We start from the raw sequence: 121,298 nt of genomic DNA, 5'->3' as shown, positions 1-121,298 counted from the left end.
TAGTTTGCCGGCTGGTAGAATAAACCAGAAGTTTGATGTTACAGTTGCATTGTTCCGGCAACTGCGCAATTGAAATCTGCTAATTAGAAGGTTGACTGACATGAACATGCACTCGTAATTGGATCTCTGTGTAGTCGAGTTCTGTCCTGTTCTGTTTTGCAGCTAATTGGTAGCGCCCAGCGCCGGCATGTCCTGGTTAAAAGGCAACCTGCAGAGGCCGACCTTGACCATCAACCGTAAACTGAATGTTGGCATTAGTTCAAGATTTCCCCACACACATGATTAAATTGGCCTGCAATAATATCGCATTACACCTGTTACATTCAGCTAGATAACGGGCTTTGCTTTGCTTTATGTACTCCAAAAGTGACCACCCACTTCAGGGATAGGGCGATTTAGGCAACAATATAATCAAAGTTCCCTACAGATTAATGTTTAACAAATCAATTAAATTAAATTTTCAATTCATCTTCAACTGTTATTAAAATATGTTCAGTAGTATCTACATATTTGATTCATATAGGAAAATATTTCTAACGTTTATTTGAAAATATGCCACAGTTACAATATTTTGAAAAATGTGTTGCAGCCTTTTTAGGTCGATAGTTGTTTACAGCTACAATCGAAAATCGAAAACAGTCAACATTACCAGATTGTTTTTATTAAACATATGGCAGCGCTTGTATCTCGTTTTTTTTTTTTTTTGTTGTATGTGAAGGAATTTTTTTTTTCGTGCGCCGAAAAAATAAGTATACGTACGTTTAAGCAGGACTTCCGCTCCTATCGGTACATCCGGTGAAAGTGTCACAATAGATAAAGCCTGATCTCTGGATACTTCGATTGGTTCAAATGGCCATCCATCTATCCTTTACCAATACAAAGGCATTTTGACAAAGACAAACAGATCCTTCTATGACTGAATTACTTAATTAGATAGTTATTAATCTTTACCAGGAATTTAAAGTAATTACATATAATAATCCCACGTTAATCAACTGCAATGATTTTTGGAACTTTATAGAAGCCGTAAGTTAATGTTTTGGGAGGTGGGGCGGCAGCCCGATTTGTTTTTGTTTTGTATCTATGTATGTATGTACCTAAATACATACATACATGTATGTGTGCCACATTGCGTGTGTGTGTGTGAGTAATGTGCGGGTGGATTGACGTGCAACCTTTTGCACTGCCTGTAGCTCTTTCCGGGAATTTTGTCAGTTGCGTTTATTCCTGACACTGACCTTGACATTTACCGCGACAATTATTATATCTGGATAGAACGATAACAGTACTTGGCAAAGAAGTGGGCGTGGCGTGTGCCCTTTAATACTATTGACAGTAGACAAAGTTGAATTAATTTACCAATAATGTTAGCTAATTTGAACGCAGCGAATCAAATGTCTGCATATGTATGGGCATATATCCTTTCCGATCTTTTAGTGTCCTAATTGTATGTGCATAAGGCAGCTGCCATTTATCACATTTGGACACCCTGTTTTTAGTTTGGAATAATTTTACTTAAAAGACGACAAGTTCTTAATTTGAATCCCATTGTGCTTTACTCTCCTCCTTTGTGTGAGTGTGTTTAATTTATTTATGTACATATGTATGAACTTAAATGGATTTCTTTCGAATTCCCTGACAAGAGCTTTATATGATGATGCATTAGTCCGATGCGGTCGGCGGAGACGATAAATAAACATATTTACATTCGCTTATATCTACATTGAAGCTTAATATAGAATCAGCTGCAGCTAGTCACGATAAAAAATTCGAGTTGCTGGTTAGTTAGTTCAAGTGTCTAAGAGGTTTGATTATAGATTGGGTTTGAAAAAGGTTTGCTAGTCAGTTGCAGCAAAGAGAAGTCCGGTGGGCCTGGTGGGAGGTGGGATGGAGTGAGAGTGAGAAATTGTAAAGCATTATTGGAGACATCGGCGACGTAAAATGACGCACGTACCAAGAGACCAGAGCTGGCCGCGCCTGTGTCTGACGCACAATTGATAAAGTGCAGCCATAAAGAAATAATCAACCTGCGCCTTTATATCACCCTCTCAGCCACCCGTCCATCGTCCGTTCGTTCGTTTTATTAAGCTCTCTCTCACTCTCTCTGTTTCCAATTTTTTCAATTGCAGAGTAGAAGCAACGAGTTCCTCTGGCCGCGATTGCTGGTGTTGTTGCTTTGGCACACTTCTGGGCAACGCATTGTCGCCGCCAACCGCAAAGCTGGGCAAAATTATGAACTTGTGTTCTTCGGGCGCAACGGCATCGGCATCGAGCACATCGTTATCGTCCACAGGGCAGGCGGAGAGAAACGGAGGAGGAAAAGGTGGCGACGGCAGCGGCGGCGGCGGTGGTGGCGGCAGCAGCAATCAGAACGGATCATCAGAGGCTATTAATTGTTTTGGTGGCGGACCAGAGCCAGTCTCCAATTTGAACAGCACGATCAACGGTGGCAGTAGCGTTGGCGGAGCCAAATCCAATTCAAATACGGCAACAAACACGACTGCAGCAAGTGGCAGCAGCACTAGCAACGGACAGCAAGGACACACACAACACAACGAAAACACAGCAACTATGCCGCCCGAAACGCGTCCCAAGGTGGTGACCGTCAAGCATCCGGAATCCAATAAGCCCAAGCCCACCACAAAAAAGAGTAAACCCATTCAGGCGGATCAAGATGTGATTAAAGCGCTTCAACGCTGCCGCGACGAAGGTAAGCATACTCAATCACATTAATCTTCCATGTTAATACTCTCTAAACTTCCCGTAGGCATCAAACGTCTGGATCTGAGTAAATCATCAATCACAGTTATACCCAACACGGTGAAGGAGTGTGTTCATCTCACCGAACTCTATTTGTACAGCAATAAAATTGGTCAACTGCCCACAGAGATCGGTTGTCTTGTGAATTTGCGCAATCTTGCTTTAAACGAGAACTCATTGACCTCGCTGCCGGACTCACTGCAGCACTGCAATCAATTGAAGGTGCTGGATTTGAGGCACAATAAGCTGGCCGAAATTCCCCCAGTCATCTATCGTCTACGCTCGCTGACCACTTTGTATTTGCGATTCAATCGTATCACTACAGTGGCGGATGACCTGCGCCAATTGGTGAACCTTACAATGTTGAGTCTACGTGAGAATAAGATCAGAGAATTGGGCAGTGCCATTGGAGCTCTGGTCAATTTGACCACTTTGGATGTATCGCACAATCATCTGGAGCATTTGCCCGAAGACATTGGCAACTGTGTAAATCTGAGTGCTCTCGACTTACAGCACAACGAACTGCTGGACATTCCCGACAGCATTGGCAATCTTAAGTCGTTGGTCAGGTTGGGATTGCGCTACAATCGTTTGACCAGTGTCCCAGCTTCCTTGAAGAACTGCAAAAGCATGGACGAGTTCAATGTGGAGGGCAATGGTATCACTCAGCTGCCGGACGGCATGCTGGCAAGTTTGAATGGATTGACTATTATCACGTTATCGCGAAATCAGTTCACCAGCTATCCCACGGGTGGACCGGCTCAGTTCACCAATGTCTATAACATCAATTTGGAGCACAATCGCATCGACAAGATTCCATATGGGATATTCTCACGGGCAAAGGGTCTTACTAAGCTGAATATGAAGGAGAATATGTTGACAGCTTTGCCATTGGACATTGGTACCTGGGTCAACATGGTGGAGCTTAATTTGGCCACAAATGCATTGCAGAAGCTGCCCGATGACATTATGAACTTGCAGAATCTGGAAATACTCATCTTGTCCAACAACATGCTCAAGAAAATACCCAATACTATTGGCAATTTGCGAAAATTGCGTATCCTTGATCTTGAAGAGAATCGCATTGAGGTTCTACCCCATGAGATAGGTCTACTCCACGAACTCCAGCGTTTGATATTGCAAACAAATCAGATAACCATGTTGCCGCGCAGTATCGGTCACTTGAGCCAGCTGACCCATTTGTCGGTTAGCGAGAATAATTTGCAATTTTTGCCCGAAGAGATTGGCTCGTTGGAGAGTCTGGAGAATCTCTATATCAATCAGAATCCAGGCCTGGAGAAACTGCCATTTGAGTTGGCCCTTTGTCAAAATCTCAAATATCTTAACATTGACAAATGTCCGCTGAGCACCATTCCGCCCGAAATTCAGGCTGGAGGACCGTCTTTGGTTTTGCAGTGGCTCAAGATGCATTCACCATATCGGCAAATGTGAGATGTAGATGGCGTCTGGCGTACCGTCTATGTGGGTAGCGATTACTACTATCAGTATGAACTGCAGACGGTACCACAGACGCAGCAGCAGCAACCGGACCGACAGACAACCGCTAGAGGTAGCGGTCAGGAGCGTCGCTAACGGTGCGAGTTAAGCTAAGCTGATCTTTGGAACGGAATGAAAGGAAATTCATAATGAAGATAAAACTACAAATTTGATAGCTTTAACAATGTTATACCAATTGTCCCGCGTATTGAAAACTGCCCCGAATTTGCTTTTACTTTATGTTCCAAACTCTTTCTATTAAGCTCTCAATTTCTTTCTCTCCCTCTCACTGTGTCGGTCTGAATCCTTGTATAATTTGATTATATTCAGACTTTGCGATTGTTGCCATTATCTGAATCAACAATCCTCATCCCACATCATGTAACATCCATTCTCATAACTCCAAACAATATTTAGACTCTAATTTGAAATGCTTCCAGGCTAGTCACAAATTTTAAAGCTTTATCTAATCATTTATGTTTTATTGGTTCCTAACAAGTTTTCATTTAAAAAACAAAACGAAAAACCCCAAAGCAGGAGTCGTCATAAAGAAAAGCAAAATCTGAAAACAAAAACACTAACACAAAAACATACGCAAGCGCCAAGGAATTGTTTGATAAAAAAAAAAAAACAAAATTTGAGAAAAATATGAGAAATTATTATATTATATTATATACATAACCCGTAGTTGTATTTTGTATAAGCAACAAAGTGAATATGCAACAAGTATTAAACAAAAACAAAACAGATATTGTAATTTGTGGCAAGATAAAATTGCAAATTGTTGTCGTTTTTTCCTTCTTTTTTTTTTGGTTTTATAATTTCTGTTAAACGCGCTTCAAGCAAGTTTTTCAACTGTGCACTATTTACAAAGTTATCTACATATTTTATTTATTAAACTATATATTTTGATTTCGTACTTTTGATATTTCACAAGAGAATTCTAAGCAAGTGTAGTTTTAATCGGTGTTCAGTCTAAGACAACTTATATAAGACATGCTGTTCTCTAATTATTAATTATTATTATCTGCAGATTAAGCTAACCACATCTAGTTTTAAATGCTAAACAGAGTTTTAAAACCCATTGAAACATGTTACTTGGATATTAATTTTATTTTCATTCTTATTTAAAAGACTATATTTGTGTTAAATTAAATTTAAAGTAGTTCTTCAAACCTTCCAAAAAGCAAAAATCTAAAAAGGCATTTAAAACTAACAATTCTGTAATTTTTTGTTCCCACAATCAGTTTTAAATATGTATCTACTTCCTATTTTTAATTATGACAAAAAGTATAGTCTAATAATAATATACAAATGTATACATGCAGTGGTGGCCACTCCGTTTCTCGACTCCCAAGTAATCTACTGAAGAAATTTTTTCGCAATTTGTTGATTGGTTTGTTTTATACCTGGTCGAGAAAATTTGAGTTAAAATTAAAAACTCCAAACGCGCCAATGGAGTGGCTGCCTCTGTACGTATATAAATGTCTATGTATATCTTGTTTGTGGCGCATGTGCAGCATTTTATATGTTTAGTGTTAAGCATAAACTAATCGACGTTTATAGATATGAATATATCTGAGAGAACATTTTTTGAGCAAATGCCAGTTAATTGATAAGGCAAAAAGATCTATCTATCGATAGTTACAGTCCCCACACCTACACACTTGTAAGACACACACACACACACACACACAGAGAGACACATATAAATATACATTATATACAAAATTATTGTCTTCTTTACCGAACTTTGGTAAGAATCACATTATACTTCATTGAAAACAGCTCAAAAACCAATTATAGATTCTTATACATTGTTGCAACGCAAAAAGGGCTTTAAGGAATAAGTTTTGAAAACAAACTCAATAATCAACGAAGCTAACTTTAATCTCTATCTATATAGAATGATATACAGACATATAGGAACACAAAATACATCCATACATACATATGAGATACTTTTACACATCTATTTTTGAAACAAAAACACTTAAGATCTACATACATATATACACACCTGTAACCTATTTCAGTAACTCATCAGATCTTTACATACATATATAATAAATATATTTTTCAAAAACCAAAACTGTATGCGGCAGGGTAAAACAAACTGGCAAATGTAATTTAATTACAAATAATTACCAAAAAAAAAAAAAAAGAAAACACAAAAACACACCACAAATTATCTCTCCAAAAGGTACAAAACAAAAACATAAATGTTGAAAATATTCGCACACTTGAAACGAACATAATATAATACTATCTTTTAAACAAAACACAAAAAAAAACTAAATTATAAGGATAGATGATGATATGTACGTGGAACCGAGAGTTGGGCCATCCGCAAATAGAAACAATAAATAAGTTGAAATGTGGTCAAGTTAATTTGAGAAGCAAATAAAAACACAAATGACAAATTGTACAAGTTATAAACTATATATATACATATATATATATTAAATAAATGGCATAATAATTTAAAAAAAAAACGAATCTTGACTCAATATCAAGAATAAATGTAATGATATTCCTAAAGCAAGAAAAACATATTGAAACCTGCATACCTACCATATGTATTTGAGAGAAATAAAGAAACCAAAACTGTTAATAATCTGTGGAAATTTTTGAATATTCATCTCATCTGGTGCCATAGCAATCTGCTTTTGAACGACTCCCCCTGAGACAGGCTTGAGTTGGCAGGTCCGCTTAGTGCCAACTGCGGACTGGATTCGATCTGAATCATATCCATTAGTATAACTCAAATTATAATAAAAGATCTGTTTATGGGCCTGAGTTTAAAGCTACTCTAGAGTATAAAAATATTTCAATATAATGAATCACCTACTTAAAATATTTACTTTCAAATCTTACAAAAAAGATTAAAGTCGGAAATCATTTTACTGCTCGTAACTGGAGTCCATCATACCCCGTCGATAAAGAGAGAAAGTGAGCTGGAACAGCTGGGTTTAAGAACTTTTGCCATATAAACAAGGTGATAGCAAAGTATCGTAGGTAGTTCTTGCCAGTCAGTTGGTAAACAAAACACCGCACAGAAAGACCGATAAGGGAATACTCGGATCTCATTTATTTAAACATATATAATATATACATATGTACGTACGTATATCTTTGACGTGACAGGGGCAGTGTATGCTGTTGAGTGGAGTCTAGTGAGGAAACTGGACTGCTTTGGACTTTGTTTTTGTTTCTTTGTTTGTGCGTGAATCAGGAATCGGTCAATATATATGTATAGACACTGGGAGATAATACAAATATGTGAAATTAGAGTGCGCAAAAAGAAGTAAAAGTAGATACATATTTATGAAAAACTAGGATTTTTTCCTCTATCGAACTTATCACTATGATCGAGTTTTAAAGTCTATCGGGAAAGTCGTAGAACCAGGCAATTAATACCATCAGCAAGGACATTTAAAATATATAAAACAGTGTGAACCATCACAAAAGCATCTTTTTTGACTCTTGATATTTGTAGATCGAAAATGGACCCCGACAAAAGATTTTTTACGGATGTTAATGCTTCTTCATACAATAGCAAATTGCGTGTCATTGGAAACTTCATAGTCTTTCTTATAATAATATGGCAATCTAAAATTTCCAATTGCTGTCTAACTAAATCTCTTGGGTTCGAATTGAGTATATCCTTGAAAATTTCAACACAAACATAAAAATTGTTAAAATCTTATATTCGTGTGGTTTCAAGCCTTAAATAATGTAATGACGTAAATTTGAACAAAACAAATCGCGTATACATATATACTACGAACCTAATCCAAGTTTTTGCTTTCGCTTTAGATTGAAATTTAAGCAAGTTAAAACGTTTTACTTACAGATCCTTTTTGGCTGCCATGTACAATCATCAATGTAATGTCGTAATTTGGGCAACAATTGCTGCCTGCCTGATCGGCTTCTTGCCTAGCTCTCAAGGATACTCACCAAGAGAAGATGCGCGAATGATAGCCGCATATAAACGAGAATTGGAACTGAATCATGCAAAAATTGGCCGCCAGCTGGTACATCAGGCCACCTGGGCTTCTGTGGGCACCATATCGACAAATAAAATTGTCGAAAACTATCCCATGGTCAATATCATATCAGTAGATGACAGCGATGTCCTGGGCAACTCAACAGGGAGAATACGTTTTATGCTTACAGATTTGGATTTCACTGGTCCAGATTGGCAAAAGAATAACAAGGTTACTTTCATGTTCACCGACGCGCAAAACCTGAATTGTCAAAAGGCTGGCATGGATCCCATGGAACCGACTTGTGCCCGAATTATACTAAGTGGGCAGGTCAAGAAGGTGAGTCATATTGCCTTTCTAATGCTAATTATCTAAATTAATATTTAAACTTTACTTTTCTACAGATGGAAAAGGATAATGCTAGTTATAAGCCAGCACTTGAGGCATTCTTAAAACGTCATCCAGCAGGAGCCAATTGGATGAAATGTGTGTAAACGATTAAAGAAGCTTCGAGTTGATTATAAAATCATCATTTATCTTATGTCTTATCTTTTTTTAGTTCATACGTTTTATCTCTGCGAATTGGTGATCAACAACATTTTTGTTCTGGACTTTTATGGAGGACCGCATGAGGTCAGCGCCTCCGATTATTATGCCATTACGATTTGACCGTTGAATGAACTCCAGATTAAGCAATAATTCCTGATTTACTACGCTTCAATAAACGAAATTGATAAGAGAGAGACGTACTATAGCATACTAACAATGATTGGTCAACATTATTGTTTAATTAAATAAATATATTGTGATTGCAGAATGTTTAACATTTCAATTTTGTTTTTTTTTTTTTTTTTTTTTGTGGGGTTAAGTCTAATGTGTTTGCAAATAGAAGAAGGATAATTATTCGGCTTTCGCATTTGGTACCATGCACAAGGTGGCATCAATCTTTTTCAGCTGGGGAAGTATGTCTCGCAACTTGGAACGGTATCTTATGTCCTTGGCAAGGGGAGTGTGCTCCAAGTAGATAGTTTCCAACGTCTTATTAGCCTTAAGCACTTCGACATTCTTCCAGTCTTCGAATCCGTTGTTATTCAACCAGAGTTCTTCCAATTTCTCCAGTTTTTCCAGATTGCCAATGGCTGTCAATCGGTTTTTGGCCATATCCAGGGTCTCCAATTGCTTGTTGCCATCCAGGTTTTCAATGGTCTCAATGCCATTTTCCGATATGTATAGCTCTCTTAAATTTTCTAGCTTGTCTAAATTCTCGATTTTGACAATGCGATTGGCCTGAAGACTTAATATTTCCAAGTTTACCAGAGTATCCAGATTCTCGATTTTTGTTATCTTGTTCTTGCCCAAAAACAATTCACGCAAATTGACCAAAGTCTCGATATTCTCAATCTTCTTTAGTTTGTTATCGCCCAGCTCCAACATGGTGAGATTGGTCAGCATTCCAACATTTTCGATGACCGTTATTTTGTTAGCCACAAAATACAGCTTCTGCAGTTTCAACAGCTTATCCAGATTCTCGATTTTCACCAGTCGATTGAAACTGAGATCCAATATCTCTAGATTAGTCAGCTGATCGAGATTCTCAATTTGCACAATCTGATTGTCGTATAGCTCCAATTCCACCAGCGTTTTCAGTTTTTCCAAGTTTTCGATCTTCTTTATCAGATTCCATCGCAGGAATAAACGTTCAATCTGAGTGAGAGGCTCGAAGTTCTCTAATTTCTCGATACGACGATGATTCAGATCCAATTCAAAGCACTCTGGATCAATTGTGACAACCTCCTCAATGGACGCTACCTCTTCCGAGGGTATAATTTGCAAGCCGGCCGCTGCTGATGCCGCTGAAGGCTTGGCACCCACATCCTTAACTTTTGTCACTTGGTCAGCGTCACCCATTTAGATAGCTACTAGGTCTAAAAATTTTTACTTTTATTATCAGTTTTCAACCAAAAATCTGACAGACTTATTTTCTTTATTTATTCCCTCTCTTGGTTGCCGCAAATGTGTGTTGCACAACGTCGAAATAATTCTTGGTTTTGGTATTTTTAAAGAATCGGATAGCAGGCGGTGGCTGGCCACACTAGACGGTTGCAACCTTTCACACAACAACAATTAAAATTGCAAAGATTTTAAATAAATTGTTTAGACGGACGTCAAAAATGCAAAGGACCAAATGAGAAGCACTTTAAATGAACCTCTAACTAACGGAGTCGAAGCAAATCTTCATCAGCAATCAAAATGTCATCAGGATTGAAATGCCGCAACTGTGGCTCCAACGAGATCGAGGAGGACAATGCACGCGGTGATCGGGGTTAGTACTAGTCCACCAATCCCTACCGGTCTTGACACTCCAATGTCTAATCATGTAATTTTCAGTGTGTATGAACTGTGGATCTGTGCTGGAGGATTCGCTCATTGTATCCGAGGTACAGTTCGAAGAAGCTGGCCATGGAGCAGTTGCCATTGGACAGTTTGTGTCCGCTGAATCCTCGGGCGGGGCCACCAACTATGGTTATGGCAAATTCCAAGTCGGCTCTGGCACAGAATCACGGGAAGTCACCATCAAAAAGGCCAAAAAGGATATTACATTATTGTGTCAGCAGCTGCAGCTGTCCCAGCATTATGCGGACACTGCTCTGAATTTCTTCAAAATGGCTTTGGGTCGTCATCTGACACGTGGTCGCAAAAGCACCCACATATATGCGGCCTGTGTCTATATGACCTGCCGCACCGAAGGAACTTCACGTGAGTGGCCACCAGCCAACGACCAAAGTGACCACCGCAGGGTTAAACTAATTAAATTCTCTTTATAACAGATTTACTCATTGATATTAGCGATGTTCAACAGATTTGTTCATACGAACTGGGACGTACCTATTTAAAGCTATCACACGCTCTCTGCATCAATATTCCGTCTGTGGGTGAGTGAACACATCTATTCTTATATATACTATTCAACTAAAGGGATAATTCTTCACTGATGCTTTGATTTTATATTAATTTCTTAAAAAAGAAAGTAATCTTCATGTGACTCGCTCCTCGTCTCTCTTTTGAAACTAATTCATGGATTCTTTTGATTTGTAAGCAAGTAACCTTTTGGTGACTCGTCTTTCTTTTGAAACTAATTGCCACCAAGCAGCATGTTTCATACAATTTTGCAAAGAGTGGGTAGCAAGTTCTCCACTATTATTTACTCTACCTGCTCATAGATAAAACTTATTCTTTATAATTTCCAATTACCTTCAGAATACTTTTAGACCAAATTTCCGTAATAATTGGCATACATTTTGAAAAGTTCGCTAGAAATCGGTTAAATGTATTTTATTTAATTGAAGTACATAATATTATTAAGATTCATAACCATATCGTATAGGATAACGTATATACTCAAGTATAAATACATATGTATATACTTTTTAAACAAACCAGAGAGAAAATATCAGTACAGTTTTTCAAACAGAAACTTATCAAAAAGAAAAAGTTAAAGATTGAACATAAAATTTGATTGTTGTGCGTTAAAAAAGAACAATAATAATAGATGTCATAATATGTATAATGTATGTATATATGAATGAAAGATACATTAGAATCTATTTGACAATTTAGGATTATTAATGTGGCTACTATAATTCATTTTTTACTACTATATGACTTTTCAATTGGTACAACAAGAGATTTCTTGTTAACTGGTTAACTTGGCTTTCAAATTCGTATGCGATTCAACATGTTTTATGATTTTTCAAATATATATAGAGTATATATAGAATATGCTGGCAAAATAGATGTATATATATATGCTTTCATGGAGTGTGTTTATATATGAGTGTGTGTGTGTGTTTGTGGTGTATGTTGTGTGTCTTTTATTTAGAATATTGGTTGACTGATTGCCCCGATTTTCATTAGCTTATTGCGTAAACCCCGTCTTACTTTTCTACCCCATCTACCATCTTTTTGCAACGTTTCAAATGTTGTGGAACGTATTTTGTATTTTTTCTACTTCTATGGATTCGATTTGGAAATATAGGTGTATATATTGTGTATATATACCAACAGACTATAATTGTATAGGATTAATATGAAAACTAGAGCACTCTACTATATTATAGTGTATATATATATGTATATAACGGTTATATCTGCTTAAAACTCCAATTTGCCCTGCTGACTGGCACTGAAAACCCATGAGTTTCTTCTGTTTTGTATATTCTGTGCTTTGTTTGTTGATGTTGTTGGTCTCCTTTGTGGTTGTTGTTGATGATGCTGTTGCTGCTGCTGTTGACGATAATAGCAAGCGCCCTGCCATTCAGCGCAGTAGAGCTGTGCGCATCAGGTGCTGCTGCTACTCCCAGTGGTTGTCTCCGCCAATTCCTCAACAGCAGCGCCAGCATTATTTACATTATTGCCACCGACAGTTGTTGCCACTGCCGTTGTAGTTGCACCTGTTGCTGCTGGCCCATTTGTGCTGCCATTTCCTGTGCCGCTTGCGCCAATCATTCCAGTTATGCCACCACCTCCAATGGGCGTGGCACACAAGGAATTTGTTGGTGAACTTAAAGCGGTCACAGGACTAGTTGGCCCATAGAATATCAATTCCGGTATCTGACCACCTTGCACTCCAGTGCCATTTGTACTTTCCGATGAGCATTGGAACTGGAATGTCACATTACCCATCAGCACCTCGGACATGCCCTCTTGGCCAAAGAAGCTCAGCTCATTGCCATCGAGTATTACTGATGCAGTGTAATAGCATTCGGGCTCAATTTGTATGGGATTCTCGAAGAATACATGGAAGGTATTGCTAGAGCCATCCGAGAAGAATTTTGTATCATTTTCGGCCAGTGTCCGTCCCAGACGTTTGAGCTCAATCTTCACATTGTAATTGGCAGCCCCTGTTGAGGATCCATAGAGGCCAAAGCCAACAATGAAAATGCGACGATCCACTGAGAATTGTATGGAATCACAGCGTCCACGATAGCGCCACTGATTTGAGCGATACGCACAGGATTGGAAACGATGGCACACTTGGGTCTTTAGACCGGCACGGGAACGTGTTGGGAAACCCAAAATTGGCTTCACTTTCGCTGTAAAATGCAAGAACATATCGATTGTCTCCTGGGACGTTAGAATCCCTGTCTGAGCCACTCCATTGGCAAACTCCTCGAGCGTCATTGTGGGTATACGTATTAAATGCAATGCCTGTCCCAACAATCTACGTTTATTCTGCGGCGTCTCATCGATGCTCATCTTCTCGCAGGCATTAAGGGCCCAATTTAGGGCGGCCTCAAACAGATGAATCTCCTTGCAATTTAGCGTCTCGCGTGACAATATCGACTCGAATGTCTTTAGATCAATATCCACGAAATCTTCGGACTTAACCGCCATCTCGGCCTGAGCGTCGATCACTTCCCAGCAACGCTGCATCAGTTCGGGCTCCTCGAAAAGACGCGATTGACTGAGAAGTAGGCAGGCGTTTTTTGCCGTCAACTTAACCTCAAGATAGTTGACGCATGCACGAGCCAAATGGGGAACAATATACTTCTTAGCTGCATAAAGAGTGGCCAAAATATGTTCTGGTTCCAATTTGATTTCATCACAATAGAGGTATCTGAGTGAAAAATAGTGTGTGGGGAAGAATAAGCTTTGGGTTTTAGTTCTTTTTAAGACTACTTACCTTAACAATGTTAGAAAGGCTGTCGGCTCTACATCAGGCACCTTGATCTCCTGCTTGTTCTCCGCCAATCCACCATAGAACATGGCATAAAAGACTGAGCTGCCTGTGGCCAATATATATTTGTGCGCGGGTATTGTTTGTACAGGATCATTATCTGCAAAAGATTCATCTGTGATTCACTCTTAGACTTGATTGACCATCATTAAACTATCATCATCTCAAACACTTACCAAATTCGCCACCCACAACGAAGGTCACATCGGACATTAACTCATTGTTGAACATGGCCGCATTTCGCTCTAATACGGTTGCCTTGCTGGCTTGCCAGTTGGGATCGGCTGTGTCAATGGCATTAGATGCACCAACTGCCGCATAGCTGCTGCTACTATTTGTGCCAGCTGAGCAAACATACGAGCCACTGCCGCTGGTGGGCGTATGTGTGTTTAAAGTGGCTGCAGCGGCTGCTATCGCTGCTGCAGCTTGTGCCGCCCCCGATCCAGAGGGTAGGCAAAATGCAGTTGGACTGCCAATGCCAACGCCGATTCCGCTGACGACACCACCTCCTCCTCCATTGACAGCTCCCGGTGAGGCTAGAGGTGAAGATGGTGCACTAATTGGCTGAGTTATTTGTATATTGTGATCCGCCGAACTGCCCGATGGTCCACCTCCCCCTGGTGGCGATAGAGCTACTCCTCCTCCCCTTTGTTGTTGCTGCTGCTGCTGTTGATGATTGTGAGGCGGTGAGTGCAGCAATCCGTTGCCATTGTTGAGAGTCTCCACTGGAATAGAAATAAAAGGATTTATATTTGAGAAATATAGTATTATTAGTATCTGATCCTGCCACCCAACCAACCAAATTTCTCTAGCGACTGCAATATGCGTTCCCACATTGGAACAGGCCGAATGCCAACTGGCGGGCGACCCCTTACTTCCGCTGGTTACCGTTGTCGCGCGCAGTTCGCATCATAAATAACAAAAATACACATTGTCGCCATGCAGTCAGCAGAAGCAGCAATGACGGCGCAGTGTCTTTGAGGCACAGTGCACCGTGGTACAAAAAAGTTGTAACAAAATTGAATGCCATCCTATCTTCATATTAACCAGATAAGATAATGCAAAATTGTTGTTGATTGTTTTGGCTGCATATTTTGAGAGACGACACTCATAATCATTATTCAAATGTTCAAGCTATCAGTTAAATGGGTTCTTTGTGTCTTATCATTCAATATTATTATTTATTTTAGATAATAGTGCCAAAAATTAGAGTTTCAATTCATAAATCTACGTTGTATATATGCTTTAAAATTTAATGTTAATAACGACACAGAAATGTTCTGTCCCAATGTGCAGGTGATGTCGTTGTGTCTCCCCTGTTATCGAAATTCTCTTCTGCACGCAACGAAAGAGACAAAGTGGAGCGAGAGCATCCAAAAATAGCAGCGCAGTGCCCGTTTGTTGTAGATGTTTTTTGTTGTTGTTTTTTTTTGTAAATCCGCAGCGCGCGACTTTTAGCACGGGGGGTGCCCCAGCAGCCCATAGAGGTGTCTCGCCCCTTCTTCCCCCCAACGCCCCTCTTTTGAGTATGTTTGTGTGTGTGGGGAAAATCAATAAATCTCAGACATCAGCAAATAGTAATGAGACATTGTCATTGGGTAGGAGGGGGGTTTAGAAGTAGGCGCCGCAGTCCCATCACCTGCATTATCTGCTTTTACCTCCCGCTCGCACCCACATAGTTAGTTGTTCTTACCGTTTATCCAGCCGCCGCCATTTGGCTGGGAATGTGACATGGATTCCTGGTTTCGTTTGTTGGCCGATTTCAGGGAGAGACGATTTAGTGCATTATTATTGCCATTATTATTACTATGATTGTTGTTGGCCATGGCAACGCAATTGCAATTTTTTATTTTTCACTTTTGGAGGTCGCCACACAAACACATACATACACTCACGCAGAAAGCGAGAGAAAGAGAAATATAGTAAGACTAGCTATTCACATATGATGCACATGACTTTTGCTTCTGCAATGACACAATTTACAGTTAAACTGCAATTTAATTGGTCATGTCTTTTTAATTAAAATATTTTCTTGATATTTTTCTGCTTTGTTTTTTTTCCTTCTTTTCTTTTCTCTCTCCCGTTCTTATGAGAGACAAATCTGTTGACGACTGGTCACACTCGACGATGTCAGTGTTGCCTAACACTAGTGTTTGCAGTGTTAAATAATGGTTGATTGAAAAGAGCGCGTGTTTTGAATTTGAAATGAGATTTGTTTTCCGTTCGAGTTTCGTAATTCGTTGATTATATCATGGCCATTCGACTAATATGTATTTCCGTCATGCTGCCCACTCTATATAGCAACGTTAATGCATACGTGAAGGAGGAGCTCATATTGCTGGTGATGGCTTTTCTGCTCTCAAAACGCGATTCGCTTTAAAATTTGCATATGCTTAGCCTGACCAACAACAGCAGCTTTCAACTTGACTTATTTTTGTTGTTTTTTTTTTTCGGTCTTTATTATTTTTGATTTATTTATTGAATTTGAAATTTGAACTTGAATTTGATTTGCCTTTGCTTTGCTTTTATGTCAGTCTTTGTTGGCTTTGGTCATCGTCGTTGCCACTGTTCAAGGTTTGTTTATCTCTTAGCACATTCACAGATGAAACCAGTTTGCAGAGCTCCCGCCAAACCAACAACAAATAATGTTGTTGACCTCTACCAAAACCAAAATCAATACAAAAATCGATTTTAAATTTTGTCACTAGCCAAATTTCAGTGGACCCATCTCAAAGTTTACTTTTATGCCCTCTTCCCTTTTTATTGCTTTCGGATTTCTAGAATTGTTAATTTCTACTCACTGTACTCCGGTGGCGGCATCTCTTGATTTTCCGGTACACGAGCCGCATACTCTGGCTCATAATTATGGGCATACGCGCTGCCCCAATGGCCAGCAAAATCGTCCTCCTCGAGCGTCAGCAAATGATCCAACACCTGCACACCCCGTTCAAGGGGGCCGTGAAATTTGTTAATTAGCTCGGAGAGACGCAGATTGAGGCCGACGCTGCCAGTTGGCACCACAGTGCTATCAATGGCCCAATAGAATAGATGTCGTCCTAGATGACTGCTTAAATGATTTGCAAAAGCTTCAATCATCTTTGAATCATCATCGTTATCATCATCCTTTTGTCATCCTTTAGGCTTGCTGCAAGAAATATTACAAAAATATGGAAAATTATTTGGTTAAATTTTGGAAAAACTACACCGAATGATTGAATTTTCTCTCAGTGTATCTGCCAGCCTCTTTCTCTTTCTCTCGCTCAGTTATTTGCGGTGAACATGTTGCACTTTCACTTCCATTTCCACTTCCACACGCATTTGTCGCTGTTTTTGGTGTTTATTTCATGTTAGTCCCAGGAAGTTAATGTAATCTATGAGGCGCTGCTGCTGCTGCTGGCCTTGCATGCTTTGGGTCACTTTTAGGCCAAGTCTTCACAAGTTTCTTCTCCTCCTCTCCAAACAACATAACACCAACTGGTCAGGGAGACAGAGAAAGAGAGAGAGACGGAAAGACAGCGAGAGAGAGAGGAGATTATGCAAGCGGCTATTTGTTTTAATTGGCAATGCGAAGTCTGTAACCAAAACAAAACCGGCAATACGACGCACATAGACTTTTTTTGACGCGTCATCTCTATGTGGAGAGGAGGTGGAGCAAGTGCAGGTGGTTTTTAAGAGGAGTGGGAGAGGTGGAATTCGTTTGGCACTCAATGAAACTAAAATTCCATGCTTCGAATGCTTCCGGCAATGGGAAAAGAGCTAAGCAGAGAGGATAGCATTATCTCATCTGATGTGCGACTAATTAGTTGGATTTTTGATTCAATGTGCTAATTAATTAGTTTGTTACTCGGTGTGTAATGATGCCAAAAAAGAAATGTAGCCACTGGTAGTTCCAATAAACTGTCTTAAGATTAAATAGTTGTCATCTGTTTTTTTTTTTTTTTTTTGGGCTTATCTCATTTGCCATTCATCAAAATTTTAGAGATTCCATAAACGATTCTTCTCTCTATATACGCAATAACTTACATATATGTAGATGCTGATCTTTTGATTTTGGCTTTTTGTTACTCTATGCGAAACGCATATGCAATTTATGCTAAATTAATCGAATGACTTAATATTCACGTCACACACACGTTTATTATTCATTGTATTGTATTGTTCCCTTTGATTTGAGTTTTCGGTCTAAAGTATATTTTAAGTATTTCTTTCTTTATTTTCCGCTGTGGCTTTTAGCACTTTGACTGCGGTTTACATTAACTATTCGATGTGCCCCTCTTGAACCAATCCGTATCTGTAGTATAGCGAAAGGTTGGGTATATCAGGTTCTTTGTGTTTGTAGGGAACTCAACGCGATTTACAGATGATGTAAAGTGCTGCTGACTCTTGGTCACAAATTTGTATAGTTAAGACTGTGACTTGTCCATTTTAAATGATAATAGTGAATTCCCTTGAGCCATTTGCCCTACATAAGGGCATCTTGAAGTCGTTGTGCCATTTCATCATACATATATAAAGTTTTTCTTAATAAATTTGGTGTTATGTTAGCATTACAAGTTTTTTGCGTTAATTTTTGTAGTTTTTTTTTTACACTTTTGTTTTTATTTTCTTCGGTTTTCATTGCCTCTTTAATTGCAAACGGCGACCCAGTTTGCCCACCGCCTTGCCCCAGCCCCGGGTCAGCAGACATCAGCCAAAGACGACGACGGCGACGCCCGCGTAACACTTTCAATTTTTATTTCCTCATTACACGCTCACCCAAAAAAAAAAAAAAAACGAAATATATTTATGTACATAGGTACATACATAACGAAATGAAAACCGCAACCAAAAACCTAACCAACGAAGAAAAAGTGAAGAGTTGTCTTATTTCTGTGGCTTTTGCTGGTCTTTTGTCTTTTGTTTTCTCATTATTTAGTGATTTGCTCTTCATTTTACAAGACAAAAAAAAAAAAAAAAAGAAAAAGAAAAATATTGCACATTTTGCAATCGGATAACTTTTTACCTGATTAGCTTCAATATGGGGAACCCAAGACCCCCTCCTCTGTGGTGAAATAACCCCCCAGCCAAGACCAATTCTCGACCTAGTGAGCCGTGCTCTGAACCGGCCATTCAGTCACGTGGCTAGTCGAACTGTTCGTGTTGTCTATCTTCCGATTTATCGCTACACTTCATTATGTTTCTTGGCCTTATGTGTGATTGTCCGAGTTTTTGGCTTTTTTGTCTGCCAGAGAATTTTTTTCATTAGGCGAGGAGTTGGAGGGCATTATGATGAAATTATCTGTGTGGCTTGCAATTAGTTAAAAAGATGACATCATAAACAGATTTGAGTTTGAAAAAAGGGTTTATTGTTTAATTTGTTGTGTGCATGCTGGACAGGTTCTTGTCGATCTTGCCACTTCAAAAAACATTTAAAATTTCCACTCGAGAATTAAGATATATACCAAATATGCATAGATGTCTTTTTAAACTAAAGGTGGTTTAGCAGGACAAGTCAGTTAGATGCTCAGCGTGAACAGTTAACAGTTAACCATTTTAGCCACAAATTTTGACCAAGTGCCAGATCATTATTGAAGTTAAACTGCGCCCTATACATTACTCGGCTTATTGGCAAGTTTTTAAATTGTAAAATGGGCTAAACTTGTTTGAGTTAAAACTCAAAAGATCAAGCTGTCCTTAATAATTCATCAAAAGAATAACTTTAAGCAAATCTGAGACTAAAGAGTGTGAAAATTTCGTAAAGTTTTTGTTCTTTATCTTGTTTCTTTACCTCACACCACCTCGCACCCTTTTCTTCATTGGGAGGCGTGTGTCTGTGTGTATCTTTGATGCATTTGGCACCCAAATGTATCTGAAATGTGTATGTACATCGCTTTATGCCTCGTTTCAAGTGCCCTTAGGTTGTTTCGCAATTAGTCAGACAGCCAAACAGACAGTCAGGTGTCGACTGTCGGTTGCGGTGTTTGGTTGCTTTTGGTCTTTCAATGGCTCTGAGACTAGCCGTTTGCGGTTTTTTGTTTTGTTTTTTTCCTATCATAGACGCTTTAATTTGCAGATAATTTTATAGACATTAACATGCAGTTTTCCCATATTTCTTTATGCACAAGTATTTAGGTTTTTCGCTCTCTCTCCGTTTCTCGATTTATTCGCATATTTTCATAGTTTCTTCTATTTTTTGTGTAAGTCATTCTGCATTTTGGCCTAATGACTTGTTGATTTCAAATACGTTTTGCTGCCTGTACTCAATTTATATTCTTTCAAGTGTTTCACAATTCTTACTGGGGGGATGGAAGGGACCTCCCCCGCATTCGTTTTCAAATGCGTTTTTCAAAACACCATGATTTGCAGAAAAAAAACTTCAAAAAAGATCAATAATAAATGTGAATAAGAAGGAACATAAAAGCCAAGCACAAATCTGTTCATTTTGTTCGATTCTTGTGACAGATTTGCTGAATTGTACTTATTTATGTGGCTACGAGAAACGAGTTTTATTTCCCTTTCATAAAAAAGTATATTAGTTATTTTTCGTAAATATTTGTTTAAGCGGAAACAAGTTGTTTCAATTTGTTTGCTATTATTGTAATTATCTATCCCATATATGCAGCTCCAAATCAGTTATCCAAATATGTCTCCGAAATAGTTGATTTAAAATTATTTCTTACTGTGGCATACAGTTTAAAAGGGTATTGACACTTCGACGTGGCCTTCGGTATCCGTTTCAGTTTTACGTATTTTCTAAGCTTATTTGCTTAAATTTCGATCAATTCTTATTGGCCATGCCTAAAAATTGTCATCAGGTTTTTCGTCTTTTAATATGTATATTGAAATATTCATGTCCCTCATCTCAGTTTTTGTCGCCAACAGAATTTCAATGAGCAGCTATTAGCCAATGTTTGCTCAGAATAACTAGAAAGCCATTTTCGTTCAGCTTATAATATTATAAAATACTTTGAGCGATCTTTGCTCTTTCCGCGTGTGTCCCCATCGTCGATAGAGCAAAGTTTTTTTTGTTTTTCTTGGAAATACCTTAACTCTCTCATCAGACCCCTAAAATCCGAATGGGGAAGTCGCGATTGGGCTTATCTTGAGTGTACGGGGACTGTCATTACAAAATCACCTTTTAAAACATTGTAATTTATAGTTAAATGAGTAGCAATTAACTCAAAGCATATTAGACATGAAATTATAGAGACTCAATTGTTAAAGAAATGCATTGTTTCAACAACAAAGTTCCCCCCTCCTTCCCTTCATACAATCTGACAAGATTCTCTCAAGTGCCATACAGAATTCACAATTATTTACTCAAGTAACTGCGCCTAAAGAGATTTCATCCGTTCTACATTTCCAAAGTCGTCGTTGTGTGGCAAAAATGCCTCATCATCTCTCATTGGGCTTTAACACTTTTTGTGACAAGCAAATAAAATTGCTTTGTAAGAATTTTGCAAGTTCGTTGAGACTCATAATGTGATAGTTGCCTGCCGTTTTGAATTATCAATAAATGATATCTAATAATATAGATTCATCTTCTGATAAGAATCCTCTGATTGCTTAACAAAAAGGGCCTCTAAAAGTAGATAATCCTAGAGTCTGTTCTTGATCTTTAAGATTGAAGGAAACTACTGCTATTCAAACATGTGTAAAATATAATTTCTCCAAATAACAAAGCGCTCAAAATTTTATAATATATTGCTAATTATTTTTTTTAACACCTACGAAATTCCTCCAGAAAATTTTGACGTTGTAATAAAAGTTAAAACTTATCTAAGATAATGGAAAACCCTGACAAAATAAGCGTCAAAATAAATGATAAATTTTGTAAAATTTTCTTTTGCTGTTTCAAAAGTGATAAAGTTTCCCTTTTTATTTAAAAACTTCAACGTTTTAACTTTGGTGAAACAAAAGAGAAACATTAAGTTAAGGCTTAAATCCACTGTTTGTTTGTTGTATGTTATGGCAAGATTGGTTCTGTACGTTTTTCACCATTCAGAATTCGACAAATATTTTCCACATCATTTTTCCAAGATTTTTTGATTAATCCAAATGACATTTGATGCGAGAACTTTAGATCTCTTCTGGCTGATTGAAATCAATGTCAATATGATTATGTGATTTCTTTTAACATTCCTCTCATGCACTTTCTTTATGCCAGGCACGATGTTGGCATGACCTTCACTTGATTTCAGATGGTGTTGTGCATCTCTCGCATGTTGTGGCTGCTGCTGCTGAAGTTTCGTGGTGCTTTGTGGTGGGGCCGTTGCTTGGCGGTGGTGTGGACTGATGGGGTGGGCTTATACACTTGTTATCTAGGCAATCAATTAGTTAAAAATTGCTCTTCGTTTTATCTATGACTGTTTAGTCATTTAAATTAAACTTGAATATTGTTTACATTGCTGGCATTGAAGCATAAGCACTACAGAAATCGTGTGAGACAAAGACTGTGAAGAAGGGAGGGGGAGGAGTCAAACGGGGGGGGTCTTCTGCCAAAACATGATGAATAATTGGTGATAAAATTAAAACTGTTATTTCATTTGGCACTTCACTTAAAGACGGTTCTTCGCTTTTTGTTTGTCTTTTGTTATTATTTTTGTTACCGGCTCAAAAGAGGAATGGGCAAAACCAAAAAAAACATCGTTTCTGCGCACTTCTTGTTATTATTATATTAAAAGAAATAAGAAATTACCAAGATTTGTCAAATTCTTCTTCTCTTGGCAACTATTTAAATTTCACATGTGGTTGAAGTTTTTTATGTTTTATTTTATTTTTTGTTTTAACTTATTATTACTCAGCGCAGGCGCGTCGATTCAACGCGACTTCAATGCGTTGTGTGCGCGCAAGTCAACGAACGGATTCATAGTGAGAGACAGACTCAGACCCAAACCCCGTTGCCAGCTGCCAGTCGGCCAGTTAGCCAACAACCAACTCGGTTTAAAACCTCTCTGCCTCAGTCTTTAATCTCACCAATCTCACCCAGCCGATCGAGTGAGTCCACACGAACATCGACAGGTAGCCGTCTTGGGGCGTAAATTTTATCGCATGCGATTTAAGTTATTCATTTTATGTGAAACGCAGAAATTCAGTTTGGCAAGTATTACAACTTCTTTCACTTATACTTACCCATCCAGATTAGCTTTATTGGGTGCAAAATAGTTATCTGTCGTCATTAGCAACTGTTAACAGCCATTTTAGAGTGTAACTCAGATTTACGATGGCAAACGACGGAGTTTTGTCTTAACAGAAGTGGGAACTTAAAAATATCTGACCTTCAGTTTATTTTGATTGTCCAGATCCTAATAGAATTCATGTAGGTATCATAATACTTTTAATTCTTAAATAAAGTCATCTTACTGAATGAGAACTTGCACATGGCCTGCTCGCATAAGTATGCAACAAAATTAAAGGTCCTTTAAGGGTCCTACCAGTAAAGTTTAACAAGACCATAAAACTTCAAAAATGACCTAGAATTCTACAAATTTGAACAACTAAGCCTTAGCATAATGTCGATTTATGCTCACTTTTTTATATACATATATAATTCTTTTGTATGTACATTGTATAAGTATTTAGGTAATTGTCACTACAATCATTAATATTTTATTAATAGTTGCCTAGAATTACAAAACAATTAAAACAGTTAATTGCGCTCACTTACCGAAAACTGCTGGCATTTTTCAAAATGAAGGGAGCAGGAAGGGGTTGAGAGAAAAACGCCAAGTAATCAGCGAGCGAGTGTTGGCCAAAAAGGCAGGAAAAGGTGGCGGTGGAGTGGGGTGGGTGGTTGGTCGGTCGTCGGAGGCAGTTGCGACGCGCCCAAAACGATAATTGCCGTCATGACAAACGCAAAAATAAACTTTAAATAATAATAATTTCACTAGCTAGTGGTGCAGTTAAGATAGCTAGCCACCGACCAGTTGGAGTGCCGGCGGTGAGACGAGGAGACATTAAGAAACCATTAGCAGCAGTTGCAATGCCTCCCCACGCCCACAGCCGCCGTCTCCGGGCCACGGGCCACCCCTCCACTTCATATAGATCCGTTGGGCAACTGTCAAGCAGTGGCACTAGCAACAGCTGCTGTAGATGAGTGGGTGCTGCTGCTTCGGTGGCTGTGCTGAAGGGTCAATGCAGTAGTCAGTAGTCGGTAGTCGGCAGTTGGCGGCAGTCACAGTTCCCCAGTTTTCAGGCATCATTTTTCAAGTGGAACACTCGAGATCTGTGGTGGGCGGGGTGTATATATATAGATATAGAGGGTGTTGATGCTGCTTCTTCTCAAAATGTGCGCATTCATTAAGGTTTAATAAATATTGTTTTTTTTCTCTCTCTCTCTCTTTTTCTTTCACAATTTGTGTTCACATCGTTTGAGCACAGTTAGCGAGAGACTTTGACAGGTTTTTCCCTTTCTGCCCTTGTCCCCAGTTGTAAGGGGGTTGACATTTAATCACCGCCAGTTGCCTGCTGTCCATTACTACTAACCATATAGATATTTCGAAACCAAAAATTCCTAGACTAAATTTAGTATTTAATAGTTACTTATCAAGAAAAGATATTTGGCATGGTCGAAAGAATTTAACTAGGTTTGTCTAAATATTTCCCTAGGTTAATTCATGTTTTTGTATAAGCCGGATCTACATTATGAGTAGATTGCTTAGATAGATAGTTTCAAGTGAAGCCCAAATTAATTATTATCTACTTTCAATAAGTAAACTCTCTATACAGCAAAAAAGAAGAAAATTAAAGATTAAAGAAAGTAAAATGGAAAGGTCTAGTGAAGGTTTAAGAATTTGTCTCTATTCAACTCTATTCAGGGACCAAGAGAGAATAATGCCAAACCACACCAATTAAAGATTTCGCCATCAACCTCTATAAGAGACAAATATTTTCTGTTAAAAGGCAACAGTCTAGGAAACACAACAAAAACTGAAAATAAACTTCTTTAAAATGCTCTCGCCACTTTTGCAAATTTTCGAAATGTTGGTAACTATCGGCTGGCCGCGTTATGCAATAGTCGTAGAGGACGGTTGCCGCCCTTCTTAACGCAAAGCTAATGAAGTATTTAGCGCAGATCTCTTTGGCAAGGTCGTGGACTCGAGTGTGTTTACCGCTTATTTCTAGTGCGTTTAGTGCTAAGTTTTATTTGCCATGAGTCAATTTGTGTCTCGACATTTTATTTTATTTCTCAAGTCTTTTGGCTGTTGTTTTTGACTGTTTTGTGTTTGCCTAAACCAAGGCGTTAATTGAGCTGTCCATTGTTGTTTTTGTTGGCTCTGCTTGGCTTGGGTTATCTTTCATCTAGTCCAAATAGAACTAATTACCCCGTTAATCCCAGGCAACAGAGCTGAGAAATACGTGACGTATACGCAATATATACACATATGGTTTTCAATGTGAATGTGATTTATGGCCAACAAAATCTATTGCATGCTATAAAAAAAAAAAGTGTTAAGTCGTTGCAAAAAGAGCGCGATATTATTCAGTTTCTCTGAGTTTCTCAGTTACTCTCTGTCTCTCGTGTTCGGTTCTCTCTCTCTCTCCCATATTGCCTTGTTGTAAAAGTTGAATGAATCGAATTGAATATCGAGTCTTGAAGTTCGGGTTCAAGATTGTTGTTGGTGTTGATGTTGTTGCTGTTGTTCTTCATTTTCGGCTGTTTTGGGGCCGGTTTATTGGCTGTTTTCGATTTCATTGGCTTGGCCGACGACTTCAAGGTCGAAGTTGAACAAGTTCTTCATCAGATGCCACCACTGTTTGCTTGTTTATTGTTTTGTTTGCTTGGATCAATGTTTATAGTTTTATGTTGTTGCCTGTTGTTGTTTTTTGTGTTATTAATTGCTTCCTTATTGCCGCAATTCGTTGCAGATCCCTGTTTATATATTATGCGATTCGCCAATCGACTGCAACTTGGAGCCAAAACCCATGAAGTGTCCATGACAGCGCTTCGAATCGTGCAGCGCATGAAAAAGGATTGCATGCATTCAGGTCGCCGACCCACAGGATTGTGTGGAGCAGGTAAGTCTGGCCCGGCAAATAAACCTCTGAAAAGTCATAAAAATTTAATCCAATCTCTTTTCGTTAGCTTTGCTAATTGCCGCACGCATGCATGATTTTAGTCGGACTCTGGTCGATGTTATAGGCGTGGTCAAGATTCATGAATCCACCTTGCGCAAGCGTCTATCCGAGTTTGCCGAGACACCTTCGGGTGGGCTAACACTTGAAGAATTCATGACTGTAGACTTGGAGAGGGAACAGGATCCGCCGTCATTCAAGGCAGCAAGAAAAAAAGATCGTGAGCGTATTAAAGATGTGAGTAAATGTCAACATACAAAATGATGTCCAAAATCTTTTTATGAATCTCTTATAGATGGGCGAACACGAACTGACCGATCTGCAAAAGCAAATCGATGCCCAATTGGAAAAGGATCTAGGCAAATGCACTAAAAGTGTACTTCGTCAGTTTACCAAAGGCAAAAGTGAAAGCGGTTCTCTGCCAGATTCACCAAGAAGTTTCTCCGAGACCGATCTCGAAATGGAGGAGTCGCGACAGTTTATCGAACAATCTAATGCCAAGGTGATCAAAGAGTTTATTGAGGGTGACTCGCAAGAGGAATGCAAAGGCGACAGACAAGAAAATATCAAGGGAGATAGCTTGGTGGCGGGCATCGAGGGATTACGTCCCGATATTGAGGCCATTTGTCGTGTCACACAAAGCGATCTCGAAGATGTCGAAAGGGCCAAACAGACCAAGGATCAGGAACTTGTCGTTGATGATCTCAATGACGATGAGCTGGATCAGTATGTGCTGACTGAAGAGGAGGCTGTGACTAAACTAAATATGTGGCAAACTCTAAATGCCGAATATCTTAAGGAGCAAAAAGAACGAGAAGAACGTCTGGCTAAGGAGCGCGAAGAGGGAAAACCAGAGAAAAAGAAACGTAAGCCGCCGCGTAAAAAGATAATTGGACCATCCTCAACGGCAGGCGAGGCCATCGAAAAGATGTTGCAAGAGAAGAAAATCTCGAGTAAAATCAATTATGAAATTCTTAAGACTCTGATCGATGTTAAGGGTGAGCTGACAAATGAAGGAGCCTCGACATCATCAGGCAGCAGTAGCACCACCGCCAATGCCACCGCCGCCACCACCACAACCACAAATATAGGTACTCTAGTCACCCACGACATTAAGCCCACTACACTTGAAGAGTTGCAGAAAACTGCAATTATAGTTGAAGATGAACCTATAATTAGGACCAAGAGTGGAAGGTCTAAGCCAGCTTATGAGATACCGGGTCCAAGTCGTAAACGCGCCAAGGTAGAAATGGGACTGCCTGTCCAAGTGCAGGAGAAGGAGCCAGCAGTGGACACTAAGCCAGCTGTTCTCATGGAAACTGGTAAGAAAAACGAAAACGAAAATTAACTAAAGTGTGCATAGATTAAAGAAAATTGTATTTACCTGCTTTTAGATGATTTAGATGAAGACCCAGAGGCTGAAGCGGATGAGGTGGATGCCGAGCCGGAAGCTGAACCAGAGGCCACTCTCCAAGACATGCTTAATCAAGGCGACGGCGATGACGATGAGTTTGGCTATGGATTTGACGAAGAAGAAGATTATTAGATAATTTATAAAAACAAACAAAAAATAGCATTTAGTTTTTAATAACAACATTCTTAGCTCTAAGGAAACACATCCCTATACATATACACATACTTGTATCGTATATGTGTACAAATGTCTATGTTGTATGCATTTTACTCATAATACAATTAAATTAAGCTTTTTGCCTAAGAACTCTGTCGTCTTTCATGGGCACTTCTGTGCCTTGCTTCTTGCACTTGTTGCAGTTTCCTTTTTGTGCGCGTTAGCAGCCATTAAATCATCGCTCTTTCTTGCCCTACGGCCTCTTAGCGTAGCCATTTACATGTTTAAGCCGTGTCGGCAGTCCAGACCAAAGCCAGCCAGTGTGGGGGAGGGTTGCCGCGGGGTTGCTATTGCTATAGGCCCTGCTGTACTCTCTCGTAGTTTGCTTCTAATTGTTAGTGCGACCGTGGCGCGCCTCCAAGTGCTGCAAATAAATATTTCACTCTTAATCATGTTTTGCACTTTGTTGTGCTTGCTTTTTGCTACTACTCACCGCACCGCCTATCACCCCTTGCCCGTCGTGCTGCTTGTAGTTATAGAAGTTCGTGTTCTTGCACTCCGCAGGCCTTGGTCTTGGGTCCTCAGTTCTCAGTCCTGAGGCAGGCTGCAGTCGAGCCATAGAAACTTGGCTTGACTCCATGGCCTGGTGGCCAACTCGCCTCGGCCACCCGTTGAGTGGCAATGAGCTGTTGAGTCATTTTAAGCACTTGTCTTTTGCGATTTTATAGTTATTATGTTGTAATTAGTGTTAATTTTTAGTTGCTCTATATCTCCCTCTTTCTCTCTGTCTGCTCTAGCTAAGTCATTCGCTGAATTTTTTTGGCCCCGGCTAACTTAAGTGTAGTCTACTTTTGGGCTGGCGAATATTTCGTTTTGACTTGGGGCTCTGATTTCCTTAACGCTGCATTTAACTGCTCTCTAATCCCAGTTTCAGTCCAGCAATTAGCATAAAGTTGTGCAGACAGCTTAATCCTAATCATTATTAATAAAATGCACACACACACACACACACAGTAATACATATAGTCAGAATGATGGCACTCGGAAGTTAGCCCTGGCACTTTTTTGGTGGGCAAGAGAGTGTTGGGCGTGTTCTGGCCCAGGCTTGGACCAACTTCAAAATTGTTATAATAATGTGAAATGTGTATGCACATGTAAATCCAAGCAAATGTGACAGCAAAATGGCAATTAGTAGACAACTTGACTGTTGACTATGGGCCAAAAACCACTTGCAACCAACCAACGATAGTCCATGCCCTCCATTCCCCCGCCCATATAGTGCTTAGTCACAATCAGTTTGTAGAGTGTGCAGCTAATTTATGCTGTGTGGAATATATTATATTATGTGGACTGCCTTTTGATGCACATAATCCGCACGATTATGTCTCTACCCTGCATTGATGGGCTGCTCTCAAAATGGCATAAAATGAAACAAACTAAAAAGATTAATGCACTGCAATTACAGTCAAAATGTTATTGAAAAATGGGACATTTGCTTAGTAGAACACATCAAAGGGCAAAGTGAATAAACAAAACAAACATATGAGTTTATAAAAATGTTGCTATTGGAAGAGCTATTGGCTTAAATCGGGAACTTATTCCCCTTGTCCGTTTTATCTGTTTGTGGCAAATTAATTAAAAAATGTTCGTTTCACTTTGCGACTAAAATGCAATATAATATGAATATACCTACATATAGAAATATATTTTCATATATCAAGCATTTATTGAACGCATGCTTGCAATTTATTTTAATGCAATTTAATTAAAAATAGTGCAAAGTTGAGGTCATTTTTATTGGGCAGTCGCTCTGCTTTTTTACCCCCTCTGTTTTTTTGTGTATTTTTTGTTTTGTTTTGTCCACCATCATTTACACTTTATTTGCGGATTTGGTTGCTTTATTATTAAATGCATGGACAGACAATGGTTGACCGACCCGTTGGCGACATTGGCAACTATTTTTTTTATTTGCCTTTCTTTTCTGGTTTATTTAAAAAAAAATATATGTACACAGTGGAAAAAAGTTGATAGGGGAGAAAAAGTTTTAATTAAAATGCCTTGCGTGAAAGCGCAATTCTTGTGGCGCCTGTTGAATTCAGTCTCTTTCATTGAAAAGGATTCAGGGTGAAAAGGTACGGAAATATCGTATTGAACAGACTTTAATGCGCTTAAATCCATGAGGCATTAAGTATACGAGCCGTTGTTAATTTTCATCACGTTGCCTAAGCCCTTCTCTTTTGGCTCTTTTACCGTGGTCTGTGAACCGTGTTTGGTGTGGCCGACACAGCAACAGAGCCACAATTAAATTTACATTAAGCACATGAAATCTGATTAATTATATTTCAACTGTGCGAATCAAATTAGTCAAATCAACTGCAACATTTTCCATTGAAGCTGCTCTCCTGCTATTGCCACGAAAGTCTTTCCTCTATAGTTTAATTTTCTCATCGGATTGATATATAGCAGTCATCGAGTATTGTATATATGTATGTACCTATTGTATGTTTGACCCGCAAAACGCCCACAAAAATTACAAATTAGCTCTGCGTAATTGTGAGTGTGTGTGTTTGTATCGGGTAATTTATACGGTAATTAGTCTGTGTTTAGGCGGTCGAGGGTTTGTGTCGGCTCATGAATAAATTAAATGCTTTTTTAACCCACATGTCAAACAATTGAGTGGCTAAATATACTTTGTTTCGTTATTTTATGAATGAAATGGGCTGTATATGGGATATCCAATAAGATAATAAAGTACTAACAGACTTACCCTTCCCCGCAAAGTCCATCAGCAGAAGCTATTAAAAGGAAGAATCAGCACGCATTTACAAGAGTGAAGAAGAAGAAGACCACCTGACCGATCGTGACGATGTCTCAGCAGCAACTGATACGCTCAGAGCAGGCGCAGTTTCTTTTATGCAATCGGAGAGGGAGTATGCAAAGAAGAAGAATCAGCTTTGCTTTGTGTGCATGGGCGAGAGGGCGCTGGCTTAGCGGCTCCAAGCAATGCTTCTTCTTCTTCTCACTGCTGCAGTTGCTTTGTAAGTGAAGAAGCGAGTGTACGCCAGAGCGAGAGAGTGCATGGGCGAGAGGGCGCTAGCTTCTTCTTCTTGTAGGTCCGCTGCCTCTCCCCCCTTCTCATGAAATAGCTTCTAAGTTAATGTTTTGATAATAAAAAAAAAGAAGAATATGAATATTTAAGCCAAATAAATGCCATTTGAAAACCAAATCGGATTTCTTGTTATTCCTTCTCGCTACTCTTTGTGGCTTCTATTTTTAATCACTGTTACTAAATTTTTATACAAGCAAATAGAAGGCCATCCGAACTTGTTCTGGTAAAGGATACCTAAACTTTTTACGGCAGTTTAGGATGAAATGTTGCGCACCAAGGCACTGTCTATAAAGCAGCCAAGGCTTGTAATCGGTCAGAAAGAGAAATTGGAAAGAAATTTTAAAGTGAGTCTATGGCATTGAATACGAAACGTTGTCAACCTGTGCGCTGTCCATATTCTTATGTGGACAGGAGACGTCAGCAAGAAAGAAAAGACGCCAGAAAGGCTGCCTAACCGAATGTCACATTCATCTCTCCATTAAATGATGTAAATTTTAAGTTAAAATTTTAGAATTATTATTAAAAATTCATTGTTTGCCAAATTTGAGTCAAAATTCTTTGTTATTAAACTTTTTTTCCAGGGTCTTTAATCCAACCCTAAATCAACGAAAAGGCTCGCCAAACAACAAGTTGATATTTACCTTAAAATCAAAGTGAATTCCAACTCTTAGTGCACTTGGGCACGACCAAAACCACAAAAACTACTTCCAAGACTGCATTGCGAATATTCTCCCTTGATGATTGGTGGGCTTACAGGGCAGCAGCAAGGAAATGAACAAACACATAAGGTAAGGTTTGAGGTGTGGCTATTTAGTCTGGTGGTTGAGCCAAAGTAGTTAGGAGACAATTTTCACACACGCACACACTTACATGAGAAGGACACACAAACACGCCAAAGAAGCCTACAAATGCATAAATAACCTGCACACATTTGGCTTGGTCCTGAATGCAAATATGCGATAATAAAGTAAATACACACGTTCGGCAGATTTCTCCCATTTTGACCGCAAGAGCAGGCAGGTAGTTCGGCCCCTTATACTGGAGCAGTGAGCTCTATAGCAAGTTGACACACCATTCAACACGATAATACAATTTCTTCCAACAGTGGATATTCACTGTACTTTTTGCATGATGGCTTGCAGCGTATTGAACATGAAGTGCCTGGCAAACTATGCACAAGGCTATGATTGCAAAACACAAGTGCAATTACCTGGCCCGTAGGGCAGACACAAATACACATCCACATGCACATGCACATAAAACACACACACACATCCCAGGCAGGAGCAGTTAGCCCAAAGCCTGCTGGTGGCCCAGCTAACAGATTGCGGAACGCTGCTTGGCGCTGGTAAGTAGGCAACGATAATGGCATAAATTCAATGAATAAACATAAACGCGGCAAGGAGATATCGTTACACTGAGGGAAACTCAAAGATTTGGTTTATAAGAGGTTTGATGTAAAAGTAATGGAGAAACATTTAATTTTTACTAACGAAACGTTTAGCTCAAAAGCTTTTCGTTCAGTGTATGTAGAGCAGCAGCGTCAGTTGGTCGCGAAAGAAGTCTCATCAACAAGAACAACAACAACAATAATAGGAAAACAACATTAACGGTGGCAAAATATGTATTAGCCCCCCCCAAAGTTTACTAACAAAATTAATTATGAGAATTAAGCCTAGTAAAAGGCACTTTAAGCCACTCTGCCGCACTCCCTCGATTTCTAGCGGAAACCAAACCAAACCAAACTACATGCTTGGCCTACTACTGCTCCTCCTTCTCCTCCTTTTTCTTAGGGTTCATAACATGTGGCGCATTTTGTGCCGTGTCACACTACCACGTATCCAGCATCCTGAATGGGAATGGGAATGAAGGGTGGGATGAGACCACAGACCCGGACCCTCAGCATTGTTCAATTTATGCGTGTGTGTTCCACTCACGAGTTATACTAGCTGCTATTGTTGTTGTTTTTGTTGTTGTTGTTGTTGCCAGTTAGCAGTTTTGCGGGTAGTAGTAGGCAAAGTAGGCCAAGCATCTCCTCTCCATAACCCAGAGACCAGGACGAAGTGCAAGCCCACAGTCAACAGCCAACAGGAGTAGCAGCAGCAGCTTGGAAGTTGTTTATTTAAGTGTGAAATTTAAGTGCAGCACATTGCGTAATGTCTGTGTGTGTGTGTGTGTGTTCGAAACTCAAGCATATTTAGCATTATGGCAACAAGAGTCAGAGATAAGCGGCATCGACATGGACTTTAATAACCCCCCAAGCGAGTAGCTGCCATAATCATAAATTGACCGTCCTCTGTTTTCTCTTCTTCTTCCCTGCTGCTGCTGCTGCTAATAGATAAAAAACAAAACCAAATCATCAAAAAAACAAAAAAAGTGGGAAAAATAACAGCAAAAAAGAGGCGGCAATTGCACTAGGCCTGATGGCGCCTGGCCCAGCGGCTATATTCAAACGAAATAAAACAATAACAAAATGACGCTTGCCTGCACTGACGCCAAAAATGTCCATTCACAGTTTCTCATGTCCTGGCCCAGTTTAAGGCCAAGCCAAATTAGCCAACAAAGCCAAAAAAAAAAAACAAATAGAGTATAATAAAGTGTGGGATAGTCATTTAGTTAATTGCCACAGCCTGGATTCCACCAGGGACACTAAATCAAAGCCTGCCTTTTAAATGGAACTCATAAATATGAGAGAACACAAAAAAATAGAAACAAATATTGCATACATTTTTTTTTTTTTTTTGGGTTCAATTCAATTTACTAGAGGGTAAAAGTATTTTAAAATAAACAAGAGAATGATTTAGATGGACATTAATTTATTAAATCTGTTGCATAACTGTTTTAAATTTAAGAAATTTATTATAAACTTTCACAAAAATTTAGATTCGGTTCAAATGCAAAAGCCAAATTAAATGTTATATCAATTTAAGGATCGTTCGATAGAATTTTAATGACTAAATTTATAAACTATATTTCTCTACAGAATAGCATAGAATAGAAAGCAAAGAAGCAAGCTCGAAATGCAAACACAATTCAATTTAAAATCTATATTGATTTTGTGATTTTATTTTAGCAACAAATTGTTTATCAATTTTGTAATAGTTGATAGAAGTTATGATTTTAATATCATGTATATGTATGTATATTTCGATGTTAAAAGTTAGAGACAGGTTTTTCCACGCTAAGGCCAAGAAGCTCATCGTTGTCATGGGCCAAAAAGTTGATTACTAATTAGTTAACAAAAAAAAAGAGAGAAAAAAGTTGAGCAAAAATTCAGCATAAAATCAACTTTCAGCTGGCTGGCAGGCGAGAAGGCAGTCTGCCCTGACCAATATGCTTCAAGATGATAATTAATTAATACTCACTCGACTGATTGGTGAAAAACGATAGTCAATGATGATGGGCTTTGGGGGACGGGGGGGCTGGGATGGCAATTAGCCAAGTCCAGGGCAAACAATGAAGGGAGCAAGCATCTCTTTGCCTTTTGCTCGGTTGGTTATGCTTGGTTGGCGGGTTGGTTTTTCTTTTCGCCTCCTCATTTTTTTTTTTTTTGCAGAGAGCCAGAGAGACACACAGGCTAAATAAGGTTTTGTTTTTTTTTTCCTTTAGCTGGTTTATTTGCTATGCTGCCTTTGCACTATGAACTGGCTCTGAAGTTGGCTCAGACTGTGTTGTTGTTGAATGGCTTGCCTCTGAGCTTGTTTCTTGAAAAATAATGACTGCACATTAAGTATACGTCTAACATGACACACACACACACACACACACTTATATAGTCACCCCAGCCGACACACACACACGTCCTAGCACAAAGCAAGTAAAATGTCAACAAATGACAACAGAAATATGATGCAAATGGCTCATGTAAGTGGTTCTTGCCGCTAAACATTTGTAAAAACACAAAACGAAAAGAAATGGTGAAACAATTTAGTATGCAACAGCAAGGAGTCGGAGGAAGTGGCCTATCTGGTTTGTCTGCCTGTCCTTCTTCTGTTTATGGTAAACAAGAAATATAAAGCCTTAAGTCTGCGCGTTTCTATTTTACTTGGCAATTTTGTAATTTCACATTTGCTTGACACTTTCACACTTGAAAAAATTCAACGATTTCCTTTCATTATTCAACCATTTGATTGTCAGAAATTAATTGAAAATATATGATAAAAAGAAACTAAGCTAAAAAGCTTCAAAATATTGCAAGTTTCATTATGACTGGTGAAAATTAAGCTTTAACTTTTAGGACAGATGTTTTGATTAGTTTTAAACGATTGGATCAATGCAAAAATCTCAAGGGAAAGGGCTAGCGCTTAAACCATCGTTAGTTCCATTCAAGAAAAAGAAAGAGTATTGAAATATGGATATACATCGAATTTCTCACAGTGCCATGAAAAACTCTCTTCTCATATTGTTTAATTCAAAGATTGCGCATACGCCCCATTATTCATAGTAAATTTAGAGTGGCATTGAAATGGTTTCACAGCACTTTAGCTGCAAACAAAAGTGTTGAATCGTTTTCACATAGCTTAAATGAAAATCCTAAAGCCGCTTGCAGAGGGCAATATGTTGGAATATTTTGGGATGAGATTGCTATGGCTAATCAGAGTTATGTGCGTGAAATCAGCAGGCGAGCCGCATCAACATTATCATCATTATTTGTACAAAATACAAGCAGGCAAAGCCGCAGAATATACACCACATACACACACACACACACACACACACACACTGGCACACCGATACAGTGATACAAATATACAATTTGGCAATTTGTGTGGCAAACAGCGGGTTCTGAGCCGCCGCCTGTGTTTCTCTGACTGACGGCTAGTCATCCACTTGACCACATTGATATTCCACGCTCGATGCGAGCTGCTGTTGCCATTGGTCATTGAAGCTGACCATCTCTGCCTGGCCACTAACGATAGATGTCCTTAAGCCAACACACAAACACACACACACACAGAGAGAAACAGATAGGAAGGGACGACGTTGCGCTATAAAAAAATATTTATCTATATGGCAAAATAAAGCAGGGCAACTTTGTCCAAAAAATGTTGCCAAGGCACAGCAAAGCGCAGGCAGCTTTGTTAACTTTTTCCAGTTTAATGAAATCAATTCACAAGTCACGTTGTTGCTGGACAATAAATACATCAGAGTCCATTTAATAAAATCATGATGTGCACTTTGGGATGATATCCACACACAGCACACACACACACACACACACACACGCGGTTTGATAGTATATGTATGTATGATCTATCGATTCGTATATTGCAAATAACTTTTCATCTCATTGAAATGCCGCATATGGCCTGGGCATCTCATTGACTGGTCGCTGGCTTCATGTGGATGTCCGGCAATGCCGAGTTTAAGCTGCGTATCAATTGCGCGATAAGTGCGACCGACCCAACTAAAACTTAAATCAAAATCCACATTGAGCTACTGCATCGGTTGGCATAGGAGAGATATATTTTCTCCTTCTTTTTTACCATCTTACTTTATTTATTTATTATTGAAGATACTGAATTTTGGGCAATTGGTTGAGCTATTTCCTTTTATTTCTTGTTAGCTTACTTTTTTGTTCATTATTTGGATTTGAGCTGGTTGTCGGTTGGATGATGCCTTCGGCTAGTTGAGGACTTGTGGCTTTTGCCCACTCATTTTTATTTGAGTGGTTTAGCAGTTGCATGGAAGTCTTTGGTCATCTACAAACACACACATTAAGCCATTAGCCAATTCAGTTTAAAATTTAACAGAATATTTCACATTTTTATTTTCACTGATCAATGACGATGATGCTGCCAATAGAGCGAAAATTTTATGGAACAAAAAGAATGTCTCCGACTTGGTTAAGTCTATAATTAATTGAACCACGAACTCTGCAAAGTTTGCATTAGAGATGGTTCATGATATTTTAATACCAAAAAATGCATAAATAAAAGTTTAGAAAGTTTTCATCCTAGCTCAGCTGTCCGAGATCTAATATATAGTTTAGATTCAGTATATACAATAACTTTAAAAGTCAACTAAAAATTAAGATGATTTCAAATTGGAGAGCATTTTACTTCTTAATTTAATCTATTTGGCTTTAACGGCAATGGGTACTAAAGGGTTTGATTTCTGTTTTAATGTGTTTATTATATATTTGAATTTCCATTGTATTGATAACAAACTGTTCCCAGTATAAACCAGTATTTTAATGCCCATTTCGGCCTGATTCTGCGCAATGTAATCACCCAGAGCAAACAGCTGTTAATATTCAAAATTATTGCCGTAGAACCCTTCAAGCTTGGGAACTAAGTTGCTCTCTCTTACATCCACAAGAGCTTCTCTTAACCATGACCATAGCTAATGCTACTTATCTTATGGCCAACCATCCACAGGACTCAACGGCGAATTCTTCGTTCTCTTTGAGTGCCGCTAACCGAATTCCGTATTCGTATTGTCCTCGTGGTCGTGAAACTGTTATACTTCAAGATTGGCAAGACACGAGGATCTTAAAACGAGGCGAATGTCTGCTTCGTGTGCGGCGAGGGCGAATCCCGATGATGTTGATGGGTGCGTATCCCACACACACACTCAGACACACACATAGCAGAGCAGCAGCCTCCATGCCTATCTCTGATGGCCAACAAGCAAATCAGTCAGATGCGTGGCGAACGTTGAATTTAACGGTCGGTTTGGTAGTGAAAGTGTCGACGCTCGATCCGCATTTTGGTGTTTATTTGTGCGGAATGCAATTAATTGAATGAAAGAAAAATCGCAAAAAAAAAAGAAATAATCTCTTGATTGAGAGCTAAAAATAGAGATACGAAAATCAAGAAAAACAACATCAAGTGTTTGAAAATGAATTATTGCAAACCATTTTTTAAGTGAACAAATCGAATATATGTAAATAAAAGAAGCAACAACCAAGAGACGTTAAAGCAAATTGAATTTTTTCAACAAATTGCTGGTAAATTATTCACATAACTTCATTCTATGCTCCTCCTCTATGTTGATGTCTCCTCTACCTTAATAAAATCATAGAATATATTGCCGTGATGCTGGGGCTTTAAATTGCTGATTTTTATTGTATCTTGTGGCACTGGCACAATATGCGGCGTATACGCAATGTAACTGATGCCAGTTCGTTTCATCGGTCTTCGTTCGTTGTTTGTTTGGTTTTTCTTTTTTCCTCTTTGTATGGCTAACCTAGATTTGTGCTCTGGCGGCTAGAAGGGGGAGAAAAACTGTCGCTGCCAGCTGTTTTCCGCCAGAATTTCCAGCGGGTTAATTTTATGTATTTGTTGTTTACTTGGCTTAAATGCTAAATTTGTATGTATGCTGCTCCAACAAGTTGAACTCCGGGCAGAAACTTTAACTTGTTTGTTGGCCATTTTTATTAATTTTTTATGATGACCAAATATAGTTTACTCGACGTTTGTCTTCATCATCAAGTTTCCGTTTATTTTTTTGTTTTTTTCGGGCAAACTTTTAGCCAAGTGATTTTGTTGATTTTGTTTGATTTGCCTCATGCTGTTGCTGTTGCTGGTGCTGTTGTTTATTGCTTTTATTTGATTTTAGTACTTTGGCAAAAGTCAACATTCGTTAGCAAAAATTTCGCTCACGTTCCATTCGACCGAGTTCTCGATTTCATGAGTTTTGGCTGGTTCTTATTTGTTTTGCTGCTTAGTCAACGCAATTTCCTCTCTCTAACGCTCCTACTCTCATATCATATCTTCTTCTCATTCTCTCTCTCTCACTAGTCCTGTTCTGTCCTGACCTGTCTTTTTGTTTTGTTTTGTTTGTCTATCTATATATACACAGATATAAATGTATATATACTATGTGTATCTGAATGAAATGTCGGACTATCCTTAAGATTATTTATGTGGTGATTAGCTGCGCTGAATTATTGCGCAAATTATCAAGTGTGCTATAAAATTTCAGTGCCATTTATTTGCACAACTTTTAGCGCGTATCCCAGTCATCAGCCACTCTTAGTCCTCCAACTCCATTCAATTTGGTGAGAGTAACCACGTATGAACCCCCATCCCTTCCCATCTATTCCACTACTCAAGTAATACCTCATTCTCTCTACTAAACTCTGGCGTTGTCTCATGTGTATCGTTGGTTGAGTGTAACAAATTGCGAGGGTTTGATTTTTAAGTGTGAAATATTGTACAATCAAATTGGATTAATTACACTGGGGTGCGTTCTCCCGATTGCATTTGAAGTTCGAGATTAATAAAACTCAGGAAATCCAAACCAATAAAAATTACATTTTTTAAAGGAGCAAAAAAAATAATAATCTTTTAGTGACTATAATGTGGGGATTAGAAATTGAAACTTTGAATTAGTTGTAAAGGTTAGTATTCAGGACGAATATTGAAACTCATTATCATCACTGTTCACATGCGGATTTAGAGCTTTGAAAAATGTTTTAAATTCATTCAGTAAATTCATGGACCACTTATTGCACACTTTTCCCAATTATACAGCCCTAGATCGGCCACTGCATACAATAGGTCTCTGAACATAAAGAAAGTAAGACGTAAAGTCAGATAGATACTATCTAATGGATAGGTTGGCAAATAAAATGGCAAATAGTTATAGATAGAGATAAATAGATTTCTATCTATCTATAATCAGTGAGATAATCAAGAGCCAATAAAGAAGTAAATAGATAGCAAAACAGGGTGAATAAGTAGGTAGCTAGATGAAAAACATTTGAATTAGTCCTGAGATAGATTTGTTCATTAGTAAAATGTGATTTGAAATAGATATCTTCTTGTTTAAATTTGGGATTTAAATGTTTTAAATCGTTTGCTAGTCCTTGACAACGTTTTAATTACCAAAATTCAAGAATTCATACTAAATAAGGATTATACCCTTAAGTCCCTCCTTCATATCCACCTTTGCCCTTGTTCCCTGTTGGATTTTGTGTGCTGTGTCTGATGGGAAATGAATGCCACAGCTTTGGCTAAAGCTCAACTGGTAAACTAATTGCCAGAGCTAGAAGGAGTTCAAATTAATTACGTTTAAATAAACACGAACTGACCAATACCACAAACAGTTACATGAACAATCCGACATTATACACAGACAACGGAGAAACAATGTAATTCAATTTCACTTAGTGGAAAGGCGGCCGCTTTAAGCTGCTTACAATCAACACACACAGAACATAGAACAGAACACATACACAGACACACACAATGAACAAAACATGTGATACAAATGTTGATTGAGAAACAAAATCATTAACTTTTGCTACACCAAATTCCACTTTGTTGATGGCAAGTGTGATGAGGGTTTCGGGTGGCAATGGTCGTGGGAGAGGGAGTGGAATATTAGCCTGTTATCATCATTGGGGTATAAACCAGAATTTAATGCTGGGATTTGTGATAACAGGCAATGAAGTTGAGAGAGCCTAGAAACTGCCCATTCCCTCTCTCTCTCTCTGCATCCTTTTGCATATGGCAAATGCCTAATGATTTATGTTCCGGTCCCAGTGCTGCTAGTCAGCAAAGTTTCTCTCCTTTTTTGGTTTGCTTCAAAAGAAAATAAAAATAAAATAGAAGGAGGAGGAGAACTGTCCCCACATGATGGTTGTCAGTGGTCTTGCAAAAATGTGAATGAGGCAGAACAAGAGCAGAGTGCGGCCAAAAAAGTAAATTCAATTTTACGTTTCACAACTCAGCATGATTTCTATCAAATGCGACGACGTCAGTATATTCTGCTACCCTTCCTAGGACCTAGATCAAGCCTGGCCTAGACCACAAACCGATTGCTTTCGCCTGATTTTAGGTCTGCTCCGAGGTTCTCCCTAGTGTGTATCACCTCCCCTATCTCGTTCCATCTGTCTGACTGTCTATCATTCGGACTGGTTGGTGGGCAGTTTGAGCGTTAAAAACACAATCACTAAAAAAACTTGCTTAGCATCAAAGTGCTCACAAAAAAGGGAGAAAAAAAAACACCAGAAACAGGAAGTAGGAGCAAAGTTTGAGATTGGTCTGGCCGGCCCTCGGTTGTTGTTGCTGTTGTTGTTGTTAAAAGTTTACACAACTTTTGAAGTGAGCAGCTTTGAAGCGAGTTTTATGCTTCAGACTATTGGCAAAATTGCTTTCTGATAGCTTTGTTTGAAAAATATTTATGCAATTTTAATGAGCGTCGCTTGTGAAATTTGTAGCTAATACAGGAAATTAATAAGTTAAGTAGCCCATTATTTGGCTTAAAAGCAAAGTTTTTGCAACAAAGTTATCGATTCCCCCCAACCACCACTCTCATAACCAACAGCCAACACTCGACACAAACCATCACCATAACCCTTGGACAAGGGCAGCTTGCTTCAGCCGTTTGGTTACCCACTTGATTTAAGTGCAGTCAGTTGTAAAAATATTGGCAAAACTCAAACAGCGCCAGCATTTGACATAAATCCTTATTATCCCTTTGTGCACAAATTGACATTGCACTTGTAAGACGATTGGCGAGACGCTGCTTGACACTCGATTCAGTTCCCTCGTTGACTTTCTGTCTCTTATCTGTATCTGTGGCATTGTTCCCCCAATAACACACCATTCGACCACCTCCCCTTACCCCACCCCACCCACACAATTGTCTTGGCTGCTGACAAGTGCAGCATTCCGATTCCGGATTCGTCTTGTCGTTTTTCTTTCTTTTTTTAATTTTTAAGCCACACTTTTTCCCTTGAGCAGCAAAATAAAAATAGCTGAAAATCTCACTTAAACTTAATTGTCCATTTAATTATATATATAGAATAAAACAATTTGGCAAATGTTTCATTGAAATCTAGCGAAAATAAATGGAAGGTTTAAAAACTTGATTTATTTATTAAATTTTAGACTTAAGAATATGTTAAAGTTGATCAATTTCTGATATATAAATCGATGATAAATCGGGATTTATTTCTTGACTAATTTGGACAAGTTTCTGATAGTATTTCATTATGTAATGATTTATGATTGTAATAATGTAACAGGTAAATAATATGTTTCTTTGACTTTTTGTAGTTATTCTTTATGGGATATAGTCAAAATTATTAGTTAAGTTATGTAAATTTGTATTATTAAATATTTTAGGCAGTTTTGTGTTTAATACTTTCTCTTAGTAACTAATTAACTCATCACATGGCTTATGGTGACAGGAAAAGAGGCATAAATATGCCAAAATTGTGAAAAATTTTATAATGCTGACTTTAATGGAGATAATGTTGATGTGACAAAGCTGGTTGGCTTAAGTGCCAAGTAGGGGACCAATCATGGATTAGCTGACATGTATGCCAAGTCAAGCAAAGCCAAGCCAAGCCAAGACATGCCAAGTGGCTGGTCTTGGTTGGTTTCCTGGATTGGCACCCACCTGAGCCCTGCCTAGGTATTTTATTATTATTATTATTATTATGCGACACGCAGTCTCTATGCTTGACTACCGACCGAGGGAAAGAGAGAGTGAGAGATGCCAACGAAGGCCGCCAAGAACTTTGACATTATTAAATTATGCGGAGATTTGAGCACTTTATTATCATTTCTGGTCTTATATAGACTTTTTTTTTGCTTTGCGTTGAGTTGCGTTTGCTTTTGCAAGCCCCTTGACGTTTTAATGATGAGCCAGCAAAGTCAGCAGTCGAGTCCTTCCTCCGCCTAGGCCAAAATTAAATTATTTTATTGCCGGAAATTCATTAAATCATGATTTTATGCAATTTCCAGCCTACATTTCTGGCATACTCAAGTGTAAATGTGTGTGTGTGTGTGTGTGTGTGGGATGGATCTTTTCAATTCTGTCAATTCTGAGACAGCCTGTCGGCATTTTTATTGAATCCCAGTTGGTCTGCTCGTGTACTGCTCCTTCTTCTGCTCGAACTGCTCCTACCGCTGCCCCGGATCCTGCTGCTTGCGGCACTTTGATTAGTACGTGCTGTTGTTAACATTTCCATTATGCTTGTAATAACATTTCTCTTTTGGGCCCAAAATCAATAGAATGGCCTAGGCTATTTTCGAAACGACATTTTAAAGCGTTAGGCAAAACCATAGCAACAACAACAGCAGCAAAATAAACCAAATCTGACATGGCCAGACGAAAAGAATTTTATTTATGATTTCGCCAGCCTTTAAAACGACGCGCCATAAGCCGTGAGCTTAGCCTAACCAACAGAAAAAAAAGCATCGAAAGCGAAACCAAAACAATCATCAAATAAAATCATAAAAACAGTTAGCAACCATAATAAATTTTTGGCCTTTCTTTTTTTTTTTTTTTTTTTTTGGATTTTTGCACAAAAGCATAAAAACTGTGCCACGTGGTTGTGCAACATAAAATATCCTCTTACATTGTGTTTGTGTGCCTGTGTGTGTCTGTGTGTGTCACCTAGAGCCATTCAGTTGGCCATGTCCTCGAAATTTGCTGGGCCTTGGTATTTCGAATCTGTGCAAATCAGCAGTTCTCTTTCAAATATAATAAATCTTTGAACAATAAAAAAAATTTACATTTTTATAGAATACAAGCAGCAAAAAGTTTAGCAATGCAATCAATGTTAACGTTCGATTTGATTTGGTCTGGCTTACCTAGCGTATGCTTGATATACATTCCACATACGCATGGCAAATTGCAAACAAAATGCTTAAATTAATAAATTCCAAAACAAAAGTCATTTATATGCTAATAAATATAATATATTTATGAAATCTGCAAACAACTACAACTAAACATGAAAATTGTTTAACAAAATTCATCTATCTTTCTAGCCAGCATTAGTAATTACTTTAGACTTATTGTTTGCGGAAAAAAATGTAATTCATTTATCAAAAAATAAAATCTCTGTGCCATAAATAGGAAAACAAAATTCTAATGCAAAACAAAGAGAAGCTTTCGTTACAATTGCTTTTCATTTTTAATCGTCGAGTTGGCAAAAAAAAAAAAAAAACGCATAGACAGAAATAAAATATTTTGTTGTAATTCACCAAATTGTAAACGCCCAGCAATTTATATAATTTTTATATAAAGCTCCGCCCACATCTAACACTGAAGTGCCGCCTTGCGCATTATGAAACATAAAAATTGCGTTAATTTTTTAAAATGTTGCATGAGAAATGTTTTCGCAACTGCTTTTCGCATCTTCTTTTTTTTGTCTGTATATAATTTAATATGTATTCTTTTTTTTTTTTTTGTTAGCTCTACTGCTCCCTTATGATTTCAACATGAACAGCAAGAGAAACAGCAAGGACAACAGTTTTAAGTACTTGACATGAAAATGTTCTAACAACAACAAAACCGCTCCATGAAATGCCACACCAGGCAATGGCCATCTGAAAAATTAAACTTATGGCGCAACGCACGCGAAAATGTTTGCTCCACTGGTGAACAAAGCAAAGCCTTCCTCCCTCCATCCACAAGCACCCAAACTCTTGGTAGTCCTTGTCCCCTTCGTCCTGTGTGAAGCTGCAGTGTGCTTGATGTTTATCATAACCGCCTACAACAACAATAACAACAACCACAGCGGCAGGAACAGCAGCAGCAACAATATGGTTAGGACATTGCCGCACCCAGCCAAATAATTTGCTGCCAGGCGTAGCTAATGACCAACTCGTGTAAGTGCTATGGCAGGACTAGAAATCAGGACACTACAGGGCGGCAAAGAGAACGTGAGGACCGGCCAGCCGCAGCAGCCGCTGCCACTGCCACCGCACCACCAACAACAACAACAACAACGACAGTAGCAACGGCAATACTAAAAGGCAACAGCAACAATCACAAGTTTTGTTACAAGCAAAATGATGGGCATGAATTCATCATCATGAGGGGGGAGAGCAGGCAAAAGCAAATGGGTGGAATAGGGGGGTGGGGGGGGTGAGGCCTTTGTGTAAGGCAAATTTAAAATAAAGTAACGACACAAAGTCGTCCAGGCTTAAAGGACATTGGGGCGGTAGACTGAATGACAGTCGAAAAGAGGCAAAAAAGCAGCCATGCCAAAAAGGGAAAAGTAGAGTAGACAGACTTTGGCATCATTCGCTAATTTTATGCTCTTTTGTGTGATTTTTGTGCTGGACACACCCTGTGGGCATGTTTAGTGCCTCTCAGTGCTTCTCTTGCTCCCCTTCTCACACTCTCTTGTCTATCACTTTCCCTCTCGCCTATCTGTAGCAAATGCAAACTTTGCGCGCTTTTGTCATTAGCGTTGATAGCTCTAACATGGGCAGTATGGGTGGAAAATGGAAGGCACAAGAGCATGAGGAATCGCTGGGGGAAAATTCGAGCTCTGTTGGAGAAATGAAAAGCTCTCGCTTTGGTGTTGCCTTTTTGGCCGCTTTTCATGTGTTCCTGTTGTTCTTGTTGCTGTTGCTGCTGATGCTGACGCTGTTGTTTCCGTTGCTGTTTGTCATTTGGTTTGTGAGGCCCTCCAAAAAAAAAAAAAAAACCATATAACCCTGCGACAATTTTGGTTACTTTTAATGAGCGGGGCGTGGCATATGACAGGAAACATTATAAGGTGCGGGCAGGAAGTGGGTGGTCATGATAGAAAGATGGCAAGCCAAAGGATGGACTCATTTAGTTGCGGTTGTGCAATTTTATTTCTCTTCTCTCATCTTTAGCGAACCTTTCTTCAAATAGAAAGTGAAAAAACAAATTACAATGCAAAGTAAACGAAAAATTAACGTTTTTTTGTGTATTCTTTTCCGAGAACTTACTTATATAGAAGTTGTAGGTTTAGGCCAACTATTTAAATGATTTTCAGAACTGAAGATGCTCTTCTAGAAATATTGTCAAGAAGCCGAAGTCTTGAGTTTTTCTTTTTTATCTTCAACTGGTTTTATTATTCTTGTTAGTAAAATCATCAAAGAATTTCTGGCTTTTTAAACCAATTTATTTCCACACACTCAACAATTACCAAAGAGTGGAAAGAGAAAAAAAGGGAAAAGGCAAAGAAGGAAAAAACGAGAAGAAGAAAAACTTGAGTAAATGTTGTGTGATGTTGCATATTAAAGTGGCAGCACCTTTTGCCCTCTCTAAAAGGGTGGCCAACCGCACTGACAACTTCACTTACACACACACACACACACACACACTACATGGATGTATGCAAAAAAAAAAAAAAAAAAAAAAAATGGTTAAAAAGTTATGTAATAAATAAAAACAGAAAGTACAAAACTTGCTTAATTACGCATACATATGTATACAGACAGCCAGGGGCAGAGATATTCTACAAGAAGGAGTCCTACATGGACGTAGATAAGATTTTCTGGGGTTACCAAATGCTCTTCATAATTCCATTGATCTTTTTGTCGACTCTTCAGAAAATCCTGAGACAATGAAATAAATGGAATACTTGGAACTGTCCTTTAATAAATAAAAAAGGGTAACTCAAGATCCTTTGAAGTTCTTATTTAAGCTACGCTCTTAAACATCCTACTAGGTAATCTCTGTTGACATATTTCGGCCATTTAGTCTACATTCTGCATCAAATTAATATTAAATTTTCTAATAATTTAAATTGTTTAAGATAAAATTGAAAGTATTGTAGATTTTATATGCATAATGCATTAGTCATTTCAACGACTGAAATATTTAATTGTTTCTATTTCTGTATATATGTACATACATATATGTACATATGTATGTACAAAACTCTAGGCGATTCATTAAATTTGCAATGCGGTTTCAATTTATGCTCTCAGCATGGCAAAAAGAACGAAGAAAGAGTATGCAAAAGGGATAAAAAAAAGGATAAGAACAAAAAACCCTTAGAGAGACTGAGCAAATTAAATATGTTATAAATAAATAAATTGGCATATGCTTAAAGAACAAACAAAGGCATAAATAAATAATTGGCCATGTCAAGTGAGGTCGGTTGGTTCTTGGGTATGTACAACATATTTCCCATGGTTATTTGTCTATTTTCATTCTCTTCATTGCAACTGGGAAAATATTTGGTTAAGCAACCTCAGGGTAACAAATTAGTTTTGAGTTATTGCTTTAAATAGTTTTTGTTGCAATTTATGCAGATGTGTGTTTGCCACCTCAAACATTGAGGCAAATAAACAAAACGACGAGCCTTGGCTCTGTGTGACTATTGCAGCTGTTGTGGGCGTTGTCGAAAGGGGAGGGGAAGGACGCGGTTCTGGCTATGTTTGTGGTGTAAATTTTCTTTAATTAGTGCGCCAAAGTGTGTGCTACAAAACAAGCAGTAGCAGCTTGTTAGACGTCACGCAAAGCTATGTATGTAAGTAAATGAGTGAGTGAGAGTGTATGTGTTTGTATGGCATGACTAGGCAACGCTTCTAATGCTTTTGTAGTTATACCTAGAGGTATAATGCTGTTTTCAGCATAATTGCAACGGCTGGCTGCTAGCCTCATTTGAAAGTTTTGGCAACATTAACCGCAACGGCACCGACAGATACACACACACACACACACACACTCACACATACCAAGAACCACATGGCGGGATGTTTGCGTAAATTGTGCAAATATTTCGCTAGCAGAGCCCTAAGTTATGCTACAGTAACTCATCAAATAAGGCAGAGACTTGCTCGTCTGCTAATCTCCTACAGATTAAAATCTACATATGTAGAAATTTATATACGAAAAATCTTTAAGAATAACTTCAAAATCAACTTGTGTGTCTGGCCAATCGCTACTATAGTGAAGTTGGTCAAGTATTTTGCAAAACAATACGCCATTTTAACTGCTTCAATTCGAGTTTGTTTGTGAAAAGTTTTCTCAATTCTTTTTACCAGTGTGTAACATTTGTGGTGACCTTCGTGAAAGAAGAAAAGTAGGGAAAGAGGGAATACTTGGCAAGTTTATTAAAACTTGCGGCAAGTTGCAGACACAACTCCTGACCCTTAACCCACCAACTCACCCTCGAAGAGCCTCCGCTCTTCGAACCCTTCGAAGCTGTGGCGGAAGTCCGCGCTGACAGCCAGCAACTGACAAATGCCAACGCTAACTCACTCAACTCTACGCAGAAATGAAATAAAAATGGTCAAAATGGCATGAAGAAAGATTTCAAGTTTTCGCTCCTTCATCTTTATTTCTTACGTTTTCTTTTTCTGTTTTTTTTTTTTTTTTGCCCTCATACTTTTTGTCTTTTGGCAGGAGAGTCATAGCATCTTTTGAGAGTTTTTTTTATTATTATTATCTTTGACCTGGCCCTTGGTTTAGTATGGGGCAGTTACCAGAACTTTCAGTCAGTTACATGGTTATTTCTCAATTTGTTATTTATGTGAAAAGTTTGTGGCGCTCTGGTCTATGTGCCGTATATAGTTTTATTTGAAGTTCGTTTTACATGTTTTATATTTTAGTAGATGTTCCAAAATGGTTTGCGTTTTATCATTGTGTTGAAGTGTTTTATTAAAGTAGGCGAGAAATCCAAGAAAGGCTGAAGAATATTGATTTAAATGCAGTTGAAGCATAAAGTTTGCATTAACTGGCTTATAGGGTATCTCAAGGACCTACTATGCCATTCAAGTGACCGTCGGTGACGATCTGTGCCCATTGCTAAATAAACAATGTTGAATGACCTACTTACTTGACCGTCCATTCAGCCATCCAACCATCCATCCACGCTCTCAGGCTCTCAGTTCAATTCACAGACATTCTGCTGCATTCTGTTGACTGGTGCCTACTGCTTTCTGCTCTTACTTCAGTGGCTCTTCTTGTGTGTATTTACTGCTATCCAAGTCCAACTTTGAGTCCAAGTTCCTGTCCTGGCAAATGGGACAGCAATGTTGATGATTTGATTCCGATGTCGATGTTGATGCCTAGTCAGAATGACTGCCTCCTTGCCAGCCTGAGTATTGGCAAAACTGTTCTGATTGAACACAACAATTTTGAAATTGCTAAACACACACACACACACACGCATGTTGGGTGGATGGTTTGTGGCATGCGGGGACTTAGGAAATGAGAGACGCACGTACTTGCATTACGTGCTGTGACATGGCTGCTGACAACGAGCAAGTAAAAAATTTAAACAGTTGTCGTCACGCCACGTTGAGTCTAGTCGAGTTTAGTCAATCAATTGGCAGCCATTCGCATCTGTTTGACAATGTTTGCCTCTGTTTGGGGGTATGTCTGGCAAACACTCTAACACACACACACACACACACACTCATGGATTTTGCTGTTAAATGATTTTTAGCAAAAATCGTGCGGACATGACACACTCAAGTGCTATCCTCCCCCTTGAAGCAGCAACCATTTCCCATCGATTTCCATCTCAAGGACGTGATGGCTCTCATGGCCTATCGAGTGATGGCTCTCAAGTAATTTCCATTAAGTAAGTGTTTTGACACTTAAAACTCGAATGCATTGCCATTGGCATTGCCCTTGCTGTGTGATTGTGCTGTGTGACTGTGCATTGCAGGACATTTTGCTGTACAGCAGCAGGACAATGTGGACAATGTTCTTAAAGTCGTTTAAGCGGCTTTGCAACAATTTCCGGTGTGCTTTAAGTCTGTTGACTGCCTGCTGACATTTCAGCATCCTTTTACCTGAGCAGAAAATTATACAAACAACATCTGGGCAAAATCATCATCATCATCATCAGCAGCAGCAATAGTAGGAGCAGCAGCAACATCTGGGTGGCAACCAAATCTCCATCGTTTTGAAAATGCCATTTCCGACAATTTCCCGGAAACGTAACATCCGCCCAAGAGTTGAAGGATACTACAGGACCGGACTAGGCCATGAAAATGGCTACGTAGACGATACTAATGGCGCCATTGTTGTTGTATATGTGTGTATTTACATTTAGTTTTTGTAAAGGACAGAGCAGGACAGCAAAGATTATAAAGATTGGCGGCTAGACACTCATTATGGCTTAGGTTCTTTGCCTTTTAGCTATATTTAGCGACAACAAAATGTTCCATGAACCAGCAAGAACATAGGAAACCAAAATAATATCTATTAGTCAACGAATCTCTTGCAAGTATTTTTATACTATATAATTTTGTCAAGGTTAGGCTCAGGTTGAATTTAACTTTTATTGGCCATGTTGTTCTTAGCTTCTTCAAATATGTAAGCTCTCGATCTAAAATGGTTTCTTCTGGGAATACTTGTAAGGTATTTCATGGAAAATATTTAAGTCTATTTGTTGCTTAGTTACATAAGTTTTACTTTTATAATTTTCAACAAAAGTATTCTTATTACCCTACTGTTACTCTTTTAAATAAGGGTATACTTTATTATAAAGCTGACATTTGATATGCCATTTTCATCACTTTCATGGCCCAATCTAATCGGGTTTGAAAGCTAAAACGAAGACTTTCGTCTCTTTTGAAATACGTTTGAAAATAGCTGCTGTGAAGAGAAAGTCTTTCTGTTTACAAGAGGCTTGAAAGAACAGTTTAGACTAGCTCGAGTCATTATTTTGGTAGCCATCTCACTTGCCACTCCACTGGCCTTGACAACATTTTTCTTTCTGATTGCTGTTTTGTTGTGTGCATGGGGAGGTGAAGTGGCCAACCCAAAGAGCAAAACCCACTTCTTCTGCCTTCATCTAGTTACATCTTTCCCCATTTACAACTACATTTTTCTTCTTTTTTTTTGTTGTGACTAGAGCCTTTGGCCACTACTTCATTGCTTATTGGGTCAAGCGGCTGGGCACAAAAGAGTAGCAAACGGCAAACAATTGTTTTATGCGGTTGCCCCGAGACTTCAGGTAGGTTAGGTGGGTTTGTTTGCTTGCTGTGTCGGGGTCGGGGCTGGGGTTGGAGTGCCCAACAACAACAGCCAAATCAAGTTCACTTTGGCGCAGTCTGCCTTGAGGCTCAACCTGATGATGACTGACTTGTTTTGTTTGCTTGACTTGTATGAGGACTTCTCAGACTCTGTTTTTCCTTTCATTTTCTTTATTTCTGTCTCTCTCTCTCTCTCTTTCCAGTTTGTTGTGTTTCCAGTGTGTTGTAGTAAAATTTTTGTGGTCAACAAGGCCTGACCTTGCTCCGCTTTTCCTATTTTGGGCACATTTGTGTCTTCTGAGTGCGAGAAAATTGCTTTTATATTACTTAAATCTCATGTTTTTTGCGCCAATGTGACCCCTGGTCTTCTCCTCTCTCTGTGTCTCTATACACGCACTTGTATCTGTTGTAGCCGGCAATAGTACTCCCTGCTGTGCCTTACACTTCCGTCATCCCAACCAACATCTGTCCTGACCTGGCTGCCTTCCTCACCGTGTCCCTCTCTCTCTCTGTCTTAGTCTCATTTCGCATGCCCCATCATTTCGGTTTTCTTTTTTGGGGTCAGTACTCACGCAGTTTCTCAGTTGAGTTTCTTGTCTTGTCATTGTTTGTTTAATTTTGTATGGCGGATATCCCAGCGTGTTTTTGGGTCCCATTGTCCTGCTGTCAGTGGCAACAATGGCCGCTGCCGTCGCCACAGTGCCTCAAAATGTGCGAGGCGTGGCAGTAGTGTCTCTGTCTCACACTGTCTCTTCCTCTCTCCCCCTGTTTGTTTTACTCGCTCGTCATGTTTATGCCGTTGACAACAAAAGAAATTAAATTGCCAACATTGAAATTCAATTGTATCTTTCTTTTGAACATACTTACTCGCAAAATTCCAGAGACCAAATGGATGGGTGATGGAGGCGCAACCGGCACTGGTAACATCTTGAATGGTTATTGCCGTTGACTTATTGGAACATTGATTTTTCAGTTGCCGTTGTCGTTGCCGTTGTTGTCATTGTCGTTGGTATTGTTGTCCGGAAGTAAACATTTCTGGACAGAATTTTACGCCGCTTTCAATTTATTAAAAAGCTTGTGACGCAGCCATAAAAAGGTCGATGATTATTATGTTCCGAATGCAAATTGGCAAAACAGCAACAGTAGGGCCGCTCTTCATCATGACCATTTCGTTCAAATTTAGAAAGTAGTGAAAAGAGATGTCTGAGGCCGTTTTGAAGTGGTCGTCATCGTTGTCGTCTTCGTCTTGAGTTGACTCAGGCGTGGGCCTATTTTGATGGCATTTTTGTGGTGCTTCATAGAAATTGTAGCAAATTTAATAAGAAGCCAGTCCATACAGGTTCAAAGAGAAGGCCGTTGCCATAGACAACACAGATATGTTCCTAGGAAATTGCCACAAAATGTTCGATTTAAACAAAAAAAGTTTTTGGTTTTCGTTTTTAAACATTAGATTAAATCATGGAGAGAGGGAGCTGATTTAGTTTGACTGCAAAATTTTTACGTAAAGTTTACGTTTCTTTGATGTTTCTGAAATTTTATTTAACAATAAGTGGAATTAACTATGCGACTTAAGTAAACTTTCTAAGCAAAATAAGAACTAATTAAGATATATTGTATAAAATATAAATTCAAACTTCGTATTTAATATATTAACTAGCCAATTTGGCAAAGTTTTTTAAAACTTTAGACCTTATTTTCATTTGGAGTTTCTTTTGATTTTAATTTGAAATACTTAAATCAATAAAAAAACCAATGTTAAATATATAAAAATTGCATTTAAAATGGTTTGATGATGTTTCATTTTATTGAGTAATTTTGCTGTTGTTGTTTTTTAACCGGTAACCATAAATCAACATTTAACTTATCCCCAATGTCCGTTTGCTTGTTCTGCATTTTAATTTTCATTAAAGCCTTCATTGCCGGGCTTTAACTGCAATTAAAAACATTAAATAAGTGCATAATTAAACAATTTTTCCCTCTTTATGACGCATTAATATATTTGCATATATAGCTTATTTAACTATGGACACGTCCTTGCTGTGTCTCGTTTCGTCCCTCTCTCTCGCTCTTAACTATGGCACACAATTAAAAGGGGGCAAACAAAAGGATAATGATTCTCATTTTTTCATCGTTTTTTTTTTTTTTTTTTGGTTCTTATTGTGGAATTTCGGTTCTGCCTATGAATGAAATGTGGCAAGTGTGAACTGAACTGTGACAGCGTTGCAAACATTTGCTCATTTTACCCAAATGCAAATGGCCTCGAGGGGCACAATGCTCATTCTCCATGATGATGTAGATAATAATGATGTACTCATGCGATGCGATGCGAAATGGAATGCAATGCAATATGAAAGCATATACATTCTCATCCTGTGGCTTTAGGGTTGCATCTTATCCTGGACATGTATTGCATCCGATTACAATAATGGCTTAAACTCTAATCAAAGAGGCCATTTGACTATTTAGCTTAGCATGTAATGCAAAACGCATTTCATTAGCATTCCCAAAATGGTCATCATATTGACATGACAGTCAAATCAGAACCAACATAGTCAATATACAAATGGAAACCATTCAACTGTAAATGCCTACACATAATTGTGAATTGAAAGAAAGAAAAAGACCAAGCTTATGAAATGAGAATATCTCGTTTAATTAAAACCAAACTAGATGGCAACCAATTTAATAAGGGGCTTTACGGTTGTAACCTTTTCCATCCTCCGTTCATTTTACAGATTCATTTTTCTTTTTTTTTTGGCATGGTATTCAATTTAATGGATAGTTGTTGCACTTATGTCCTATGTCACCTCTCTACCAATACGAATACCAAATAATGTGCCACACAATAGTTAAGAAGACGTGTCAAGGTGAGATACATGTGAACACCATGTTGTTTTGCATTTGCATATAGCATCAATATCATACGGAATAATGGTTTAGAATTCAAATGAAACTCATGAGTTCATTGCATTTTTCATCAGCATATCAATGTGTCTGTGTGTAGGAACGAAATTCATGCCACATGCATGAAATGAATGAATTGTGAAACTTGTCACCTATGTATGTACATGAGGCCGAAAACCACCCATCCCCACCCCCACTTCCGTCTCTTCCTCATTAGCCATCCAATGACTAAGCAATTGTTATACCCAACTAAAGTGCAGTTCTAATTTGAATTTCAAATAAATGTCTTTTCTCTGAAAAGCAACCCATACCACAAAATATCTTGTCAATTGTGAAATTGTGATCAAATTCAGAAAGATATCGTAGAGCAATCATTATTTATATAGAGCTACTCTTCTCTTCAATGAAGTATTTTGAAATTTAACGAACAATTTAAACTAACATTTTTGGCGATGTCCTCCAAAATATTCCTAGTTGATCTGTTAAATGTGACCCCATTTTCATATTTCCCCAATGACCATTTAGTTTCTTTTCAGGCATGTTTAGTGTTTAGTGTAGTTTTGGCCTTGAAAAGACATAAAAACAAAATAATAAGACCCAGAAGAGAAAATATATATACATATGTACATCTGTATATCACACATTTATCTCATATACAGCTCATACGGTGGTTATTTCTTAAGTGAGCCACAACTTCTATGTGAGAGCACTTCTCATGTATTTATATCCTTGATCGTTCAGTCTCGCATTTAATTGTGCGGTTTTTTCAACATTTTTATGTGTTTTAATTTTCATTGGAGCACTAAAACGTGTCATCGTCAATGTCAGCCTCAGGAGTGGCAAGAACAACAGCCGGAACAGCAACAGCAACAACAACGATTCCGACACCAATTCGAAACAGGCTAATAAACACTTTTATAAAATTCTAAAATCGCACGTGTTGCGCTTGTCAAAGGGGTTGCGTATACAATAAAACTGCTAAGTGCATGGGCATGTTGTGCCATATACTAAATTGAAGAGTGAATCCAATGAAGGTGTGAAGGTGTGTGTTTCTATGGGTTGTTGTTGCTGCTGCTACTGCTGCATCTGGCCATAAAAACCAAGTACAAAAGTGTGGGGCGGGGTTGGATGAAGGGGAGATAGGGCGAGACAGGAAGGTGGCATCGATAAGCTGCCAGAAACAGTGCAACGCATGTGCCACATAAAAATGACATTCTGACATGGCCACCAAGGCAAGGCATGGCATGGCGAAGGCTGGCAATGGGCGGATGGGGACTAATGAGCATTATGAATGTTTTGCCATCACCAGTCGAGTCATTGCACTTGAGTGCCTCGAACCACATTAAACGCACACACAAACACATCCCACACACACTGCCACCACATACACGAATACATACAAACATATAAAGAAGAAGAGTACCCTTTAGCCTGTTGTCGTAGATGAATCCTTTACAAAACGGAAAAGCCTTCATTCAAAGCTTGGAACAAAAGCAACAAATTTGTAGCTTGAACGCAAGCCAATCTCCGAGAGGGTCGCATACAAAAAACCGAAACACAAAACGAGGAAGAAAAAAAAGTAATTGAAACTTAAATAAACAAAATGCAAGGAGCAGGAACAGCATGCCAAACTGTAAACAGTAACGACTGAAGTTGCAGCAGCCTGTGAATGAGGTTAAAAACCAGACAAAAACTCCTTCCACGAGGGTAACCATAAAAGTTCACAAAACTATAAAAACGAGAGCTTACGAACAAACTTTGATCCTCCACAAAATGAGTAATTAAGTCTAGACTTTAAAGCCAAATTTAAGCTATGCTTATCATAAATTCTTAACTAAGGTAGTTTTAACAGATTAATAAAGGTTTCAGAGCTCACACTTCATCAGTTTTCCTGGGCTGAAAAGTCTGTAAATTTTGATTTGGAAAATCGACAAGATAAATTTATAATTCTGTACAACTTACCTATTTTTTTTCGGTCATTTCTTGAGATCTCGACGTTTGCGCCCAATTTGTGATCTGTAAATATTAAATGTACATATTTTGGTTACCGTAACTCTTGTTATGGCCTTCGTATCACTTTCTCATCACATGCTTCACTGAGACTCAAGTGCCAGCCACTTCAGCACAGCCTCATTAAAAACAAAAGCATAAAAAAAATACATTTAAAAAAAATAAAACCAAAAAAAAAAAAAAACCTAAGAACGATTTGCTGCCCATGTTGTTTGTTGTTGTTTTGCACTCATTTCATATTATTATTTTGCTTATCATACAAAAATGTTCCTAAGACGGGTACATGCTGGGCTTAGCAACATGTTGCCAGCAACATTTCCAGCGTGCTAATTTTGGAATATTTTGATGTGTCTGTTTTTGGGGTGTGTTTTATTTCTGCTCCTACTGCTGTTAGCTCTGTCTTTAAACGATTTTGCATTGAGATGGTCGTTTCAGTCGTTTTGTCAACTCTGACGTAGGCGCGTGTCTGTGCGCGGTTTCGGTCCTTGTGCGCCTCGTTACTGATAAAACACACACACACAAATACACAAAAATAATAACAATAATACCCGAAAGAAAACCAAATACTGTTTACTATTCATTTCGCTTGCAGCTCACTTCCGGCAACGGCAGCTGGTCGCAGGCCAAAACATTTTCCGTGGTGGCCGCTTCCACCCATTAAACTAATAATAATAAAACCAAGAAAGCAAAAATACAAAAAACATTTGGTGGGAAAAAAACAAAAACGAACACAAGTATCCATCGCGTATATAGACAGAGCTAAATGAACGCTGTCTAGAGAAGGTGGCATAAGAAGAGCAAACAACAATTAAAAGGCGGAAATTGAAATGTATACACAATCAACAGAAATCAAACGTCCTCCTCGTCTCTAGAATTCGAACGCAAAAAATGCAAAATTGGAAAGTGCAAATCAAATGGAAAAACTCAAGTGAAAGTGAAAAATTCGCCCAAGCGAAAATTTATTAATTATCTGACTGCTGCTGCTTACTAACGAGTCTAAGCGGAATTTTCCGTTTTCGAAAACGTGGCCAAAATTTTTTGTTTATGAGCCAATTTGCCAAACACAAAATACCCATTCCATAGCATCCTATACTTTAAGCAGAAACCAACAACTTCTTCACTCTCAAACTAAACAGAGTGACAGAGCGAGAAAGAGTGTGTGGGTGAGACAGAGACGAAGATAGACATTTATAATTTGCATATTTCCCTCTCCGCCTCACAAATCGCATAAACTGTAAACAGGCAAACGACGACAGACAACGCGGCGTGTGAAGTTGAAGTGTTTATTAAATAGCTTGCCGCAAATGTTGCTTGAAGTCTTGAAGTGAAAGACATTTGTCTCAGTCTTAGTATCTCTGCTCACCAAAATGCTGTTGGCATTGCCGCCGCATAAAGATTTGTCAGCTGACTTGAGTGAAATTCATAATACCAGACATAACACAATGGATACGCAACATGGCAGACAACAGCATAAGCGGCAACGACAACAACAACAACACAAGGAGCTGCCACCACAAAATCGAAGCATACGCGACACAGAATGGACGATTCAGGGAAAATGCTGCCTCATTTTGCTACTCATCTCAATGATGGGACTGGGTAAGTTTTCTAAAATTTTAATTCAAACACTTTGAGGGAAAAGAATTGACTTCTAATCAATTTGATTACCCGTTTATGGAAAAGAATCTATTTACTAAGGACTAAAATTAAAAATTATATCCTAAAAATGTGTTATTCATTTATCAATGAGTTCTGAATGGTGTCAGCATATGAATTTCCTTTATGACTTGATGTAATAAAACTTTTCTTTTCATAAATTATCAATGATATCGTTAAACAGTTAATAGCGTTTGGTAGCTTAGATACACATAATTTTTTGTCATTAAATACTGCATAAATATGGATTTATATTCATATCCAAATCATTTTAGTGCATAATAATAATTGATAGATATCAAAATTAAATTCATCGATTTTTTTAAATGTTAATATATTAATATCCTTAAATATTCTTATAAAGGGTTTTTTGGGAGATAGATCGAGTAAACTTAAGAGTTAACTAGACTCCAAGCATCTAACTTAGTTCTAGTTTTTCTATAGACCAATTAAAGTCTGTTTAATTGATAAACAATTGATACAATTGATAACTGAGACTCTTTCTTTTCCTAGAGCCTTTTTACATGTTATTTGAAGCCATCGATTCATTTGTTATTGAATTATCATATGGTCTGTATATTAATGTAAATAAAATTAGAGTCCAATAAAAACTTCTCATATTATATTAACTTGATTTCTTAATCCAAGAAAATGTCCGTCAGTTGAATATCATCAGCTTAAAGTCATTTCTTCAAGGCTTTCAAAACGCTTCCATGTATGCAGAATATGCTTCATTCGCCGCACATTGTCAACCACAATCACATTACTTTCTCCAAGTATCTTGAAATCGAACCCTTAACTCAATTTCTTGGCTGCTTCACTTTCCCCGCTAGCCGCGAACTTCTCCTTTAAGTGCATGCAGCCTTAGCAAATTGACAACACTTCTATAGCTGCTCAATTAAATGCCCTACAGCATGTGCTCAGAGCAATCGACAATGAAAACGAGCCGGAGACGGAGATGAAGACGGAGTAGGAGACACTTTTTAAGCAACAGCCATAAAATACAACAGCAGCCGCACAAGTTTTTCTTTACACAGACCGAGAGCGTGGGAGATGGGTTCTCCAATCTTAAGGGTTACTTCATTACTTGTGACTTTACATAAAAATAGATTTCCAATAAAATGAAAATTTAATGAAATACACTTTTTTATTTATATTTGCATCTAATTTTTCTAAAGTCTTAAATGGCAGCAATGTTCGTCCAACTTAGGCTTCACAATAACTTTGAACGATTTGGGTAGCAGTGACAAAAGTCGGCAGTCGAAGACGATCCGCTTGAAAACCTTGGTCAATACCGCGTAAATATTATTGGCCAAGTGAGGCTACCAAATTTATCCCTTAAACTTAGAAGTTCTTGAAAACGCTGACTAATTTCAACAATGCTTCTATTTAATAAAGAAATTCGCTTTCGCATTACACCAATTTTGAAACACAAGATACCGTCCGAGCGGCCCACACCCCCCATGCTACGCCACTGTCACACAACCACTTTTACACACACACATTCCACGTAACAAATATAGGGACACTTCAGATGTGGGACTAAAAATGGGGATGAGGACTAAGGGGGCTGCGCAGTAAACGACATTTGAAACAACACTTTGCCATAATAAAACATCAATATAATAAAAACAGAAACAACAACAAGAAGCCATAGTCCAACCAATGCCACTTGATGACACGATTGACTGACTGAGTTAGTGAATAGATCCACTCCACTCGATTCCGTTTGAGAGATGTCGCAGACAAGCAGGGCGACGCGGCTGGTGACATTAAAAGCGGCAAACAATAAAAAAGGATTGACGGCCAAAGGCAGTCATTTGGTCGTTGTCGTTTCCCGCTGCCTAAGTTGTGCGAGGTGTCAATGATGAGAGGGGGGAGAGAAGACCGATAGATTCGCAGCAGGGGTTGGGGGAAACGAGAGCTGTCAATGACAATCAGTAAGGGAATCGGATTCACAATCCCCAATCCAATACATTCCTCTCGTCCAGCTTCACATTGCGCTAATGTTGATGCTGAATGCTTGTAAAAAGTTTTTAATGTCATTTTCTGTTCGCTTCCTGCCTCTACTCACATCGTAATCATCATCTTCATCATCACCACCATCATCATCATGAGGTCGTGTCATCATGGTCACATGGATGGAACTCCTGCCGTGCTAAATCTGTGCCAGTCTATTGCATCTATCCTTCTCTTTCACTCTCTCTTCGACACGACCGCTAATGAACAGCTTAAGCATCATCTCGTCCAAATGTGCAGCGCATTTCAATGGGAATTTTGCTCCTATATGTTGTTCATGTTCTTGTTGCTGTTGTTGTATGCGGCTTAGAATTGAAGTGCATTTTTGGAGAAGAAACGATAGTTGGGGTTAGGGAGGGGTTGGGGGTAAAAGATTTGTGTCCCTTGAACCGTGACTTTTATGTTGTTCTAGGTCGTAGATGCAACTAAGCATTCTGCACCATTCAACTAGAAGGGGACCGCTTTATTAGATGCCATCCGCCTAATGGATGGGGTTAATGGGTTAGGCGCGTAAAGTGAATTTTTTCAGAATGTAGGTATAAAAATAAAGTGACATATAGCTGAAGCAAGGCACTAACTAAATTGAGAGAAAAATTATATCGGAACATCTATAATAAACTACAATAAGGAACTAAAATCCATTAATACTCTAAAGAGATTTACGTAGCCAGAGTCTATGAGATTAGGTCTACGTCTAATCGATTTCAATTTGCTGAATACTGAGAAAGTTTTCACACAAACATTAAATTCAAAATAGGCTCTGAATTTTGTATACATTTCTCATATATGGGTTATTTATTTGCAATTTGAAAACTAATTTTAGTTCCTTTTTTTTTGCATAAACACAAAAGCTCAACCACAACAAACCTGCTGCCCGATGCTGCCTGGCGACTGTACTGACTTCTTTGGCCAAACGATTTATGTTTCAGTCATTTATAATCAATTTCATTTTAACCATACGCAGCACCCAATAATAACAAAAATACAGTTTGAAAAATGATTTGACATGCCATTTTGTATGAGTTTGCAGTACGAGTGCAACAACTCTGACACATACACCCAAAAAAAAGAAACAGGAGCGGTTTAACCAAAAAATGCGGTGGCCTAACTACTGAAACTTTTAAACGAAATATAAATAAACAGAAGGGAACAGAATGCCCTTCGATATACATATATATCTAAATCTAAGATTCCATCATATAAAAAGTATAAACTTTTTGACTCAATTCGACGTCTTTATAATGCTTTTCCATTGCCCACGTCATGAGGTGGTCCTGACCATTAAATTTTACCAATTGACAATGTCCTTTGCCAATGGCTATGAAAACCAATTTCAATAAATATTTCGCCACAAAATCGGGAATGAAAAAAAATAATGCCATTGAAATATTAATTGCAAAATAATATTGACAAGCAGCAAACAAATTACAAATAAAATATGCGAAATTTGCCCACGAAATGCAAATTTCAATTGGTCACTGCATTAGATAGACAAAATGAGAGCTGCAGAAAAGTGTAAGCAAAAGGCAGGGGGAGAGGTAGAGAGAAGACTGAACTTAATTTATTTTAGATTGATAAAAATTATGCCGAAATGTGCAAAATAAAACGTAGTCTAGCCTCATGTTTCGCTGTGTTACGTTTTTAGAGCACTATTTGTTCTTATTTATTCATACAATTTTATGGTATCCTTTTCGTTGCAACACACTCGCCCTCACATCCCTCAGAACCCTTTTCTCTAACTACCTGTTCTCTTTACCGGATCTGCAGTTTGGTTTCGTTTGCCTTTGCAATTGTTGCAGAGGGGAAGAACAAAGGGAATGGCATGGCTTAGTTTCGGTTAGGGCCAACAAACCAAATGTAACAACAAAAAGTAGAAATTTCAACTTGAATTTCAAAAAGCTATTGCAAAACTTAACTCCGCTTCTACCATTCCATTCCACGCGATCTAACTTCCCCCTTGCCATTGCCATTTCTCGTAGCAGTCGCCAGCTTTGTCGTTGTCACATTTACGCATTTGCGTTGCCATAATTAACTTATTTTGTACATTAGCAACAGATTTTGTTTATTAACGCGTGTGCGCTTGCTTTTCAGTAATGCGACCGCAAATATACCCCCTCCCACAAAACCCCCTGCAGTCCGTGGCATTTCCAACACTCTTTTTCTCCATGCCATACAGACCCGCAAATAGTAAGAGGCCAGATCTAAGGGGCCACGGGGCGTATACTTAGCATTTCGCATTGCCAGTGAGTTTATTTGTTTTCTGTTTGTGGTGTTGGTTGCCAGAAAGCCAATGATAATGATAAGAGGTGGCAGGGGAATGAATACCCTTAGTGTAAGAGAAAAGCCAGGGCATGGGTGGTACATTTTATGTAGCCTGTCTGTCGGATAATTTATTTATCATTAGCAAAATTTGGCAAATTCTGTCTCCTAGTTTGAGAAGCTTCTAAAAATGTCTCCCTGTCTGTGGCTCTGTAAGTGTGTGTATCTATGTGGCCGTCTGAATGTGTGCATTTGGCAAAATAGTTGAAATAATTAGGCTCATTAGCACATTCAGTGGGAAGGTATTCGTCTGTCTGGAGAGTGTTCTTTTAATTGCAAAGAAGTTTGAATAAACTTTACTTTTGACATAAGTAAGTACCCAGAAAATATATGTATATCCCGAACTGATATTAATATTATAATAAATGACTACACAGGATTAAAATAGTGTATTATGAAGTTATATGCAAATTGAGGAATACAGTGATAATTAGGGATGCCAATTAAAAAAAAAACATTTGTTTTTTCTGGCACTCGAAAATAAAGTAATTTGAAATCAAAGAGAATCTATTATTTGGAATCCGTAATAGATTGGTTTTCCGCGTCAAAGTAGTTGCTAAATTGTAGAAAGGAAAGGAATTTAAATGTGGATTCCTTTTTCGAGTTTCATTTATTATTAGTTTTCAAATGATATAGGACTCACAAAAAGAGAAGCCATTTATTACTTTTATAAAAAAATGCATTCGAGCATAGAAAACTAACAACTCTTTTTGCCTCTCAGTTTAATATTTTATTTATTTGTCGTGTTTTGTTCGCAAGTGACAAACCCTGAGAAACCAATTTTTGAAAGTATTTAAAAAAAATGTTACTAGTTTTCATTCTAATTAAAAGGGAAAAGTTTATCACATTTCAAGTGCAAAGAGTATACGATTTCGGCAATATAAGAAGTTGTTCATACAATGCAATGCTATAAAAGAAAGTCCGTCTGGCAATAGTTCACGTTTAATTAAGCTACAAGGGGAATACATATTTACTTATATATATGTATATGCATATAGTATATACATACATAAGTATAATTAAAAAAAGAGAACAGCAAATCACAAAAACGGCCAACTGGCACAGAGCATACAAAAATGTTTTCAACAAAATAAACCAAATAAATATGCAACAAAAACTGTTCACAGACAGATATACAGAAAAAGAGAGGGAGAGGAATAGGGCGAATAGGGCGAAGGGGAGTGAGTGGGGCAGGAGATAAAGGAGTCCAAGTGCAAACTGTGTGCGAAATGCAACAGTCACAACAAAAACGACATAAACTTTTAACAATTGCAAAAACAAATAAACAAAACGTAGTGTAAAACAAAAACGAGACAGAGAGAGAGGGAGAGAAAAAAGGAAAACCTATACAGAGAAAACTGCTGCAGGCCATAAATCTGCAATGGTTGGTGTTGCACGCTGGTGGGCAGGATGATGGAGCAAACAGAACTGTACACATTTTGCCAGGCCGTTTGCATAATACCATTTACAAACATATACCACACCCACAGACCAACATAGACAAACACACACTGGTCTGGGGCTGGGCCTGATGCACATGCTGAGCGCGCCTGCTGCGTAAATAACTAATAAGGCTCGAGGATAAATTTCAAGAGTAATTTTGTGAGCATCGTAAACCAAATAACAAAAACAAGACCAGCACAAAAAATAACAAAAACTGTGACTAGAGGGGTTTGCAACACACACACACAACCGAAAGTGAGAGAATGAGGGAAGGGTAAGTGTTAGGGAAAGGAGAACCATAACATTATCCAAATGCAAAAGTTGAGAGCGTGGCAATGATCACGTTTCTATGACTTAATTAAAATTATGAATGTTTTTTGCTGCAATGCCAGTGTGTTAGGACCCAGGACCCTGGACCATGGCTGCAATAAAGCCAGGATGCCACCATTGCCACCAGGATGTTCATGGCAAATGCGCTTTTTGCCAAACAAACAAATAGCCACATCAATTTATGCATAAATCACACACACATATACACCACTACGTATGTATGCATACCAAAACTCTGGACAAAAACCAATGCCAAATTGTAAACATAAAACGGAATAGATATCTTTCTACCCCCCGCTCTCAAACTCGTCACAGTTCTGACTCCTTTATCCCTCTTACCCTGTTGTTACTGTCGTGCTTTAGTTACCAAAAACTGAAATATCCGAATGCCATTGTCGCTTATCTAGCAACTCTATGATGGCTCTTTCCTTGTATGTTTGTATCGTGATGCGTTTGTGGAGCAGCTGCTACTGTATTTAGATTATATTTTCACTCACACTCACATATGCATATATGCAGCATGAAAATTCATTATAACTTTTTCAAACCATATGCTAGCTTGAGAAAATAAATACTTACATATTTGTATCAACAAATTGTATGGAAAATATTTCATTTGCCAAAAAACTGTTTGTAAGGTGATTCGGTTAACCAGACAGACAATGGAATTCAAGTGAATGCAGTCAATTGTTTGTTAACTCGTCAAAACTTCTGAGATATCAATGGAAGGCAGAAACAAATGAACTTGCACGAATTTAAATCTACGCAATGGACAAAGGAAGACAAAAACAAAAAAAAGGAAACATAAAACGACAACGACAACGGACTCATATGGCGCTTCAGTAAATGCAATGCCAACGAGTTGTTGCAAACGGTCAAAAGTTCCATTAGTGTCAGGCCATGAATGCCTATTTACAAGCAGTTCGCGATGCGGCAAGCGAGATAAGCGTTCAAGCACTGGGGCTGAGGCCAAATGAAAAACTGAATGAACACAAAGCGCACAACAACAACAACTAGAAAATGGACAAAAAATACAGAAAAAGAAGAAAAGCTGAAAAAAATACCAACAGAGAAAAATGAAAAGAGAACTAAAAATCCATTCGGCATCGATGCTGGTAGAGAGATAACAAAATGTTTGCTGCCCTGCCTCAATTGAGTCGTCGTTACGCCGTGCTTCTGCCTGCCTTGCCGCGTTGTGTTGTTGCGTCTCGTTGCGTATACGCCAAGTGAGTGGCAAACACATTGCTGCCTGGGTCTGGGTAAAATGTAGAAAAAACAAGCTAAGCAAATAGAAAAAAAATCCACACATTCACACATTTACACAAAAGTAGTGTGTCGCTCCCTCTTTCTATATCTGTATGTGTATGTGTGCATAGCAAATGAAAATTGGCAAATATAAAACGAAAGAAAGATGCTACAGCAAAACTAAAAACATAGCCAAAGCTAAAGCAATGTCACCAGCATAAAACTATATAAACACATCGACACACTTCCAAACACACACACACACCCATGCATACACACATACAGGCATATATTTATATATTTACACTCGACTACACAAAAATATTTGCCCGCTGTTATCCTTTTTTGTTTTATTTGCTTAGCGCTTCTGTGCAAAGAATGAAACTCTTGCACCGTCTGTGCTCTTGGTTAGCTTAGCTCAAGCTGGAGCATCATCATCCACTTCCACCCCTCCACCTCCTCCTCCACACTCAGATTAATGTTTGTTATTATTTTTTCATTTATCGTATATATTTTTATACATATATATTCTTGTTTACACTGTTTGCAAGCAGAGACCAGGAAGTGCTTCTTTTTGCTCTCTTTTTTGTTTTGTTATTTTTTTTTTTTTTTTTAGCAGCCTCTCGAGAATGTCGGGATTTTGTTTTCATAAAGCAACGCCGAGTGCCTAAAGCCGAGAGCTCTTTGGTTTATTTGTTTCACACACTATACAGAATACATTTTTGGACTGTTTTTCTTATAATACGAGAGAATTCGTTGCAAATTCGTTGCTCTTTAATGTCCATTCTTGTTGGCTCTTTGCAGACCACTATAGAATTTATTATGAAATTGTAGTGAGATTTGTAACATCATTATAAACTATATATTAAAAAAACTGCTGACAGACCAGGGAATGCCATATTCAGTCTTAACTAAAGGCTAAGCTAGTTGTATCGTATTAAAAACCATATGTTTTTTTCTCCATCTATTCAATTTGATAGTTTTGCATAAATTGTTTGTCTCTTTAAAACCAAGCGAATTTGTAATATGGATATTAAATTGATTAATATTATAAATTAAATAATCAAAAAATACTGCAGTAATGTAAATGCAACTATATCCACAAGCTGTCGAACTTTTTATTTATCGATTGCTATCTTTGCTATTTAGAATGATGTAAATAAAAATTTTTAATTACAATAAATTGTTATTTCATTAGCTTCATATGATTTACACATGATTAATTTGTAATTAAAACTCATTCCTCTCAATAATTTGCATAGAAAGTGTAAAAAAACCACTTAGTAAATTGCAATTGTTTTTTCTTTCTTTTTAACACCCACTCCAAGAACAACAACAACTCATTTACTTTTCAATCAAATACAGAATAACAAATTATAATGTTTTATGTTTTTTTTTTTTCCCCCTCCACCCTTTTTACTTTAACCACCAACAAATGCCACTCCTTATATCTACATACCTATGTATGTGTATCTATTGAGCTGTGGAGGGGGAAGTAAAACAGAAAGATACAACAAAAGGCAAAAGAGAGTTTTAACTAAATTATGTTGGCGTGAGTTTGACTTTTTGCTTATGTTGATGCCCTTTGGACATGAGATGCAGAGGTTGGGTTATAACATAGGGCCAACCCTCCCTCCTACCCCGTGTGGAAGGCAAACATTAAGTTTTTACAACAACAGAAATCGCGCGGAGACTACACAAAAAGTAAAGAGTCGAAAAGGGTTTTGTAACAAAAAACCATAACCGCCAGTTTGCGTTTCATTAGAAGTGTTTCACTGTCGGGTTATTTCTTTTTTTATCAGACCTCCCCTAGAATTTTATCCCATACACACACACACATTTAAAGGGTGCCTTCTCTGTCGTCTCGCCGTGACCAAAGTATTAGTTTAGTGTTGGGCGTGTGCGCAGAGCTTTCTGATTTATGGTTTTGAATTGTGCGAGTTGTGTTTTTTATGTTAATTAAATTGCTTTTTGGCCTGCGGTCGTGCAGAACAGAGAAGACAGACAGGATAAGAGAGATGGAGCGAGGTGGTAGTGGAGTGGATATTTGCCAGTTCGAGTGCATGTTGGCAGGGTGCTTGGCTTGGCTTAGTGCTCTTGACCAACCCCGCCCGCCATTGCCGCCCCAAGCCAACCTCAGCACCAAAGCAAACGCTAACTAGTGGTAATGGTCGTCTACTGGTTTGACTCTAAAACGCTGTTGACCTGGCATAGCAAGCAGATGTGGCAGTTATTAGAAATTCCATTATACATACATATGTAGGTATGTAGGCAAGTAGGCAAGTTGGTAGCCGGCATGATTATATGCTCTTGTGGCGGCGCCAGTGTCAACAAAGTCAGCCATCTAATCGACTCGGCCAGACGAGTTCCAGCCAGACCACAGAAGGGGCCCAAAGACAGGTGAATTGTCGTTTGTGTTTCCCATTGGCTCATTTGGTTCATTGCCTCCGCCTTGTGCTTGTGCATGATAAATCTTTCAATATGCTTGACGAAGACGCCTGGCAAACACACATGGCACATGGAACATGGTACAAGAAGCAACAATTTTCATTTGAATTTGCAACGAAAGCCTATTAAATACCAAAACAATAGTCAGCACCTTCCCCACACACACACACACACCCACAACATACACACATATACGTGTACACCCACACACAAAGAGACTTACATACAACAATATATTACATGGTATTGTTTGCTTTTGGCTTCATCATAAGGGAACATGGAGCGTGGCAGTCTACAAATTATTATGCAGCGATAAATATTGTCATATTTTACTACTCCTTTGCCTGTTGCTTGGGCCACGTTTTGAGGATTTGGCATACATTACAAATGGAAGTAAGCATCATTTGGAGATGGGGAATGCAACCAAAACGTCTAGGAGGGTGGTTTATTATTTACTCAAAGCTCTACATAGATGCCTCTTTCATCTTCAAAGAAGCTTCCAAACTTTTCCATTTAAATGGAAATTCATCTCTTGAAGATTTCCTCAAATAATAACTTCTGGCTACAAATTTACTTATTCGATATCTTGTGTATAGGATCACATCCCGATTGTCAATAAAATCCAACTGCAACTTTTATCAGTTCTCAAGTTTTAGGACTATATACAGTTATTTTCTTTGGTTACTGCCTTTTGGATAGTTTGTTCTGTACGATTTGCTTTGCATTACCTGATTTAAAGTCAAGATATTGAGTTCTAGAATTGGATAGCACTCTGTAAAAGCAATCGATCAATTTAAGAGAACGTAAAAAGTAAAACAAAACAAAAACAAAGCGAAACTAAATAACGTCCATTGGGGTGGGCGGAGGTTGTAGGGAAAGAAAAACAAATTTCCCAACTTTGCTGAACTACTACTTCTACTACTACAAACAAAACAAAACGAAACGAAACGAAACGACAAAAAAAGTGGAAAAAAGAAACAGAGAAAGCAACATTTGCTCCCTGAGGGCAAGGAAAAAAATGGCATCTAACTTTTCAATTTAGTATCACTTGCGGTTTTCGGCGGACCTGATGCCGTCGCCAAACAATTCCCGCAATGACGCACTCTGGCGAGATTGGAAAACAATAAACAATGTTGTCCCCCTTCCCCACCCCCTTAGCCAATCCATCGCACAACACTAGTATCACCTTGCCATGAAACACTGCCCAGGGGCTATGTGAAAAGAAAATGCGGTGAAAAGAGCGTGAAAAGTGTACGCTTTTGCTTGGACACCCAGAACCGATGGACGAAAGCGCCAAGGGAGATCTGGCATGGCCAGAAAATAGCAGGGAAACTGCACTAACTTCCCAATGCATTCGGTTGATATTTAAAGGAAAATTCTCTGCCACGTTCTCGCCCAACTCGCTTATGTTCCACTACGTTTTGCAGTGCACTACTGAATTGGGTTGGGTTGAGTTGGCATGTAAACAAATCGCAAAAGGATAAGGACAGAGGCACTTGTAAGCGAGCACTTAGCAAAATCGAACAAATATGTGACTTTTGCACAAACTTTCGTCTACCTTAGAACGACTACAAGTACACAAGTACTTGTATGTACATATATCTCTATGCAGCTGTGCGTGTTTGTGAGCCAGTGTATATGCTTGTAGATTTATAGACATTGTTTGGGCTTTTTTTTCTCACTCCTTTCTACTCTTTCTCTTCTGACTCTTTGCTATGATTTCTAGCTGCACTTTCGACCCAAACACTAACAAGCAAACTTTTGCCAGCAATAAGCAAGTATTTGCGGTTGCATTTCTTAGCTACAGTTTCCTTTCCCATCCCTTCTTCTGTTATAGCTCTTTGCTTTCTCAGTTGTTGCTGTTGTTATTGCTGTTGCTTCCTGCTGTTTGCACTTTCCAATTTTCAATTGGCAAACAAGCGAAATTTTCGATTTCAGTCTGCAAATATTTATGTGACTAAGGACACCCTCCTACGACTGCAACTGCAACTTTAACTTCAATCCTGATCGAAAGGTACGACACATTTGGCCAATTATGCCGGCTTGGCCATTAAGGTCAATATGCACACAAGAAGGAATTTCACAGAAAATGTTAAAGGCCAATTCGACAGGAGCTGATTTTTGGTTTGGATGAACAGACGAGAAGGACAGTAATGAAAGCCATGCACAAAAAGATATCGCCTGATATACTCACATGCAAACAACTCCCATAGGTAATGAATTACGCACAGCTGGCGGATGAAAAAAATGAAAACAATTTTATTTTATTCGCCTCGCGAGAGATTTACAAGCTTCATACCATAACCATCACCAACACCAACACCAGCCAACAACAACACGCTGACTCCATTTCCCCCATATCCTATAGCCCGCATTCCGTATGTCGTCTGCCGCCTGCCGTCTCTATATGGGCAAGGCGTATCTTCTTCATGGTGGAGCCAGCCGCTCGGCAAAGCCGCAAATTATGTGCCATTATTCTTAAGGGCACAGCCGCATGAAATGTGACCCAAATAAGATATAAAAAATTTTGAGTGCCTTGTTAGGCTATGTTTGGCAGTGTCGACAAATGCTTGTAAAACACAAAACGGCAAATCCCTCCGCCAGAAACCCCACCGAACACTGCCGCACCCCTCGAGTCTAATACACAGCTCGGATCTTGTACCACTGCGCCTTGAATTATGCTACGCATTTGTTGACAAACGACTCTGAAATGGTCGGTCATAAAGTTGCCGGAAATTGACGTTGATTGTTTGGTAATTAATAAAACTTGGAAAGCAAACACAAACACTCGATTTTGAAAAGAAATTCAGAGAGAGAAAGAAAAAAGCCTAATGTAACAGCGAACTTTCAATACTCTTTGATGAAGGGCTTTTTTATTTACAATATTCTAATAATTAACCTGTTTTTACAAATTAAATGGGAGCTAGCGAGAGTAAATATTTGGTGATGAACTTGGGCATTAGCCCAACATTTTTAGTAAAGAAAAGCCTAATCTAGTCGTATACTTAACGCCATTACGAAGGGTATCACAAAACCATTCAAATGAAGTAAAATTCTTGCTTTCGCTAAGAAAAATGGGGTCAAATCAAAAGAATAAATATCCTTGAAATGAGCTTATGCTATTATTATAGATATCTAAACGATTTTCATAAACATATTTTCTTTGGTTCACTAAATTAAAGTCCGTTTAATTTTTAATCTGCTTTCAAATGACACAATTTTTCAATTTGCATCTGGCGTTTTCAATTTACCATTTAATATGGAATATTTCATGTATTTTCTAACGCATTGTTGTTGTGCATATTTCAATTATAAACTCATCATTCTTCGCTTTGGCCAAAAATATTTATAAATCATTTAATCGCCTCGTTGAACGAGCTTTAAACAAATATGACAAACATTTTGTGACAAAAATAAAAAAATAAGAGTTAAAAAATATTTGTATCCCATTTATTGCAATGACATTTTGAGCATTTTAGTGGGCATGGTCATCATGTTGAATGCAGGAAAAATATTTATGCTCGATATTTTTGTCAGTCCACCCCGACCAAATACCTGACTCGCCGATTGCGGTTGATTTAAGCATCGGCTTATGTGCTATCAATGCCATGGCTATTGGTTGTGGACAATATTTCAATAATTTATTTAAATAAATACACTAAATTCCAATTGAAATCCTCTCTGTCTTGTGCCACGTAATTCCCATCTGACTTGCATTTATACAAGTTTTTATGCATTCTAAATACATAGTGTAGATACATTCACTTTGATTTCAAGTTTGTAATACAATTATCAAGAATATTTTGGTCTTTTTAAATTAAGATGAGGTCAAAATTGTGGTGCGAAGGTTTCAATTTGAAGAAGAATCCATATCAGTTCTCAAATTATAGTGTATTAGTTGGTGACATATACTTACTTATTTTTATATGTTTTCTTTTGGCTTTTCCATTTTTGCAGAGCTTGTCGAGTGTGCACTACGCAATGTCAATTTAATCATTGAACCACCGGCAGTGCGACGGGGCCAGCACGTGGTGCTTCGTTGTATGTATGATCTGGATGGGGCACCGCTTTATTCGGCCAAATTCTATCGCGGTCAATTGGAATTTTACCGTTATACGCCTGGCGAGTTTCCCAATACGAAAGTGTTTCCATTTCCTGGTATTCATGTCGATGTAAGTATTACACACAAAAACAAAAAAGTAAATAAACCAAAAGAAACACACAATAAGAAAATGCGAATGAATAAGGGAGAGCAAGAATGGCATGAGATATTCTGTACTGCCATCTGGATGTCCTTCCTCGTATATATCTATATACATACATATGTATATGTATATATCTTTATATCTGTCTTTGTGTGGCTGGCTGTTTGGCTGGTTGACTGCCTTTGGCTGACCGGCGCCACTTTGACGCCCTTAATTGCGCGCACACTGCATTTATTTATATTGTATATTTTAAAAACTTTTCGCTCATGCATATTCAGTCTGACAGTTTTATTGTTATTGGCGGTTATTCAGGAAAGGAATTCCAAAACCTCAAATAAAAAAAAAAAAATAAAACCCAAAGTGAAAAAAAAGGATGAGGGAAGAAAGAAAAGCTGTGCCACAGAACCGACACCTGGATGCAAAAATGTAATTTAAATTTCGTTGTATGCAGCAGCGTCTGGAAAATTTTGTCGCCCACCTGGCCAAACCCTGATGCACCTGAGAATTGACTCTCTCTGTATGTGTGTGTACGGTGGGTGGCATTGGGAAGGCAATTTTAGTTATTTTTGGCTAGATTATTGAAAAAGTTTATAACGATAAAGTTGCCATGGCTAAATATTTCATCAGGCTATTGGCATCCTTTTTACCTTGTTTTTTTTTCTATTTTATTTCGTCCAGCAAGTTTATCTTTAGTTTTTTTTGTTTTTGTGGCTAAACTTTTACTTGGCTTGAGAGTCATTTTTTTAGCGTTTTTTTTTGTGCCGTTGATGTTGTTTTTTTTTCCCCCTTTTAATAAATTTAAGTGCATTTCATTGTTGAGTTTGATGTCAGATTGCGGACAGTTGCAGGACGTTTGAAAATGGGGAACGCGACCATCTCTAAATTCAATCAATATAGAAACTTTAGTTTAAGTCAATCTCAATTTATGTTAAATTAATTGAATTTTTCTTTTTGTTAACGTCTCGTTCAACAGGTAACCAGCTCGAATGCCACCCAGGTTCTTATACGCAACGTTGGATTTGGATTATCTGGAAACTTTTCATGCGAAGTCACCGCCGATGCTCCACTCTTCTCAACGGCCACCGCTGTCGGCATCATGCAAGTTGTGGGTAAGTTCACCGCAAAGCTCTGTGTCATCCTCAGGTAGAAGATATCAGCTGAAAAACAAACTGCGGTCGCTTTTTACCTACATAGCATTTCTCTCAAGTGCGTACAGTTAATGTTGGGCATTTGGCTGTACCTGTAGCTAGCTTGGTCTTAGATGGCGTAAAACTTTTTGGCAAGCGACGAGGGCAATTTGTTTTGGCGCTAACCAAGGTCACTGACAGACAGGCATACAGCCAATCTGGCGCTGGGATAACTTTTGTGTGCGTGTGTGTGTGTGTGCTGGGCCAAAAAGTAGCTTGCGCTGAAAATTGCGTCAATAACAGGCCATTTCGAGTCTGCCAGATAAGTGGGGAGGCAAAGTGGTCATTTGGTAGTCGTACCTGCACGCTTCACGCATTTTACGGCTTTATGCGTTTTAAATGAGCGTACCAAGTTGCGCTTTGAATTACGAATTTAATCAGCTTCTCACTCTCTCATTGTATGTATTTCTCTGCTTCAAAAGAGGTCATGAAAAGTAATGAGGGCAAGTTTGATTTGAGTTTCAGCTTCAGCTTTAGGTTAACAACTATTTAGTCATTGCAGCTGATGCTGGCAGAAATCGTAGACAATTGTCAATCATTGGAAGGCGCTTTGGCATTGGGTTACTGGGTCGACAAAGGCGACAGCATATGGAGCGTATGTGTAATCTAAGAGAAAAAGAGAGAAGCAGAGGTTGAACAAACAAACAGTTCACTTGCTGCTGCCACATCAGCAGCAAAGTTAATCTTTATATCCGCTTGGCCTTAAATATTCTAGAAATTCGCTTTTGCTTCTCTGACAGCTAAATTCTGCTTTAGTGGTTGATTTTTATGCCACTTGCTGCGCGATTTCGCCCCTATCCCCCTATCCACTTTTTGGCCATGCTGTGTGCGTGTGCATGATTGAGTGCTCGCCTGGGTAGATGGCTGGCTCTCTGGCTCAATGGCTGAATGTTGTTGTTGCCCAGCATTAAACATTTAGATGTCTGGCGCGTCCTGGCCCTTATTAGATTGGCCTTATCCCCTTTCCGTTACCCGTTTTTCCTTGCTGCTGCCCTCTCTTTGCGTTGGTTTTTGCTGCCTGTTCTGTTCGCTGCTTTATATTTAACGCCGCATTTAGCCCATTTAATTGGCCGCTTTTGCTTAACTGGCATCAAGGGATTAAAGCTTTGATCATGCATTTGCTTTAAATTCATGAGGTTATTGGGCGAAACAATGTTGGGGGCGTGGGCACCCTGTGGCGTTTCAAGGACGCGTGACGCCTTGATTATTAAAGTTTCATTAAATGCTTTTGCGTTTAATTGCTCAAAGTTCTTGTTCTTGGTGTTTTTGTAAGCTATACATCAATGTAAGATAAGCCAGCTAGCGACTCAACTGACATACTGACAGAAGCCAGCCTCAAATCTTAGAGCATATGTGTGTTTGGGACCGTGTGTGTGTGTGTTGTGTGTAGGCTTTTGTGGCTTATGCCTAATGTCGTCGACACTAAAACCCCAATAACTTGCGGGCTAAACAATAAATTACTACGGCAGACAGAGCTGACGATGAAGTCGGATGGTGTGATGGTTGGCTAAAGTTGTGGGTAAAAGACGAGACAGAAAACAGATTTCCAAATTGCTTTGCAATAGGCTTTAAGCTTCAATCTGTTTTCCTTTGCCTGATTTTAATTTCATTAGGCATTTGTCGCATTTACGTGTATATTTTATGCATTTACGAGTTTGCTTAGTTTATTTTTTCTTTTTCATAGTTTCATGCTCACTCACACAGTTTCTCAGTCACCCATTCACTTATGCAGCAGCAAGTAGAGAAGCTAAGAACATCAGGCTCTGTCCTCGTCTGGAATAACTCTGAGGTTTAATCGTGTGTTAATGAGCTCAAGTGGCAATCAGATTGCGGGCCAAGACGCCAGACTACGGCTACAGCGACGACAAAGACAACGACGACGACGACGTCGACGACTACGATGGCACATAAAATAAACACTTTTGTCCTTGCGCCTTCATTCGCGGCAAGGACAACAAAATGGCTGCAAAGATAGTGAGAGTGTAGATAAATGGAGGGGCCAGCATAGCAGAACAGGCATCCCAAAAGTTATGCTAATTCATGCTTTCATTAAGTCACAGTGCCAGGGTCACATTCCTTTCTGTGCTCGTGCACAAGTCAAAAGTTTATAGTTGGCAAACATTTTTTGGACCAAACAGCTTTAACTTTAATAACTTAATGACAGGAGACTGTGTGTGGTTGCCAGTGAGAATGGGATGCAAGACCAAGTGCAAAGTAGGCTGGTCAGCAGCTAAATTAAACTTGAAACTTGCCACACAAACTGACCCTCATTAAGAAGATTTTTCTCAAAATGGCTAAAACGAAAAGGTCAGAATCTGCACAAAGCCGCAGTAACAGCAAAAGAAGCAACGCAACAGCAAAAAGCGCAAAAAGTGCCAAAGTAGTAGAGTGTGGGGGATAGGATTAGGATTCGAGACACATTCTCATTCCGCCCTAGAGAGATTGGGAGAGAGAGAAAGAAAGCAAGAGGCGTGCAAGTTGCCTTTGGGGCTAAAAAGAGAAAGCAAAGTTTTTGGTGCTGTCTTTGTCATGGAAATTACTTTCTTCATTAGTTACTTTGAGCTGTATGCCGCCTTTGCCTTTGCCTTTTTCTTTGGCCCCTAACGCCTCTCCATTCATCTGGCCTGTTCTATCTGCTTTGCTTGACTTAATTAAAAAGTTGAGCTTAACCTGCGGTTGTTACTGAAGGAGATTTGGCCCCGTCCTTTCCGTCTCCACTTATGCGCGCCTATTTAATGTATTTGCTGAAGTATGCGGCCCCCTGAACTGGTCAGAAAACTAATTGAATTGAACGCCCACTTAACCCTTACACTTTTTTCCATTTTTCTTCATTTCCAGAGTTACCCGATAAACGTCCACAGCTATCTACGGAGCACACTCGTTATGAGCCCGGCGATGTCTTGCGTGCCAATTGCAGTACTCCACCCTCACGTCCAAAAGTCGAGCTGACATTGACGATCAACAATATGGTGGTGAGTAAGCATACACCTAAACACATTTACATATATGGATGTACATATATTTTTTTTTATTTCAATTTTATTTTAATTCAAAGAAGGGGAAAAATAAAAGAAAACCAATGGGCCGATAGGGTGAGAGGCGACGCGGGACAAATGGGATAAAGAAAAAGAAAACAAATCTGACAACGGGTCAGGACCCGTAAATCCTTTGAAGTTCCCTTTTCTTGTCTATTCTGATGAGAAATGAACATGCCGAGAACAAGGCTCTAATCAAAAGGGTTTCGCCTTTGGGGCTTTATGCGTCCGTCGTTGGTACACTATGGCGTATGCGCAATTTCACAGCCTGCCAGCCAGCGTAAGGATTGTCGTGTGTATTAACAATGCATGCGGCACAGCTGTGATCGTCTGTGCCTTCACCACCACCACCACCAGAGTCGACTACTTTTTGTCATTTAGTTACTGTGTGTAAAAATGGATTTCAATGCGATGGCAAACACATATACATATACATACCAGATCCTTTGTCGAGGACTCATTTCACCAACTCCCCCTACATTGCTTTCCTTTTCTATCTCTGTGAATTTTCACTTTTGGTTGGGCACCATCATTGTTGTTATTGTTGTCCTTGTTGTAGTCCTGTCTGCCAGAGAGCTGTCAGTGCTATGTTTTTTGCCATTGCAATTTTATGAATATGCAGGCCACATGCGACACTTTTTGCCCATCCTACCCGTCTCTTTTTCAATACGTGGAAAGCAGCTACCACGTCGCCTTCGCCTTTGCCTTTATCAACGCCTGCCTCTACACCACTTCACCATCTCTCCACTCTTTATATAATTTTGATGTCAAGAGCATTTTAAATGGTCAAGAGCATTTTAAATGGTCAAGGCAAAATGCTCGTTGTTTGCTTTTGCCTTCTGATTTTTCTGCTGCTGCTGCTGCTTCTGCCTCTGTTTGCCATTGAATGGGTTTAAGAGAATGGGAGGCTACCATGGGTTGGGGGCGTGACTGTCTTATATGACCATGTGGCTAACAGGTTGCATATGCTCTTAACATTCGACAGCAACAACGTATAAGAGAAGAAATCAATGAGTATGCTTCTAGGAGGGTGCATAATTTTACATGACAAAAGAGTAGAGCTGGTCTTAAACCACAAGCCAAGCCAAGTTGTGAATGCGGAATAGGAAAAACCTCAGTAAAATTAAGCATTGCCAACCACAATAGACATCCGATACGCCCACATACGTACACACATATGTACGTCTAAATGTCGATAGAGTGGAAAGACGAAAGAAAATGAAATGGAATATTTTCGTTTAAGTATAAACTTTTAAAGATCTTAAATTCTTTATTATCTATATGGTTGAATAGAGACATTCGACAGTTTGAATAGGAATTAAATTGTCTTGAATCTATGTCATAAAGATTTAAATTTCACTGACTGTCGCATTTTTTGTTTTTGTTAATTTGGTTTAACTTCGATATTGAATGAATGATTTTTTTTTGTCGATTTAGCCTAGTTATCAGCCGCCCAAATTCACTATGCTCTCTTTATTATCTACCATCGTTGACTTGACTCTCTCTCTTTCACTGCTTGGTGTCTTGGCTCTAGGGCGCTTTCAAAGTAATGTCAATGCCAGTGAAAAATGGTTGCTTGCCACATTCTACTTGCTTGGCATGTTCGCATTAAACATGATAAATGAATTCAAATCATTTGCACCGCAATAATTCGAAGCTCGAAACGTTGCATGAGCCAAGGCTCCATGATCCTCTTAGAGTGCCAAAAAAAAAAAAAAAAAAGAACAGAGGAGCAAAAAGAAAAAATAAAAGGGGTTGTTGCCTGGAAATGAAATGATAGCTTATCGGCAATGCTACTCCAATAGTCGAGGAGCAGGAGGAGGAGTAGGAGACAAGAAGCTCGGGTAGTAGGACTACTATATGGAGCACTTTCGGCAATGGCAAGACAACAAACAGTAAGCAAACGTAACAGACATTGACTAAAATTGAGTAGAAAACGATACCGCAGGAGGAAGATATATTACAATTGCCGATCACAGGAAACAAATGAATTTTTCATGCTGTGCAAATCAACACGAACGTGCGGAATGGTGGAAGGGCTGAAGGGGCACACACAAATACATACACTCAGGCACTTCCGACACATCTCGAGCTGCTGGCAAAGTTTGCGTTAAAAGGTGCAAGGAGACATTGCCATAGTCGTAGTCAGAGTTGGGAGTCCAAGCCAGAGCACAACTTTATGTTGACAAAGTTTTTGCGGTAAAATGCCACAGCAGTAATTTGCAAGGCACCACACAGCTCCAACATCCATCCGCACCACATCCGCATTTTCCTCAACCCCACTCCACACAAAAAAAGGCACTTTCTCTCTCCCACCTCCAACTCTCCTGCTCTGTGTGACATATGTGTCTTGGTCTAAAAGGCTGCTGTGGCTTCGTTTTTAAGGTTCTGAATGCTTCCGCTGTTTTGGGGCACACAAGGCACAGGCATTAATCATTTGGCATGTAAATTGCCAATTAATAACTGCTGTATGTCATTTGGCGTTTGCCTTTAAAATGCTACGCAAAATGTTAAGCGTCTCCCTATGTACAGTATGCTCTATACGGGGTTGAACGAACGAACGAACGGACCGAATGCTGCCAACCCAAATGCTGCCTAGGCGCATTCTAGGCGCGCTTAATGAAGACAAATAGCACTTGAGCCCTGCCAAATTTAGCGGAAAATTGAAAAAAGCTTCTTCCAACCAGACACTGAGCAACGAGAAAACAGGACACTCAGCATGCCATTTCTTTTGGCAAACTCCTTTGCCTTAGAGTGTGCCTCACTATGTAAGGATATACATACATACATACATTCTTGGCAAGTTCTTGCAGTAACAATTCAAAGATTACTGTTTTGCAGGGCTATCGATATAGCAAACAAAATATGTCATATATATATTACATAAATTTATTAGACATGCTCAGGACTCACAAGATGCAGCAATATCAATGTTCCATGCAGTTGAAAATTGACTCTTACTTACGTTTATCCATGGAATGGTCCACTTTATTTGATATCCATGAGAAAATGATATTTGTCACAAAATTTTATGAGCTTTAAAGATAAATCTATAAATAAGTTTAAAATTTGTTCTTTGAGTTTGTCTTAGGGACAATGACCAACTAAAACCCACAAAATAACACACTTAAACTGCTGAATTAGAGATCGAACTAAATATTTTGCCTTGAAAATTGAATTTCTTGTTAGTTTGTGAAGGAGAAACGTTCAGGGTTTTAAGTCAGTTGCTACTTAGCAATAACCTTTCAAAAGCTTAAATAGACTTCATTATAATCTTGAGATATTACACACAACCGATTATCTACATTTTTTTGTCAACAGATGTTGAATATTTATTTTGCTAAAGCATTTTTCGCTTAAGTTTTCTGTCGCATTATCACACCACAAAACTGTCCAGCAAACTGTGTTAAAACCCCCTAGACTTGAGCCAAAACTAAAATGCATAAAACTATTAAAAATATATGCACGGACATATGTATAATTTCTCTTGTATACACAACATGGGATGAAAGGGTAGAGAAACAAAATAGAATAAAAGAAAAGTGTACAAATGTATATACTGTATATGGCGATAGAAAAATACTAGAAAAACTGGTGCTACTTAAACATCTGCTTTTTGGCATCCAACATATAAAATGGGAGAAAAAATAAAAGAAAATTATTTATCTAAGCGCAAATCCCCTCACACAGAGAGAAGGAGAGAGAGAAGCGAAAAACTAACACACTGATACACACGCACACACACAAAGAGATACATATGAACATGGGGGATGGCGAGCGGTAAATTCTCTTATGGCAACAATTTTACAGTGAATTGCACTAAATAACTGCCATTAAGCATAAAAGCTGTTCTCGCATGAAGGAGCCGAATCGGGAGCTAAAGCTTAAACTGCTGAAAAGGCGAAAGGGGGAATGGGAAAGAAGCCACAGCCACATCCCAAGGCAAAGCTGGAGCTGGAGTCTGGCTGTGAGTTGGCAGCAGCATTTAAGCCAAATGCAAGTCTAAGCATCTTAGAGCCGAGCGCAAATAAAGTGGACTTACGCAGCAAGAACACGAGCAGGGACATGGACAAGGAACTTAGACATATACATACACACACACACACACCAGACACGTGTATGTAGATGTGCTTCGTACAATTGCAAGTCAAATGAAAGGCAGCAATGGCGCATGCATAAGAAGAAAGGCATGAAAGGAAAGCTCCAAAATGAAAGGAGCTTCAAGAGATGGAGCAACAAAGATCCAAAGAAACAGGCCTCCTTCAGATGCTGCTGATGCTGGCGCTGCTGCTGCAAAGCGGGCAAAACTTTCGTCAATGTGTCGGTGTCGTCTTACGGCGCAGCATTTTTGGTTTTGTCCTGCTAATGTGCATAAAGTAAAGTAAGGAAGAAAAAAGAAGTTTTGCTTGGCCTGGCCTGTCTCCTTGGGCTCTTTGGTGGATTTTTGTTTGTGCTCTGCTCAGGCTGTGCCGCCATCGCTTGCTTTTTGCTGCATTACATTAACACAGATAAAGTTCCTTGATACATAATTTCCATGCAGAAGCCCAAGTGTCTTCTGGCTAGGCAGCACATGTGGACCTAAAGACATAGACACCATCTACCACTCCCTCACTCTAGCATGACTCGATCTCTCGCTCTCTCTCTCTCTCTGCGACAAACTGTGCCAACTTGCAAATGGCGACAAGATGCTGGCTGGCAAAAGTTTTTTTTTCCCTTTACGGCCTTCCGTCCCTTTGTCCGTGCGACTGTCCGTCCGTCCACATTGTCTGTCTGTCTTCATCCAAGTATTACGAGCGTGAGGGCTTAAACGTTGCCAAATGTTGTCCTTGTCGTTTCGCCCTAAAATATGCAAATGCATTTCGAAGCGCAAAGTAAACAGCCCGATTTTGAAAATTATAATTCTTTTTCCCTCTCTTTCTCTCTGTCTCCTTCTCCTTCGCTTTCTTTGAGTTTGTTTCTATTTCACTCATTTCCCTCTTGGCTGTTCTCTCTTTTATTGCAGTTAACCAATGTGGAAGTGCAGTATATCCGTACCATTGATAATCTGATTGCCTCGCGCATTTCAGTGAAACTACAACTGCAGGGCGTGCACTTCTCCAGCGTTAATCCGGCCATCTATAACAATGAGGGATATGGTGAGAATTCCGTCTATGGCCATGGTGGTCCAGTCTATGCACCGAATACTGGCAGCTTACTGCTGCGCTGCACCGCCCAAATTGGTGACCTCTATCAGGAGTACAAGGAAATTGAATTGGGCACACCGCAAAAGGATCCTATACCGGCACGTGGTAGGTTTCAGTTTGGGAGTAATTTGGCCTACTTATGCAATAACCTAACTGATATTTACCTTCCGTTTCCGTTTGCTCTCTCTTTCTCCCTCCATTCTCTCTCGTTGGGTGCCGCTCGGGTATTAACTTTCATTGTAATTTTGTTGTTTTTTTGTTTTTTTGTTTTTTGCTGTTGCTATTTCCGGCTTTAGTTACGCTCTCATCCGACTCGAGTTTGAAAAACTTTTTTAGCTCGTATTTCTCGACATCGTCGGCAGCATCGCGACCCGGCGTCCATTCGGCGCCAGTCATTATGGCTGCTGCACTAGCTCTACTCGTCCTTAGCCACATGGACATGAGCCTGGGCATGGGAATGGACATGGGCCTGGGCCAAGAGCTAATTGTGATTGGACTTGCATCCGTTTTTGCCGACAACCGCGAACCAACAGCCACCCCGTTGTCGTCGTCGTCATTATCACGGCCAACAGAACTTGCAGCTGCAACTCGAGATATAGCAACAAAACATTCCAATCAGCGGCGTCATCTGTCCGGTTGCAGCGCCTTCAAGGCGCCTATGCAGCCTCTGGCCTGGCCAGTTCACACAGAAGTAGCTTAAAGGATTAGTTCAAAGTTAGTTAAATCGTTTAAGTAATCGACGGAGTATTGACATTTTGTATGCAATTCCAAATTGTTTAAGTACATACTGAAAATATTTAGATTTAATTTCATTTTTAATTTCAGTTTTGCATTTCGTTTAAGAGGAGATTTTCATTTTAGAAATGCTTTTGTCCACATATTTGCCATGTGGCGTCTACTAGCGAGCTAAAAACACCCAAAAAAAAGCAAACAAAACAAATTATATTTAAGCCATGAAACACATTTACATTTACACATAACTAGCCTAGTCTTAAAAGCATGAAAACCAAAAACAGTCAAAAAAAAAGAATTGACAAAAACAAACAAAAATCGTAGACATTATAATAAGTGTTTACAAAGATCCCTTGGTCGCCCTGCCCGATGATCACAAAAGAAAACAAAAAGAGAAAAACAAAACATCATAAAAACATCAAACTAAAATCTATTTGAAGTGTGCAAACTGTCAGAGAAGTAACATAATTTGTTTGTTTTATTGGCAATACTTTTCTGGCAATTGCCACAAATGATTAAACCAAAAAACCAAAGGTATGTGTTAAATAATGCAAAATAACAAGAAGAAAATGAGTGGAAACGAAAACCAAAAAAAAAAGATCTGTGTAAAATATATTTAAATTAAACGTAAAATGAAACTTAATATAATAAATTAAATTACGAAATCAAAGCCTGCTACGGGCATATTGTAAATGTCGGTGAAATTAAATAAAACAAAATGTGTGTTAATTTTAACTACTTTGTTCTCTTCATTATGTATACTCATTTTTGGATTTCAGCGATTAACTATCAAGGAGCCACTTAAGGCTCTAGATTATTAGAGTAGTTCCAAAATCATTTTTAAATAAATAATGAAACATCGTTTAGGGATGCAGCAAGAAAGTTCCAATGGGTGACATTGATTTGGGCGTCTTGCCTCGCTACTATTACCCAAACGAATTATCGTCATTTACTTGGGGTCGACATCCAAATTCTTTTTTTTTTTAAAGACTGTGTTATAAATAATAATAATCAATGAATGTGCTTGGCTTGTGTGTGTCTTTTTTACGTAAAATAAAAAACCCAGTCTAAAAACGTAGAGAAATCTAAAATTGCAATAATTTAAATTTAAATATTCGTTTACCAATTTGAAGTTCGTTTTATAACTCAACAAAGAGGAGAGTTGGACTACGCCCATTCCTGTTTTGGGTACCCTCTCCGATTGCATTTTCCAATTCAACAAATTTTCATTGTTGATTTTTGGCGTTGAACAAAATGTCTTACTCAACATTTTGTTGCTGGCTTTGCTCATTGTCTGCATTTAGTTTGCCTGGCAAAGTGTGAAAGAACATGCCGTTACGCAGCGGAAAAGAGAGGGAGAGAACAACTGCAGAACAACTACACAAAAAAATAGAAGGAAGAAGGACGAAGGATCTCAGTACATTCCATTGTGTTTCAGTACTCGCGTTCTTTTTAGTTGGCGTTTCCGTTTTTGCATGCGCATTTTGTATTATTTTTTCCTAAATCATACCGCTCTTCCCACCCCCTTTACCTACCACACAACCATCAACTCTAACCCCAACTATAGTCTATAGTCCTTTTGCTGCAATATTTTATTTTCTTCGTTCTTTGGGAAATTATTGAAGCGCACTTTGTTATTTCTTTTCAATAGCGGCTGAGAGAAGTCATTGCCTTTGGTATGGAGCAATGGGAAAACGGCTAAGGAAAGTACGGTTCGCTGTTGCCACAAATAATTGGACGAATTTCTTTCAGTTATGCCAACAGTCTAACGGGTTTCCTTCAAACGCACAAACACACACACACGCACATAGACAAAGCAAAGAGTTGTGTGTCTCTGACAATGCATTTTGAATTGTGCGTGATTTTGCATAATAACAAATAGAAATGTGCGTCTCATTCTCTTGGCATTTTTTTCGTTTTATCTTATCATCAAAACAAATTGTTTGCCCAGTTGTCTGGCAAGTGGAATGTGTATTTAAATTATATTGCACCGCAAATACATAAGCCCAACTGAGTGATTCTAGGTGGAAAAGATTCTAATTTGAATACTCCATTCTGCAGATGTATTGCAGATACACCTTATATTTGTTTTGTATTATTCCAATGCAGAATTTTCTCTTCATCGAGCGACAAGCAATCTCACGCGTACCAAAAAAAGGTTTGCAATTTTAGTTGTTTTATGTTTCTAGATTCCTTTCGAAATATAAATGGGTTTTTAATTAAATTGTGTATAGATTGGTTTGGTTTTTCTCTCTCCATTCATCAATTTGCGAGTGGAAGACTTTAGCGAAAAACATGGCCCTGTTGACAGTAGAGACTTTTATAATTTGATCCTCTTGTCCTTTAGCAACAAATACATACGTGTTGGTAATCCTCAATGTTTCAGGTTTCATTGATTACCAAACTTTTTGAACAACCAACCTCATCAGCTGGACTGAAAATTGATGCATCTGCAGCTAATTTGCATTGCACGTGGCAACCGACTGCAACATGCACCGCAGTAGTTTAGTTATTTGTACGAATCCCTGGACCGACCGTTGACTTGTTGAAAAATATCAAAATTGAGTTTGACAGACCGCACACTATACAACACACACACACACACAAACAAAATTAAAATCAATTAGCCTTGCGTATCAAATTACTAATTGATTTATTTACGATGTTTTTTGCTCTTATTGCAACGCTTTTTCCCCCCTGATTGGCTTGTCTTTGTTTATTGGCATTGTTTTTCCCATAATATATTACAGAGTGTCGCTGCCTGTCAAATGTGGATTTTTATACTCACAGCTAAATTGCTTTAGTACATATGTACATATATAGTGCATTGTAGTTGTTCTTAGTTAACTGCAAGTTGTCCTTGTATATAGATAAATGCTGGATAGATTTAATTCAGGCTGATGGTAAGCATTAATTGTAGATGAAATATTTCTCTGGTTTGCCCAATTCAATCACTCAATCATTCATCGTGCACTCACTTATTCATTCGCTTATACTCGCTCATTCCAGTCAGTCACTCATTGACAAGCTGATCAAGCGTTATTAACGAAAATGTGCATTAATTGTGCATGAATGCATTGATTAATGCAACCAAGGATTCGAAATGGATTTAACAATCGGTTACGTTGACCACATTTTAAAGCCGTTTTCGTTGCTTTTTCCCAATCACTTTAAGCAAAACGCATATGCATGATGATGCAGATGATGATGATGATGATAAGCAAGTACATTGAGGGGGCACACGACGAGTGTATAATAAATAATGACAATTGCAATGAAGATAAGCAGGACAGCCAGCCAGTCACCCAGTCAGCTTCTGTTGTTGGCTCCTATCCTATACCCCAGAGTAATTTCAGACCGCCTCGAACTCATTTAAATTGACATGACAACTGCCTGGTCATTCTTACACATACTGGCACACACACATGTGCATAACATATTTACTTGGGTGTGTGTATGCTCTCACTTAAGTAAAGTGCATATTGCGAATGAAAATGAATAAAATGCGTTTGCAGCTGGGTGGGTGCCATAACAAGTCAAACTGATGTTTTCCACCAGCAAAAAATATTCTTGGGCCAATTGTTCTTGTCCAGTTGAAGCAGCAGATGTGACACTTTTACCCATAACTGGACAACTTTCCACCTCAATTGGACCAACCATGTTGGTCTGATTAAGGTGGGGAAAAAAACAACGTTGCCACCTCATGAATAAAGAAAATGGGGCCCCTTTTCCGGTTGGCAGTTATTGTGCGGCAATTTCTTTGAGTGCAACTCAAAACAAGTTAAAAATGACAGAATTGAAATAAAACCGAATCAGCAAAGGGTCGCAACGGAAACCAGAAAAGTTGAAGCCTCCAATCGATCTCGTTGGCTTAAGCTAACTCAATTTTAGCTCTTCAAATAAGGTTAGCGAGCAAAAAAAAGAAAGGGAAGGTAAATGTGCCCCAAAAAGGGTTCATTAAATTAACATTTAAATTCATTTTTCTTGTGTTGTTGGGGTTGATTTTTATTTTTTTTTTTTTTTTTTTGTGAAGAAAAACTTTTGCTCGTTTATGTAAAATGCTGCCTTATTGAATTTAGTCGAAAGGAACTTTTGTCATGTCCTGGACAAACGCTCTCAAATGAGCAACATGACATAATTTCAAACTGCAGCAAAGTTTCTGAGTGAAGAAGTTGGATGTTTTTTCGGACTGAGGTTGGTCAATGATCCGTGTGCCCAGGGTCCACACGAGCACCCACACACATACACACACTCTGCCGTGGAGTGGTCTGGATGGGACTGGACATTGGACTGATGACAGAGGGACGACCTGCACACGCCTTCTTGTAATAAACTTCAAAAAATAATTTCACCAGCGTCTACGACAACTAAAACTTGACACTTTGCAAAGAAAACTTTCTGTGGCCTAAGTGTTGTACTCGTCTAAGAACGATAGTGAGGAAGCTGAGGCAAAGGAGGAGAAGGAGGAGGATGGGTATGACCATGGGTGTGGCTAGTGGGTGAGTTGCAAAACTGACAGCTTAATTTAATTTGCGCACAAATTTTCAAAACTTGTGAGTTATCGAAATTTCCAAATGTTTGCTGTTGTTGTCCTTGGTCCGCAATGAATTATGTAGCTAAGAGCAACAAAATAAATGTTCAAAAAAGTTCTCGTATTATTTAATTTGGCCAAGCCAATGAACACACAACGGCAAATTGAAGAAGTAAAAGTGCAGACAGATTGCAGAATTAAGGCATTTACTTACTGGTTTATTTCCAATTCCAATTCCCACATTCACAATCACTCACACGCGCACTCACACACACAAAGATCAATGGTAAAGCCAATGCCAATCATCATAAAGCATGATTTCAAAAACGAATGCATTTACAAGTCCTCACACCCAAAGTCAGTCATATTCACATTCACATTCACATCCATTCCCTTTTCCACTCATCGCTTCAAATCATATTAGACACACACAAGTCAGTCAGCCAAGAAGAAAACTTTTAATCCATATTAAATGAACTTTTCTGCACAATTTTCGTCAAATTTATTTTGTATTTATTTACACTTCAGTTTGGTTTTTCATTCCTTTATCCCTACACTTCTCCCTCCAATCATCATGCCTTGTCTTGCTTAGTAATTCTCATCTACAAAAACAACAACAATCATCAAACTTTTGTCATAAAATTTGTTTTTATGCGAAATGAAAAACAACAAAACAGAAAACAGACGAAAGGCAGCAACTACAAGAGAAAACCAGCAAATGTCTCACGTTCTTCATTATTTCCATTTTGATGGCTGTTTCAGTTTTTGTTATTTGTTATTGTACTTCTTGTTGTTGTTATAGAAAACTTCTTAAATAATTTAGCATTTGTTATTTTTGTAAATTTAATTTTAATGATTTTCAGCCTCGTTCCACAAAAATAGCGAAATTATGCTAAGAACTTTTTAAAAAGGCTTCGAAAACTTTTTGGTTAATTTTATAAATAAAAAAAAATTCGGAGAAAAAGAAAATGAAATGAAAACGTGCAATTCCACCAAATGAGGCCAAGTCGCTGAACTTGGCAAAAAAAAAAAAAAAACGAAAAATGGCCAACAAGTTGCCATTTGCTGCAGTTGTTTTTCCTGTTGCCGTGGCTCTTTCTGATGCCCTCTCGTAGTTTCCAAAGTCTAAGTTAAAGTTAATTGTATGAAACTTAAGTGGACACTTAACGCAATTTCAGTATGAAAGTACAAACAAAAACAACAAGAGCAAGACCGACACACAAAAAAAAAAAAAAACGATATAAAATTGCAAATAAAGAAACAAACAAGTTGAAACTTCAAATTTTGTTGTTCTGCAAACTTTTTTTGGCAATGACTGGCCGGACTGCCTTGCACTATGCAACATTTCTTATGCTATTTGTATACCTGAGTGCTTGTGTATGTGTAAACGTGTCTATGTGTGTGCCGGAAGATGCATTTGTTGCATGTGATATTTGCTTAAAAAGAGACATCTTAAACACTTAAATACTTTTCATATTAGAAGTTTCCAAAAGTAGTAGAGAACTTTGAATGATTTCCGATGGCCAACAATTTTCATTCGAACAATGGGCCATTTCCTTTTCGTAAACAACAGCTTAGTTCCTAGTAATAGTAAAATTAGACCTTTGGTCTATTTTCACATTTGTTTCTTATCTTTTGTGATGATTTCTGATTCGCATTGTTTGTCTCGCTTAATTGGTGTATTATATCCAATTGATGGTAATACCCATAAGATTATATTTTAAGAGATCCTATTTGCTATACAATCTTTTGTAATTTACGTAAAATCTCTGCTCGTATTTGATTAAATTTGTGAAATTTAAATTTAGGACTAAATTCATTTTGCTAACGAAGCGTTAAATAAAATAAATAGCTTAAGCCAAATGTTTAAATGCTTCAGGTCCTGTATAGATGTCAGTAAGACGCATGTTGCTTGCAACAAAAACAAACATACACACAAACACCACACACACACACATACACACATGCACACAGATGCATTAAGAGAATGTGGCATGGACTAACACATGTTACTAGGCAGCTGCATTTGCCTGTTGTTTATGACTGCGGCTGTATGTGAGAATGACCGGGGGCGGTAGCGAGAGGGAAGGATGCAGGGCAGGGCTTTGGTTAGGGCGGGGAAAGATTCATATACATAGGTCATTCGGCAAGGTTTTGTTTAGCTTTGCCTTGGCTTTTGTTTTATGGCCTATGCGCCTGTCGGGCAATAAATTTATAGAATATTTAATATGCATATTTGCAAATAAATGATTTATGCATTCTAAGTGTAAGTGTGAGTGCCTATTTTGAGTGTGCGTATGCGTGTGTATGTGTCTGCATATGTGAGTGTTGAGTTTAAGTGCGGCTACATATGTTTCGTCCATTTCAGTCACAGTGTCTCCCCTGCTTGTTGTTTGTTGCTTTTCAGTCTGTTTCTCTTTCAATTTCGGTCAATATGAAGGCCATAATTTATGACAATAAACAGAGTGAGAGCAACATCAACCACATGTTGCTGCTGGACACCAGAAGGAAGGTTGGTAGGTAGTTGGATAGGCATTCGACAGCTCGTCAAAATCGCGACGGAATGCGAATTTGCGCACAAGACTAACACGAAGTTTACACAAAGTAATTTGTATGCACTGCAATTGAAATTCTTTCCTTTTTTTATTAACCAAACAAAATGAATTCTTTTGTGTGCACTTTTGCCTTGTGCCAACTAGTAGAAAAATTTCCTTTTGAGCTGCAAAAACTTCAAACTAATGAAGTGGAATGGTCCTAGTCTCAGAGCGACTTCGAGAGTTGCAAACTAAACACAAATACAAATTAAATAAAATAAAAAAGAAAACTCAATTTTGGTTTTAGCTCTTTCGCTCTTCTCTCGTGCTCCTGCTCTTGAACTTTTTTCATAGTTTTTTCTTCTGTTGCAGCTTGAAGATGTTGCTTTTTAAATAGAATGGAATGATTTCGATGATTTTTCATTTTTTTACTGTTTTTTTTGCTCTTTTCGCACTTTTGTCCACTCATTCAACTTTAATTTGTATAATTAAAATGCAAATTGCTGTGAAAGTATTAATGCATTGCACAGAATTTGTGTTAAATTTATGAAAATCATCATCATTATCACCGTTGGCCACACCCTCGTCCTTTACAGAATGGAGTTTGCTTCCCAACTGGCCACAGGTCATTAAAGCTTGTCCCGGTTTTCCTAATGCTTCCTCTCTCTGGCTCTCTCTCCCCCTCTCTGCGGGATGGCTTCCTGGATTTTGGAGTCCTTTGACATTTGGCTCCAGAGTTGATGCTCCGTTTTTCGCGTGTTTTTATTTAATTTAGCATACACTTTGGCTTTCGACGGGTTTACCCATTTTCCTGGGGTTTTTGTTTTGTTGACAAGGACAGCAATGGCGATGGCAATGGCTCTTCATCTGATGGGCATCAGGACGCGGCTTTTGGTGCGTTTCACATCTGCTCGGCTGCCACACTTCACTAATTTTTGGTGTGGCTCGACTGAAAGCTTTTAACATAATTAGTTTCAACTTTCTGACCACGTTTCGTTTTTGTTCGTTGGCCTGGTTAGTGTGGCGTTGCACACTAATTTCCTGACACCAACCGGGTGATAGTAGGGGTGGTCACTTACGGAAAGCGATGATTAAAACAGCAACAACGTTAACAACAACAAGAACAATATATTTTCTAAAAACTTAATTTAAACACATTTTTCGAATTTTCAATTACCCTGAATAATACACAAAATTCTCATATAAATATGTACAAATAAGTATGTATGTATGTATATATAGATAGATAGATTTTAACTAATATTCGTTATAATAATACACAGAGAGAATAACAAAAACTCTGAGAATCGAAATAAGCCGGAAACGGAAGTTGAAATTGCGTTCATTAAGCGCATTTTATGCCCGGCCAATCGTTGCCTGAATTCGCAAGCAACCAAAAACTGAATGGGCTAGTGACTAGTGAGCTGAGGCAAACAATCAACTTCATTATCAAGAAAAATATCACATTAGTTTATAAACAGAGAGGGAGTTGATGACAGAGAAAGAGACTGAGCGGATTGGGGAGCTTTTGGCAAATGTTGATGCAAAAGTTTTTCTCTATGCCCTATTCCGTTTTCACTTTGGCCCCGGTCTTTGTGTTTGGCAAAGTTTATGTGCTTTTAAATTGCTTTGAATGGCCTGGGCGCTCTGCGTGTTGATTTTAATTTTGGCAAATATCGTAAATTTGGCACATAAATTAAATTGCAAACAAATATCAAAGGGTTCATATCAATGTTTGCTTGGGTCAGTCAGCCGGCCATTTTATCGTCTTTTCAATCCTTTTTCTCTTTCGATTCTTCATTGAGTTGTTGTTTTCGTTCGTTTTTTTTTTTTCTGTTTTGTTTGGGGCAAAACACATAAAGATTTTATTAGTTGGCACGTGTTAACATGGGTCATATACCAATCGCATACGAACTACGGAATCAATTTGAAGCCTTTGAAATATTCAGTTTGTTAATAATAAACTCATCTTTGAAAAATACTAAGCAAAGCGTAGAGGCAGAAAGGGGTTTGAAGTACATAGCTTGTGAATTAGAATTGAAGTTGATGCTAAATAGTTAAGGCATTGCATGGGACAACAATGAAAACCACGATCAAAGAGTGAAGTTGACAAGCGCATTGCCAGGCTAGGTAAATATTAATATCATCAGCCAGGTGAAGCACTTTGACTTTGGCTTTCATTCATCTATCATCTAGGCGAGCGAGTCACGCCTATGGCAAAGTTTATGCCATTTGCTACCTGCCTTGGCATGCATATGCTAATAAACTTCAGAGTGTTGCGGTTTCATTTCGGTTTCCTTGGCAGCTTTTGAAATGAGCAACAGCAAAAGCAGCAGCAAAAGCAAACAAATGCAAATCTTTGATATCCGCAACTTTGCATAAGCAAATGAGCAGAGTTATAAAACGAAATTTAAAACTTGCTTGTGGCTTAAAGTATTTTTTTGGCAGCAGTAGTGCCAGCAACAAATGCCACAAGCACTTAGCCCTAGCCTCAGTGCATACACACACACACACATAGACACTCTCAAAGACGTGCGTGTGTGAGTGAGGGAAAGCTGAGAGCAGACTGCTGGACCGACATGCACCTTCACTCAAGTTGACAAGCGTCGACGCTCAGCAAATGCAACATCCAGGTCCGGACTTCAAAAAGAGAATAAAATACATGTTCAAGCTTCGTCCAAGTGGATTAGTTCTTTCAGAATTGCAGAGAATCTAATATAAGTAATAATATAATATAATAATGAATTGATTAATTTTAATTTAAATATTCACATATTTTCATTAAACAAGCACTTAAACAAGTGTTTCATGTATTTTAATAAAGATATTGCTGATTTCCTATCTTCTTGTGAACACTTCAATTCATCTTAATCCGGTCCTAGTATCCTGGAGCCCAGCATCTCAGCATCCTTCTGCTAGCATCGTTTGCCCTGATAGTTGCTCGTTGACTAAGTGACCTTTGTGTGCGCTAGAATGCACCGACAACCTGACCCAACTTTACCTTGACTCACCTGCATGCAAGTGGCGGATACATACACACAAACCTAGACACACAGACACACACACACACAGGCCCACCCACCATACATACATACACTTTACCTGAGATTCTTTCGTAGGAGATCTCGTGTCGCCTGTCACCTTTAAATAATGTCCCATGACGCCTTTCAACACAAATCGCATGTGAAAAGTGCTTTACACATGAAGTGTTTTTTTAGGAATTTTTTGCACAAAAGTTTTCATTTAGGATTACGATCCCTAAATGAAAATTCTAGACGAGAATTCTTAGAATGGAATTGTATCTTGGCGAAATAATAAACGATAAACCTATCGATGTTTCATTGAACTTTAAACATTTCGGTAACTTCTTATTGGGTTCAGCTCGTTATTATCCTTTTTTGTGCGAGAGCTTTTGTGCAATCTTATCAGCAAATTCGATTTGCAAGTTATAATTTATCTTTTTTCCCATTGCCTTTGTATTGGCATTTCGATTTGCATAGCCCTTTGAGATTTTAGTTGCCATTTTTCTCATTTTCATTTTCATTTCATTTTCGTTTCACTTTGCCTTGTTTTCCTTTATGCTGTCAGCATACTCATCATCAGCAGCTGCAACTCGAATTTCATTCATAAATATTTGTTGTGAGTCGGTAGATAGAGGACGACTACGAGAGAGAGAAATAAAGAAGAAACCGACTGACATGTGTCTGGGGAACAACAAGCTGACATTTTGTAATAAATATTTGATGACTTTGATATGCAAAATCGCGAACCGCACAAAAATTGGTTTAGATACAACTGAAGCAGATTATGGAATCATCATGTTGCCAATGGAAACGTCCAGCTAAAAATAAAGAAGCCAGTTGCAGGCTAAAGATATATCCTTGCTAATACCCGGCAGGCCGCAAAACCGGAATCTGTCTTGTCTGCAGCAATATATATCCTGGCATTTCCTCTTTTGTTCTCTGTTTTTTTCTTTCCTTTCTTTGTTTTGTTGGCAACTGTTTTGGGCCAACAGAGTTTAGTATTTTCGGTGTAGTGCTTAGTTTTATGGCTGCTGTTGCTTTTGCTGGTGTGTTCCGCTTTAGCACCTCACCAAATGTTCAAAATGTGTTTTGTGTGATAATTTGTCCTGAGTTGCGGCACTTTGCAACAATGTCCTTAGAGAAAGAGATGGAGGACGAGAATGGGAGAAAGACAATGGCTCGCATTGCACTGCCAATACTTAGTTATCCGTGGAATCCCTTTGTGAAGCACTTGCATGTTGCATGCTCCCATATGTGAAGCCTCGCCTGCTTTCAAGTGGTATTTAGTGAAACATTTTTTCAAGGGTATGCACTCTATGTATGACGGCTTTATGTCCTTTTGACTGCTTCTGAGCCTGCAACTGCAAGGTGTTGGGTGTATAAACGTAGATATTCGTTGCTTCAATAGCACGTTGAACTAGTTGAGTGCATACTCATTTCCGTTTTTGCTGCAAGTGAAACATGAGCGAAGACCATGTACTAATCCAGGCTCCGTAGATTTTGCATTATTAAAACTGCAACTTTGACTCTGTGTTTGAGCGAAAAACCCATTAAGCGTCATTTTCCCCCATCGACTCTGTTTTGTTATGTCCTATGGTAAAGTCTTCAGCATCAATTGACACGCAATCTAGGGACATTACAAAGGCATTTTCGAGTACCCTGCCTGCCCTGCCCTTTTGCCTGATGATGATAGGGCATGAGTGCTCCATGACAATAGACACACCCCAAGTCGACAGACTTCCGCTTATCCTAAACAAATGGTCGGCAAGGAGTTTCCGGGACATACTCTATTTACCATCAAAAAATAAGTATATACTTATTAGTATAAAGACCGGAGATGCACTTCAACTTCCATGTTGAGGAACTGGTCGTATTTGCCAATATTTATATTTGAAATTTCACTTGGCTTCGTGCTTTGCATTCAAATGGAACTGGGTACTTGCCTCATTTGCTTCCTTTTTAAACGCACACAGATTCGCATTTGCATAAAGAAAAAAAGAAAAAAACGAAAGAGCAGCGGAGCTCGTTATACGCACATTTCGCGGCATTTTAGCCAAGCAGTTGTATATAAAATATACACAAATATTATACAATTCTTATTTATTGAAAAAAAAACTCGTAAATTTTGCTATATTTGCATAAATGTGATAAGAAATTGCAGCGCCATTGCCGCTTAAGCAAGAGTCCCAAAAAAAAAGTAACAAAAAACTACCAAACGAGGAAACTATTCTTGGCCGAATCTATAAATATAATCAATTGAAAATAACAGAAATGATCTTTGGATTTCAATTCGAATAGAGGAAAAACAAAATCTGTCTAAGGAATATGGCTAACATGTTTTGTTAGAGTTAGAGAGTTAGAGTTAGAGTTATCCGGATTGTATACCTTATTTATAAAACACAAATAAAATAATAACTTAAAAAAAAACCCTATTTATATAATTTATAGAAAACTGTTTGAAAAACATCTATTAAAATTCCATTGGGGAATCAAATTGCATATACGATTTTGAGCTTACTGAATGTATGCCTTTTTTATATAGGCATTTTCGTTTTGATTCAAGTCAATTGTTCCTAATTTAATGTGGCCGATGTTATATTTGTGGATGTAACCAAGCAGCTGGCACTTAATGAATAATTCACCCAATGTGTGCGTATGCCTAACAGTTTATTAAATGGCCATATTTACAGCTTCGTTGCTATTCGTTTGTCATCCGGCTCTGGCTGTTTCGGTTTGGTTAATCTGCAAGTCACGTTTTAGGCTACTTAATAAGGGCGCCAGCTGAACAAATGTGAGAACTAAGCACTGTAGTTTATTTGAAGCTTTAGTTTTTGGGGGATTTACCCTTTAATTCAATTGTTTTTGGTGTGGTCTTAAATTAATTGGTATTAAGTTTCCAGTAGTCTTTTGTTTAAGTTTACTTTGATTAATCTGCAATCATCTTGTTATTATTACCTCATTACTCTATTCTGGCAACTGGTCGATACTTTGGCAAGAACAACATTGTGTTGGCGTAACTTTTGGCGCCAAGTAATAACTAAGAGGCTCAAATTGCTAAGCCAGAAATATGCCTTAAATATATATATATATATATTTATATACTTATGTGTGTGTGTACCATTGTTTCTGCTGTTATTGTTATTGTTGTGATTGCTAATGTTTGCATAGTGTCAGGCGATAGGATAATTTACAGCGTTGCCTGACTTGAAATTGAATCTATATATCGTGTATCTAATCTATCATCTGTCAGTCAACGCCACTGACACGCAACGAGGCAAAAATCAATTGATTTGTCTTGAATATTTATATGAACGAAGACGAAAACGAAAACATACTTTACATATTTATATTTTTATATGGAAAACAATTTAATTTTATTTGACTTTTGTTGCCGTCTAAAACGGAACTTTGGCTTAAGTGGCCAGGCCACTTATTTATGGGCTAAATGAACATTTGGCCAACAATAATTGTTGACTGCGTCCTTCAAAAAAACCCATCCTCCACCTTCGTCCATTCCTCGTTCATCTAAGCGCAATTTATGCGCCATTATTATTTCCCGTAGTAAAAATAACATGAAATATGACTTAGCTACCAGGTATGGTGAGAAAAGCGAAAGAAAATGAAAAGTGGCAGATGAGGAGAAAAAAAAGAGCACAGAGAAAGAAAGTAAATGCGAATAGGAAAGATTGTTCATACGCCGTGGTGGCTGCTTGGCAGCGATTTGTTTGCTACGCCCTTGTTGTCGTTAATTTAAAATTATGTTTACGTTGCCCGCTGCTGCTGATGCCCAGCCCCAATGTTGATAATAAAATAAATGAGTTTAATGCGGGAACATTGGGGGTGAGTGTGGCAGCGTGGGTGAGCTTGTGGGGCGGTAAAATAAATCATATTTTTATTGAAATTGCTGTTGTTGCATTTAACCGAAAGACAGGAGACAGGCCCCTTTGGCCAGGGTAAGGTATATTTTAATTGAATGCAATTGCAGCTGCTGTCACTATGATGACTGTTGATGTAGTGGGTGGTTCTTTGGAAGGGATACGAAAAAAAGAGACCCTCCGGGGTGCAGATGACCACCCACCCAGCAAATGCATAGTTAAGTGGCTTTTAAAAGCCATTGCAGCTGATTGAGCAGACCCAGTCCACCAACTCGAACTCGAATTGACCCCGTAATTGATTGTCACACGCCGCAGCAATTAAAATGTCAGACCAGAATTGGATGAGAGCAGACAGATTTCGGTTGAGTTACTCCAATTTCTTTTTATTTTTTAGGGTTTTTGTTGATGCCCCGGGATAAAAAGTCGAATTAACTGTGCATATTTCAGGGGAAAAAACAATTTGCGTTTATTTGGCGTGACAAAAAATTGTGACTGCCGCTTAGCGTTTGTGGCCACAGCCCACAGTGGATGGTTGGATGGAAAGATGAGGAGAAGCAGCAACTGGAAGTGGGCCACAGCTGGCAGCAGCTACGTCTGTGGTTCTTACTCTGATGGTCACTTGAAACAAGTGAGCAACAAAGGGCAACAATGGCAATGGCAAAGTAAATGCTATTACCATTTAAATTTCTGTAGCTAACCAGGCGCAAAAAAGGACACTTGAATGTAAGTTAGAAGCCACCTTTTAGTTAGTTGCAATCATTTACCATTCAGTTGGCCTCTGGTATTCACAATCGAGCTTATATGTACATGATAAGCATAGCCAATTGCTACAAAGGTAACTTAACATTTAAATTTTAGCAAGTGAATGATATCTCCACCTTTATAGCATGGAAAGAACATTGTCAGTTCTGTGGCTGCTGTTGCTTTTGTAGTGGCCGCTTTCATTCGCTTATTTTTGTTTTTGCTGGAATTGTTAAAAAGTTAGTTTTAAGTAGCAGCAGCAGCAGCAACAAAAATCTACTGTACAAAGACTGGCAAGGGGATCGGGTTGGGAGTTTGGGATTTGGGTAACTTGGGACATTGTTATTATTGCAACTGCGCTCTGTGCTGCTCATTTGCTTTGTGCTTCCCCTTTTTGTCCCCCCCTTCCATTCTTGTGGTGCTTGGGATGTAAATTGAATTGAAAAGGATATTATTACGTTTGTTCAACTTTTCAACTATTTTCTGCATTTTTACTGTCAAAGACTATGGCAGAAAGGAAATGCAAATGCAATGTGGCAAATGACCAGCCGCATTGCTTTAAATAAACCTTGTCGGGTTTCCCTCCTATACATGCAATATGTAGCTGGGACGCACTTGAAAACTCGACAAGCTGCGGCAGCTGTTGGCGTATTTGAGAGTTTGGTTTAGTTTAGATGTAGTTGATGCTGCTGCTGGTTCTCATGTAGCGTCGGCCATTGGTTGCCTGCAGCAAAGTGTCAGATCATTCATCAAAGTTTCCGACTGCCCCGGATACCCGGCCAGAGCGGCGGGCGAATGCCATCAAACATAATAATCAAACATCAGCAACATAACAAACGACTCAGGCGACCCAAAATGTGGGTGCATCTCACTCACTCTCTTACATTTCTCGTTTTCTCTCCCCCTCTAAGAGAGATTTCTCTACTTTTTTGCTTGTTCCGAGTGTAAGTCTGCCATATTTCTCAGCAGGACCATTGACCTGGCCGCCGCCGCCGCCGCTAAGAAGAAAATGTTTTCACTCAAAAGCAAATGCAATAAAAAAGGCAATTTATCAGCATAAAATATTATATGGCATGCCATTGAGTTGGTTCATTTTTTCCTTCCACTGGGCACTCTTGCTTCTCTCGCGTTTTCTCTCATTTTGCCATTGCCACTAACTGTGCCACATTTGCGCCTTTCGCTTGTGTATGTGTGTTTTGGTGTGTGTGTGTAGAATTCTGAATTCAACATTTAAAATTTAAGCCGCAGAATGTTATGCCACATGATTCTCACTCACATTTTCTTTCAGATGCTTGCTTGGTTCTCCTGTTTTGCACGGTTTACAGTGTTCCGATTCGGTTTATCGTCTGTTGTCGTCGTTGTTGTTATTGTAACTACTGCTGAGTGCTCTGAGCTGCCAATTGTTGCTGTCACTCAAATTAGCGCCATTTACAAAGGCATTTGCATGCTTTTAGGCATGACGCATTTGGATTCGCCTGCGAGTTTGCCGTGATGCTGTGATTTACGAGTATTTGCCAATGCCAGCAGGCACTCAAGTCTTTCGCTCTCGTCCTTTTTCAGTTGTGCTATACTGTTGCATGCCACAGCCTCTTGTTGACATCATTTGTGCCAGTCAGGCAGCCAGCCATTCAGGCTGCTGCTGCTACTGCTTGTTGAGTTTTACGCATAAAAAGCTGCTCACTCGTTAGGCCTCACTTGTTTGGCTGCTGCCTGCTTACATAGTTGGCCAGCTTCATCGCCAGCTGCAGCTGCTTATGTGCAAAAAGTTAAGGGTTATCATTATGCGATGCAAGTGGGCCACAGTCACAGACATTCGGTATAGTCATTGCTGTGCCTTTGGGCCAGAAAACAAGCATCTGCTTTAGTGCAGCAGTTTCTGTCATTTTCCAAGCAGTTGCAGCCAAATTGCCAAGGGATACCCAAGCATGGGAGCCAAGTCAAGATGCCAAGGCCGATCCACACAAAAGCAATCCACAACCCAAAATAAAAAAAAAGAAAAGATGCCAGCAAGTGACAACACAATATGGCCCCGGCGAAATGTTGTTGTGTGCAGGCATTTGTGATAAGATCACCACAAAACAGGACACTTTTGGTTTGGCACTAAGCCAAGAATCGTCTCCCCCATCCGTACACACACACCCACACACACACCGACTCACACAGCCTCACAACCACAGATGACAAGTTGTGGGACAGAGCAGTGTAAAGATGGTCACAAAAAGCCATCTGCTTAAAGTTCATGTCCATTCCTTGGCTTCTTCTATAATCAATTAGCTATTCAATTTAGGTAAAAGTTTCATATAGTTCTTCGCTTCTTCCTGCAGTTGCCTTCTCTTCCTCTTTGGCTTTTGCTGGTAGCAACTTTTGCGTGTGTCCGAGAGAAATCGTGTAATAAACTTTTCACCACTATTCATCCATAGAGCAAGCAGCTTATGAACTCATAGCCACGCCCACTCATACAGTAGAACCCAAAAATAACAAAAAAGAGGAAAAAAATAGGAAGGGGAGTCCATTTTTTTCTTTGCATTGCCCATTTTATTTTCGTTTCGTTTCTTTTGAAAAAAGTAGCTAATTTAATAAGAAATTCTTGGAAAACTACACGAAAAAGGCTTAAGTTCTACATGAGTAAAGTTATAGAAAAGTTTAAGTTGCCAAATCTAATTTGCTGAGAAATGCTGCCGGCCGAGCAAGAAACAACAAAAACAACAACAAGAGAATCAGGAACCACAGAGCACTAGCTAAAGCAGCAAGAGAAGCCATTTGCTGGGATTTACTTTGGAGCTTACGGCATAAACTCTTTGAGCTTGGTTGAGAGGAAGGATGAATTTATTCGGTAAGTGGCTGCAAATTTTATATAGTTGTATGTGTGAAATTCTATTAAAACAAATAATGGAAGAAAGTTAGTCAACATTTATGAGTTTGTTTGTTCGGCCCAATACTTCGCCCAGCCCCTGTCTTAGCCCTGAACTAGACGTAATCAACTTTTTAAAAACGGAATGTGTTAGCCACTGCTACCAAAACACACAAAAACAATTAAAAAGACTGCTCTAAGCGACAAAGTTAAGACCAAAACAAGCTAAAAGTTTTTAAAATGAATATGATTCGACTAAATTGGAAATTTACATACACGCAAATATTATTTGTAGAAAAAATGTATTCTTCAACTCAAAAAGAGTAATTTATGTCAGAGAGTAAAATTTTCTCTTTGTATATACGTTAATTTTATAAGTAAAATCATTTTCGTTGGCTCATCTCTAAAGGTTGCCCAAATAAGTAGGCAACGCTTGGCAACTTGTAAAACTTCAAGCAACTTCTGGTTAAATTGAGACGATTGGTAACAGGCAACAATGAAAAAGGTAAACTTTATAGACGTATGCAGCTCTGGCAACTCATCAATTGTTGTTGGCCACGGTTATACATTGATAGAAAGTTGAGGGCATCGAAAAAGGAGAGAGAGAGTGAGAGAGTACTTTGGCGGCACACAAAAAAAGAAAACTACAAATTTTTGCCATATTGGATTGGTATTTTGATTTGAGCTTTTGCCATAACTGGCGAAGCAAAAAATCGGTTAAAAATTCAAATTCCAGTTTCTAGTGCTTTATACATACAAGCATGCATCTATATATGTATGTATGGGTTTGTATGCATTGCACCACCCACCCTCTGGCCACAATTCTTTGGCCAAAACACAAGTGTTTGACCGTTGAAGAGGGCAAAACCCATATATGTATAAAATATTGTGTTTGTGCGCTTTGCATACGAATACCAATTTGATTTTAGCCACGCCCATTGCCTCTTGGCTGCTCAAGGCCCATTCAATGGTTTCCGACTAATTGCCAGGTGAAAGGAAGCGAAATAAATCACAACGAGAAATATTTCCCTGCTGTTTTTTTTTTCCTTTTTTGTATGTCGTGGTGTGTTTTATCCAGAGCATTATATACACAAAAAGAGCTACGCGAGAGTATCCTTTATTCTCTTCCTCTCGTTGTCTTTTCGCAGAGGAAACAATGCAATTTTTACTGTTTTAGCGTGAATTCCACTTTGGGCAATGGAATGTGGCGGCCAGTCGAGTCTCCCGACGACCGGATAGATATAATGAAGTCCAGTCGCCAGCACGGTATTCGTCTCAATTCGCTTCTGTTCGTTTAAATAGCAAACGAAAAATGCACAAAATCAAGCCAAGACTTGCCAAAGCAGGAGTAAAAAAAAAAGAAGAAATTCCTGAAAATTGAGTTTGAAAATAAATTAAATTATCAAGCCGCTCCATGTAAGTAGTTCAGACAAAAGGACTTAACAGAAAAACTGTCGACGGAGAGAAGAAGGACTGACAAAGAGACAGAGATCTAAAGTTGAAGCCGGAGTTGGGCTTGGAGTTGGAGGTGCTGTTCAAATGAATCAATTTCAACTTAAGCGCCAATTTAAAACGCCAGCAACTTTCGGCACGCCACCGCTTCCACTTCACCCCCATCCTTCTGGCTGTCAGTTTATCTATCGAACTGGCTGGCTGGCAATTTTGCATATTGCTTTGCCCTCTGTTTCACATTCTGACCGTTGGGATTCCAAATGGTATGCTCTCTACCAAATGGCATAAAACACCAAAAACAAAAACAGACAAAAACCAAAAAAAAAGAAAAGTCTACAAAAAAGTATATATATATCGAGCGTAATTCAATGCAAATTCTTTTCGACTTTTAAATTAGTTTGTCACACGGCATTCGCAATAGAGACAGCTGACAAAAGAAGAAAAGTAAATGAAACGTTAAAAAAAATGCAGAAAAGTTGAACTCCCACTCCCAAATGCAATTAATGATTAAGCCCCAGCCACAAAATGCAAATTTTCAAGTATAAGATTATTACAATTAATTTCTATTATCTCTATGCATTTGTATAACCATCAATGAAATATGATTGGATTTTATTATCCCAGTTAGTTGGCGTTTACTTAAGTGCGGAGGCCAATTTAACTATTAAATAGAAAGGAGAAAAAACAAACATGTAACAGACGGACAGATAGGCGATGGAGGCATTCCTTCTCTGTTTTATTTATTGTGCACGATGTGCCGGCAACAACGTGACTGGCAAAATGAATGCTGGAAAAATGATAACGTAAATATGGCCATGACACCCAAACCCAACTCTGACTCACTGAAGCAGACAGAGTTCAACTGAACAGCTGAAGAGCTATGTGCTAGAGTGCTCAAAACGGGGCTAAAAACGTCCCACAATATAAGCGGGTCAGTGGCGTCTCACATAGAGGGGGACATCATCTCCTTGCAGAAATACTGCGAAAAAATATCCAATTTCACTTCTGACAGAGCTCTCTGCACGGGAAACAGAGGCAGAGGCAAAAAAAGTCAGGTATGCTTTACACTTTTTTTGTTTGCTATCCCTATCCTATACAATTGAAGACATCAACGTTGAATGGAAGCCAACACTTTTACCTCTTACACACGCAGTGTAGGTTTTCACTCACTTCCTAGAGCCTACAGCAGCAGCCTTGTCCTGTCCACTTTGTAAGGCATTGTGCGAATGTCTTCACACAATTCGTGCGAAATAAATTTGGCCAAAAATTGCAACTCATGGTTGCTTGACGCTTGCTACTTTCAGCTTGCTCCTTGTGTGCTTCTTGTTTCCTTTGTTCCACTTTTATTCTTTGTGCCTAACCTTGAACGCTTCGTTAACTGCATTTACTACCACATTCACTGCCTTTATCGTCGTTGTAGTCGTTTCCCATTACTGAAACTCGAAAAACTCACATGGAGAGCAGTATGTATTGAGGTAGCGAGCTTTTCGGCAAAATGTGAGAAATCTACGCTGCAAATGGCAATAAAACTTTACAATACGCCAAAAGCGAAATATGAAATGGCTCATACGTGTAGCGTAAATAGTTAAAATTCATTAAAAAACTTTTGCAATTACAGCGAGCAGAGCGCGTAGTTCGTTGTATGATTCAACGATTCAACGACAAATTGGTTACAGCCATTAATGCCATGGTCAGAATTTGAGTCAGAATCAGAATCGGTTATCACGCTCGGCCGGTAAATGCAGTTTTCACAATTAATTTATCGCCATCAATGTGAGCAATTAGTAGCCTGCCGATTGGCCCTGTCAAGAGTTATTCGATTAGCATAATTATCGACAATAAGCCCATTGTGAGAGAGATCTCACCTCGAGCTGCTGCTGCTGCTGATGGAGTTCATCTTATAAATATGCAATGCAATTTATGACCAAGCTCAAACAACAAGTGAAACTCAATTTGTTGTCATTAAATTAATGAAGTTTCCTGTCTACCGGCCTGGTTGTCTGACTGCCTGCCTGCCTGTTGCCGTTTGTTCATTGTTGTCCTTGACTAATCTTTAAATTTGTCAATGTCCTGCGTGGGTGTCCAGTGGCCATTTGGTTTGATTGGATTTCAGCAAAGGCATCGTAGAATCGTAAATTAGTCTCGGCAATTATGTTTACCTACATCTAATTAGCTTAATTGAAATAGGACAAAAGCATAGCACCGCACAGAATCCTGTTCATTTTCCCATTCCCATTCCCATTGGCATCTTGTTTCCTTATTGGACGGGTATCGATCATTAGACCACACGAAACTCAAACCGCTGTCTTGCCTCCGTAACCGTACATAGGTGGCCATAACCGTTCAGGTGTGCACAGTGTATTTTAAGACTTGTGGCTGCTGCGGTTGCCCAGCGTGTTGAGGCAAAAGGGCCAAGTTGAGCAGACCAAAAAATAAAATTGGTTGCAGGCAAGTCGAGCGTTATTTTTGCTGCAACCGCGACACTTAGCACTGACGCGCCGCATTAAGCACAAACGAATGCATTTCCACAGCACGAACCATACACACATACTCACGCACACATATATATGTACACATTAGTTTCTCCTGCTAATTTCAGCTGCCGTCGACTGTGGCAGCAACTTCATGCTCATCATCAACGCAAAACTAATGCGAAAAGTTTTGCGGAATTTTTACTTTTAATTGTTTGAGTGTTTGTTGCATGCCACGCACACATCCCCAGTAAGGGGCCACAAAAATGAATGGAGAGTGGTGCGAGGAGGGCATTGGAGCCACAGCCACTACCGCAATTTTGTTAAAGCATAACGGCATTCAGACCACACAGCCGCAGCTGCTGTTGCTGTTGATGCCACTGCCAGCAAAGTCGACTCAAATCCCAAATCCTTTGCAGGCGCACCCTCTGGCCCCACCCCTCTCTTTTCTCTCATTCCACCTATATATCTCTATCTCTCTCTCTCTCTTTCGCTCACTCTCTCAAACCGCTTTTCTCCTTCTCTTACTGTGTGTCTGCGAATTAAATGTTGTTTTCCACTTGCCAAAAATATTTGTGCTTTGCCCGTCTTTTTCTTCTTTTGTTTTCAGCTTCGTTAAGGCAAATCATTTTCACTGTTCTCTTCCAAAGCATAGAAATTTTTTGTTTAACAATTTCAGTTTCTTAAAATGTGATTTAGTAATTTAATTCGGGAAAAATTCTGATTTTGTACTACCAACAACTTTTTCATCAACTATTTCGCCGTTTTTGTGTAAATTGTTTTTGTATGCCTGTGGCAGAGTGCTGGTATGTAATAAATACAAATGGAATGTGACCCAACGGCAGAGTTAATTTAAATGGTCATAATTACATTTCACTAGCACATTTCTGTTTCGCAACCAATCTCTGACATTCGGCCCCGGGGACACACAAAAACAGCGGCCATTTAATGCAGTCATACTAACAAACAAGCACGTCGAAGGAAATTCACGCAAGGACCCACGAGCATAGTTACAGACAAAAAAGGGTTTCATTATTGGCCGTGACACCTATTTAATTGGTTAAAGCCAACTTAGAAATGGGCAAAAACTCAAATAAGCTATCACAACAATCATACGCCCCGTTGGACATAATCTATCCATGCAAAATAAACAAAAATGTTGGCTTTTTTTGCAGTTGAATTTTACCAGACTTTGCTTTGCTTAATTTTTGGAAATGTTTATCTAATTTGACCAACGAATTTGTAATTCATTTTCATGCAAAACTTTTGCCATGTCCATTTTTGGCAATGGATTTACGAGTTAATGCAACAAGATAATTTCCAGCGACATCAAATGGAAAAGTTTTTACTAAGCGCAGAAAAAAAGGTCACGACTCAGTCATGATTTTGGATTTTGGGTATGAGTTTGACTTTGGGGGCGCTTCAGTTAAATGCAGTTGCTTCAAATGTAATCAAACATTAATTGCACTTGGCACAATATCAACTTTGTTTGCTCACAATTGCAAGTCGTTGGGGTCAAATTATTCAGTTGGGGCAAAGTATTGTCGCTGCTGCTGCCAGCTGACATAACAAACATTGTAAAATCTACTATATTGACACCCCTTTGCTCTTTGCGTGGCGTCTCTATATAGTGTATACCATTTGAAACCTCTTTTGGTCTTGCAATCAAATCAAAAACGAATTGCGTTGTTGCACAGCAAGAAATGGAAATAGAAACGAAAATATGACAAAGAGTTTGCCTGCCACAAAAAGTGTATAGTCAGTCAGATAGCCGAGTTTCTTTTCAAATAGCAGCTCTCAAGTTGATTGCAAATCGATATTGAATTGAGTACCAGAATGTACTATCATTACAAACTATAAATATGTATGCATGTAGAAAGAGTAATTAACCCATCTCTTTGCTCATTAGGTAGAGTTTTTTTCTTTTTTTTCTCTCTGACAGACAAAGCAATAAATCAGGCAAGCGAATGCCTTTGATGAAGATGATGTGCGTCCATTAAATCCAGCACATTGAAGATTTCAATTATAAGCTTTTCCAAGCATGCACATCATCATTATCGTCATCATCATTATGGTCATCATCTTCATCAATGTCGCCATCAATGTTCTCATCTTTGCCATCATCATCACCATCGTACTCATCGATGGCCATCACATAATTTCATTTGATTTTTATTTAATTGAAATTTATACCAAACAATGGGCAAGTAAACAACATTACGGCACGAGAGTTGAGTGGGCCAAGAAGTTGGGCCATGTAGATGGTGGCAAATGGGGGAGGACATTGTATATGAGACTGAAAAGAGCGCGTGAAAAGCGCGAATCATTCTCTTCGTCTTTGTGCAACTGCTCTGGGACTTGGGGCCTGTATTGAGAATGTGAAATCAAATGAAGAATAATGAGATTTACTGTTATTGTTGATGCCTTTTCCTGACTGGGTCGTCCTTATTCTTACATTTGATTGCTTTTGCCAGTTTTAATCATATTTCAGAACGATTCGAGTTGTGAGTTGCGGATTGTGAGTTGTGTAAAGTTATTCAAACTGATTGCATTTGACCACAAGCAGAGAGAGAGAGAGAGAGAGATATGGCCAAGTAATGGTATGGTCTTTGGATAATTAAAGTAATTTGTATTTTGTGGCTTTCCCAACAAAATCAACTTGTCTTAAATCAGGAAGGAATAACTTCCTTGTCAGTAAAGTGGATCTTTTCAGTCATTAGATTTAGTTGTGGTTAATGTGGGCAGCATACATTCATAGGGATTAGGCCATTTCAAAGTGAATTATCAGTAAGATGTATGTGTGTGTGTGTGTGTGTGTGTGTGTGGTGGGTTAGAGAAGATTGAGTGTGTGTAACCTGTTTTTTGGTATGCTAGTTAATTTAACAGAAACTATGCAATCAGAAAGGTTTCATGTTATGTGGCCACTAATAATGGTTGATACTTGGCTTATATTTGGACATAAACTGAAAACTATTACCTTGCTCTGTATATTTTAGTATTTTGCGGTTTTTATCTCTTGTCGAAATTTAAATTTTACTTTTTATCACGCATACGCAAGGTGGACGGCCAGCCAGCAGACAGACATCTTTGTTGGAATGCTAAAATATATGTTGCAATTGAAATTTTCTAGGATGTGCCTAAGGCATGGCAAATATTTGACTTTGCCTTTTACTTTTTGCATTTTGCTTTGCCATCTTGGCGGACTACCCGACGAAGACGGCAATGACAACGACAAGATGGCCGCCATGAATGGAAGAAAGAAAGAAAGGGCAGGCAAAAAGTCAGACTGTTGAGGCCATTTGGCTAATTGCACGAACGTGCGGGCATTGCTCTTGAATCTACGGGTTGAATACAAGTATTCTGCTGTTACTGCTGCTGCCAGACAGACAGACACTTGGCAGTCACTTGGTATTATGATTGTTGTTGGTGCTGCCAGCAATACCAGCGAACCCAATCCCAATCCCGTGACGCAGTCACGTTGAGTTAACAAAACTGATATAAATTATGAGAGAGCGCGTATATATTTTATACAACTGTCAGCACAGTTGCGACACTAAAACATATTCAGCTTCTAATTTTTTGTACTTGGAGCCAAGTTTGCAACTTCGACAAGTTTGCGACATGTTGCAGGCGCAGCCCACCCGAGGCCCACAAGACGGCCCACGACGAAGCGAGCAAAGAAGCGAAAAGAAGAAGATATGCTTCCCTGGGCAATAAATTCGCCATTCGCACGAGACATTCGTATGCCAGCACTTCGGCTAGTTCCTTTTCCTCGTCCTCGCAGCATAAAACACACACATACACAAAAGTTTGTTGCCAAAAAATTTTAGCGCCAATGGGTGTGAAGTTGCCAGGCATCTTCCATGCCCTCTTCTTCACCAATGCCACCTACTCCTTCTGCATCCACTCTATTTCTTAGCGCTTCACATGCACACACATGCCTGTCCTATATACATACATACATACATATATAGACTCGCATATTTTGTTGGCGTGAAATACCTCGAGGCTTTTGGCGAGCATTTTATTTCAGTCGTCGTAAACACACACACACACACACACGCACGTCTAACTATAAAGAGTGAGCACACTCAAAACACCTTCCACTGCAGAAGGCAGTCAACTTTGCGGAAAATCGTTTGAAGCGCTTTGCACTTCGTCGACATCTTTCCGCTGACTTCCCGAAAAACCATCCCAGCTTACCACTCTGTCCTGTGTTCTGTGTTGTTTTGCTGGAAAGTCCAACAACTATCATCTTGAAGCTTACTACATACTACTATTTATGCTCAACAATTTGTAGTTTGTTTCGAAATATTGTTCACCTTAAAGCCTTTTACTTGGTCCCCCTGCAAAACTAACTTGGTCCATAATTCATTTTGGTGGGTTCACTGGGGCTTCTGCTACTCTCCAGCACGTGTCAACCGACCGAGTGTGACAACGAAGATGATGCCCAGCGGCGTCTGTTGGACGGTGGTCTACCTTCCGGTGGCCACACAAAACACATCCGCACACGCACACTCACACGCCGGCAAACTCGCAACCATAGCCGCAAACAAACAAAGACACCAAGTCTTGCCTCGGTCTCTATGGCCCAGGCAATCAATCCAAATGATATACACATTTCAGACTCAGTTCAGTTTGGTTCGGTTCGGTTCAGTTGGGTTTTGCTTTGCTTTAGTTGGGTTTAGTTTTTGGTGTGTTTGCTTAGCTGCTGGAACAATGAAGGCAGCAGCAGTTAGGTTACGTAGATTTGATGTATTTGACAGATAGACTGCTATGTCAGCTCTTGCCTGAACTCGTCATTTTTTACGGCTACGGCCTGTGAGCAATATGTCTTAGTCGTGGTAAGATTGTATGTGTGTGTGTGTGTTTTTGTGTATTCCCCACAAGATTATTGATATTTAAGTTTTTGTAGATAATTCATACATTAGGCTAATGTATCTCTACACCGAGTCTTTCTTGTATTAAATTAGGACTCCTCTCCCTGTCTAGTATTGCTTAATTCAATTAAATGTCTTCTTTTTTCACCTCTCTTGGCCCAAGATAAAGTCATCACATCAGGCTAAGCTTACATCTAATTAAAATAATATGCTTGCTCTTGTTTCTTGTTCGTTTTAGCTTTTGACGGAAATATTTGCGGGGCGTAGCCGGAAAGACTCTCTCATTCTCCCCTCTACCTACTCTCTGAGCTCTGGCCAAAAAGGCTGGCTCAATGTTGGCCCAGCAATGCGTAACGAAATGCGCATAAAACAGTGAAATTTACAACCAGCAAGAGTAGCTAGCCAAAGTTCTTCTTAATGTGCCATGGCGAACCGCAGTGACCAGAGCCAGACCCAGACCCAGAACCACACCAAATTCCATCTATGTACATATGTTCTCCCAGCTTGCTTTCTTCTTGTATAGCTTTTGGCCCCATTTGTAGCGTTTATTCATTGTGCCTTTTTAAGAGCTTCCGTTTCGTCACGCATAACGCTTTCGAATGACAACGACACGAACATCAAAATCATCAACATTATCTGGACACGGACACAGAGATGGACATGGACACGGGGAGCACATACACGACACAAGCCAACTGTGTTTTGCGTCTATTAAATGACTACAAAATGGCACACAAGTATGCCAGTCACTTTCCGCCACAGCTCTCGACTGTCCAAACCCCACCTCAATGACTAAGGTATTTCCCATACCCATTGCCATTTCCATTCGCAGGACCAACACATCAACAAAATGGCGTCTCGTCCATGGCATTTAGGAGCTTGTTTTTATCACGCATTGACATCATAGCCATTTCGAAATTTGTTGTAAATATTTGTGCATATTTTAATATAACACTAAGCCCAACTACACACTCGTAAAATTTCACTGCATTTACACTGGCTTTTTTTTTTCATTGTATAAACAACCAAAACTATTTAAAACTTGTCATATCTCTCAGAATATCCATTAAAGTGAACCAAATTGCCACCCAGTACCCAGAGCCATTGTGAATTCCTTTTAAGGACGACGCTCATTATTTTAATTGGTAGATTTGCGAACGATTTTTCAATAGTAATACCTCGATTAATAAATCATTTACAAATCGTTATTCACAATCTCAGAAATATTCATCTTTCAAGAAAAGAAGATAATTAAAAAAGCCACTATCAATTTTATATGCATCTACAATGACCTTTATAAATGAGAAAGATACATTCATATAGCTGGTGGTAAAACTGTTTTAATTGTATTGAGTTGCAGTTGTTGCATTCCGATCGTAGTCATGTCAAACATATCAAAATTTATACATTTTTTAAATATTTACATTGTTTAACATATTTACGTAAAAATGTGTATGTATGTATGCATGTTTGTGTGTATGAACAAATAAGTAACTACAAACAAACAATTTATGTAATTATCTGCATTGCGCTTAATTGATTGCTTTATTATTTTTTCAAGTGGCAGTGCTGTCCATTTTGCCCACCATTCAGCCACAAAGCTGAGTCCAATACAAACACCAACAACAACAATAATGGTAGTTGATGCAGGAAATAAATCAAAAAGCATAAAAAACAAAACGGAATACAAACACAACTAGCTTAAATACACTTGCAAATATTATGTTAAGTATATGTTGGCAGTTGCCGGGCAACATAATTACAAGTGCAAACAAAGGAAATCCAAAGGCAAACTGAAACTGAAACTTGCACCAAAGGTATCTATTTATCAATGAGTGTATACTGATAAGTTATAGTTTGAATTTTCGGCAATGCAATCGTATCACATTCATATCAACTTGAACAACATTTGACAGATGGATTACAAAATTGTTTTGAATGTATCAATAATTGGAACTCAGAAGCAAATAGTCAAATGGCAAATGCAACATTTTAAAGCCTCTCGACATTACATTCACCGAGAGGTTTGCACCGGGGGCCTGAGAGTGAAATGAGCAGCAACTGATTTTCTTTTTTGTTGCCATTGCATGTGTAATTGCCACTTTATATGTCAAGTGTGTGGCAATGTCGTTCGCGACCTTACTTACCCCCGCCTGCCACTTGGCAACAAGCAATTCGAGTGCCTGCACAGTTGATATCATTTTTTTTTTTTTTTTTTTTGGCAGGTGCATTGACGCATAAATTCAAACCAAGTGGCTCTATATAGTCAAATGGGAGTGGGAATGGCAATGGCATATGCAAATTATAGACTGACGGATAAAGTCTTTATATATACATAGGTACGTTCAGATATATATAAGTATATTTATCGCTCACCACACTTGTCGTGGCATGGGCACTAATCAGTGCTCTGATTTATTTGAATGGTCATGGAATTTATGACGAGAGCTGAGCCACAACAGCCAGATGACTAACACCACCTGGATAGCCATATATATATAACTAATCCCTATCTAATTTTAAATAGCAATCTGTATACCATCCACAAATCACCTTAGCTCAAGTGTATCGGAATGAGTTTCGGCTGATTTGCAGCATTTCCCTGCCACATTTCAATCCAACCCACTGACGCCGACACCGACACGGACACGGACGTAGACATGGACACCTCCTTGCCAGCCAATTAGAATACAATTTCACGCACATAAATCAGATTATTTGAATACGCATGACTGATTGTCAGTTTCAGAAAACTTTCATGCCAAAAATTTAATTGAGTCTGTCCCACGCATTTGAATTTTGAAAACTGTTTCAAACCAAAGTAGCTTAACAATGTAAATTGAGTTAAGCTTGAGTAGTATTGAAATTTTAGGGTAATTATTTTAAAAAGAAAACTTTTTGAGCCATACATAAGTAATAAACATATCAAAATCCTTTAAATATCTAGGAATCGAGTTAAACTAATTAACTTTTTAAAATCTTATATGTACCTATATTTGCCTTAAAACTCGATGAACATTAGTAATCCGAGTGAGATGTGAATGCTTTGGTCATTGACAAATCAGCACATTCAATTTTTTTCACAAATGCCCATCAATCATAATAAATTTTTCATCTCTGACAAAATCATTATGCTTGAGTTGTAAATCTGCAAACATGTCAACGAGTCAAGCGTATTAATAAGCTCAAAAGTATATGAATATATTAATACACATATATGTAGGTATTTAGCAGAGATATTTACCATCATAAGTCAAGATAGAAAAAGATGAAAATATAAAATGCATTCACACATAGATGGCTAGACACTCATATAAAGATATATGTAGCCAGGAGATTTGCAAACTGCCATCAAATGGATCATTTTTCAATTCTTTTTGTCAATACGATAAGCTTTTGCTTGATTTATGATTGCCAGTTCTTCTGGGGCAAGTGTGACATGGTTTTGGGTGGTGAAGGTGGAAGAGTTGGTTGGAATGTTGGAAGCTTGATAAATTTAGAATTGCCAAAACGTTATTAATTGCTAATTAACGCTGAATATGATTAATGTAAGGAGTCTAGCAATGTCGAGACAAGACGAAACGAGTAGAGTTCAGTCGAGTTCTGACGAGTCGTGGCGAATCGCGGCGAATCTCTAACTATATTGATGTAAAGCTATTCACAAAGGCAACCAAGCAAACCCCAATCTGGTTTGCCTATGTGAACCCTTTAGCGTGAGGCAGCCACGTGTGACTTTATTTTCACCCAACATAAGGGAGAGATGAGGAAGGGTATGAATTAGAGAGGTTGTAAGGGTAAGCAAGAGTTGGGCAACTGAAACTGCCGTGTAATGTAATTATTGCAAAACTATTCATCATGTTTTGGGTTGTCGACCACGGCAGGCACTTAAATGCGACGGTTTCGGCCTGTCGCCTCCACACCTACACACACACACACACACTATGTTTATATGTGAGGGGTTAACTAATTAGCATGTCAAAGCCATCCATATTACTTCGCAACGAACTTGCAATTTGTATCCCTCAGGTTATATGTTGGCCCTAAGGCGAAAATTCGGCTTAATTACGCCCTTATTCTATACTCATATAAGCCTTTTCTATGACAACAAATTGTTCATACCCACACACTTAAACACACACACACACACACACGCACTCATAGTATATCCTTTGATTAATCCTTTGTCAATGACTTCATACTGGGGGCAAGAAACCAATTTACTTACAATGCCATTCAAAAATGTCTTCAGTATGAAAATGAACATAAAAAGCAAGCAAACGACCATACCATATAATATAAAATTTTAAATGGTTTTAATTAAATTAGTCCTGAACAGTAACGGACACAGATAAGAAAACGAATAGACAAGAGAGCGGCCGGCCATAAACAAGGTCTAAGGTTAAGGAATTTCACAGCAAATTGTCGAATGAAAACTTTAATTTGCACACTTTGAGTAAAGTAAATTCAATTCGTTGCAATGGATTTTATTACCAGATTTCATTTCATTGCCTCGCCCTTGTCAATGCCATCCTCTTGGATTGCGTCACCCCCCTTTCCCTTATGCCGATGTCTGAGCTGCAAGCCATATTTGTGATCGTGGTGTGGGTATTTGCCAGTTTTGCCGCGCTTGCGTATACAGCGATTCTTTTTCGCCAACACTTCATATGGGCGACAACGGCGTCCTGTTCTGAGTAATCTGCCTGGCATATAGACACTGTGACGAGGCCGATTGTGACCCAGAATTCGTGGTCCACCAGGGGCACCAGATTGCTTGCCACGTCCTCCTCGTTTATGTGGCTTACTTCCGGAATCATTTGTGGTATCAACCGTATCAAAGTCACCATATCCGTGTTCAGCATTAATCACCTGATTGCCTTTCATATGACTGTGTACAATGACCACGCGCTTAGAATCATCTCGACGTAGCGGTTCCTTTTGAGCAGAACATCCATAGGCGGTCAGGATCTCACCTGGCTCACAGGTCACAGCGTCACCGTTAACACCAGCTTTTTGTTTGGCTTTGTCAAGATTCTCATCGGCCCATGAATGTAAGAGGACATTTTCCACAAAGGAGTCACGATCAACACAGCCTTTATTCCTGGTGAGAACCTGGTTTGGTAAGCACTTTTTCGGCGGCGTATTACTAGTAGTCGTCTCTGTTTTATTGGTAGTTGCAGATGGAGTTTGCAACAAAAAATATATTAGCAGCGATAGAGTAGAGCTTTGCCATTGCCGTAGAAAGCGTAAATTCATTTTGCCTTACTCAAAGCCCGTTAAAGATTCGTTTAACGACTATGTGGAAAATCTTTTTAGAAATTTAAAAACATTATAAATTCGTGAAAAAGTGCGGCATGAAATGGCAAATCAATGGCGAGACAAATCAATTCCTTCAGCTCCGGCCCTGCCTGCTGGGGTTGTGGAACTTCACTTTGCAATCTCAATTCCGCCCACAATAAAATGAATGTTTCACGTAGCCAATTTCGAATCGTTTATTTCACATAAAAATGCGATAAATAAGCGACGGGCATCCGGTGCAGCGACCGGGATAAGCCTTGATGCAGCTGCCACCGATGTTGCCTTTGTTGTTGTTGGCTTTGTTGTTGCCGTTGCTGCTGCTGCTGCTGCTGTTATTCTTTTTCTCATACACCTACAGCTTCTCTTGTATTTATGGTGCAAACAATGCAAAGGATGTTGTGCAAGGACATACGCGTCGGATTAAAGCGAAGCAAAGAAGGAAGTATGAAAACGAAGCTTACCAACCAACAAAATGCCGCCAACCCGCTCTGCAGTTGCCAAGGCACTGCCAAAGAGGGGCAAGCAATGGAGATAGAAGGGGTGAAAGGGGAAAAGGGTGGGTGGGAACCGCATCGAAATCAAGAGACAAAGGCTGCTTCGGGTCTTGTGGCGCTGCTTATGTCGTCGTTGGCTCTTACAACAAAAAGCAGAAACACCAACAACAAAAACAGTAATAACAAGCACCACCAAGAATAATAATAACAACAACAAAAACAATGTCGGAGGCCACGTGACCCCGCCAAAATCCTTGTACGAAACTCGAGCGTCGCTCGTTTTGTGGCTGCTGTTAAAAATTTCATGTTAATGGCCACACAAAGATTCCTTCTTAACCCTTTGCCCAGGGGCAACACATGTCTGTGTGTGGGTGAGTGTATATGTGTGTGGGTATGCGTAACGGGTCATTGTGATACCATTTTCGGTCGCACCTTTATGCAGGGACAAGGCAGCTTATTTCCTTTTGCTGTCCTTTGCAAATTTCATTTCAACTTATACACACGCTTCACCCACACACACAGACCCAAGGGTCGCTCTCATACCTGGCCAGAGCCAAAAGGAAATTGCTTTAATTAAGGATATCTTGTGAAATGTTTGCTCATATTTATAACCCCTCCCGAGCACTAACAGGAAAAGTGGCAAAAAAAAAAGGAACGGAGGAAAAGGTGCGCAATCAAAGGCGGAAAATCGTTAGAAAATAAAATCGAAATAGCAAAACGGCCACGAGAGAAAGATAATACCAGAAAATGGTGAATGGTAAATGGGTAGATGGAGGGTGTGGGTGTGGGTGTGTGTGTGCGTGTTTTGTTGGATTGGAGTGAGAATGGAAAGACAAGAACATAATGCGCTTTGCTGTCACCTAGCCACCAAGTCCGCCAAGGAAACTTCTGAAAATTCTCTAGTTTCTTTTTTATTCTCTCTCCTTGTCTTTTGTTTGCACGGACACTTTTTTTTTATTTTTGCCTGACCTTCTGTTGCCTTCTGTTTTTCTTTCTAGCTGTTTCTTATTCTGTCTGTTTCTGATTCGCTTTCGTCTGTGTCTGTTTCTGTTGCTGGTTGCTGGCTTTGACTATTTGCCATCTTGCTGGCTTCATTTGTTTGTGTTTTGTTTTTGCCGGCGAGGAGGGCTTTTGGGTATTTTGCCAGGATAATAAGATAAAAGCTTTAGTGCCATTTGGGCCAAGTTAGTTAATTGCGTGAATGGCAGATCTTTTTGCGATTTTGATTGGATTCAGCGTTTGCAAGTGTCAGTAGTAGCAGCTGCTAAGCGATTAGCTAAAACCAAGTGCCAGGGGTGAACTCATCAATATGAATTAATCAATTTCATATTCATCACAAATTCAATACAAATGAAATGAAATGAAAGTTTGTCCATGCAGCACTTACAAAAATTCATGCAAAACACTTTGTTATTCATATAGCCAAAATGGTATGCATATATACTAAATATAGTAACTTGGCCTCGAGTGTCGGGCCAAGAACAATAAATAAACAATATACATACATACAAGCACCCAGCAACTAGAAACATTGGCAATTGTTTTTGTTTTTGCAACATCAACAACAACAACTACAACAGAGATTCTCTATGGCCCCTTAAATGTCCTATGGACCCATAGTCTGATGATGCCTGATGATGCCATGAAATATTAAATGTTTATGAATTTCAAAAGGACCTTTTCATTTCATTTGCATAATCCCTGTGTTTGTAGTCGAAAAGCAAGGCAAGTGTCACACATCATCTGCATTCCTCAAACTCTGACAACCATCATGGAAATGTGTCATATGTTCGTACACTAACAAAAGGAATTGCACTTTGAACGTAAAGGTTCTTAAATCGAATGGTAAGATTTAATTCTTGCCAATTCTAAGCCAACTTTGTTTAAGCAATATTCAAAGTCTTTGACCATTTTTTAATGTGGAAAATTGTATGTCTTTTTATAATTCTCAGTGTATCTAAAATAATGTACGGCGTAGTTTTTTCTCTAAAGAACCTGTATCATTGGTATAGCATGTTTTGTGGGCAGAGCTGTAGTGAATCTTAATTAGTTGGCAACGTTTAGTGGCCACGCAGGTGGCCAACAATTGTTTGTGTCGACTTCTTCTACTGGTGTTCTTTTTGCGTCTCGCAATCGGTTCGAAGTAGACGATGTACACACAGCCTCTTAGATGCAGCGCTTCTTTAACTTGGTTGAAGCACGTCCGGTCTTTTATTTTTTATTGCTGTGTTGCTGCATATTTTATTGCATCCGCTTCCGTTTAACTTCCGGTTGCCATTTCGCTTGCATACTTTCAGGCTAATTCGTGTTAACATTTTTTTTCTCTTTGGCTTTTGTTATGGCTGCGATCGCAATTTTACTTGCAGTTCATTTGCATAAAAACTCCAAAAGAAAACAGGGGGAAGGGAGGCGTCAACGAGCGTCTTATCGAGGGTCAACTGTTTCCTTGGCTTAATTGCCATTTGGTTGCAATTTATGAGGGTACAATGGTGGCTGGTTTAGGCTGGTTGCTGGTTTTTAGAATTAATTACCAATACAATTATCACACATACAGTGACACATACATTCAGAGACACACACATACACGGCATGCAATGGCTAAAAGCTCCTGCCCAGTGAAGTGTCTAAAATTTATGACACAATGCTGCTTGCCAAACAAGAAATTAAAACTTTGCGACCCGCACTCTCAAAACTTTTCCAGCACACACGCATGTGGCGCAGTGCAAAATTTATTAAACTAACTGCAAATTAGTGCACACACACAGACACACGAGGGAAAACTTTATTTTTTTTGAGGGAAAGGGTTGAGGGTTTTTAAAAAAAGAAATGCTGCAACATAAATCAAGGCTAGGACAGAGCCGTTAAATAATGTTGCCAATTGGCTAAATATTTCCGCCAGATTGCTGCTCTAATTTCCAAACACACACACACACACACACATAATATTAAATAGAAATGGCGCCGCTTCTGGGGCCAAAAGGAAAAGTCACAAAAGACACACAAATAACCAAATACTAAACAGTGAGAGCAAAAGAAGAATTGAAAGACAGCATAGTTTCATTTTTTTTTGCGTTTCGTTTGTAAAAATTGTAAAACAATTGTTATAAATTTTATGCGCGATTTTTTCCCGTTTGTTCTTACTGCTGCTTGGGGCTTGATAAATGCAGACAATTAGCCAAATGGTTCAATGGCGCCAACAGACGCCGCCTGCCAGCATCCGCATCCGACAATCTAGAAGTTATTTCACTTTATTCTACTACTACTTTCTTTCTTTTGACACGCATCCAATTTCACTACACAAGCCGAGGGGGCGTGGCTTTGGTTATTGCGTCAGTGCGCAAATATAATAATTACGTTCGTTTATCCATTTCATAATGTTTATTGTTAGTTCAAGGTGTTCTTATAAAATAATTGATGTGTCTTTTTGTTTGCTCTTGCCCAACGGAAGTTTTAATGGCTCTAATTGGCCTGGCCTTGGCATTCGTAAGCCGCTTCAACATCAATAGCCACTTTCAGCATATAAATCCAGCTGTAGTGCTTCAAGGCAACATTCTTATGTTATTGCAGTGCAGTAAGCCATTTCTATACTACATGCATTCTATGCGTTTCAGAGGCGCCTTAAGGACTTGTTTGTGTAGGGGGGTTTCGGCCAAGTGGAAATTATTAAATCACAAGCAGTAAACATTTGATATAGCAATTCGATTATCCTCCTTTACTCGGTTAGGCATTTGTCTTTGACCAATTCTTAAGCAAATACTAAGGAATTTGCACATCATTTGCGATAGAGGATATCCCCTTTTAAAGTCGGCCTCTGTAGATATCATATATCCGTTTCATACAAGCAGAAGCAAGCGGAAATAGCTGAGAGGATATTGCAAGTGAATTTTGGAAAGCAAACGAGTGCACAAGTGAAAGCTAAAGGCAGAGGCAATGGCAAAGGCAAAGGCATGCCACATCGAATATGCAATAGCAATGCAATGTGAATACTCAAGTAACATTTTCTTGTTTCGGAAAGCTGCCATTATAATCGGAATTGAAATTTTCTTTCTAATTAAGAACACTGGACACATAGACAAGTCAACAATATTTCTTATCAGAGAGTTACTAATTATTAACTTGCTAAGAATCTACTAATTGGCAGGAAATTATATATACTTTTAGCTCAAAAAGTTTGTTGGCTTAAGCAATATCCGTTTGTTGAAATCAAGAGAGCGAGAGTGAGAAAGAGACTGAGAGAGATGATTGAAAATGGAAATTGCAAATTGTAAACTTTTGCTACTGTCGAATATTGCAAATATGCGTATATAGATACACCGACCTACACGGCAGCACACACACACACACACACACAAATATCGTTACTAACAGATTTGGCGTGTCTAACGAAGATGAATAGACAAAAGTTTCTCTGACTAATTGAGAAGAAAATCGAAAAATGAAGAAAATTTACTTAAATGAATTACAAAAATTACATAATAAATTATCAATGATGACTTAAAGACTGATACAGAGGGAGACAGAGGAACACACACATGCACATATATACTCTAATCTGGCATACATTTTTCTCTTATACTTTTACTCCTCTTGCTTCTGGCATCGGTAAATTGAAAATGCTGATGCTGGGGAAAGTCGCTGACTGCTCAGTGTGCAGCAAAAGAAAATTGTAATTTAATGCTCTTTTGCACCTTCAAATCCTTTCAATTTCATAAGACACGTAATCACATTCGAAGTGCTCACCCAATCCCATCGAGCAGCAACAGCAGCAACAACAACAACAACAAGAACAACCCGCCCCATAGCAAAAGGCAGGCTACAACCAACCAAAGGCAACAGCAAAGTCATCCTCGTCTGCGTAATCACCAAGCACTTGATGAAATGTTGCAATTTATATAGACAAACCCACAGCAAGCCAAAGAGCTAAGAATGTGAGCTCTGGCCCCACAATACTTATGCCATACCTTTTGTATGTATGTTTGTGTGTGTGTGCGTGAGGATTCCATATTATCCTTACAGAGTTTCAGGTTGCTTCAGTGTGGATCCAGTTTGCAACAGTGAGGCAAAGCCTCACCTTTTTGTGCATTATTTTTGCTGCTGTTTTGCTCTGTCCCTGTCCCTGTCCCTGTCCCTGAGAGCGTGTTCAGCTTTTACAGCAATTTTGACACACTTGATGAATTTCATACACTTACCCTTACACCACCACCACCCTGTAGACAGTTACGCTCTATTAACAAAAGACCACACGAGATGAAGCGAACTGGAGTAATGCATTTCTTAAATTATTTGCTTCAAAATTTTCTTTGGTCTTTTTTTCATTATTTGATCAACAGACTATCTAAAGTCATTGAGAGACTTCTTGAATGGACTTTGGACCTGCATTTGACATTCAATTTGGTTGCAATTGCAACAGTCTATGTACATAGCTTCGGCTAACAAATGCAACCAATTAGCACAAGTCGAAAATGGTTAAAGTAGAAAAAAGAAGGAAACAAACTAAACTCTCATATTTTATAAAAGTCAAAACCTCTTCTTACCTGGCCTGGATTGGTCTATTTTGGCCACAGCCAATTAGCAGTTTAGAAAAATTTTCTCTAGATACGCTCAAGTGGAGGCAAAAATCAAAAAACTAAGCTTCACGACGGCTAGGCCTTGGCTGCTCCCCAAACTAATTTAGGCCCAGTCGAGCATGTGGGAAACTTTTTGGTGCTGTTTTGTTTTTCGTTCTATCCATTTCTCGGCTCTTTGGCATATGTCGTCCATTATTTGCCATAAAATTTAATGTGGACACCCACAATCCAGCCACCCAGACTAGTTCTCCACGTGCCAACCCATACTCACAGGACAAAAAAAAAACGGACCCACCTGAACCAAAGTGGCATTGGGTAGGGTGGTAACGGGAAGGTCGTGATGCGGCTGTTGGGCGGATGGCGCTTAAGTTGTTTTGCCAAAAACTTTTTGTCATGGCTGGGACTAATTATAAAATAGCTCAAAGGCAACTCAAAGGATGCTTTAAAGGGAAGAGAATGGTTGATGGCATGTGAAAGTAGATGGGCTGGGAAAGGGAAGTGATGGGGGTGGTTGAGTTTGGCAGCATGTTACCACAAACTAAACATTTGCCTGCCAATTTGTTCTTATTTATTTTTATGTTCGCTTTCTTTTTTTTTGTGTTTCCCCTCTCTTCACTGTCTTTCTCTCTCTATCTTTCGGGGTGCTGCCCAAGTGGCTTGTAATGTTTGGCCATTAAAAATAATAGTGCGGTTCTTCTTGCCGTTCTTGTTGCCGTTGCTATTGCTGTCCTTGTTACGTAAATTTTACCTTGATGTTTTTAGCTGGTTTTTTATTTTGAAACCCAACATAATACAAATACATATAGAGAAAGACGCTGAAGCTGTGGCAGGGGCAGCGGGAGAGACAGAGGCAGGAGCAAAGGCTAGGGGCAAGAGCACGTTTGTCTTCTATGACAAGTGCCTTGTTATTGGCAAACATGTGGATCCTTTCGCTTGCTTTACGCACAACAGCACGAGTGTGTGGGCTTACGAGTGTGTGGAAACCCTTTTGGCCATGGCCAAAAAAAAAAACATTGCCAGTTTAATTTTTGCTAAATTTGTGTCATTTATCGAAACGATTTCTTTTACTCTTTCCTAAATTTTGTGATTTTTTTTTTTTTGCCTTATTTTGTTTGCTTTTGGTCGTTGCTGAGACCTCAATTCGTAACAATTAATTTGCAGCCGGCGGGAATGGCACACAGTCTTTGGCTATAACTCAGTAGCTTTATCAAAAAACCACTTACACACACAATCAAGTTAATGAAGCCATAATTATTTGGGTTAACAGCTTGCGGCCAGTCGTTGGTCCATTTTATCCTTGTGGCCAATTCAGTAGACTTGGCTTGGCCAACAAATCAAAGTGAGCGTTTTTGATAACTAACCAGAATGAAAGAAAGGCCGAGCAGTTGCTACTACTACCATGGACATGCCGCATTTGCAAGCCTATTTAACAAATAGGCAAACATTTCTTTCTTTCTTTCGTTTCTTTTTGTTCCTCGTTCCTCCTTCGTTTTGCTCTTTGTGGTTCAATGAATCGCAATTCTTGGTAAATAAAACAAATGGCAAAATAGAATAGATTCGTTAAAGGCCCATGGGTGAATAAAGATAAACTTTTGGCATGTAAAGGCAATCGATGGGGTTACGTTTGACAGGTTATAAGTTTGGCCATTTGAAATATGTATCTTTACATTTATGTATATGTGGTTCTTGTGTGTGTTCTTTACTCTAATATCAATGATTTTTTTTGCACCTGATATGGATATCAAATTTCTCAATTATAATTTCGATTCGTTCATCGAACTTTAATCCCAGCATTTTGAGTACAAATAAATGCAAATGTAAATATTAGGGTGATCCCTAGAGGTGACTTTCATGTGAATTAAAGGAAAAGGGTTTTATATGGAATTTAAAAATAAATTTTAAGTCATTCAAGAAACTCAAAATGTAATAAACTGTAAAAATTACAACTTATGTTTAGTATAGTAAGTAAATATGTCTTTGTTTATTTCTCTCAACTACAATAAAAGAAAAATAAACACTTTTTTTTTTGGCTTTTGGCTTTTGTTTGCAATTGGAGATTGAAAGTTTTTGATAAGAACCGCCCTAATAAGATGAAACCAAACCAACGAAAAGCAAATAACAACAAAAATAGACTAAATCCTTTTGCTTCTAATATCAGACTTAATATGTCTAGACGTCCTTTGAACAATAAAAGCGGGCGCCTCGATGTCTTGGTCTTCGTCTGTGACGAGATTGAATGTTTTGGTTTTTGTATGCCCTGCCAATGACAGGTATTGGGTCATACATATATAAGTGTATATATCCATGTACAAGTAGGCATATAATTACGTAGATTTTTAAATTCATTGACCTTTTGACATTTAATATGGACTATATAAATTATAATAATCCCATTTGGCAATTTAGACTAAAAATTCTAAAATTACAATTCAAATGCACTTGTTAAAAATTGACAAAAATCATATTTGAATTGTGAATT

The 121,298-nt window shown here is 38.8% G+C and overlaps 7 protein-coding genes across 12 annotated transcripts; 4 read left to right on the top strand and 3 right to left on the bottom strand.

Moving 5' to 3' along the window:
* Positions 1-696: 696 nt before the first annotated feature.
* Sur-8 (leucine-rich repeat protein shoc-2) lies at positions 697-6,044 on the top strand. Its single transcript, XM_068299387.1, has 3 exons — positions 697-1,026; positions 2,130-2,710; positions 2,768-6,044. Exons 2-3 carry the CDS (start codon positions 2,233-2,235, stop codon positions 4,210-4,212), a joined length of 1,923 nt encoding a protein of 640 aa, XP_068155488.1. The 5' UTR covers positions 697-1,026; positions 2,130-2,232; the 3' UTR covers positions 4,213-6,044.
* Positions 6,045-7,249: 1,205 nt separating this feature from the next.
* Positions 7,250-9,078, top strand: CREG (Cellular Repressor of E1A-stimulated Genes). Of its 5 annotated transcripts, none has more exons than XM_068301779.1 (4): positions 7,250-7,271; positions 8,114-8,585; positions 8,651-8,732; positions 8,806-9,078. In XM_068301779.1, exons 2-4 carry the CDS (start codon positions 8,130-8,132, stop codon positions 8,913-8,915), a joined length of 648 nt encoding a protein of 215 aa, XP_068157880.1. In that variant the 5' UTR covers positions 7,250-7,271; positions 8,114-8,129; the 3' UTR covers positions 8,916-9,078. The 5 variants fall into 5 exon arrangements, with proteins under 5 accessions (XP_068157880.1, XP_068157877.1, XP_068157881.1 ...); XM_068301776.1 differs by having other exon boundaries at positions 7,252-7,376; XM_068301780.1 differs by having other exon boundaries at positions 7,263-7,275.
* On the bottom strand, positions 9,065-10,270 carry sds22 (protein phosphatase 1 regulatory subunit sds22). The gene has a single exon (XM_068301775.1). The coding sequence runs from the start codon at positions 10,152-10,154 to the stop codon at positions 9,147-9,149; it is 1,008 nt and encodes a 335-aa protein (XP_068157876.1). The 5' UTR covers positions 10,155-10,270; the 3' UTR covers positions 9,065-9,146.
* A 63-nt stretch (positions 10,271-10,333) lies between these two features.
* Positions 10,334-27,757, top strand: Brf (Brf RNA polymerase III subunit). 2 transcript variants are annotated; one of them, XM_068301773.1, is made up of 7 exons: positions 10,334-10,569; positions 10,635-11,003; positions 11,075-11,179; positions 25,831-25,980; positions 26,048-26,274; positions 26,333-27,359; positions 27,432-27,757. In XM_068301773.1, the coding sequence occupies exons 1-7, from the start codon at positions 10,497-10,499 to the stop codon at positions 27,581-27,583; spliced, it is 2,103 nt and encodes a 700-aa protein (XP_068157874.1). In that variant the 5' UTR covers positions 10,334-10,496; the 3' UTR covers positions 27,584-27,757. The 2 variants fall into 2 exon arrangements, with proteins under 2 accessions (XP_068157874.1, XP_068157875.1); XM_068301774.1 differs by lacking the exons at positions 10,334-10,569; positions 10,635-11,003; positions 11,075-11,179 and adding an exon at positions 22,948-23,061.
* lute (BTB/POZ domain containing protein 3 lute) lies at positions 11,554-22,805 on the bottom strand. The gene is given in 5 exon segments (XM_068301771.1): positions 11,554-13,863; positions 13,930-14,083; positions 14,160-14,708; positions 16,785-17,128; positions 22,661-22,805. Coding segments are annotated over 4 exon segments (2,463 nt in total). The 5' UTR covers positions 17,080-17,128; positions 22,661-22,805; the 3' UTR covers positions 11,554-12,398.
* A 9,618-nt stretch (positions 27,758-37,375) lies between the features above and the next one.
* Positions 37,376-81,840, top strand: beat-IIa (beaten path IIa). The gene is made up of 7 exons (XM_068301057.1): positions 37,376-37,668; positions 55,896-56,902; positions 70,721-70,935; positions 71,942-72,077; positions 74,994-75,127; positions 80,193-80,478; positions 80,670-81,840. The coding sequence occupies exons 2-7, from the start codon at positions 56,671-56,673 to the stop codon at positions 81,071-81,073; spliced, it is 1,407 nt and encodes a 468-aa protein (XP_068157158.1). The 5' UTR covers positions 37,376-37,668; positions 55,896-56,670; the 3' UTR covers positions 81,074-81,840.
* A 30,091-nt stretch (positions 81,841-111,931) lies between these two features.
* LOC137585267 (uncharacterized) lies at positions 111,932-112,741 on the bottom strand. Its single transcript, XM_068300975.1, has one exon. The coding sequence runs from the start codon at positions 112,714-112,716 to the stop codon at positions 111,961-111,963; it is 756 nt and encodes a 251-aa protein (XP_068157076.1). The 5' UTR covers positions 112,717-112,741; the 3' UTR covers positions 111,932-111,960.
* Between the last annotated feature and the right edge of the window lie 8,557 nt (positions 112,742-121,298).

The sequence above is a fragment of the Drosophila tropicalis genome, unplaced genomic scaffold (assembly GCF_018151085.1).
Source record: "Drosophila tropicalis isolate 14030-0801.00 unplaced genomic scaffold, ASM1815108v1 contig_878, whole genome shotgun sequence".
Taxonomy (NCBI): domain Eukaryota; kingdom Metazoa; phylum Arthropoda; class Insecta; order Diptera; family Drosophilidae; genus Drosophila; species Drosophila tropicalis.
Note: the sequence above shows the minus strand (reverse complement) of the source record. Positions and strands in the feature narration are given on the sequence as shown.

What these genes read in the sequence shown, in the direction of transcription:
- LOC137585267 (XM_068300975.1), bottom strand. Translation starts at nt 112,716, where the DNA reads ATGAATTTACGCTTTCTACGGCAATGGCAAAGCTCTACTCTATCGCTG.
- beat-IIa (XM_068301057.1), top strand. Translation starts at nt 56,671, where the DNA reads ATGCTGTTGGCATTGCCGCCGCATAAAGATTTGTCAGCTGACTTGAGT. An exon ending in TTCCTGGTATTCATGTCGAT is followed by an intron (nt 70,936 to 71,941) that starts GTAAGTATTACA and finishes CTCGTTCAACAG; the next exon opens with GTAACCAGCTCGAATGCCAC. An exon ending in GGATCCTATACCGGCACGTG is followed by an intron (nt 80,479 to 80,669) that starts GTAGGTTTCAGT and finishes TTCCGGCTTTAG; the next exon opens with TTACGCTCTCATCCGACTCG.
- sds22 (XM_068301775.1), bottom strand. Translation starts at nt 10,154, where the DNA reads ATGGGTGACGCTGACCAAGTGACAAAAGTTAAGGATGTGGGTGCCAAG.
- Brf (XM_068301773.1), top strand. Translation starts at nt 10,497, where the DNA reads ATGTCATCAGGATTGAAATGCCGCAACTGTGGCTCCAACGAGATCGAG. An exon ending in CATCAATATTCCGTCTGTGG is followed by an intron (nt 11,180 to 25,830) that starts GTGAGTGAACAC and finishes AATTCGTTGCAG; the next exon opens with ATCCCTGTTTATATATTATG. An exon ending in ATCGTGAGCGTATTAAAGAT is followed by an intron (nt 26,275 to 26,332) that starts GTGAGTAAATGT and finishes AATCTCTTATAG; the next exon opens with ATGGGCGAACACGAACTGAC.
- CREG (XM_068301779.1), top strand. Translation starts at nt 8,130, where the DNA reads ATGTACAATCATCAATGTAATGTCGTAATTTGGGCAACAATTGCTGCC. An exon ending in TAAGTGGGCAGGTCAAGAAG is followed by an intron (nt 8,586 to 8,650) that starts GTGAGTCATATT and finishes ACTTTTCTACAG; the next exon opens with ATGGAAAAGGATAATGCTAG. An exon ending in AGGAGCCAATTGGATGAAAT is followed by an intron (nt 8,733 to 8,805) that starts GTGTGTAAACGA and finishes ATCTTTTTTTAG; the next exon opens with TTCATACGTTTTATCTCTGC.
- Sur-8 (XM_068299387.1), top strand. Translation starts at nt 2,233, where the DNA reads ATGAACTTGTGTTCTTCGGGCGCAACGGCATCGGCATCGAGCACATCG. An exon ending in TCAACGCTGCCGCGACGAAG is followed by an intron (nt 2,711 to 2,767) that starts GTAAGCATACTC and finishes AACTTCCCGTAG; the next exon opens with GCATCAAACGTCTGGATCTG.